General features: G+C 43.6%; 1 protein-coding gene across 1 annotated transcript; it reads right to left on the reverse strand.

Moving 5' to 3' along the window:
- Nucleotides 1-10,978: 10,978 nt before the first annotated feature.
- On the reverse strand, nucleotides 10,979-103,676 carry Ston2 (stonin 2). The gene is made up of 6 exons (XM_051196150.1): nucleotides 103,539-103,676; nucleotides 99,201-99,476; nucleotides 84,031-84,222; nucleotides 18,850-20,691; nucleotides 12,855-13,057; nucleotides 10,979-11,113 (listed from the first exon to the last, which is right to left on the reverse strand). The coding sequence occupies exons 1-6, from the start codon at nucleotides 103,624-103,626 to the stop codon at nucleotides 11,030-11,032; spliced, it is 2,685 nt and encodes an 894-aa protein (XP_051052107.1). The 5' UTR covers nucleotides 103,627-103,676; the 3' UTR covers nucleotides 10,979-11,029.
- Between the last annotated feature and the right edge of the window lie 40,503 nt (nucleotides 103,677-144,179).

Consider the following 144,179-nt stretch of genomic DNA (forward strand, 5'->3'; position numbering starts at 1 on the left):
ATGAGTGTCTGTGTGTATGTATGATTATGTGTGAATGTGTGTATGTTTGTGTGTGTATGTGTGTATGTTTGTGTGTGTGAGTGTAAATGTGTGTCTCTGTGTGTGCACCACTGATTTTGATTTCATGGGTGTATGTGAGGTTATTTACTGGAACATGGACAACTAAATCAGTGACCACACTACTTGAAGAAGATGACTTTGCCTCCTTTAGGTAGTCATTAATTACTAATGGGTTTTCTTGGAGCCTTCAAGACCCTCCCACATTATACATTCTTTAATGATTCACTGGGTTATCAAAAGACTGTAGAGATTAAATGCTAAGTGAAGTTGATAAAGGTTTGTTGTAGGAAGCATGCACTTTGTATTTTGTGTTTAGTAGAAGCAAGGAGGAAGAAAGGTTTAAAAATTACTTTAATGATAATAACGGTGCTTGCTACTGTTGCCAGGGCCAACTTACAGAACTATTATCTGCACATCTCTCAGGGTTCATGAAAAATACTAATACTCAGAAAGAAGTACCTGAAAATTTTGTAACCAAAATCTGGGATTGTTTATGCTATCCTTAATTCTCTTTTCTTTGAGGACTTTAGGGTATACTGTGTTAGGAAACTAAACTAGCTATGGAATAATTGGAGCACCAAATTAAAAAAAATATTGCTCTCTCTCTCTCTCTTGTGTGTGTGTGTGTGTGTGTGTGTGTGTGTGTGTGTGTGTGTGTGAGAGAGAGAGAGAGAGAGAGAGAGAGAGACAGCACAGTGCGTCAGTCAGAGGATAACTTGTGGGAGCCAGGTCTATGTGGGGACCATGTGGGCCCTGAGATTGAACTAAGAATTCTCCTTTCCTTCCACAGAAAATAAAAAGATATGGATTCCTTCCAGACTAATGTGGTTTGATCACGCCAGACCACCTGAAACAGAGTATAAGGTGATCCTACATTCAAAACAGCTGGACAAAGCAGCCCTATAGACTACAGCCAGGATTTCTGAATCTTCTTCGAATCCCCCATGACAGCGCCCCTTACCAGCAGGAAGTAGTTTGGAAAGAATGACGCCCAAATTCCCAAATATTGTGTATAAATGTTTGTTTTCATTTAATTGGACTTTGTTATATAAAATAAAAAAAAAAAAAAAAAAAAAAGAATTCTCCTTTCCACTGGCTCTGGAGCACCAAGTGGTTTAGAAGGGGAAAGTTCTAGAATCTGGTTAGAGGGGTGAAAGATCATCAAATTTGCTTGCGTTTGAGCTTGCCCTTTTTCACAGAACACTTTTCAGCAACAGCATTATCTACTTGTACATAAGAGTCCCATTACCAGAATTATGAAGAAGGGGTCAAAGACCTTGGGTTGAAACAAGGTCATTTCATTCAATCACAAGTTGTGTGTTCACCATTGTGGGACTTCTGAAGACCCAGTTCTGATTTTTTTCCTTGGTTCAACAGCTTTTCATTATCTTTGTGTTGTTCTTGGCAAATCATACTTTGCTGGCTCACTTCCAAAGACAGTGAACTGATGCTTTGGATACAATTAAGCTAATAATTTCAAAATCTCCGGATTGTATGCGGCATTTTGGCAGCAAAAGAAATGATAGCTTATTTTTGATCAATCATTGGGTTTCTGTTGAACTACTTATAAGGTAAACATAGCCAGGTTCTGTCATTTTTTAACAACTTAGTATTTTTTGACAATTTAAGATTGACTCCTTTTTTTTTTTTTTTTTTTTTTTTTTTGAAAGATCCTTCCCCAGGTACAGGGCAAGATGAAACAAAGTGAAACCAAACCCGCTTTGTATCATAGAGTAAAGCAGAAAGCGAAGTTATTTTTACTTGCATCCAGGTTGTTTGGTCAGCTGTCCTGTTTGCTGGTGTGCTTGTGGGGCAGACAAAAGAGTCTGTCAAATCTGGAACAGTCCATTCATGTCAGCAGATTTCAGGGAATAAGTGTGTGACTCATTTTAATGACTTCCTCCCACTGTTCATGATCTTGGTTAGTGATGAGCATTTGTATACACAAGGGAAAAATTAAAAAGTGAGGGCCATAGAGCAACTGTTATTAAAAACTGTCCCTCATCTGCTCTTTGGCCTTCTCTGTGAGCATTTATAGGAGAGTTGACAGTATTCACTTAAGAATACAATCTCTCGGGTTGGAGAGAGAACACGGACTGCTCTTCCAGAGGTCCTGAGTTCCATTCCAAGCAACCACATGATAACTCACACCATCTGTAATGAGATATAGTGCCCTCTTCTTGTCTGCAGGCATACATGTATACATGTATATTATGTATACATAATAAACAAACCTTAAAGAAAAAAAAAACAAACAAACAAAAAACAAAGAATACAAGCCTTTAATCCCAGCCCTTGGGAGGCAGAGGTAGGTGGACCTCTGTGAGTTCTAGACCAGCCTGGTCTACAAAGAAACCTTGTCTCGAAGAAGGAAGAAAATAATGCTCACTGTGATGGGATAGGATGTTAAGATTTTAGTCTTCACTGGCAGAGAATGGCTTGGGGATTGAGGAACTTAGGTCGGGGCTTAAGGAGAAAGTGTTTCATAGGGAATTCCCTCAGTAGGGTATGGAGCCACTCCTTTAGGAGCAGGAGTGGCTGCTTTTGTGCTACAACTCTTATCCGTTTTAGTTCCTTTTCTAGTGCTGTGAAGAGACACCATGACCAAGGCATGACCAACTTACAAATGGAAGCATTTAACTGAGGGCTTGCATAAAGCTGTAAGACCCTAATTTCAGGGTCCTGATGGGAGAGCCCCGTGACACAAACACCAAAACCAGGAGATGCAACAAGCAAGAGGTGTTTATTGAACGAGTCCACTCGAGTGTCAGCAAATCTCAGGGAAAGCTGCACACCCCTCAAAGGGTTCAGATTCTTTTTATAGAGAAAGACCGCAATCAGCATACATGCATGGGGCACAAGGTGATTGATTACAAAGTATGATCTCATGTTTGAGAGATCATCCAGGTGTGACCTGTTCTTCTTTAAAGGAAAAACCATAGAATGACTTGGAAGGACCCCAGACTGTCCATTGGCCAGGTGTGACCCAGACAGGGCTGGTCATCTGGAATCATTTGTTTCAGGGTTGGGGCCTATTTCCTTGTTGTGGGTCAAGACCTGGACCAAGAGTCTTTCATACTCTGGCTTTCTCTTGGCTGTCCATTTAGAGCCTTCAGTTATTCCACAAAGGTTTGATGATTCGGTAACTAGCCCTATTTACCAAGATCAGCCTAGCATATAACCACTAGCCCCATCCCCACAGTAACCTTTCTTGCTTTCATAATTTCTGATCTTTCCACCCATGTCCATTCTTTGTGATTTTCTATATTCTGCTTGCAAGAACTATTCTCCTACCCCTTTCCCACATCCTTGCTCTGCAAACTAAAATCTTTCCCAGCTTCTGAGGGCGAGAATGTGACGGTCACAACGGGAATCATGGCAGCAGGAAGGCGTGGCTCTGGAGCAATAGCTGGGAGCACCTATGTAGAGACAACAACTACAAGACAGAGATAGAGTGAGCTAACTGGGAATGGAGAGGGCTTTTTAAACCTCAAAGGCAACTTCCAGGGACACACCTCCACCACCAAGGCCACACCCCTTAGTCCTCCCTGAACAGTTCCATCAACCGCAGAGACAAGCCAACATGAGCCTGTGGGGTCACTCTCAGTCAAACCACCATCCCAGTTCCTAACTTTTGGTAAAGTTTGTTACATCCACCAACCTGGAAGTGAGAAAACACACAGCAAATCTTTGTACTGGTGGTCACATCAGAGTATAGTCACTACATAGTTGTGTGTAAATATTATGGGTATTTTTTTTGTTTGTTTGTTTGTTTGGTTTGTTTTGTTTGGAGTCTGAGTCTCACTATGTAGCTCTGGCTGTCCGGGATCTATGTTGATCCAGTTGGCTTTGAACTCACAGAGATCCACCTGCCTCTGCTTCCTAAGTGCCAGAATTATGGGCTAAAAGCATTAATATTATGTTTTTTTAAGGATTAAAAATGTGGTGTGTATGTACATATGTCTTCGTGTGGGTATGTATATATGTGAATGCAGGGACCCACAGAAGCCAGAGTATTAGTTCCCCAGGAGCTGGAGTTAGAGGACATTTTTGATTTGTGTCCTTTGGAAGAGCAGCAAGCACTCTTTAACTGTTAAACCATCTCTCTAGCCCCTAACTCTGTTTGAAGACGAAAGCTACCTCAGCATGGAGGAGTAGAAGATGGCTGGAGGTGACCATGTGGTTGAGAGGAGTCTAGAAGAGATGACAAATGGCATTGAAGACATTTTAACTCTCATCATTCTCTCATCCTCAATTCCCCTATCCAAATCCTGTAAGACAGGGGCTGGCATGTTGGCCTCAGTTACTTTTCTGCTGGGGAGAAGGACCTAGAAGGCTAAATCTGTAACAACGTGGAACCTACAGTTATGTCTCCAATTTTATTAAAGGTATGGGAGAAGAGTGGAAAGGAGATAATTTTCCAGAATCCCCAACTTAAGAAAATGCTGTGCTCTTTCTTAGCTTTTAATCTCTCATGCAGCTTCCCAGCCCCCGTTTTGGGATTCTGTGTTCAGTTCAGGACAGACATCTCTTGACAGCAGGAACCTCTAAACTAGCCTGAGCTGTCCCACACTACATGCTTTTGTTTTGTAATAAAATGTCCTTCCTTGGTCAATGTGAACTAAACAAAACACAATGCTGTTTATTTATTTATGCTTTGTTTACTTCAAAACACACCACCAACCAAACCATGACATCTTCTTTGCATTTAATCTTTCCCATAGTCTAAAACACTCAATGCATTTTTGACATATGAGTCTTTTTACAAGCAGCAGGCCTCTCCCAAAGCTTTCTGTGGAATCTTCTTAAATATTCTAGTCCACACTGATTTTTTTCTAACTGGGTTTATGCTGACATCAGTAATTAGTATGCTCCATTTATTTTCTCATAGCATTCACCCCAAAATGGAATGTGATTAATGTATTTAGAACCAACATTATATTGTATAAACAATAAATTAATCTAGAATAATTTAAGCAAATTGCTTGTAGCCTTTGATGAAAAACCTTATCTGCTGGATAATGGACCTCATTAAGCATGTACTCTTGCTTTTTTTTATTAAAGACACGTGCCATCTTATCTGGTGCCTGTATTCATTAAACAATGCAGTGACACTTTTCTTACATTTTTTATTAATACTTCCTTTTCATAGCTCAAAGAAGATATTACAGATTATTCAGCAAAACATCAAAAACAAAACATCGCTTCTACAGAAATAGCCAGTGTGTAGACTTTATTACATAGGCACATTGTTTTTAAAGTTAACCAGTTTTATGTAGAATTAGCCACAATAGTGCAAGAAGTTACACTGAGTGAGGATAGATGACAAATGGAGGAAAACACAAGCCTTGGACCGGTCAAGTCATTCACTGGGCCTTGGGGTCAAGCGGCTGACACACTGAAATTCATATGGACATCACGAGAACGGGGTGAGGAGGGATGCTCCTCTCTTTTCTTTTCTCAAACCTCGATCCTGATTAGCCTTCTGAATATAGCAAAAGGCTCTCCAGTTTCTGTTGGCAAGTAAGCATAAAAGATAAACAAATGCTGGCTGAAGCAACTCACGCCATTCTTCTCACATACCATTCTTGAAAACCCTCAGATCCAACAGGGAGGGAGCTAAGTGTTCATCCGACCCACGGAACTGTTGCTGTAGAGTCTCACTGGGATGGCCCGTCCCATAGCACGTGCAGGTGAGCAATGATGGCACTTAGACTCCAGTCCCAGTGTGGCCAGTGTCCACAGTGAGAGCTGGGCTTTCATCTGAGGCAGAACATGGGAGTGAAGAAGGAGGGGATGCTGGGATGCTGACTATTATGTCTGACTAAGTACAACCAGAGGAGAAACTAAGTCATACTCAAACACACCTCACAGAGAAGCTATTTTATAATGATCCACATTCTTATAGTATAGGACTGGATGCTCATTAGCATACTGTCTAAGGCACACTAGAAGAAGATCTAAAACTTCCGTGTTCTTGCTTAAGTGGCCACAGGATCATTACTAATACATGCATTTGTTCCTACACTTGAGATTGCCTTCTATATCTCCTGCATTTACATTTCCTTTAATACAATTATGAATGATAATATCCAAAGTCAATCTCATTTACAGAGAACATAATTAAATGTGGAGATGTGTATGGAATTGGTAAATTGACATTGGTGTTGTTTAGAAACATCCATTAGAACCAAAGTGAGAATATACTGACTAATTTTATATAAAATGCTGTCATAGTTTGGTAGTAAAGTGTTAATGCAAGATTCATTTACTAGATGGTATATTTTTATTTAATTTGTTGTTAGCTCTGTTTGAATTCTCTACCAAATTCTATTCTAATCACAGTTTCAACTTCAGACATGCTAGGATTAATTTAAACCAACCATTTAGAAGAGTTAAATTTGGGATAGTAGCAGAGGCAGGTAGATTCCTGGCCTATGGAGTTCCAGGATAGCCAGAGGTACCCAGAGTAACCCTGCCTTGAAATATGAGGGGGAAAAAAGTTAAATTTATCACTTTTTACCAGGAGAATTTATAAAAGTAGGGTGGTTGGTGGCACTTTCTGCTCGTAACAATTAATTCCTAAAGTTAAGGAAAAATAGGAAATGATAAAATGGAAATCAGCTTTGAGATCATGACTTCACTCGGCAAGCCTCAGCCTTCCCATCTCAGCACCCCATCTCACGTGGGAACGTGACGAGCACAGTAGCACTGGTCAGAGGTTGCAGTTGGGAGGACAAAGATCTGACGCTGCAGGACTGGCCGGCTGCACGCTCCCTCAGCCTCCTGCACCGTGCGCCAGTCACCCTCCGGGGCAAGGCAGAGAGGAGCACAGGCCTGTGTGACTGGCAGCAATCAAACTGGATCCATAGCCTAACTGTGCCCCTCTGCCTCCGAGGATAGAAACAGTTCTCAGTAAGAATAAGGGACATCGTGGTTCATGTTCAGCCATGCATTAGGTGCTTCTGTCCTGACACTTGGTTGACACAGGCGGAATAAAAGCAAAGCAAAATTATTTAAGTCCTCTGGAGCACAAATGCTGCTTGCCGGCTACAATGTGAACACTGGATGCTAAGCAGAGGGATAAGTAGCCTCAGAGTCAAAGTGCTGAAAATTTCCATTCGTTTAATGCCTGTACTTAGCAGTAAGGAATTAAGGTGGCCGGGCCCTATTGTAGCTCACATGGTGTGACAGGCATTTGAACCACAATGATAGGTTCTTCGTCTTCATGTGTCACATTTCTCAGGACATACATTCCTGATCCCAACCATGCTTCTAAAGAGAAACTAGTCTTATTTCAAATAAGAACTCTTTTAAACGAAATAATACGCTTGAGGGTAAGTCCGCACAGTAAATGTAGGAAGGTAGTGAGTAGATGGGGACAAATAGAAAACAAACAAACAAACAAACAAAAAGAACAAACAAACAAAAACAAAGCAACAACGACAACAACAAAAACAGTCTGGAAAAATCTACTAAGAACAAAGGGCTAACTTTTGATGAGGAATAACTAACTAGCACTCTGTCTATAAGAGGAGTGCCAGTGATCTGTCCTCAAAATCCCTCCCACTGACTTTTTTGTTGTTGCTTGTGTGGTGCTGGACCTTGTGCAAGCTAGGCAAGCTCTACCACTGAGCCACATTGTCGGACCTCTTGTCTGATAGAGTAGAATGAGTTTTTTTTTTCTAAATCCGTGTCATTGCAAAGTTGAAAAATAAGTCCTGGACTCAAAAGTAAATAGTCTTTGATACCATGTAACACCAAACATGCTCTAACTGTATTGGTAAAATCCATCCCTTTTTATATTTTTACATTATTGATCACATAGACTAGGCCTTTTTTCTTTTTGGTAACCACAGGAAAAATAAAAACTGAGGTACAACATGGCAAGTGCAATTTTGTTCAACTACGGTTTTTATGTAGGTTATTTTTTTTTTTTTAAAAAGATGTATTTATTTATTTTATATATACAGTGTTCTGTCTGCAGGCCAGAAGAGGGCACCAGATCACATTACAGAAGGTTGTGAGCTGCTGGGAATTGAACTCAGGCCCTCTGACAGAGCAGTCAGTGCTCTTAACCTCTGAGCCATCTCTCCAGCCCCTTATGTAGTTATTAGTAAGCCCTAAAATACATGTCATCATACCCCTCAGCTACCTACATGTTATCCATAATGATCCTAAGCAAGGCAGAGGCAAAACAAATCAGATGGAATCAAGGTAATAAGTGATAATTTGCTTGTTAAAAATAAATAGCACAGGAGAGTTTTTTTTCCCCCAAGTTCTGATTAATGGCAACACAACAACAAAAGTCCAAACAGTCCAGGGGAAGTACCAAGGCGAGAAGAATTAGCCAAGGGGGTGGGAGAGAGGACAGTGCAGGTGCTGTGTACACTAAGTTACCAACGAGGCAGGACCCCTGACGGTTCTGAGCTAGGGATGACCTTCATTCATCTTGCCAACTCTCCAAGCCCTTGAACTTCTGGGAACTCTAAAGGCCTTTAGCCCAACAGAGGAAATGACATGGATTTCTTTGACAATGTTCTATGTGAGGATCCCACTGTCCTCCAACAGCACGAAAACACAGAGGAAAGGTTATCTGGAGCTAGACAGCCTCGTTCCTATCAAGTCTATTTGGAAAAGACCTGTCCTGCCACCTTGCCCAAATCCAACACGACAGTCTTTGTTAACCTCTGGGCATCGCTATGGCAGGAAATTTTCAATGACCCCTTTCTTCTTTAGAACACTTCTTACTAGAAGATTCTTATATTAAGCAAACATCTGTCATCCGTAAAGTTCTTTGTTTCTATTTTATTTTTGCCTTTGAAGCTATGCAAAACAAATCTAACCCATCATGTTTATAGCTTAGCAGAAACTTTGTGGCAGCTGTTACATCATTCCCCAGCTTCTTGGAACTCCCTTCCCAGCTATATCCCCCACCAACCCCCGTTCCTAACATAATCATGATTGATCTTCACAACCCTGGTCACCTGCCTGTGGACACAGTCACCATATTCATGTCTCCCTTCAAATATAGTAGCTATGATTGAATGTAAGCCTCCATTCAGGCATGTGCTGGCCCATGCACCATGCAGAGCTGTTTAAATACCTACCACCACAGATGGAATGCATTAGTTTTGTGAATAGCCATGATATATTGCTGCTTCAAAAATGAACTCCCATTTCCTCAAGAAAATGTTTATATAAAACCAACCCCTCTGAATTACACACACACACACACACACACACACACACACACACACACACACACTCTCTCTCTCTCTGTACTGAATGGGTTGCATTTTAAAAAGTCAAAATACAGGTCATCTATGCCTGTACAGCTCCTTTTTGTTTCACTCTAATGCTTAGATGGTTACAAACATTCTTCAAGCTGGGAAGTGGCAGTGCACACACGCCTTTAATTCCCACACTCCGGAGGCAGAGGCAGGCAAATCTCTGAGTTTGAGGCCAGTCTTGTCTACAGAGAGAGAGAGAGTTCCAGGCCAGCCATGGCTACACAGAGAAACCCTGCCTCAAAGAAAAACAAAACAAAGCAAAAAACCCAAAACAAACAAACAAAAAAACATAGCTCAAAAACTGCGATGATTTCTAATGCCTGGTGCCAGAACATAGCTTGATCTCACTAAATACGAGCTGAATATATACATCTTGAATCAGTCAGTCCCAAACTGCAGGCATTTTATATTTTCATATGTTCCCAAGTCTGATAAAATAAGCGTTCTGTCCCCTTGCTTTATTCTTCATGAGAGAAAACACCAAGGTGCAAATACAGGGTGTGGGGAAACAGTGCGGGGGGGGGGGGGGGCTGGGAACACGTGACGGGAAAGGTGGCCTTTCTGATTGTTGGAATCAGGGTTTCATGCTCATGATGCTGTCAGACTGGCTTTTCCCCAGGTCTACCCTGGAGCCCGCTCCCTTTTTGATCTTTCACAACACTGAATTTGGGGCAAAGCTCATTCCATTAAGATTGTACAATGATCTCTTTAACTTCAGTTTCCTCAACATTTTGAGATAAAGGGACATGTAACAGTCATTGCCTATGAGGTATAACAAGAAATGCCAAATATCCCCTCCCCCCATAGCCATGCCAGTATTTCAGGAATTAGAAAAGATCGGTGAGAATCTGGCCACTCATTACGATTGAAGTTGCCTTCTGAACTGAATATAAACTTACACTTAAAGTCCCTTTTCCTTCAAGTGCAGAAAAATAAGTTTGGCTTTTTTTCTTCAACAGATTGTGAATCCAATCCAGTCCATTTGTAGAGTTAAACTCCAGTCCCAGAATTTGGAAAAAAAAAAAAAAAATCCGACTGGCCTCTCCCACTGTGCATCATGACTCGGGATAGCAAATGGAAAAGTAGATGCTGGAAAAGTATTTTGATCTTGAACAATCCAGAACCAGAAGGGAAACAAAACATCTGGAAAAACTCTGTGGAGTAAAACCAGCATTTAAAGAATGGAGACTTCTAGAAAAGGCCTAGTAGACTCAAAGAGGAAATGGTTTTGAAATTCCTCTGATTCTTTTACAGAGGGAAAGATGGATTCTTGATTAACTTTCCAGGCTGCCTTTTCCAGAAACTGACAAGTGACTGATGGATATTGGGAGCAAATTGTGCCAACGCTGATGTTGGCCATTCTTTTTGGGTTTCTAACAGCCACCACAAACCACACACCAATGCCATAATAGAAGCAGAAAGGAGACAAGGAGGCTTGACACACAATAAACTCCAAAAGCCGGGTGCACCAGGTGTTCAGGCATGCTGTGTCAAGGAGTGGATTGAAAGCAGCCCCTCGGGATTTCCTGTCACTCACAGGTAACTAACTGCACATAGGAAACTGTGGTAGACAGCCCCCAACAGGGAGCAGCCACAGCCGGTGTTGACCTAAGCTTGAGTTATTCAGGACACCCGATCCTGACTCAGCATTCCTCAGGTCCTTACACAGGCCACTGTCACTGTACCCCACATTCCTCTGGGTTGTCCAGCTCTTCTCCCTCAAAGTCTGGCTTCAAACTCTTTTTTCGTTCAATTTCCACCTGCAGAAATAAAAGAAGGATAGCATATCTCGGATAAGAGGGAGAGGCAAAGCACAAAAACAGAAGAGCCTCGGTTCCTGGGGCTGCCTGGAATTTTGTGCCACAATGGAACCGCTGAGTCCGGTTTAAACCATGAGCCCCTGGAAGGTGTGAATCCTCTCTTCTTTGTGGTCCTGGCAAACTCTTTATTCTTTTCAGAACTGCTCAGAGATTATCTTTGCTCCTCACTCAGAACGGACACTGGGTTTTCTCTGAATAGTCCTGGTGTCTCTGGCTCCACTATTCCATAATCTCCAACGGACAGGAGCAAGATCCAGTTCAGCAAGTAACTGCCCAGTTTACAGCCTTTTGTAACTGACCACTTAAGGCTCCTCCAGCTACTTCGTTTCTTTTAAATCTCTACGCTAATAAGTATCAGAGCATTTACTGGGCTAGCCCATCTTCTGTAAAATCCTGTCAAGAAGTTGCCCTTTGAAAGTAACAGGCCTTGGGTGAAGAGAGGGCTCCGTGGTTAATACTGGCTGCTCTTCCGGAGGGCCTGGGCTCACTTCCCAGCTCCTACATGGTGGCTCACCCTTGTCTGTGACTCCAGTCCCAGGGCCTCCTCAGGCACTGCAAGCATGTGGTGCTCAGACATGCATGCAGACAAAACACCCCCATGCATCAAATAAATAAATAAATAAATAAATAAATAAATAAACAAATAAATAAATAATCAAATGAATAATCAAATGTTTTTAGAGTAGGGTGTCTTAAATAAAGCCTCTGCTAAGACAGTAAGGGACTGTTTGAATCGAGGAATCCCATCATTCCGTCTGCTCCCCAGCCCTAAATTGAAGATTAGGCTTCTCCATGTGGAGGCAACAAGGGAAGATAAAATTACAGTTCATAGTTGTGGGGGACAGGGGGAGTGCTAGTTTTGTCCTGGCCACAAGATGGGGCATTTGTTCTTTTTGGTAGTTAAAAGTTTTAAGATGACACAACTAAGAAAATATTTAAAGGAATAATAAATTACATAAATCTGCAGAGTACGTAGGAAATTACCAAACAACCTTGCAAAACCTTTAGTGTCTCTTTTTCTTCCCTCTTTGGAAGTCGTTCTTCTACCAAAGTCTACAAGTGTTAAAAGTCCTTGTTTTCACAACGATCTACCTACTATAATCTGAGCGCTCAGAGGCAGAACAGGATTTGAACCGGATTGAGCTACAGAGGGAAACCTTGTCAACCCCTGTCTCTACCTCCCTTTCCCCAAGAAAACCAGCTCTCCAGCATTGAAAGCAGACATCTCAATCCTATTATCACTGTGAAAGGGTTTGGCTTTTAAGCCTTACACTCTTACGGCTCTGTGCCTGCCTATGTTGGTTCTGATACACAATTCCTGTAGATGAAATACTTGATTCAGCTTATCACGTTCACAATACTCCCCTCCATTTCCAAGTTCATTCCAAAACATGAATTATGCCACAGATGAGTAACAATTACTGCTTGGTCCCACTGCTCTTTCTGTTATTATTCATGATGCCAGACACTATATTCTTCTCTGTCATCAGCCCCTTAATTCTTTCTTTCCAAACCTTTCGCTTACCAGGGAGAGATTATTTCATTAAAGCCAGAGCTGATTCGTCCACAGCTATTAATGGAAAGTTCCTTGATATGAGAAGCCTTTGCTAAAGGAAGAAGGGGGAGGGGCGGAACGAACAAAAGGACTTGGAAACATCAGCCCGGAGCCCCCTGAGGCTACCTTGTAGCTGTAGTGTGCAGAGTAATTGACCCACTTCCTGACACCAGGCTTGTCTTCCACAGAGATGGATCTCACAGCTGCTTTGGAGGCAGACGTCGTGGGCATGCTGAACTCGACGTTTACGTAACTGGCAAATCTGGAAGGCACTTCCCGGTCAGAGCCAAGTTCAAGGTGGCAAAAGAAACAGTGTGGGTGCCCAGAAGCTATAACAGAAAGAAAGAGTCCAGAGGTCAAGGTCTTTGAGGATGAAATTAAAAAGAAAAAGAAACCAAAGAGCCACTTTGATAATACTGGCGGTCTGCAGGCTGTGCACCTGGCACTTTTGGAGGGGCCAATGCCAAGCAAGAGGGCTTCCGCAGGCAGACATCAGGCTCTGTGTGTCTCAGACTCTCTTGATTACTGCAGCCTGAAATTCTAGCATAAAAGCCACAGTTGGAAGGGGGCTAGAGAGATGGCTCAGTGGTTAAGAGCAATGGCCGTCCTTCCAAAGGTCCTGGGTTCAATTTTCAGCACCCACACGGCAGCTCACAATTGTCTGTAACTCCAGTTGCAGGGGATGCGGTAGCGTCACACACACATACATGAAGGGAAAATGCCAACACATACAGAATAAACAAACAATCAAATGATTCAACATCATTTATAAACAAAAGCAAACCCCCACAGTCTGAGAAATTGGGGCTTTTCTGCCTGTTTAGGTCAAAGAGCTGTGTAGACACAGAAGGGACCCAAGGCTTAAGAGTGAAGAGATGAGATTAGTTAGCACTTGACACCTAATAAAACCTCAGTGACAGCCACCTGGAGCAAACTGCTTTCCTTTACAAGATGAATCTTCTTAATAGTACATTTTGTATTTTCAGAGATGCCGCAGGCATGTTTCTGTGGGCGGGTGATGTATGAAAGTGACAGACTTAAAGAAGCACGCATGAAATCAGGGAACACAATGCAAAGGGCAGACGATCTGTAGCCGGAATGCCTTAGTCCACTTGTAGTTGTCCTCGAAGTGGAAGGGCCTTTGTTCTCTTCTGCCCTGAATTCCTCATCTGGAAAGTGAAGTGGTTAGGAGGGGTATGAAAAGGCGGGCTGTACAATAAATTTAAACAGAAGTGGGGTGCTATGGAGGTTAACTCCGTTATCTATGGGTCAACTGTTCTTACAGGTAAACTTAGGATCTGCTAAAGGCGAGTTTAGTTCTGTGACTACGACATTCGAGCATCATCGTCCCTCATCAGACACAGAGGGTGATGACTGGGTGCCCTTTACCTGGTATGATACTAGATGCTCCACACAGACTCTTGCTGAATCTCATCACAAACCCTCAAAGCAGCAGTTCTCAACCTGTGGGTCGCAACCCCTTTGGGGGTCACCATCAGATATCCTGCATCTCAGATATTTATGTTATGATTTATAACAGTCCAGTTTTGAGGTAGGAATAAAATAATGTTATGGTTGGGGAGTCGCCACCACATGAGGAACTGTATTAAAGGGTCACAGAATTAGGGAGGTTGAGAACTACTGCCTTAAGATCACTGAGGTTTCTGGAGGCAAAGTAAGCTGCCACGGGTCATGGCTAGAAATTGGCAGAGCTATCTATCTATGACTGTAGGCTGTCGCTCCTTTGTCTGAGTCATAATAAGTTCATGGTTCCCAAACACAGAGGCCAGATTGTGGGACAAGAGTGGGGATGGAGAGCATCAAGCAGCGACAGATGAACAGCGTGACATGGCTGACTGACTGTAGAACTCTTTCCTGCCTCTCCAAGTAAACAACTCCAGTTTTCGTTACTGTTCTGGGCGGGATCTTTCAATCTCAGACAGAAGATACACACCCTCTCTCCAAGGAGAATGCTACGGAGTGAAGTACTTGTTTTTTTCTCTGTTTCAGAAATGTAAAGTACTTTAATGGTTATTTCTACAGAGTTAGGCTAGGAAACCGAACTGAAAAATTTGCACTGGTTTCTAGGGAAGGGAACTGAACTAAGATGCATGTAATAAGAAAAAAGCATGATCTGAAATCGAGGCTGCTCAATCTATCATTCTGCATGGCACAGACTAATTATAAAGCCATCATTTATCAGCACCACTAACACTCTGCTTCACACTTAAAAGCACCGTCCAATCTCATTCTCAATGAGCTGGCTATAAATGATCCTACTTCATAGATGAGAAGAATTAGATTTCTCCGAACAGGTTAAGTCAATTGCCTGAGGTCACACCACCATTAAGCAGTAGAGTTCAGAATGAAGATCAGATCTTGCCAACTCTAAATCAGGTTCTAAATACTTGGTACGCTGCTACAGGATTTGCTCACTGTAATGCACAAGACCTCTCAACTCCAATAGGAACTGGAACAGTTGTTTTGATCTAATTAGCTTTAGTTGACATTGCTGAAATGCTGAGAGATCATTCCTCTTTTTAAAAGGCGACTCCTTCCTCAGATTGTCTCTAAGTGTATTCATTCACAGGAAACCTCTCTCTCTCTCTCTCTCTCTCTCTCTCTCTCTATATATATATATATATATATATATATATATATATACACACACACACATACATACATACATATATATTCATTAACTTGTTTTTCTTGATGAAATTTAGCATTAAAATTCAGATTGACTTTTTTATTTCTTAAAAAAAAGTAAATAAAAAAGATCCATGGCATTTGGTGTGCTTTCTCTTTACCTAGAATAATAAGAACCAGAATCCCAGAAAGAAAAAAAAAGTTACTTATGTTTCAGGGCAAATGTTTCATCTCTTAGTGTGTTCTGTGGGCCATGCATGTCCACGTAGGACCAGGGGACAGTGTTTTCAGAGGGACTAGTCTGTCTGGCCTTCACTGGGATCCATGGCAATGGAGGTAGTGGTTATAAAAAAACTACTGTAAGAAGCAATTTACCAGCTGGGCAATGATGTTGCATATCTTTAATCCTAGCACTTGGGAGGCAGAAACCAGCAGATTTCTGTGAGTTCAAGGCCAGCCTGTCTACAAAATGAGTTCCAGGACAGCCAGGGCTACAAAGAAATCCTGCCTTGAAAAAAAAAAAAAAAAAAAACAAAAACCACCTGGCCCCCCAAAGACCAATTTACCAACTCAGAAAATGGGTTGTAATCAAAGTTCATCACCAGCTCTTTGGCTTTGTGAATAGGAAGGCAGAAGCTGGGCAACAATTGTCAGCTGTACTGGCTAGTTTTATGACAACTTGACTCATCAGAGAGGAAGAAGCCTCAACTGGGAAAATGCCTCTATAAGGTAAGGCAGGAGGCAAGACTATAGGGCATATTCCTCATTCGTGATTGGTGGAAAGGGCTCTGCCCATTGTGGGCGATGCCATTCCTAGGCTTTGTGGTCCTGGGCTCTATGAGAAAGCAGGCTCAGCAACTCATGAGGAGCAAGCCAGTAAGCAGCACTCCTCCGTGGTCTCTTCGGCTTGATTGCTCTGGTCACCTGTCAAGTTGAGCCAAGTGGCCCAAGGACCAAAACTGATGATAAAAACTTGTCTCCATGGCTGTACCGAGGTGACAACTGTTAGTTTCTGTGACTAGTGCTGCTCCGGGAGCTGTTTTCTGATATGTGGTGTTTAACCTTTCCTCAGATCAACGACCTATTCATATGGAAGACCACCCCCACCCCCCATTCCATTTATGGTCAGCCCTTGTTGCAAATAACTAAATCCTTCACATAGAACTTTTAAGTATTTCAAGTTGCTTTGAGATTATTTGTATGCCTCCAGAAACTACAAATCTTTGTTCCCACGGTGGAGATTATTTGTGACATGCATCTACTTGTCTCCATCTATGAAGGGGATCTGGGGTACTGAGAAGAGATCCCTGATTGTGTTTTTTGTGACTTCAGGTGAGTAACATCATCTCTAAGATATTGCTTTTTCATCTAAGGTCCCAGCTTGAAAGCCTGTTCCTTTCACAGCTCTCTCAGAATACCCCAGGGCATCTGTGCCAAAAGAGAGAGAATTCAGTGCTTCTCATTTCTGTTGTCGGGTGAGGTGGGCCTGATGGCCGGCTAGGCAGCCAGCACAGGAGCACCAGGAGAACACAATGCTGAGCAATGAGTAAGCAAATGCAGCAAGGAAGACTGTTTTAAAAATCCTGTCAGTGTGGAAGCAGAGGGTGGCCGCCCGCCCCGGCCTCCAACACAGAGGTCTGATTGTCTCTTCCGGCTGACACTGCTACACCCAGTGTCAGACACAGAATGCCCTGCCGTTTGCCTACTCCTCGGGCAGTCTCAGGAGTTGATTAGACTGCATGGTCTCTTGCTATCTTATCAAATTCTATTTAAGATAGGATAATGCAGCCATTCCACACTTGTAGCCAAACACACTGCAATATTCAACAGTGGTAATACAAGAAAGTATGGGCACGGTGTTTCAACCAGGATTTCAAGCCAGTATTTTTTTTTTTTTTTCCTTTTCTTCTTCTTCGTTTTTTTTTTGCCTGACTAGATAATCCACTTTTCCTTAACTGATGGGCCCAGCTTATCACAGACAAGGGAAGTGGTTTAAAGCTTGTGAGATCACAGGTTCTTCGAAGGCGTCTGAGGTCACTTACACATAAACTCTTTACGGCTGGTTATTGCTGCCTTGTTTTGTCACTCCTAACGTCTTGCTGGTACCTGCCTTCCATACTCCCTCAGACACAGCAGCACGGGCCCTAGCAGCAGCGGGCAGGGCAGCTCGGTTGGGAAGTTTGTTTGTTTAAGTCAAACACTTTCTCTATTTTCTGTCTGGTGGAACTCTGGTCCCTTGGACCTTGATGTCCTGGATATTTAGTCTCTTTTCCACCAAGAGTCCCAATGCCAAACCCCGGCTCTGGAGATATTATGACTGACAGTAGCTAATTGCAGAAGTTCACTTCCCCCATATACCCTGTATGTGATTGGATAGGAACGGGCTCTTTCACCCTCATTAAGGAGATGAAGTTTTCTCTTCAGAATCCGCATTCATTCATCTGGGAATGAACTGCTTCTTGTACCACTGCTAACACTTAATGAGTTCCAGAAGAACAAAGCTTGAAAGTGCCGGAGAGATGGCTCACTAAGTAAAGTGCTAATATAAGGTCCTGCATTTGATCCTAGGAACTAAAGTTAAAGAGCCAGGTGTGGTGGCACTGGCACAGAATCCCAAAGTGGGGCATAGGCCTGAGGGATGGCTCAGAGGTTAAAAGCACTGGTTGTTCTAGAAGGTTCTATTTCCACCACCCCCATGGTGAGTCACAATCCACTGGCACTCCAGTTCCACGGGATCTGAAAGCCTCTTCTGACCTCTGCAGGCAACGTGTACACATGGTGCACAGATGTGTGTGCAGCCTAACACCCACACACAAAACAGTAAAACAATTAAAACAACAACAAACCACAACTGGGGAAACAGAGAAAGGTGCATCACTTGGGTTCACTGGCCAGACAATTAAATTCCAGGCCAGTGAGAGACCCTTTCTCACAAACAGGTGGCTAGTGCCCTAGCAATGACATCTGATGACGTTCTTTGGCCTCTACACATATGTGTATACACATGCATTTGCACACTCACTCAATTCAGAATACACATGCATTTGCACACACACTCATGCATACATACACAATTCAGAATACACATGCATTTGCACACACACTCAATTCAGAATACACATGCATTTGCACACACTCATGCATACATACACAATTCAGAATACAGATGCATTTGCACACACATGCATACACACACAATTCAGAAGCTGCTCTGGAAAGCTGTTCAGCTGTTCAGTTGAGAAGTATAACAATTATGGGAGATGAAGAATGGTAAGGTGGGGAACAGACGGCATATACTAGGTCATCACCGTTGTTACTACATGCAGATTTTCTAGTCTCCTGTTGTCCCTTCCCTGTTACCACCATTCCCACCACACAACCTAATGAAATGCTGCACAGGCTAGAGAGAAGGTTGACCCCAGCTCTTAAGCAGCCTCAGGAGTTAGTTGTCTTCCAGAGAATCCCTACCTACCTGAGTTCTTGTCTGGCAGCCGGTTTATCCTCCACACAATGGCGTTGAAGGCATGCTCATACTTGGCAGTTCCCAGAGTTACTCTCATGACAGGCTCAGAGCCAGAGGCACCAGCCGAGCCAAAACTTGCCCCCCGGTTCACTTTGGCTTTCAAAGACTTCTCCCCTAGAACACTTTCCCTGCGGAAGTTTTTCACCCACTCACTGGGCACTGGGTAGCGGACCATCACATTCTCACAGGGAACCTGAGTGAGAGGGTCCCGGTTAGAAGAGAAGCCAGGAGACATCCTCAGCCAGCTCTGCATCTCCACCTCTGCCCCATTAATGCTCGCCGCCGTCCTGAGTGTGAAGGGCAAGGTCTTCTCAGCAAACACTGTCCTAAACCTCATTAGCTCAAACCGGCACGCGTCCAAAGGGTTGAACAGAATAACCCGGGAACTGTTAAAAACGTCCTCATCCACACACCCATGGAAGCGACACTCGTGGAGTTTCACCCACTTGGTGGTGGTGGTGGGCATGATGTCCTGACGAGAAACGATTTCGTTGCCTTTGATAAGGATGTCATTGAGGCCCAGGCGGCACTCGGCGAGCCCAGAGAGGAAACTCAGGATGTGGATTCGCGTCAAGACGCGGTGCTGGAGGATCTGGTTGTCTCCTTTGCTTACTGTGCCAGAGAATTCGTCTCTCACATCCACTGTGATCTCCTCTTCGAGGTAGTTTAAGCCAACCGTGCTCAAGTCCATGGACAGCACGGGTAAATCCATGAGACAGTCCTGAACCGCGTGGATGAAGCTCAGGAAGTCATCGTAGCTGGTGGTGCCCAGTTTAATCACCTGCTCCCTCTCTGCTGTGTGGGCCACAGCCGGTTTGGGCTGGTATTTCTTCTTCTCCTTGTAAGTGACGCGGTCTATCCTCAAGCTGTGGATCCTCCCGTTCTCGTCGTAGTTTTGGAGCCGGGGTTCTGAAACCTCGTGGCAGATCTCCAGCTTGAATTCACGGAATGGTTTTTCTAGCCCTTGCTCGTAGTACAGCTGCAGGCAACCGCCGTCTGTCAGTTTGATGTAGATTGGCCCCCAGTGCCTAGAGGACATGATGTTTTTCTTCTCGGGGATTCTCAGCATCATTGGCCATCCATCCCTGGGCTGAGAGAGAGCTGAGGCAGGAGAGTGAGCATCTAGTTCAACCCACGCTATGGGGTCATCATCAGGCAGGGTGGTACTGCCAACCTGATCAGGATCGTCAATTTGGAGTTGTTTGAGCTTCTCAATAGCATCAGGGTGGGGCTGGCTTTTGCCTGAGTCATCAAAACTGATGGCGTCCTGGTAGATGACGATGAGAGAATCTCTTTGGCTTTTGCCTGTGGTGCTGGAAACTGAACTGTTTTGGGAGTGCCGTTCCTGCTCCTCAAAGAAAGCACTGAACGGGTTGATAGGGGAGGGTTGTACATCCTGGAGGGTCTCATTCAGGAAGGGATTGGTGGCCCTCCAGGGCGGTGCCTCGATTACAGAAGGTGGACGGTTTAAGGGGGAGATGTCCAGCTTCTGAACTTTGGAGAAGTTCATCAGTGTGCTCTTGGGACGGTCCCTCTTAAATGACCCAGTCGAGTTGTAGGGTACATCTGGGACCGCAGTTGGAACAGATGGCATATTGGGCTTTATGGGAGAGGTGACTGGTGGTGGCAGAGGGCAGCTGACTTCATTGTCATCAAAAGTGACCCAGCTGGGGAAACGAGCAGTGGTCACTGGTGGAACAGTGGGGTGTCCATTCATGGCTGGACTGCCAGCCCGCCAACTGATAGCCTCCATCTCTACGTCTTCATCTTCCTGGAGGGAAGAGGAATTGTCTGAAAGGAAAAAGAAAAGACTCAAATGAGGAGTTTTCATGAAGGACCTTAAAAGAAACTGAAGCTAGGGAGGCAAAGATTATTAGAATGTTCTCTAGAACCCAAAAAAATCCCCAAGCAGCCTCGAGTGGATAAAGTGAACACTCCGAGCAAGCGAGTGGAAGTCTCATGATCTTGCAGTGGCATGCAGTCACCACATTAAATGCAGTTTTTCAAAACAGGTGCACTACTGTGTGAGACAGGTGCTTTGTGCACTTAGCTCTGAGTGTTTTCCTAATTTTACAAACATCAAAATGGCTTTCCTATGCTGACTTTTTAAAAATAAACTATATTTTGTCAGTCATTATGATAGTACATAGCCTCAAAATAATTATGGATCAAATGACAAAATGTGAGCACCCTCCATATGGGTGTAATAAATTCACACATGTGAACAATTTGGTCACTGGTCAGAATACGGTCAAAAAAAAAAAAAAAAAAAAAAAAAAAAGAAAAAGAAAATGGACTTCCGTGAGGGGGATTCTTAGTGCTTGTGAGAAAACTTCAAGAACATAAGACGAGAATCTTGTGACCTCATTGTCTCCAAAAAAGATGGGATTGTTCTTCGACTCCATTTTCATGTTCCTTCCAGGTGGAGCGGATAGAGAGCGAGTTTATTTCAGTCGCTGTTAATTCTTATTGCCTCTATGGGGGGGGGGGGATGTTTTCTCTATGTGTGGCTTGTTGTCCTTGCGATTGCATACAGCTTGACCTCATGAGAACTTTACTCATGTGACCATGCTCAACCCTCAGAGTACAATTGTCTGATGCTCTGAATAAAGTTGGCTATTGCATGAGACTTTAGTCCACTTTCATTTTCAGGCTCCATCCTTCCAGGTTGCACTGCCTTTAGAACGGTAACCAGGCGACTGTTAAGAAATCAAAGCACTCAGTGGATACTACCTAACTATGACAATGTTTACAAGTTAGCAGTAATTCGAGGAAATGATCATAGTATGGTCTCTCTCTCTTTTTTTTTCTCTAAAATTTCCATCTCTGGGTTTATATATTTTATAATTTAAAAGGTTATTGCAGGTAACATTCTGTCCTAACGGGGCCTTCAAGGAAGGAAATAACAGATTTAGGTCTTAATTAAAGAATGGTTCGAACTTATTGTGTAGTGTAAGTCCCTAAGTGTATGAGGGAACTATGGGGAAGGGACCACATGCTTTTAGCAAGGAGGGATGGATTTAGATAACGATACAAACAGATTAAAAACTGTCAAACACCCAGACAGAGGTTTACTGCCTGCATGAGGAAGTTGTTTTGGTGTGGTGTAGATCAATGCTCGCCTATGTGTGTGTGATGCCACCCACTATTTATTTCTCTTGCCAGTTGTTCTGAGTCAACTGGAAAGACATTGGAGTATGATGAGTGTCTCACTAATCCTTCATGCGTTTCACATAAAACTATACCGAACCAGCAATGCTATACACAATTGCACACATAATTACACATGGAAGGGATGGCTGACTTGTTATCCATTCTTCCGAGAAATTCATTAAAACAGACAGCAATTTCCTTAATTAAAAGGATCACTGACAGCAGGCATGGTGACATACACCTGGAATTGCAGTACTCGGGAGACTGAGGCAGGAGGAGTGACATAAATTTGAGGTTTGCCTGGACTATACAGAATCAGATCAGTCAGGACTATACAGCAAAGTTTTGTCTCAAAGGGGGAAATAAAAAAGGATGTTTTGAGGACAAAGAAGATCTCAGTAACATGTTTGCTTTGTAAGCTCAAGGATCTGACTTCAAATCCTAGGACTTATGTAAGGAGTACAGTTTTTCCTCCCGCCGCCGTGCCAGCCCCAAATAATGCACAGAGACTCTGTATTAGATACAATTCTGTTGGCCAGTTACTTGTTTCTTATTGGCTAACTCTGTCTTAATTATTAACCCATGTCTACTGATCTATGTATTTTCACGTGGTCTTACCAGCAAGAGGCGGCTGGCAGTTCTATTTTCTCTAGACTCTCCATCTTCTCTCCTCCTTACTACTGCCTCTTTCCTCCTTGTCTCCTAGTCCCTCCTATCTTCCTTTCCTATTGGCCAACAGTGCTTTATTCATTAACCAGTATGAGAAATATATACAGAATGACATCTCCCATCACCGACTTACACAAAAACTATAGGGAGATTCTTGATAGACAACAGCATTACAACTCTAACACACACACACACACACACACACACACACACACACACACACACACTCCCATTTTGCAAAGGCAAGATAAATGGTATGAATATGTACCTATCAAGGGCCACCCCAGAATACAATGATCAAAAAGAGCTCTCTGTATGTGTAGCCCTGCAGAGATGGGTCTTAAGATGTGCTTTTGTAGACGTACAATTTATTTATATACTTATTTCTGGAGGAAAAGGGAGAGAGGGAAGGAAACAACCTAAGCATATACTATTTACACCTTATACATTTGTTAAATCATTATTGTGTTTACAACGAAAGCTAAGGGGAACATTGCGGGTCCATGTAAAATACAGTAAGCAGTCATACAGTTCACAGAACCTCAGTGTAATGGCTCCCAGGAAGACAGTGACTCCACCCATACTGTCCCTTGCTGGCCATCACTGTTCCTAGGGACATTCCTTTTGCCTTGTTAAGACAAGCTGAGCCCTGTCCCTTTGGAGGGTGGCTTTCTGCCAAAGCTGTTTATACTCTTGCCAAGGGATTCCCTTCTGATGGAAACCTTGTCCACAAAATAGACCCCTTCATTCTCTCCTGAGACAAAAATTAAAAAAAAAAAAAAAATACATTTTTAAAAAAGGAAGAAAGGGCTTGTGTCTCTAGTAAAGATAATTTTCTTATAATAAATTCCTTTCAAAACCAAGTTATTTAAAGGTCTAGATATTAGGGACTGAAGCATTAGACTCAATGTTAAGTTCATGAATTTCAGTGTTGAGAAATGAACTCAGGTTGTCACTTATGCTAGACATTACCACTGGGTTATATCCACAGCCATCAAAACACACACACCAGTACAGCCTCCAAAGCTACAGAGAAACCCTGTCTCAAACAAAACAAAACAAAACAACAAAAACAAAACTCATTTTCTCTCTCTCCCTCTCCCTCTCTCTCTCTCAAGTCACTCAAGAATTCTTCAAGTTTGTCACAGTGTACAGGGGGGGTGTTTATCATAGCTATCATAGCAATGTTTAGATCACTGAAAAGCTCAGTGGCCAGCAGTCTAGTCAAGCCAGTGAGCTCCAGGGTCAGCGTGTGACCTTGTCTCAAAACAACAAGGTAGATGATGGCTCAATGAGGACCCAGGGTAAGTTCCCAGCATCCATATGCCTGTAACACTAGTTTGTGGGGAAGGAATGAGGAGGGGAGAGTAGAGGAAAAGGGAGAGGGAGGAGCAAGCACCTGGCCCATAGTTATTGTAATAGGAAATGTATATGATTACTTCAGAAATGTTAAAGGGAAGAAGGAAAGAAAGTATGTTTTAAATCACATTATTATTAATCTAATAGAAACAAAGCAAGAAGAATGTAAGGAAGGGAAAGAGATAGAAAATTCCACAAGCATAAATCTTTCTGTAATTATTAAAGATAAACCCTAAAAAATAATGAGCATTATGAAGTACACAAGTGTCTGTATTTGATATACGCCGACAACAACATCCACAAAACCACTGTTAACAAAGAATGACAAGAATTTATGGCATTATGAAACTGTTAAATCACAAACACACTTTGGACAAGACAAAGGCCCTAGTTTTCCATTATCCCTGAGGTACTAGGAGGCTGCAAAGGTATACGATATGTGGTCCAGATGAGAAGTCCCCAAACTAGCTGAAGGATACTACTGCATACTGTGGTATGGAAGATTTTTAAAACTTTCATTTTGTTCACTTTCCTTTAAATATCTTTCTTTCTTTCTTTTTTTAATGTTATAAGAGATTAACTAAAACATCTAAGTTTGGCACTTATAGACAAAATGCAGTCTTATTTGTCAATAATTATTAGAAGCACATAATTAAGCTTTTGAAGAAACATGATCAAACACTTGGAGAAAGCTAACTTGGAGCACTAGGCATTTGTGGTTCACATACTTGGCATAGGTTCACACAGACACACACAGATAACACCTCCTCCCATCTTTTTGTAAGAAATGACCATTATAGTCAGAAAAATGGTCTTTGCTGTCAGTCCAAAAGGAAAAGTATTCATCGCAAATAAGATCCATTATTCCCTTAAATGCCTCTACTTATTTGGGCAATAATTCAGTCAAACGCCTTCATTGCCTGGTGACAATGCTAACACCCTGTTAGAGCTTTCTTTGATGCCTGGAATCTAACAAAGCTGGCTCCACCATCTCCTTCTTGTTTCCTATAAAGTCTGGAAGCCAGCCTCTAGTTCTGTGGAAACTATGAAAGTGACCCAAATAAATAATTGCTATAGTTGCAGCCAGGGTGGTGGGTTTCGTAACTTCACAGAACAGTTTTTTTTGTTTGTTTGTTTTCTTGGCTAGTTACCTGGTGCCTAATGAACATACAGCCATGACAAGAAGGGGAAGTTTATGAGATTATGGCCCATGCCGGAACATTACTAGCTTTAGCTTTATAGCAAGTGCTTTGAGTTAAATGTTTAAATCTGATGTTTCAACAAACAAGCTTTTACTGTTCCTTTCAGTAAAGTCCTACTGTTGCTGAAAGATCCAGAGAAAGACCACATTAGCAAAATGAGCAATGTGTGTCGGGGCATTGCTTTGCATGGTCTGCACCCCCCTCCTATTCCTTTGGATTACAGCTTCATAACTGCTCATTAGGGAACTATCCTCTTCCAGATAGCTTTTATAGATTGCAGAACAAGGGCCTCCATCCACAACATATATGACTTCAACAAAGATTCCATCTGGAAATCTTGAATGGCTTTACTCAAAGACACACAAAGGCTAGGGTCTAAGTTAGTCAGATAGAGGATCCCTAAAAAGCCGGCAGCACTTGAGGTAAGACTGCCTTGAGAAGGAGTGTGGTGGAACACACTTGTAATGCTGGCTCTTGGAATATACGAAGGGTTCAACTGAGGTAAACTGAGAACCCATCTCATAAATCCAAGGGTGGGGGATGGAGTTCAGTGGTAGAGTGCTTGCTAACCTGCTTGCACAGGCACCTGGTTTTAATGCCCAGCACCACAAAAAAATAATAAAAAAAGACAAAACTGACAAGATTCTCGACCACAGCTGGAGGACACCAAAAAGGCCAGGGAGTCTTCCCATCTGTATCCATGCTCTGGGTCCATCCTGTCCCCCACTGACTGTGAGTATGGTCCTGTGTATGCTATCATTAAGAATCAAATTATGGCTGCACAGTGGTGGTGCACCCCTTTAATCCCAGCACTTGGGAAGCAGAGACAGGCCTCTGTGAGTTTGAGGCCAGCCTGGTCCTCAGAACTAGTTGCAGGACAGCTAGGGCTGTTACACAGAGAAACCCTACTTCGAAAAACCAAAAAGAATGAAATTATGTACTACAAGTAGAAATTTAAGAATGCTTGCACATTTGGGTTTTACTTTTTTCCCAGCATTCGAGACCCTGAGACCATCGTGCGAGCGCTCTTTCAGGGGATGGGTAACCATATGGAAGAAAACCGATACTGTGCTTAACAAATCAGCTGACTAGAGACTCCAATGACCAAGTAAGTCCCCAAGGAGACCAGCTAAGCCTCGCACAGACTGGGATGTTCAATCCCGTCTCGATTGATGGTCCTGAGCCACCAAATTTAGAGATGTTTTGTGACAAAGCATAAGTTGACAGGACATTTTCCTAAAGCCCAGGTGTCCATCTTTTCTGTTTATTCTACACACCACTATGTCCTTAGAACAAATTATTTTTGCTTAGTTGAGTTGGCTTCTGTTACTTGCTATGCACGTTCCTTAGCATCCAAGTAACACAGACAGATGAAAAAGATCCTTGTGAGGTCTACAGGTAGATAGGCAGTCTTAGCTAGGACTCTTCAGACTTCTCCGGCTACTGGGCAAAGATATTTTGGCTTCGTTACTCTTCTCTACTGTTGCTTACACTTTCCACAAGGTGATAAAACAGTTAGATCTATTTTATTGTTTGAGCAATACAAAAGGCACACCTGAAAGTGAAAACTTGAAAGTAATGAGTTTTGTTATTTGTACCAGAAATTTGTTCTGGGGGTGGGGGGAAGGAGAGGAATCCACCCCTCTGGCCTAGGTGAACCTGCGACCCTAACCTGATGATGTGTGTCAAGTGGTTGAGAAGATGCACTCGGAGCTCATTCACCTCCTGGCTCCTTTCTTAAACACAGAAGACCTTAACTCCCTCAAATCCAGAATGGAGACTCTCTTGATATAAGGATGGAGTGGTGTAAAAATCATTGGTAGTATTGTGATTTTTTTTTTTTTTTTTTTTTTTTTTTGAGTCTGTGAACTCTCGGGGAAGATCTTGGAGATATTTGCATTGTGGAGACTTTGATTAAGCCATGGAACAGAAGGCTTTGTGTCTAGTCTCAACTCTACTGAAAGCTGTTGTGTCAGTTTGCTCTCTATAACATGAAACAGTTATAATCTCTGGTCTAGTCCATGGGGTTATTTGGAAGTAAACATGAAATAGGACACATGAACTTGTACAGGAGCTGCCTGGCTATGATCCAGATTACTATTTGGATACCAAGGCAGTTTCAGGTTACTAATGCGTTTCCCTCTTTATCTCATTTGAGTGGGTCAGTCCCAGGTGGCCAGGAACAGAAAACCAGAAAATTTAGAAAGTATACCTGTTCAAAAAACATAATAGTTTGAAAGCATTCTTGAGATAATATAAACTTGTCTACATATGGATCTGTGATAATAAGCTGTGTTATATAACAAATCAAAGGCACTGGGCTTTTCAAGACTCTTAGAGATCATGAATATTTCTGGGGAAGGAAGTGAGGTCAGGTAGCTAGAGAATAGAGGAGAGCAGGAAATGGAAGAGCACGTCCATGTATCTTAGATGTCCCAAACCAACAGGTGCAATTATTTACCTGTTGCCCGTCTTTAATGGTTTGGAGTATGTGCTTCACTAATATGTAATGTTGTAACCTAAGATCCAGTATGATAGTATGATGAGGTAGGTGGGTCTTTAGAAAGTGATTAAGTCTCATGGGTTTGGCCCTTGTGACAACACAGGGCTCTTACGCTGAACCTGCTGGCACCTTCATTCGGGACTTCTTGGCCTCCAGAACTGTGAGAAATGAATTTTGACCCTTAATGTTAAAATACCAGTTTAACATACTCTGGACTAAAGCTAATGCAACATCTGTCCCTAGGGCCACAGGGTGAGTGTACTTTTGCCTCCACTGAGAGTGGTTCAGGATTCCAGGGTATTGAATCTAGCGTAACTTCATATTTGAAATCAGTTCAAAGATTGGTTGTATACATGTTCCAAGTCCCCATGTTCTAAATCAATAATAATTTTGTTCCTGTAAATATATAAAAAAATATAACATTCCTTGGTTTTTAAGGAACAAATTTATGTCTTAGTTGGGGCTTCTATTACTATAATGAAACACCATGACCAAAAAGCAAGTTGGGTAGGAAAGGGTTTATTTGGCTTACACTTTCATATCGACGTTCATCATGGAAGGAAGTCAAGGCAGGAACATAAACAGGGTCGGGACCTGGAGGCAGGAGTTGACATATACTGTCTTGCTCCCATACTTGCTCAGTACCTCCCTCTCTCTCTCCTTCCCTCCCTCCCTCCTTTCTTCGATTTCTTTTTGGTTTTTCAAGACAGGACTTCCCTGTGTAGTGCTGTCCTGGAACTCACTCTGTAGACCAAGCTGGCCTCAAATTCAGAGATGAGCCTGCCTCTTGCCTCCTTAGTGCTTGGATTAAAGGTGTGCGCTACCACTGCCTAGCCAGGCTGCTTTCTTATAGAACCCAGGACCACCAGCCCAGGAATGGAACCACTCACAATTGGCTGGGACCTCTCCCATCCATAACTAATTAAGAAAATGTCTTATGGCTGGATCTGGAGGCATTTTTCTCAATTAAGTGCCCCTCTTTCAGATAACTCTAGTTTGTGCGTCAAGTTGACATAATACCAGCCAGCACACTACAAAATATTTGGGAGCTACAGCATTACAGATAATGATGAACACCCAAATCTTGCTGCTGTTTGTGATGACCAACAACACCATCGCGGTATGCTATATTCAAGCTGTAGTTCTCACACACAAACACTCATAAGCACACGGGTGGGCATTATTCTACAAATGCAGTTTTAGAGCCTGCTTGCCAGGCATGGTGACAACATGCCTGTTATCCCACCATGTAGGAAACAAGAGGCAGCAATTTAAGGTCAGCTTTAGCTACAGGTCCAGGGCCAGCCTGGGCTACATGAGAGCCTATCTCAAAAATCAAATTGAAATAAACATTGGATGAGAATGTTCATGCAACAACATTCAAAACCAAGCAATGAAAAGACAGGAAAGAAAAGAGGAGCTGTAGGCTGTGCCTGATCAGGCTACTAACAGACACGTCAGGTACACTGAGCGAGGACAGACCATTAAAACATCAATTCCAGTATGTATACGCAGTATTTGGCCACCTTGGTGGGATCATACAGGGTATATAGAAAGTAATAAAGCATGATATTGGAGGAAGGGTGAGTGCTATTGCTGGGCTTGTTTAATAAAGTAAATTTGATCCCAGTTGACATTTAGAGACAGGGGCTTGAGTAGACCAAGAGGAGGTAATGTGATCAGGCTGCTATTTTCAACTCTAAAGCTCCTTGCCCAGCTGCGACACACTGTGACATGTTGACAAACAGACTACTGCCGTCTAGTCTTTGAAACAGTAGCCTTGTGCCCTATACTTAGGGCATTTCCTAGGGATCGGCTAGGATCTCTTTTGCAGCTAAACACATAGCAGAGCAATATGTAGGTTCCTGTCAACTCATCTTTGCACAGATGGCAAGGAGAAATCAAGTTAATCCTCACTAAATATGAGCTGTTGCATGCCAGGTAGTCCGTCCCATGAGGAACCCAAATGATTTTGTTTAACCATGAGAAACAACTACCTTCTCGGGGAAGGCCCTACTGTACCCACATTTTAAGGACAGGTGACAGTAAAGCATAGTTTTAGTGATCAGCAAAAGTCACACAAGTCAAGAAGCTGAGATCTGAGTCACAGAAGTGAATTTACAGTCTCTGGTCAGAGTATCCTCCTAGCCACAGCACTGAGGTTACAGCTTAGTGTCACCAGGACTAGCCAAATTCGAGCAACTTCCTTGTCTTCTTTTGGGGGGGGGAGGGGTAAAGGGGGATGAGACAGGCCCTCACATAGCCCAGGGTAGCCTTGAACTCCCTGGGTAGCCGAGGCTGTGAACTCCTGATTCTCCTGTCTGTACATGCTCAGAGGTGGGATTACAGATGTGCACTGCCACATCTGGCATCTTCCTTGATTTCTGAGTCTCAGTCTCTTCCTTTTAAAGATAATAATAACTTATACACTGAAAAATGGATGTGAGGCCCAAGTAGGGCACAGGGATACATTTGAATGCCATTTTTAAAATTTCATGCTATGTAACTTAGGATTTTTTGTTGTTAAAGACTTATTTACGTGCATTGGTGTTTTGCCGGTGTGTATGTCTGTGTGATGGTGTTGGATCCTCTGGAACTACAGTTACAAACATCTGTGAGCTGCCATGTGGTGCTGGAAATTGAACCCAGGGCTTCTGGAAGAACAGCCATTGCATCTCTCCAGCCCCAAGTGGATTTATTTTATGTGTAGTAGTTGCATGTGTGTATATGGATGCTGCATACATACCCTGTGCCCACAGAGGTCAGATCCCCTGGAACTAGAGTTATGGGCAATTGTAAGCAGCAGCCAGTGCTCTTAACCACTGAGCCATCTCTCCAGTGTCCCCTGGCCCCTTGAGGCAAGAGTCTACTGCCTTAGTCCTCCAAGTGCTGGGAGAACAGGTGCACATCGCGACAGGAAGCTGGATGGCCTTTCTGTTTAAGAGTATATTTCTAAGCAGGGTGGTGGTGGCACACACTTTTAATCTCAGCACTCAGGAGGCAGAGGCAGGCAGATCTCTGTGAGTTCAAGGCCAGCCTGGTCTATAGAGCAAGTTCCAAAACAGCCAGGGCTACACAGAGAAACCCTGTCCTGAACCCCCACCGTCCCCACACAAAGTTTCTAACCTCAGTAATCAATATAAGGTGATAGAAAGCGTTATGTTCATTGCCATGTATATTAAATATTGAAACCATTCCAGGATATGCAGAAAATGATCCATATATCCAGGAACCTGTCATTAGAAAGTAAAAAAGCAATAATGTTTATTTGGACAAGACAGTGACTAACCCTAACCCCACGGTGGGGACGCTAGATCCATGGACAAAACCCACTGGAACGTCCAGCAAGCAAGAGACACTTCACTTTGTGAAAGAGGAAATGAACAATAAAGGATTTGTGGCTCTGCAGAGAATGACTTCCTAGTCTATAAAAACAAAGCACACAGCTGGAAATAAGAGCGCAACTCCTGTCTCCTTTTCTCATGCCAGTGTCAGAGAGGTGTCGTCTCTAGATGACAAGTTTCAACTGCGTCGGATGGCTTAAACTGCTGGAATCTGAAAGGCAGCCTTAGAAAATTACCACTGGGAAAGTCACTGTGAACTCCATAGCCTGCTTGTTAGAGGCCATTAACCCTGCAAGCAGAATTAAGTCCTGACCTATGTGCCTTGGTCACACTCCACACGGCATGCTCTGCGACGCTCTATATTTCCCACCCTGGCTAGTGAGTTGCCAGGGAGAAGTTAAGAGAAAAGCCTGGTTGTACTTCACTGTTATGGGAGTATCATCCAGGAAAGCAACAGTGACTTGTTAACTTCGAGCCTCCTCTGCTCACTTGAACACAGCTTGAGCCCTAACAAGGCACGGCCTTGTGCACCCAGCAGAAGCTGCCTCAACCTGAGAGGTTTATGAGAAAGTTAGACAGCAGAATAGAGCACGAGAGAGAGAGCAGCAGATGCCTCCGGAAGTATCCATTAAGAGCATTTACCTATGAGCTGCTGGGCTTTGTGCCCAGCTCACAGCAATACCCATCTAAAGCAGCATGGGATGCCCGCCTGCAAGCGTCGAGAACAGAAGCTATCGATAGGTATTGTGTCATTCATTCAGACAGAGCCAGCCTAGTGAGGTAGGCCCAACCAAAATAGCACAGCTCCCTCTATACGGGAGGGCTCTTCCTGCAGAGACTAGAAGGCTCAGGTGCACCTAGGATTTTAATATAGATAGCAGCACCGGTGTGGTGCCCCTATGACTGCATAGCAGGCTACCACTGTAACACTAATGTGTTTCTAATATGAGCCTACAATCTGTATGCAAGCCTCACCTGGCTCTAATCTGACTGACTTCCCAGTCAAATTAGAACCAGGAAAGGAAGAACATATCCATAATGCCAAGGACCACGGTGCCAACCTCTGTCAACCATACGGCTTTGCATATGTACAACTGGCAAACCAATGGCAGATGGGTGTTCACATGACTGAATCCGCAGAGCAGACACCTCACACGGCTCTGTGAGGTACACGAGACAACGAAGAGAATGGGGGTACAGGCTGTGGGTGGGGGAAGTTGGTGCCGCTCGCCAAACCCCAGGCACTTACTTATGAAATGATGCTCTGGAGCCGTGTGGTAACAGCTAGCGATAATGTGGACCAGTGCCTTGCAAGTGCCTTGCATAGAACGGACATCTAATAAACAGCTCTTTCTGAAATTATAATGAACAAAATGCGCTGCCAGCAATGGCTATGAGTGGTGGACACAGGTTATGAACGGACGGCTTCTGTCGGAGAGATATGGGGTCAAATGGCTTTTAGCCTGCTTGTGTGAAATGCTATTCTGAGAGTAGATATAAACGCGGCGAGAATGTGAAATGATATGTACTGAGTGGGGGATGGGTAGAGGGAAAGGAGAAAAGGAAAGCTGCAGCTTCCAGAAGAAACGCAATATACTTCATTATCAGACCACAAACAATCTGAAGGTAAAGGCTCCAGCATTTCATTCTCTCTTTTGTGTCATTTTTATTCATTATTGAATGCTCTATTAGAACCTAAGATATTGCTTGGCACCCAGCAAATTATATACTGGATCAGGCTCTGGACTCATTTGCAGGTGTGTCTGTGAGTAAACACAGGAAAAGGAAGCTAACGGACTGGTGTGGGACAAGTAGCAAGCCACGGTACTGATAAGCAGAAGTGCCCTTTGACCCAGTGGTTGAGTCATTGCCAAACTAACACACTGTGACAGGTCCTTTCACAATGACACGAGGTCATTCCACGAACAAAGCAAAGCCCCAGGAGAGGCTTCAAATCTCAACACGGGAAGAATCTGTCCCAATTTGTCATTGTCCACAGTGTGCTGAGGAGGCAACATGAAACACTATAGTGCTCTGACTTAACTCATCCTCAAGACAAGAAGAGAGGCTTCGTGGTCTATAGGTGAAGAATAAAGTTGCTTAGGCAACTCGCCTTTGAGCAGAAGTTTCCAGGCAGTTTCAAAATCCTCTTCATCAAGCTGAAGTAGAAGGCAGAAAGATGCATATAGATATTCACAGCTGTATGCATTCACGTTCCTATAATCCCTGTGAGAAACAAGAGCCCTTGTATGTCCTTTCAGTAGGTTCCTTGAAGGTTGAACATTAGCCTCCTTCCGTAATCGCTCCATGAATTTTATTCAGGGCAGCTTAACCTGTAGTGATCACTCCTTGTGTTGAATTTGTATTTTGCTTCTTTTAGAGTCAGCTAACAATATATCATCCATGTAATGATAGATTATGGATTGTGGAAACTGTTTACGAATTATTTTTAACGGTTTTTGTACAAAATATTGGCACAGGGTGGGGCTATTTAGCATTCCCTCTGGCAAAACCTTCCATTGATATCTCTTTACCGGTTGAGAATTATTGTAATTAGGTACCGTGAAGGCAAATTTCTCTTTATCTTGTTCTTGTAAAGGTATAGTGAAGAGAAGCAATCCTTTAAATCAATAACTATAATGGACCATTCTTTGGGTATCAAAGAAGGCAAGGGCATTCCAGGTTGTAGAAAGCCCATTGGCTGGATAACTTTATTGATGGCTCTCAGGTCTGTAAGCATTCTCCATTTACCAGATTTCTTTTTGATCACAAATACAGGAGAATTCCAAGGTTCAGGTGGCTTGCTGTTTCTGTCCTTGCTGCATCTTTTGGAAGTTGTCCATCCGCATGTATCTCATGTATTTTATACACTGTATCTCATGTATTTTATACACTGTATCTCATGTATTTTATACACTGTATCTCATGTATTTTATACACTGTATCTCATGTATTTTATACACTGTATCTCATGTATTTTATACACTGTATCTTATGTATTTTATACACTGTATCTTATGTATTTTATACACTGTATCTCATGCAATTTTATACATCTGTATCTCATGTATTTTATACACTGTATCTTATGTATTTTATACACTGTATCTCATGTATTTTATACACTGTATCTCATGCAATTTTATACACTGTATCTCATGCAATTTTATACACTGTATCTCATGTATTTTATACACTGTATCTCATGTATTTTATACACTGTATCTCATGTATTTTATACACTGTATCTCATGTATTTTATACACTGTATCTCATGTATTTTATACACTGTATCTCATGTATTTTATACACTGTATCTCATGCAATTTTATACATCTGTATCTCATGTATTTTATACACTGTATCTCATGCAATTTTATACACTTTTGTTTGTTTGGTTTTTCCAGACAGGGTTTCTCTGTATTGTTTTGGAGCCTGTCCTGGAACTCTTTCTGTAGACCATGCTGGCCTCAAACTCACAGAGATCCACCTGCCTCTGCCTCGCAAGTGCTGGGATTAAAGGCATGTGCCACCATCGCCCAGCTATAATTTTATACATTTTAAAATAACATGGACAGATGTCAGGCATGTAATTGTCTACTTCTAGTGTGATGTCTCTTTGTAAAAGCTTTGGATTCCAGACTTTTGGAATATTCTAAATAGGAATGCCTGGTCCTTAGTTCCTTAGCCCACCAGCACATCTCACAGGGCAAGTCAGTCACTACATGATTACATATTGTATTCAATTCAGTTTTTAGTACGCTATTTCAAGTACCGTGTGTGGACTGGGTTGCTGAATCCATCTAATAACCCTCTTACCACCACACCCTTTAACAACCCACAGTTAGAGCCAGGGTTCAAACCCAGACATTGTCATTTTGGCCTTTCTCATCATGCCCCTGCCTCCCCTCCTCCCCCTTTAAATTTTGTTGATTTTTTTTTTTTTTTTTTTTTTTAAGATGAGACCACATAGTCTCAAATTAACAGAGTCCCTCCTGCTTTTACCTCACAAGCGCTGTTGCTGTTGATTATGGACCTGTAGCACCACGTCCAGTTTTTCCTTTCGCTTTTGCAAACAGTTTATTAAAACATCAAACACAGAGAAAAGAACATAAATTCTATCTGTGCTCAAAGCTTAATGCGTCTTGTGAAGACATTAATGGACACAAAGCCAGAACACAGGCATCACTCATGGAGACTTCACTTTGTCTCTCCCCTCCCATCAACTGTTCCCTTCTCATCATCGCGGCTGTATTACCATACAGTGGCTTGCATGCTTTTGAACTTTACATAAGCAAAGCCAAACTGTCTTTATTTTCATGAAATTCGTTCACACTGTTGCATGTGATAGATGAACATTTCTGTATTGTAGTCAAATGCACGAATATGACAATTTATGCTTTGGCGTGTTTATAGATAAATGGATAGCTTCCATACTTGCGTGGTTATAGCTGGTGCCCCAATGCATGTTCTTGCACATACTTTGGTACACAAGGATGTATTATTTGTGTATGCTAAACAGGATTGGTCTGTCATCCAGCACACAATGTCACTGTATCAAATTATAGCTCCATCCATAGTGACTAAGTGCTCTGCTGGTCTGTTTCTTTGCTAACATTTGATATTGCAGCCATTTGCACTTTTGCTATGATGATGATGCCTATGCAGAATATTAGATAGTGGATGTATTTGTCTTCACTGATAACTAACAAAGGTTACATAGCACCCTGTTGCATGTTCTATTCTCTTTTATGAAGTGCTTCTTTTTTTTTTTAACTTTAGATTAAAACAATCTTATTTTACATACCAATCTCAGTTCCCTCTCCCTCCTGTCCTCCCATGCCCCCCACCAACCCCTATCCCATCCTCCATCCACTCCCCAGTGAGAGTGAAGCCTCCCATGGGGATCATCAAAGTCTTTCACATCATTTGGGGCAGGGCCTAGGCCCTCCCCCATGTATCTAGGCTGAGAGAGCATCCCTCCACAGGGAATGGGCTCCCAAAGTCTGTGCACTAGGGTCCCTATTGACACTCACATTAAAGGAGCCTGGTTCGGTCCTATGCTGCTTCCCCAGCTGTTAGACTGGGGTCCGTGCTCTCCCACTTGCTCAGGTCAGCCATTTCTGTTGAAGCATCTCTTTAAGATAATATTTATTATTATTATGAGAGTATATGATTGTGGCACAGGCATGCCACAGCATGTATGTGGAGGTCAAGGGACGATTCTAAGGCATTGGTTCTCTCTTCCCACCTTTAGGTGGGATCTGGGAATTGAACTCAGGTCATCAGGCTTATATGACAAGCCCCTGTTCTCTCTAAGTCATCTTGCTGGCCCATGACATTATCTTTACAAGGCTTTTGCTTGTTTGCTATGTTCCTGCTGGTTCACAGTTTATTTATGTTCTGCACCTGAGTTTCTTGTTGGATATACCTATTGGAAACATTTCTTCCTACATAGTGGTTTGCTTTACATTCTTAATAGGATGGCTTTTACCTAACAGACACTTTTAATTCAAACGCGATCTAATTTATTGATTATTTTCTTTTATGGTTAGTGCTTTCTCTGCCTTATTTAAGATTCATTTGGGAAAGACTCCTTAGAAGGACTGACTTGTGGCCATTGTCTACCCTCGGTCCCTGCTCTTTTCCTGGGAATTGGCTCTCCATGAAAACACAAAAACATGCGGTTCATTCTCCAGGATGGTGGTGCTTAGAAAAAACCGTCTGCAAGCTCTAACCAGGGCTGTTCGGGTTCTTGTCCCCTTCTGAGACTGGCTGCCTGACTTCATCCTTCAACTTGCCCTTCAGTCCCTTGAGTATCAGCCACCAGACCTCCCCTTTCAAACCTCTCATTGGTCAATATCTAATTTTGTTGCTTGTCACCAAAGTGGCTCTTATTTTCTTTGCTTGATGGTCTCCAAGTTTTCCCTCCACTGTCCTGGCCACTTTTCTAACTGCAGGGATCTGACAAACAGCAATGTAAGGGGAAAAGGGTTTATTTTGGCTTGCAGTTTAGGGAGGGTTATAGTTATAGACCATCGTGGCAGGAAAGGTATCATGGCCGAGAGTGAGGCCACATTGCTGTGGGAGTCAAGAAGCAGAAAGCTGACAGGAAGCAGGATAGAGCTATAAAACCTCAGTGACCCATCTCCTCCAGCATGGCTCCCCACCACTTAATGGTTCCCCAACCTTCTCAAACAGGTGATGAAGGGCTCCAATACATGAACCTATAGGGGGCGTTTTACACTCTAACCACAATGATACCAAGCATGGCCTGAACAACCACAATATATGAATCAAAGTTCACCTTCAAGTAACACAGTCAGTCCTGGTCCGTCTATGATTACAGCAGGATGACTTTATTGGGTATGCCCAGGGGGAAAACCCATTAACACTGGGCATCAGCACAGAACAACAGAACACTTTCCCTCCAATAAGTAGCAGGAAAATCAGCCCTGTAGCTGTGCCCAAGTATTGTTGCTGTTATTATCTTTTCAGCTGGTGGTTATCATAACAAACACTGGTTTATTGGAAGGAAGGGCAAACAGTAATTAGGTAGTCTAAGGGAGCCTTGCTAAGTGTCAGCTGGCAGGCACGAGGAAGCACACACCTAAGACTAGAAAGGTGTTTGGGGACTCACCACAGTGAGCACTCGCTGCAAATCCTCTGGGGCCAACACTGACACTGACGGACAGCTGGGATGTGAGGCTCGCCTTGACTGCATCTCTCTGGAAGTGGGTTCAGAACACCGATGTTGTCTTCAGCCTGCCCAAGTGGTGGCAAAGCTTCGTTTCTTAGCATTGACTGAGTGTAGTAAAAACAGCCAGAACTAAAGCTAATGAGTAAACTTCTGTTTTTAAAGGGGCACCAGAGTGCGCTATAGAAATCTGGATCTGACTGGCTTTTGGCTGGTGTCTGACGATGAAGCCCGACTTCAATTTCCTAATGCATCACAGAGGATTAATACTGTATGGCAAGGGTGGGGATAAATCAGATAACACATCTGGACCTATTACATCTTTTATTTTATTATTGCAAGGAAGAAGAATGGCTTTGTCTGTTGAATATAAATTGGTTCGGAAAAGATTACCCTAACAGAATTTTATGAGTTTTAACCATTATTATGGCCATTAGTCACCGTCAAGACTTACATTTTTCTCTGGGTTTGTGAAATCTAGCTCAGACCCAGGCCTATTTGCAGTGCTCTGAGCCGACAAAGCATAACCCCAGGAACTATGTGCTAACCTAACAGTAGGACACTCAGTCACACGGATTCTTCTTGGTGTCTAACTGCTTCCCAGCCTGTATCTCTCGACCGTAGAGGGAAGCAGAAAGAAGGGCAGACCAGGAAAAATAAAAAGACGGATGGGGAAAACACTCTCAAGGAATAGACATGCCCAGAAGATATGGCTCTCTGTAGAGATGTAGGGAGAGTAGGGACGGGTACCTTTCTTAACCTACTAAGCTTTAGTGGGCCGTGTCTTCAAAACTCCAGCCAGCTGGCTGCTGCACAGTAGAACCTGCTGACCTAATAGGAGAACCAGTTGTACCTCTCCCTGCCATTCCTGCCAAATAGACTGCCAAATGCCCCCCCCCCCGTCAAGTAACTTTGATTCCGAGTCTCAGTATCTTTATCAATAAAATGAGAGAAATCATATTTACTTCACAGTACTATGAAAATTAAATGAACTCTCAGGAGAAAATATCTGCCTGGCACATATTGCTGCTTCACTGAGATGTTGCTGCAGTGATTATTATTGGTTTTAAACAAAGAAGGAAATACCAAATATTGGGTCTAAATTACAGATTGGGAAACGTTTAATCTAGTGTGGAACATTCCAGAATTTGCTGAATCTTGATGGTGTTTCCTCAAATGCTTTGTTATGCTTTCTTATTTGTTTTTAAATTTTTATGTGTATGGGTATTTGTCCTACATGTATGTCTGTGTACCATGTGCATATTGGTGCTCATGAAGGCCAGGGTGTGTTGGATCCCCTGGAACTATCTGCAGTTACAGTCACTTGTGATCTACCATGTGGGTGCTGGGACTTGAACCCAGGTCCTCTAGAAGAGCAACCATACTCTTAATCGCTGAGCCATCTCTCTAGCGCTTAACTTTCTCTTTAAAAATCCACACAAAATTTGGAGCTTGATTTTGTTAAGAGACTCTTTTGAATTTGCTTAGTAGATTGCCCAGGTTTTGTGCTCTCTCTCTCAGAGCTAACCCTTCCTTGGAGTTGGTGATGTAAAGGAGGAAGATCTTCTGTAGCAGTGTTACAAGGTTAATCTCTGGACCACAAAGGAGATCAAGAATCACACTACTGTAGTCATGGCTACACATGTGCTCCAAGCAGGAGAACACAGGCTGTGGGAATCCCTCAGTGGGAAAAAAACAGGAACTATTAATTTTCTCATTACTGACTCTTTTGAAAACAGACAGAGGCAAGTGCCAAAGACAGGAAGAGACTCAGCCAGAGGTGGTATTATCTGAGAATCTTCCACACAGGTCATTTCCTTACATTTCAAAACAATAACTCTATAATTGTTTTATGCCCTGGTAATGATGGGGAAGTAACAGACTAAGAGACTGTGTCTACAGGTCCCAAAAGTCCCGCCCTTTAGCTATAGAATTCATTGAAATACCGCAAAACCTCAACTCTACTTTTTAAAGTAAGGGAGATGGTGTAAATGATCTTGTATTAATGGCAGGATGGATTCATGTCCATATTTCCAAGACCCATATTCACTTTCCCTTTTATTATGAAATACAACCTTGTGAGCCATCTGACATTCATCAGAAAGCATTTTTAAAAATTCACACCACACCTTTGATGAGGCACCATTGATGAACAAACAATAATTAAAATACAAGGTCATGTTAGCATGTATATATGGTGCTATCCTGCAGTCACTTCAAAGACAGTGGCCTACTCATCACACCAGCCTGCTTGCCACGTTTCATCTCTTTTACCATCTGCGGCAATGACAGACACAAACCCATGGACCCTCACGATGGGTAATTTAGCTCTAACCTATGGATAGCTAAGACTCTGTGGAGCTGCATGCAGATAGATGAGCCAGCATGAACAGCTTCTACCAACCCCTTGTCACGAGAGGTGACAGCATCAGCAACAGCAGGGAAGTTTGAGTTACACAGAGCTAATTAGTGTCATTGGCCTTCAGGAGGTATGCATAAGTTATTCATGGCTAACATCTATCATGGACTTATTATATGACAGGTCCTTAGGTCCTGTGCTTTACATACAGTCCTGTGCTCCTGTTTTGTGGGATAGGAAACTAGTGATGAACGGAGAAGGTTCCTGACCACCAGCAATGTGCTGTCAGCTCTTTCACAGCAGAGACAACAGGAAAGCTCTGGTTTCCTCTCCCCTGTGTCCTCTTTCCAGGTCCTGTGGTTCACATCCCTTTCTCAAAAGGCCAGAAGTCCTTCGAGGTCAGATGCCTGTGACTGTTCGATCCCGGGTCTGCCGTTTGCCTCTTTCCAAAAGCATTTCCTCTAAGTGTCAAGTTGTTGTATGACTGCCTGACTGCTGTTAGCATGAAGTCCTCTGGCAACAGTGATCCGTCTGCCTTCTGGATCTGTGCTAGGCATGTGCTCAAGGTGGCAGGTCTGGACTAGGATCTGAGCTAAAAAAAGCCAGCAGACGAGGACTTGGAGAAGGGAGGTTAGATTAAGAACCTACTGTCACTTCCTGGAAGAGAGAGTAGACATCAGATTCCGTTTTGCACCTTGTATTATAAACGGCCATCATGGACACTCAAGCTGTACAGCATATTGCAACAGCAGCAACACAGGAGGGAGGGTGTGGGTTTCCAACACCTGCTTTCCCGCCTGACCACCTCTGCTCTACTTAGCTATCGTCTTCCTTTTGCCATGTTCCAGTACAACCTGAACACTAAGAAATGTCAAATATGAAGAGATGGTTCCAATTGGAAATGGCCAAAAGAGAAAAAAGGCTCTCTCAGAAATATCTGCTAAAAAATTAACAGCTGCCTAGGTCAATCCCATGGAGGCTCCCTAACTGTTGGTCCAGAGTTCATGAGCTCCCATGAGCTCAGGTCAGCTGTGGGTTCCCCCATCATGCATCCCTGGCTCAGACAGTCCCCTCACCCTTTCTTCAGTTAAGACTCCCATGAGGAGCTCAGCCCAGCGCTTGGCTGTGGATCTCTGCATCTGTTTCCACGAGGTACTGGACAGAGTATCTCTGATGACAATTAGGGTAGTCACCAGTCTGATTACTCTGCATGTGTGACAGTTGGGTAGCTTGGTCTCTTTGTAAGGCTCCTAGCAGTCAGATCAGGGCCTGTTCCTGGCATTTAGCAGGCTTTTGGGAACCTGTTCCCCATGCTGGATTACCTTGCCCACTCTGGACACAAGGGGAGGAGCTTGGTCCTGCCTCAACTTGATATGCCATGCTTTGTTCAGGCCCACAGGAGGAGGCCTGCCTCTTTCTGAATGGAGAAGTAGGAAGAGTGGAAGGGGGCGGGGTAGATGGGAAGGAAGCAGGACAGTGTGTATGGGGGGACGGGGACAGAGGATGGACGGACAGACATATCATATCCGGGAGCAGGAGGGGAGGAGGGAGGGAAGCTGCAGTCGGTGTGTAAATGAAAAAAAATGTTATTTAGATAAAATTTACAAAAGTTAAGAGTCGGGTGTGGAGGTGCACACCTTTAATCCCAGCGCCCCAGAGGCAGAGGCAGGTGGATCCCTGAGTTTGAGGCCAGCCTGGTCTATTTCCAGGAAAGCCAGGTCCACACAGCGAGACCCTGTCTTGAAAAACCAAAAACCAAACAAAGAAAGAAAAAAGTTAACACAATGGGCAGTTATCGTGTGTGTGTGTGTGTGTGTGTGTGTGTGTGTGTGTGTGTGTGTGTGTGTGGGTGGGGGAGTTGTTAGGTATTTGTTTCTCTTAACGATTCTATGAGAGATCCTGCGAATGAGATAAATATGATAATAAGTATGATGAGGTGCAGAGAAGCTAAACGGCACAGCTGCTAGGTGTGCGGTTAGGAAGTGAGGCAGCTGAGCTGTAAACGGGTTTTCCATCGAAAGAACTGGATTTGCTTTATCACACATTTCCCCGAGAAAGTCTACCAACAGGCGGATAGATCGCTAGGAAAGCCAGTGTGTTTCTAGCAGACCTTCTCTGGAACTAGCCAAGAGGCATCAGGTAGGAAGGCACCCTGACCTCCCGTATTACTTGGTGTGCTTTTGTAAAGGAGCAGCCAGCCAGCCATACCGCTTGGGGAGACATATGTGCCTTATGACCTGGCTGCTTGTCAACTCAATCATTTCCTGGTCTCTGGCCAACGTGCCACACCATACTGCCTCTACCCAAGGAGATAAGCCATGTGCATGTCTGGAGCATCTGTGCAGCTGGGTATAAAGGCCACCAGGCACACCTTGCATTCTTGGCTAAAACCCCTTCCTGTCTATGAGGAAGAGAGATTGTGTTTCTTCTAGTCATTCTTTCCTTCCTGATGTGGCTCAGGGAAGAAGACCAGAACCTGGCTAGGATTTATCTTTTTAGAGTGGGCGGGGCCAAGCCGAAAGGTAGGCAGGCTGTGGACATTTCTGTGCCAGGAGGTGCTGGTGAAAAGGGTACCAGCAACACCCATCCAGACTAACTAACCTTACACCTCTTTAGGGAGAGGGCCACGGAGAAACGCCCGTCTTACCTGCCCTAACTCTTATCGTGGCTTGTTCTTAAGATACATGGAGGATGCCTGGGTTTTATGAGCCTAGGTAGTTCAGCCTTTTGACTGAAACCTTATTTGCTTAGGCAGCGCCCACCCCCACCCCCCACCCCTGCCCCCTCAGGCTACTTCCTCTGAAATGCAGACTTACTGAGTTGCATCCTCTAAAGTGGCTTCCTCTTCCCAGGGGATAACAGGCCATCACACCTCAAACCTGAGGAATTCTCACCCTTCTCTTCAGGCAGCTAAAGAAACTCTAGGGTTTAGACAAATCAGTCCCTTGGTTTCTTTGTATCTTTTTGGGATAGGATTAGCTATGATTTTGTGAATCATTGGTCTGTATTTACCATAACTGCACTAAGTTACAGAAACCTGCCAATTCTTTTGAAAACAGAAATGCCTTTCTGGTTCTTTCTACCTTTTTTGTGTTCCCTTGGTTTGTTTTAAATGTAATCCTCCTTAGGTAGTAAACTCAGCACTTCCCTTAAGAACCCTGGTTCATTAAAAAGAAGGACCCTAGTGGCACATAATTACTGAGGTTCAGCCCCATGTCCACCTCTTTCTCTCTTTCTCTCTCTCTCTCTCTCTCTCTCTCTCTCTCTCTCTCTCTCTCTCTCTCTCTCTCTCTCTCTCTCTCTCTCTCTCACACACACACAGTTTTTCCATTCTGATACTCCTGTGTGATCTTCCAAGGCCTCAACCTCTCACTTCATAGATTGTGGCCCCCAACTGCTTTTCAGAACAGTCAAGGGAAATGAAAACTTGCCTAACAAGCAGATCAGTGATGAGAACCCAGAGGCTGTGGGGTCCTGAGGCGGGAAAGGGGGGGGGAGACAAGGAAAGCAGAGAAAGTGAATCATGAGACCCTTGAGGGCTGTGGCTGATAGACTCATATTGGGCTTGGTGCGCAGGGCAATCAATCCATCTCACTTCCACAGAGTGGCTCTATGAGGGTATTCAACAGCGAGCAAGTCACATGGGTGCACTCTCTGAGTCCCCAGTCACATGGAATTTAAAAAAAAAACAAACAAAAAGCACTGCAAACTGCTGTCCTGGAACTCACTCTGTAGCTGGTCTCGAACTCAGAGAGCCACTTGCCTCTGCCTTCCAAGTGCTGAGATTAAAGGCGAACACCACCACTGCCCAGACTAGAAATCACTTTCAAGTCACTACTGATTAGGATAAGCATGCTTTTCTGCCCTGGGGCACAGTGCCTTCATACACATAAGGCCCCTTGATAGCAATTTAAGGGATACCAGGGAATCCAAGGCTGCAATGTTGAGACCTGGAAACTCACAAAAGGTGAAGATTTTGGAGTACGCTAAAAGGTATATTGTGAAGTATAAGAAAACAACTCAACTGAAATTTTTGGTGGTGAGGGGTTCTGGGAATTAAACCCAGGGCCTTGTTCATGCTATAGAAGTGATCTATCAGTATGGTAGGGTATCTTCCCCTAAAAGTGCATCTTTAATGATAAAGCTGAAGAAAGGCTGAACATGCTGTTTTGTTTTTTAAATCAGCATGCATTTGTAAACCATTTGAACCAGGCAGATTTTTCTGAGTGCATATCTGCCATTGAAATGACAACTGGGTTGTGTAAGTTATAATAGTGCTGTGTTATAAGATCAATTAATCCAAAATGATTGTCAAAGTCCATACTTTGCTGCTCTTCCAGAAGACCCCAGCTCAAAACTATCTGTAACTCCAGTCCAAGGGAATCCGATGCCCACTTCTGGCTTCCACGGGCCTCAGGCACACAGGTGGTACCCAGAGATACATAAAGGCAAATCACAAATACACATAACAATTTTTTTAGGTTAAGGCTTACTAATTGTATTCATTATCCCAGAAGGAACTACAATTAGCTCCATACTCTGATTATTACTGCATTTAAGAATGTTTTGCCCCAACAGAAACCCTAAACTGCAGTCCTGAGTAACACATTGGGTACTTTTGTTTGTGAAACTTCCCCTGAAGTCAACACCGCTCCTTGACTTTCCTCCCCAATGTTCCCATCACAGCACTCCCATCCAGGCAAAAAGAACTCCTTCCTGTTTAGCTCTCCTCAGTAAACAACACAGGCAGCACATTCCTCAGAAGATCTGATGACTGCAGAGGGACAACCTATACCCTGGCCCACTCTGGCATCTACAAACTCAACAGTAATTCAGGAGCATCTTTGGTCCCAGCACTTGGGAGGCAGAGGCAGATGGATCTCTCTGGTTTCGAAGCCAGCCTGGTTTAGAGTTCCAGGATAGCCAGTGCTACACAGAGAAACCCTGTCCCCAAAAAAACCCAATAAATAAATACATAATAAATAAGGTGCCCCAAATGTCACCATGAGATGTCTTTCAAAAGGAATGCCTCATTAAAAATGGAAGAAAAGAGTCTACTGACTACATATTAAACTTTCACTCCTTCCCTACCTCACACCTGTCCAAGGGACAAAAGATTGGAACTGTCCCGCCGATCAAAATAAGATTTCTCTCGGCCTGCCCATGAGTCTCAGCTCTAGATTTGCATTAAATTTTGCTTCTTCCATCCCAGAAGGCAGCTGTCCCCCAGACAATGAAGCTGCCCACCGCTCAGGCATTTCCAGTAGGCAGGCAGGCAGGCAGGCAAGCTACAATGCTGGCAGAATTTCTCAACCTGTTGCTATAGTAGCAGGAAGAATGCCATTCAGGCAGCTCTGCTGAGATCAAAATCCAAATCCCTCCAGCTCTGGGAGAGAACATTAACCCTTTCCTGCCCCTTCCCAGGGGCAGAAATACTGGGAAAGAACCCTGTCTTCCTTAGTGCTGGATGCAATCCTCTTGGCATCTAATTATTCTACCATCCATCGAATGCCCATGGATTTACACAACGTGTGGGTTTCATGGAAAACAAGCCAGGCGTGAATGGCCCTTGGTGTTAAGCACGAAGGAGGAGGTGGATATTAAATTATTCCTAAAACCATGGCACACTATGCAGTATCAGCATATTTGAGAGATGTGAAGTTTCAGCAAAGACACCAGCAGAAAACAATCTCTCCAAGACAATTAGAGTACACTATACTCACAGTAGAGTCTGTATGTTCTGGGCCAGGGCAATGATTCGACAAGTTGTGGGTGCTAACAAACAACATCACTAGAAATGCCTGCACCAATGCTCTCATGTCTTCCACAGATTGTTTTAAATAAGTTGTTCAAGTGAATCAAGATTTTTCGCCCCCTCTGCATAAAATAGAAATAGCCTAATCTGTGAGGGAATCATGGCACACGACTGCTGACCACGAGGTCATGGCCCCCAATTCACAGTGACCTGGCAACAGAAAGGCCAGGTACTACCTAGAAAATACACAAAGAAGCAGTGTCCAGGCCATCTAAAATAGTTCCCATCTCTATTCATTTCTGCGGTCAAGATGCCAAGGAAAAAGCTTTGGGAAATACACTGAGAAATGACCTATGTCTAATCCAGACTTATGTCTAATCCAGACTTCTTTTCTTACACTGTGAAGTGGAAATCTCATGGTGTCAAACACACCTCCTTGGTGAACTTCCTTATTTCCCACGGAGCACAGGCTGAAGGAAAGTGGAGCTTCTCAGGAGGCTAACAGTGGGAAGTAGGTAATATTATCCTGTAAGCTTTTGGTGAAACAAGGCAGCAGCATTTAGATTGAGTTTGGGGAGGAGTTTGGGGAGAGTGTTCTGTGGGTAAGACTGCTTGTTACACAGGCAAAGGGACCTGAGTTTGAATCTCCAGCAAACACACACACACACGCGCGCGCGCACACACCAGGTACCATCATATCCACATGGGGGGGGTGAGGTAGGGAACATAACATTCTAATTTCTGGAGCCCCCTGGCCAGTCAGCCTAGCCAAAATAGGAGAGCTTTAGTATCAGTGAGAGATCTTGTCTCAATAGAAGCTGGGTCGATTGGTGCAAGTCAGCACTTGGACAGCAGAGGCAGGCAAATCTTGGTTCCTTCAAGATCAGCTTACATACTGAGACCCAAAACAAAACAAAAGAAAAGCTCCTCCAGCTGGCCACTAGATGTGATGATCCCTTGCAGCTCAGTTGTGCTGAGCTATGAGGTCAATCTGATGCAACACATACAGGAAATTTTAAATAAATAAATAGAAGAAAGAAAACACAGACTGATCAACAGCAAAGCCTATCAACTAGTGGCCTCAAATAAAATGGCCCATTAGTGTTCTTAGTAACTCTATGCAATGTGGTTTCCACCCTGGAGAATATCTGAGAACCGCAATCCTATATTAAAACACTGATGGCCTATCTCAACAGGAGGCTCAGGCTACAGTTAAAGAAGGGAAGATGAGCTCTCAGAAATGGACATTCACCGAAACATCTTAACCACAGCAACACTAAGTTAGAAGATGGGATAAGACTCCAATAACAGGACTAGATAGAACTAGTTACCCCCCCTGCTCCCTATATATTCTTCTCTCATACAATACATCCTGACCTGTGTCCCTCCCTCTACTCCTCCTAGTCCTGCCCTAACTACTCCTCTCCTCTAGATCTACTTCTGCTGCTTCCCTTCAGAAAAGAGCAGGTCTCCCAAGGATATATCACCTGAACACTGTGTAACAAGTTACAGTAAGACTAGGCACAAACTGTCATACCAGTGCCTACTGGGTGAGGCAACCCAGTAGGAGGAAAAGGTCTAAGGGTGGGTGAAAGAGACAGGGACACCCCTACTCCTACTGTTAGGAATCCCACAAAAATACCAAGTTAACAACCATAATATATCTGCAGAGGACCCAGCGCAGACCCATGCAGTCTCTGTGAGCCCCTTTTTAGTTGATTCTGTGGGTCATGTTCTCCTTAAACCAGGTGGTAGTGGCACATACATTTAATCCCACCACTTGGGAGGCAGAGGCAGGGGGATCTCTGAGTTTGAAGCCAGCCTGGTCTATAGAAAGACCTGGTTATCTTTCCCTAGAGAAAATAAAGGGTAATTAAAGGATGTCATAGGACCTGGAGTAATGATGTCACTCTGTGCTATTCTTTGGAAGCTGGAGAAGAGACAGCCCGTTGAGTGACTTGCATGCTTATGATTTACAGGACAAGGTGGGTGGAAATGGAGACATTCCATTGAGATCTCAGCCAATTCTCTGCAGTACTCCTTTCTTTTGAAATCTCGTCCAATAGACCACACCAGAGTCTGGTGTTACTTCACATTAGTAGGAGCAAACAGACTGGCTCCAGAGGTGGAGACGTCCCTGCCTCTTGGCTGCTCAGAGATCCTTTCCAAAGGAGGAAATGATATGACTCCTTTTCTCCACAGGAGAGATTTAATAATCCTACTGCCATTTCCCACGCTAAGAAAGTAGATCTATTTCCCTGACCTTTGACTCCAGACTTGGTCATGTGACATGCTTTGAGTAATAGGATGGTATGAGATTGAGGACACAATTAGAAACTGGAAATAGGACACCATGGATGGCTTATGGGCTTGTCCTTGTCATCACCAGGAGAATATATACTCTCACTAGCAGTTTGTACCAAGAATAGAATGAGGGGCATGCGCAGTAAAGCTACTCCTATTTGAGCTCAGCCTAGAATTAGCTGGTTCCCCTGTTCACCCCACAGAGGGGGTGAAGAGATGGGCATTATTAGGGATCCTGTAGTTGTATTGATTTTTTTTTTTTTTTTTTTTTTTTTTTGAGGTAGGGACCTTCTATGTAGCCATGGCTGACCTATAACCAGACTGGTCCCAGACTCAGAGGTCTCTGCCTGCCTCTGCTTCTGCCTGCCCCAGTACTGGGACTAAAGGTATGCCCAGCCTGTAGTTGTTTGTGGCCACAACCGACACACCCAACACAATACTAATTTACCTAGAGTCTAAGAATTAAAATAGTGTTTGTTTTTCCTTAACATGTAATACAAATAAGAGGTCTTTGATAGTTTTCATTTCCCCATAAATTTGGAGTTCTATTACCTTCCTAATGCCAAAGACTCATGAGTTCATGCCATGTTCTAAACCCTAGAGAATACAAGGGTAAAGATTACATAAGTCTAGTTACCAATCTGCACCTGTGATTTTTTTCTTTTCCCATCTAGTATCAGGTCCAATGTGCTTTCCCTGAAGGTAATAATGAAGTATATATCTGCAGGTAAAAGTAGAGTTAGTAGCAAATTCTGAAGCACTGAGTGTTAGTTGTTTAAGTACTGTACAAACTGGAATCATCACATTTGCATTAATGACAATCCAATGGATTGGCAAAAACAATCAGTTACTAGCTTTTAATCCTGGCCAAATTTACCAGAGCTTTGCAAACTACAGATTCTAAATCTCCATCAGTAGATATTTGATGACTATTGGCACAAGATACAAACCTGTGCTGTACCACCATCATGGCAGTGGTAACAACCATAAGAATTGAGGACCTCTCACCCAACATGAATTTAACAAAACTCTATGTGTTGACAAAAATCAATTCTGTGGTGATATTAGTTGACACAAAACTGTGCTCAGGAACCAAGTCCAGGTAGACCAGATGTACCAGCTAGTTGTGGGTTGTATAATAAACCAATCTAAATTCTAGCTTAAAACAATAAGAATTTATTACTGGTCATCAGTCTGTGGGTTGTCTGATCTCAGCTGGGCCATTCAAGTGTCTGAACAGCTGGCTGGTACAATCACTATCATGGAAGTGGGTATCAGAGCCACTATAAGCCACCCAAAGAGCATCTATTTCAAGAGGACAAGCACAAGTATATAAGGTCTCCCAAGATTTGGATTAGGGAACATATACCTTTACTTCTGCATGTCTACTGGCCAAAGCAAGCAATGAAGCCAAGCCCAGATTGGAAGTCTTGGGAAAAGCAAACAGCACCAATGGAATTATATTGCAATGGAATAGATTCAAAGACAGGATCCATATATATATATATATATATATATATATAAATTTATTACACAGAATGGGAGGAAAAAAATGTCACCTCCAGCCATGTGTGATCCCTAAGCAAGGGCCATTATTTTGCCTTTCATCTAGAAAAGCTACAAGGTTCTCACATTTATCCCTAGTTCTACTTCTGTTCATGCTTACATATGCATGAACACCTCTTGAAATCCTCAGGACCTCAGCCTTGCACCAGAGTGGAAGCAATCTGTATTTTTCCAGCCCTATGTATATCATTGTTTGGAGAAGTAGATGACATGAGTATCTATCTGGTCATGGCAAACCTGTCTCTCTGAAATGTCTCTTCTAGGCTTGGGGTGTGACTAGACATGAAATGTCACATTGCTGATAAGACCTATGTCCTTAGAGAACCTGCACAGCCTTAACACGAGGAGCACCTGGGCATGAGAAGAAATGTTACATGACAAAGATAACCCGTAAGAACTGCAAACACCCTGGAGAAGGAGGATCCTGGAGCTTGGTGGCGACTACAGGCTGACGGCTATTATACTATATACTATACTATATACTATAGCCAAGGACTGCTGACTCAGCTAGCTAGTTCCGTCCTCTGTCTCCCTACTTCATTTGCTCTTGCCTCATTATCATCACTTAGGAAACGTGCAAAAACTACCTTGACTACATCTACAACTAATTTTCCCCACCTAGGTTCCAACATGTATGAAGCCTGGCTGACACCTAGAACACTTAGAAGCAGTTATTATACTATACGGTAAAGGATTTCTTCTGTTCTGTGTTTTTTTTTTTTTTTTTAGGAAAATCACCATGACCTTTTGGAGAATGCCGTTTGCCACCAGCACTCCAATGCCTTAAATGCCTACTTGTGAGGTCTGGCCAGCATGGGCTGGAAGAACAAAGAATTCCAGCAAGCAGAACATAGCTCAACAGAGGAATAGGCTCAACTAGGAAGGAGGGGAACTCTTCAAGTGGAAAGGAGAAAGTATACCTTCCTCAAAAACAAAGCCATCTGGAGTACATAGCCTAAATCTGACTTGTTAATGTTGAATTAAAAAGAAATAAAAGTTAAGGACATAACTTCTCCTAGGTTATGGTGGAGGAGAAGGCTTCTTGTAGACACAAAGAACAGCATGGCCAGAGGCAGGGGCAGTTGGGAGAGATCAGAGTGGACATGACCCTGACCATGTAGGGAGAGGGGGAGGGGAAGAGAGGAGGACAGGACATAGCAGCCAAGAGGGCAAAGATACAGAAAGGGTTGGTAACCAAAATGGCTGGATTAGGTAGGGAAGGGGAGGGGAGTTGTGCAGCTCAACCCCTAGGCTGGAGAGTTGGGGTGGGGGACAGACAGCTGGGAATGCCAGCCATACCCTGTGACAGGTAGGGACTGGGGTGCTGGGAGAACTTGGTGGCCAGGTTGGGTTCGATATGTTAATTAGGCACTTTAACCGTTTGTCCCAGGGTTCAAGACTTAACAATTGTATGTCTAATTTTCAAACTACTGGGTAGGATTGCTGTTTTCAATACCAAGCACCAAGAGTACAAAACCCAATAAAGTAATAAGAGATGCTAAATTTGCCAAAGATGCCCCAGAAAAGCCCTATTAAGCAAGCACCACATCCCATTTGTTTCAAGACAAAAGCCAAGGATGTTAGGACATCCATAGGAGGAATCAACTACTCTCTTCCAAAATGTGTTCGGAACTCCCTGTTCCAGATCTGGGAGTGAGTGAGCCTGGTTTGGTAGGGAAAGTAATACAATTTTCCCACAACCTGAAGTACTCAGTGTGCAAATGCCTGCAGAGCCAGAACGGAACAGCTCTCGGTGCTGTGCATGGCCCGGGATGGCTCAGTACATGTCCATCTGCTCTCTGTCACAACTGGACAGTCACAGATTTAAACTACCAGTTTCCAGGTAAAGCCACCCATGCACAATGTTTCTTCCTGCCACTTCTCAATGAGTTGGCTTTGAAACAAGCGCCATACTTGGATCAGAAGATGACGAGCTGGCTGATTGGGAGGCAGTTAGTCTCAGCTTTTAATCAGCCGCGGGGTGGGGGGGGGAAGCCACTTGGATGAGGAAGCAAGCATCTGGCATTATCACACCAGGAACACCGATACTGACAAAGAGACAAGCTATGACTCTCTCCAGCAGGAGGCCCACGGGGCTTCCTATCACTGGAGGAGCATGAACTCTTTCATCTAGTGCCCCTCCCCCTCCACTCTCACAGACCAACTTTATGCTCAAGTGCTCTCTTGGCTTCATTTTTTTTTTTTTTTTAAAGCTATCCATTGCTGTTTGAAAATTCAGGTTTGCTCGGTATAGGCAGCTGTTTCTACAAAATCCTGGTTCTGCCTGCACCAAGTTGTCAAAGAATGATGCATTCGAGAGGTACCTGGGCACAGGCCAGATATCCACATGTATCATTCAGGATGTCTCTGTTTAGGGCAATTTCTATCGTAGTTTCTATTTTGCTTGCCTCTTAGCCCAGCGTTTTCCCACTGTAATGTAATCATGAGATAATTCCTCAGGGCTGTTAAAAGAAACGCATGTCTCAAATAGACAATTCTAGTGCAAACAACTTAACTTTACCCTGCCTTTCATACATTGTTTTGTTCTTTCCTCTCCCAGGTATTAAGGTTTAGGTTGGGCTGGGAAACAGAGACAGTGATTTTATCCCTTCACAGGCCAGTGCATCGTGGTGGCTTGTTTTAGAAGCTCTGAAGCACAGGAGATTGTTAACAACGCAGAACTTGATTGCTGTGAACAACTCTCACCCACAACACTGAGAAGTTCTTAGCCAGAAATCCACACAAGAAACCTGGCTCCCAGCTTCCTCCATTCCCCTGGCGACCTTCCTCTCAGAGCCCTCAGCATACCGTACAGAGATCTGTTTTCTCCCTTAAATATCACACGAGGCCCACATCAAACACCAGACCTTTCTCTTCCTGGAGTGTTGCCACTTTAATTTAATACTTCCATGCTCACACAAATTTAATTAAACTCACTTATCTCTTAGACCTTTTCCCCTCAAACACCACCTCTTGTCACCTCTCCACAGTAAGACCTTTTAAAATAGGAATTTTCTCTTTGCTTTTCAGACAAAATGTCATGCTGGCTTACTTTAAAGCTATAGTAATAATCAGGTGTACACTTCAATTAGTCAGAATGGCCCATGTATTAAAAATGACCACAAGCCCTTAGCCCTGTTTTTTTTTTTTTTTTTTTTTTTTTTTTTCCTCAAAACCATGTGGTTATTTGGTGAGCAATTTGAAAGCAGGGTTGGGGGTGGGAGAGGGTAAAGTCCAGAGGAGTGGGGAGGAGGGGGGTGAGGTTTGGCATGGATAGTCTCTACAAGGCCAAAAGGGCAAGTTATACCAATCAGAAGACATGAGTATGTTACATTTTGTTTTAAAGCCAGGCTATGGGGTTACAAGTTCTAATAAACAGTGCAGAAAGACATTTCTTTGTCTCAGGACCACTGAAAAGTAACCAAACAGAAGGCCTCTCAGAAACTCTGCCACATCACAATCGAACAGGAAAGCCAGTACTATGGAAAACGAGGTCCATGGAGAGATCAAATTGCAGGTGGCCCTTACCACTGTGAGCAGAGTCCCCCTGGGAACCCTGGCCCCGGCTCTGGGTCCTCCCGGTTCAAGGAGGTGGTGATGACGAGGGGTCCTGGTAGTGGGTTCGGGTAGAGGTGTGCTCCGTGCATGCTGCAACAGGACTCCGGTTGTCTGCCTGCCTTGTCTGCCTGTCTGCCACTCAGTCCTCTTGTCTGGGTGGGAAGGGCCAAGATGAGGGGGGGGGAAATAAAGTGCAGGTTACTCACTGGCCTTCCCAGGCAGACACACCCAGGGGGAGGGAGAGGCAAAGCCGACTGGAGATTCCTCTGAGGCACTGCCTGAGAACTCATTCTGATTCCTTTTGTTATTACTTCCTGAACTCTGAGCTAAGTCAGCGTGAGCCTGGGTGCTGAAGAAAGGTAAATAACACTTGGTGATTAGATTGCAAGAATGTAATGCAAAGGTTGCTTCAGAAGGAAGATACACCTTCAGACTGAAACCCCCCCCACACACACACATACACGCACATTTGATTCTGCTGTGTTTAGGTAAGCTATTGACATTGTATCAACAGGAAAGTGAATGATTACCCTGGGGCAGAAGCTGGAAGAGCCCCGAGCAAGAGATCTAGAAGGTACTTCTAAAACAACCTGAAGGCTCAATTCTGGAGAAATGGGATGCTCGGCTGTATCCCACAGTCTATGGACCGCATTTGTCTGAGATGCTCATTATTGAGACAGAAATCTGAAAACAGGGACGACATAAATGGAGCCACATAGTAAATGCAAGAATTGTCACCTGACAGCCTGGTGATGGGTAGATCTTGAAAGGAAGCCTTTATCAGATAAGGGACCATATTGGGACTTGTCTGTCAGGGTACTTGTGGATGTGCCTAAACAAAACCAGCCCTGGTAACTGAAAGAAGATAAATGGTGGGAATAGGGGAACAGGTCTTGGTACTTTCAACATGCCAGATGCTTATCTCATTTAACCCTAAAACATGCTTTGGAAGGAGGTGCACTTCTTCCTTCATATATGAGCAAACCAGATGGCTGTGGTGACACAAGCTTTTAACCTCACACGGAGGCAGGAGAAGCTCAAGGCCAGCCTGGTCTACAAAATGAGTTCCTAATAAGCCAGGGATACAGAGTGAGACCCTGTCTCAAAAAGGAAGAAAAAAAAAAAAAAATTAGAGACAGTGGTGGCAAGAGAGGCCTGGAAAGATACCTCAGCTGTTAGTGTTGCTCTCACCGGGGAGTTTAGTTCCCAGCTCCTCGGGACAATGTAAATGAAGCTCAAGGGAACAGTAATCTCTTAAGCCATTCAAGGACACTAAAAATAAACCTTGAAAATTTATTTTAAAAAGCAGCTCACTGGGCAGTGGTGGTGCATGCCTTTAATTGCAGCACTTGGAACACAGAGGCAGGGGGATCTTTGTGAGTTTGAGGCCAGCCTGGTCTATACACAGTGAATTCCGGGACAGCCAGGACTACACAGAGAAACCTGTTTTGAAACACTTGCCCCTCCCCCCCAAATTAAAAAGTTAAGACATATTGTGAATCTGCAAACCTGGGGATCTGTGCTTACTGTCCTCAAAAGGGTTTGCTTTTGTTTTTCTTGGTGAGAGGGGATGGTTTGGATTCAATAAACACTAATATGAACACAAGTCTTTGTATCTTCCTCTTCTCAAAAATTATTTTTAGACTTTAAAAAAAATCCAGTATGAAAACTTAAGCGATGTATAAGAGTATAAATAAAAAGTAAGCTCTCCATTATTCCCCCAAACCAGTCCCATTCCTTCAAAAAATTATTTTTACATTTTAAAAAAGAATCCATTATGAAAACTTTCAAGTAGTGTATAAGAATATGAAATAAAAGCCACTCCCCTCCCTTTATCCCCCAAACCAGTCCCATTCCTCAGATGAAAGAAAATACCACTAACATTCCTTACGTTTCTGGCCACAATGAATACACTTCTCAAAATAACATACTCAGGCTAAAGTATACCCCTTGGTGTGCTATTCAGCATATTTGTTTTTTTTTTTTAACTTAATGATAGAGAATATTTTCCATATCAGCATATTGTGCTGCTATTAGCACATCAGAGTCAAGAAAAATAAAGGTAGGTCAGGTTTGGGAGGATGTTGGACGGAAGAGCTCTTGCCGGGCATACCCATAAGCCCAGGGTTTGATCCCTGGCACTGGGAGGAGGGCAGTAAAGGTACAAGGGGAACTCTAAAATATGGCCTTTAATATGCCTTTAATCCCAGCACTTGGGAAACAGAAACAGGCAGATCTCAAGCTCGAGCTCGAGGCCAGCCTGGTCTACAGAGCAAGTCCCAGGACATCCAGGGCTACACACAGAGAGAAACCCTGTCTTGGAGAAAGAAATAATGAAACAAACAAACAACAACAACAAAAAGAAACAAAAACTGTCCTCTAGGGGCTGGAGAGATGGCTAGAGGGATGCTGGTGAACAGTTCCCAGCATCCACCTGTGGGCTCACAACTGGCTGTAACTAGGGCTCAGGGAGATCAGACACATTCTTCTGGCTTCTCAGGGCCCCAAGCATGCAAGTGCTGCACAGACACACATGCAGGCCAAACAGCCATATACACAATATTCTTCACGTAGGATTATGATGCTTTTGCCTGGAGGAGCACTGTTATAAAGGTTCTGTTTAAGGATCTCAGCTTGGCTCCCTGTAAATTCCAGACACGATCAATAAACTCTGTTTTGGCCTTATCATTATTATTATTAAGAGTGATTCCTGTTCTTACAAAGAACCCTAGTTCAGTTCCCAGCATCCATATCAGGCTGCTCACAACTGAGGACAGCCCATAACTGTCTCCAGGACAACCTGACACCTCTTTAGTAGGCACCTGTTATCATGTGTACACACTCTGTACCCACCCACAGACACATAATTTAAATTAAAATAAATATTTTAAAATTATATTTTAGTGTGTGTGTGTGTGTGTGTGCGCGCGCGCGTGCGCGCGCGTGCACGCTTGCTGGGGGTGTGCACATGCCCCCTTCCATCAACCATGTTGTTGGGCCCAGCTTGTGAGGGTAACTGCTGCTGCTGAGTGCGTGGGTGCAACAGCCATGTCATGCCAAGAAAAGAGCACTTGACAGCATTCCTTTCCATTCTCTGGCCTTCCCATTCTCTCTACCCTCTCTTCTGGGATTTTCCAGAGCCACTCTTCTATTACCCAGAGAAATAATGTTTAATAGGTTGCATGAGTCTTCTCTTGGCATACATACTTTCTTACACTGAACAATTCTAAATGGAGTATGCATCCTATCCCTTTATTACACAAGAGACTAACACATAGTATGCATAGAAACATAATTTATCATAACTATGATGCTAATATACCAGTTAGAGCAAGAAATAATGCACTTCCATTATTAATACTCCTTCCTGCCTGCCACTTAAATACAGCCCCCCCCTATACACACACCCTAGACAAGGTTTATCTGTATAACAGCTCTGGCTATACTGGAACTCCCCTTGTAGACTGACTAGGCTGGCCTCAAATGCTGCCTGCCTCTGCCTCCTGAGTGCTGGGATTAAAGGTGTGAGCCACCACTGCCTGGTTTAGCTATTACAATTTTAAAATCATTTAAGGAATGATTTTATTGACTCATTCTTAGGAAAAAACAAAACAAAAAAACCTGTCCAGGAATAATATGAACTAACAGCTTATTTCTTCATCAGATATTTCTGTTCAAAACAAAACAGAGCAGAGCAGAGCCCTTCAAAACAGCTCACTGGATTGTAGCCTCCCAGCACAACTTTGGAAGCATCTCCGTGGCTTAGTTATTAAGCTCTTGCCTTACTCCATTTCTCTACACATCTTCCCTAGCAAGGGAAGCCCTGTAGATGAAGTGACAGATGTCAGACTGACAGAAGGGACAGCAGTGACTCACATTCCTGTAAAGTGGTTACCGGTGAGTGAATACTATACATTTCACTCTAAGATTGAAAAAAAAAAAGACAGAGAAATTAACCCCTTTCCACCCTCCCTTTGGCTCCCACTATGGTGGTAGACTGAATTTCAGCAGGGTTACAACACACAGGAGCTTAGCAGCTGAGGAGTTTTTGTTCCCTCCTCCCCCACTCTCTCCTCTATTTTAGAGGACCCCTCATGTCCAATGGGATCACTGCTAACAAACGTATTTGTTCTCATTCTCAATTATACTGAACAGTCACTGAACATCTGGAAAGACAGCAACATCAGGAGTAAGTGATACAGCTGTTCCCTGACAGGGCAGCATTAAAAAGAGAGAAACACTTGCTTTACTCTTCAGCTGCTTTAGACTCCATGGGAAGGAAGAAACAGCAAGTGTACATTGGTGCTGAAGAAAACATATGGACCCTGCTACCCATGCTCTGATGAGTCATCATTGTGAGTTCCAGATTCCTGGTCTCTCAAGAGAGGACTGGCTGTGATGGAAGAAGCCAGGCTGAGAGACATTTGTACCCTGCAGAGCACTTCCCAAGAGCACAGCACTGACCATCACTGCTGCCCGGGCTCTGCAGAGTGCCGGTGAAGTATTGGCATTGCTGTCAGAGAGGAACTAAGTGACTGCTGGGGTTCTCCACCCTTCTCCTAACACAGTCTGCTTGGCTGATGTTCGGAATAGAGGGCTCCATCAAACCACTAGCAGTTGAGGAGAATTCAAGTGAAAAGTGGGATCAGATTATTTCCGTGAGGACACAGGCCTTTTCCTCCATTCCTCTTCCGTTATCAGACCTGTGCATCACTTCTTCAAAGATTATTTGCCAAATGGCTTTCCTTATTTAGATTATGGAAAATTTCAAGTGTACCTACAAGTGGAGAGAAAGGTGTAACAAACTTTCACAGTCATCAGCTTAATGATTCAAAAGTCAAGGTGTACTAGGGTTCACCTAGTTCTATGGTTTGGTAAAGTGTCCCCTATGTTCATGTATTGAAAGCTCAGTCCTAGGGATGTAGTAGAGTCTTTAGTGGGTGGGACCTAGTACAAGGTCATAAGAGGACTGTGGGACCCTTTCCCCCTTTCTCTTTCTTTTGTACTTCATAGCCATGAGGGTATGTAATTTTACTCTGCCATGACCTCCTACTAGGATGTACAGAGACAACTAACTGATCACGGAGAGGAGTTGGTTTGAGAAAAGCCCCTTTAGGCTCATGTGCTTAAATACTTGGTCCCTGTAACCAATACAAACAAGGACTTTTAAAACTGAGTCAAGGTAAATATTTTCTCTTTGTAGCTGATTATCTCACACCTTCTACAGTAGGTTGGTTGACCTGTGTCCCTTAAACCAGAGGCTGCCGTCTTAGCTCTCCAGAACCTGTGAATGTAACCTTAATTGGAAATGGGGACTTTCCAGAGGTGACTAAAGATGAGTCATGATGGATTATGTATGGAGGGCCCCCTAAGTTTAAAATGCAACACTCTACGAACTAGAAGGGTGAATAAAATGGAGGAAGAGATTGGAGTTATGTTGCTACAAGCCAAGGAGTGCCAGGGATTGCCAAAAGTCACCTGCTACACTAAAAACACACGGAGTTTGGATTTCTTGTCTCTAGAGCTGCACACGTATACATTTCTCCTGCATTAAGATTTCTAGTTTGTAGGCCAGGTATTGGTGGCACATGCCTTTAATCCCCGCACTCGGGAGGTGGAGGCAGGTGGATCTCTATGAGTTCGAGGCCAGCCTGATCTACGGAGCTGGTTGCAGGACAGGCTCCAAAACAATACAGAGCAACCGTGTCTTGAAAAACCATTAAAAAAAAAAAAATTCCTAGTTTGTGTTAACTTGCTGCAGCATCAACAAACCACCCAGAGAACTCAGATCCAAAGTGTAGATCAGTCAGTCTACTGTGGTTTAAGCTGCTTGTTGAGAATAGTCTAGAAAGAACTGATGTGGGCAGAGATCCCAGATGGGACAACACGAATCAGCCGGAACTGGCCTAACATCAGCCTGTACAGCCATCTCCTCAAAGCTGTACAAGTACCAACAGGTTAGGCCGCCTTGCCTAAAAGGCAGGTGGGCAGAAGCTGCACAACCTGCTGGTATAGACATGCCCTGATGAGAATGCTCTCTGTGCTGTTAGGCAGCTTTTATCTTCTCGGGTGGGGAAGGGGAAATACGAACCAGACTTAGGTGTGGTGGGAGGGCTGTCCTCTCCCAAGCATCTTCACTCTGTCCTTACTGCATCTCTGGGAGGGTCTGTGGCCTAATGGGAACATATGTGCGCTGAAGAAAGATACTAAGTTAGACTTAACTGTGTGAAAGGTCAGCAAGCCACGGCCACCCCTGGCACTGAGAATTCATCAGAGTACTGAAGAGGAGAACATGGAAAGCAAGCGTGCAGCTAAGATACCTGATACAAAGGGTGTCCGCGCTTCCTGAACACTGCGCATGGGTGTGATGTCAGCGTCCAGGTGAATCTTGGCTCTGGTAAGTGAAGCGTGTCAGGGGTTGCAAGATCACAAACTTTCTCTCTTGCTGAGTGTGTGTGTGTAGCTTCTTTAATGTTACCACAAAGTTTAATAATAAAATGTCGTAAAAATGAAACTGCTCTAATTTTCTTTTCCAAGTCAGGGTTGCAGGACAGCTTTGAAGCCTGTCTTGGGACTCACTCTGTAGACCAGACTGGCCTCGAACTCAGAGTTACAAGTGCAGGGATTAAAGGTGTGCACCACATATCTGCCCGCCCCCCCCCCCCCCAAGCAGCCTTTCTATTTTGTTCTTTTTTTTCCAGTTATTTTATCAATGGAACAAGAACTTCATGCCGGTTTTACTTTTCCTGTTCTAATTTTTTTTGGGTGAAAGAAGCCCTAAAGCTCAGAGATGTGTGTTTCACGAGGTCAAACAACTTCAGAGAAGCAAAAAAAGTATTCCTAAGAGGTAGTTGATGGCCATATGACACATGGCTCACCACAATGCTGTATGAACTTGGAATGGGGTGCTCTGTGGAGAGTAAGTCTTTCAGGCATAGACCACTGAAGTGAGAACTCAGGGTACACTTGTAACATTGACCAGTTACCCCTTCACGCCCCTGGTGATGGCTTCGTATTTTATACACGGAGCTACTTGGCATCAACATGGTTGTCTAACTTTTAACAGGTTCTGTAGTTATATTTTCATCTTTGTCACGAAGTTCTATGTCATTCAGGAGTCTGGAGGAGAAATCACTGTCATTATAGGTGACATTCAGATTTCTGTCTGAAGACAAAGCTTGGTTCTGAATATCTATTCTGAAACTACTTCCTGTCTTCTTGGAGGTGGGAGGTTAGAGGCGTCTTCCCCCATGTCTCTGCTCCAAAGCTAAGAAGTTCATCAGTCAGGCTGATGCTACATGGTATTTGCACCATCTCATTCGCGTCTTAGAGTGTGAGTCAAGGCTCCAATGTGTCAGTGGGACCAGAAGGGACCATTGATATAGAATGAATGCTTTGTATTGGTATGGATTTTGTTTTGTTGATACAAATTTAGGGTCAATTTTGTTATATGTATATTTCTACTCTTGTTCGGATATTGTATTTATATAGCTCTTTTGAAACATGTAATGTATAATTAAATGCAGATTATAGATAGTCACCTATAGTGGTCAAAACTTACAGTTATGTTGGTTGGGTTTTCTAGATATACAGAAATATGTTTCAAATGGATAGGTAGTCTTTGGAACCTTTCAAAGACCATTTAGAATGGTTTACTGGGGTTTTTGATGACAACAAGACATAACTACTCCTGGCAACACTGATTGCATTAGAGAGGAAGATGGACATTGAAGAAACTCGTTATGAAGCTTGCCTTCAACATGACAGGAAGAGCCATTTGGATAAGAAACTACTCTCGCTTGGACTGCTTGAAAGCATACAAGCTGTCCAAACTGGACAAGCAGGTTATAAAGAAAAGTGGCTGCTGAACTTGCCAAGGGTCAAGATGGTCCTTCAAAAAGTCCATCAAACATTCTGGGCCTATAGGCTGAAGAGGGATGCCCCAACATTATAGAATAACTTTGGGTGACTATCCAGACAGCAAGATGTCGCTGTCAATTCTAGAGTTTGTATATTATCCTTCTGGGGTCTTTAATGGGGTTGAAGACAGATAGTTATGTTTATAGTTTGCCTTAGTTATGATAAAAGATAAGTTACATATAAAACTTGGGACTCACAAAGATAGGATAGATGATAGAATATTTTCTTTAAAATTTGCCAAATATTAATGAACTAAATATTAAGTATATTTCTTGCTTAATAACTGTTTTGTTATATTTAATTTTACTATGTTAAAGTTAAAACCTTCCTTTTTACTTAGATACAAAAGAGGAGCTGATGGGGGGGGTGTCCTTCTGAATGCTGTGAATATGTTCTTTTACTGATTGGTGAATAAATGCTGATTGGCCATTAGTCAGACAGGAAGTCTAGGCAGGGCCACCAGACTAGGAGAAGGCTGGGAAGAAAAACTCAGTGAGTCATCAGAGCGATACCCTGTAGCTGAAGGAGTAACACCCCAGAGCATTACGGGTAAGCCACAGCCTTGCGACAATGCATAGTTTAATGGAAATGGGTTCGTGACTGAGAGACAGCTAGCCAGTGGGAGGGAGGCTTGAGCCATCGGCCAAACAGTTTATGATTGGTAGATGCTGTGGGAGTAGGCAGGACAGAAACTTGTCAATAGACCATGACCCTGAAAATCCAGGTGAGGTTCCATAGGTCCCTGAGCCTCCTCAGGGGCCTCAGCAATGTGCCTCATCCAGTACCTGGTGAAAAGTTTTTGCACCCTGATAAGCCTCAATAATATCAGGATGCTAGGCCTCTGAGAAGCCTTTTGTTATCTCTCTCTACTTTCGTATCTTAGTCCTCAGACAAGCATTCATCGTGACTCTGTCACACCGTCCAGGTCTCACACATCACAGTCTGCACTTAATGAGATGTGTAGGGCGAGCTGGATCTGGAGGGATGCACATAACAGAAGAACAGTTTCTTTTTCTTCCTCTCCCAAGAAGACAGAGGTTCTAGGGGTACAACTGATTTCTCAGTTAACATAGCCATGTAGGAGATGTGTACCGATCTACAAAGACGACAGAAAAGGGGCCTAAAGAAAGAAAGTACCAGATTATGACTATAGATCTCAAAAAATTCATAATATTTTAAACGATCCATTTTTAATTGTATCTACCTGTGTTTTTCCGTGTGTAGGTATGTGCAAGGGAATGCTGACATACCAAGAGTGATTGCAAGGACAGGTAAGTGCAATGGAGAAAAAGGAGGGCAAAAAGGTCAGGAATAAGTATGGCAAGGAGACCCGGCCAAAATAGAGTAGTCTGGGAAAGATTTCTTCAGGAACAAAGGCACTGGGTAAGTAGTGGTTCCGTGGAGGTCACCAGGAACAGGCTTCTAGACAAAGAAACAGCAAGCAAAAGCGCCCTAACCAGCAAGGATGGCAGGCATCAACACAAGAACGCAGAGTATTCTTGGCAACACAGTGGGGATGCTGTGATTGGCTGTGACAGGACAGGGTCCTACCTCGGGGTCCTAGCATGTATGTGAAAAGATGCTATTATGGTATACATTTATGCATAGTCTTTGCCCTGTTTTCCCAGGGAGAACTCCTGGAACCCTTGTAGAGAAGGGTGCAGGGGAAAACCTTTTGTTCTAATGATTGGTCCTTGAACCCACTTCCTGACACTGAGCTTGTAAATTCCTTGGATTCCACTGAGTGACTGAATATTCTTCTTAGTGCATTGGTGTTTTGCCATGGAAATGGAGTTACAGATAGTTGTGAGCTGCCATGTGGGTGCTGGGAATCAAACCCGGATCCTCTGGAAGAGCTCTTAACTGAGCCATCTCTCCAGCCCACAAATCTTTTGTTTTCATGAGGTAACTCTTGGTAGACTCCTGGAGAGCCTTGTGATAGGTGGGGGCTGGTTGTCAGGAGAACTAAGTACATGTGTCCAGAGTTGAACTTCTATAGCTCTATCTCCCAGAACTCTGGTTAGGTAAGGACTGAAGCCTGGGCTGACCACCAATAGCCACTGATGTCAACATGTCCACTAAGTGAAGCCTCCACAAATCTCCCAAAGGTAATTGCACATGAAGAGATTTCTGGGAGGCAGCATGCCCAGAGAGGGCACAAGAGATCTGTGTCGATTCCCATGAACGTCGCCCAGAAAACCGTGGAAGGTTTATGAGTTCAGGTGGCACATAGCCAGAGTGGTGTTCTCTGGGTTAGTCAGGTATATAGCATGTATCAGCAAATGATGGTGAAGACCTCTGGAATCTCCTGGGAAGATCCTGGGATGAGCTGTTTTATTTCTTTGCATTCAGAAGGCCCTGGGTTATGATGCCAGTCTAAAATCAGGTAGAATGCGCTTGACTAGTAGTCTGTGTAGTTTGAAGTTCAGAGCCAAAGAAAGTGCAGCACTTGTCCAGTCTAGTTACTTTCCTGTTTGTGTGTTGGGTTTTGGGCTTTTTCTGTTTTGTTTTGTTTTTTGAGACAAGGTCTCACTATAGCCTTGGCTAGCCTGGAACTTAATATGTAGCCTAGGCTGGATTTGAACTTACAAAGATCTGTCTGCCTCTGCCTCCCAAGTGCTGGGACTAAAGGTGTGCATGTCCATACCTGGCTTAGTCATTTGTTGTTGTTGTTGTTGTTGCTTTTGTAACTATGGTTAAATAACTAGATGTTTGGGACTGCTCACTTTAGCCTGTCCACTGGTGAGGATTTTATTCTTAGCCTTTGTAGACAAAGAAGCAAAATATTAAAAAAGCAATGACTTGGGTTCTCCAGCATCACAAACATACCTTATGTACAAGGAAGACACCAATTAGACACACTAACATGGAAAGGGGAATGCTCACCAAGCCTCAACGATAAGACAGAGAAATACAGGCAACTAAGGAATGCTGAGACCAGAGAGAAATTGTCCTCTCTGTGGAAGAACACAGCCATCAGTTATTCCATACTGAATGCTCAGCATTCAAAACATATAAAAGTAAGAACATTGTATGGACTGAGCAGGTTGTATTTATGTATTCAGGAGTATGTATGTATGTATGCATCAACAAAGAAAAAGAGGCCATGAATTTGAAAGAGAGTGTGGGGTGAGGGGGTAGTTGGTAGGTTTTTGAGAGAGAAAAGGAAGGGAGAAATTAAATAACTGTATTAAAATCTCAAAAATTATTAATCTTAGCTTTGTCTTGTCTTTCAAAAAAAAAAAAAAATGAAACACTAAAGCCATACAGTAAAATACTACTTACTAGCAGGGCAGTGGTGGTGCACGCCTTTCATCCCAGCACTCAGGAGGCAGAGGTAGGCGGATCCCCGAATTTGAGACCAGTCTGGTCTACAAAGCGAGTTCCAGGACAGCCAGGACTACACAGAGAAACCCTGTCTTGAAAGGCAAACAACAACAAAAAGAATGCTTACTAATAGAAAGGATTAGAGCAACGCTGATGTACTCAAAATCATTATGTAGAGAGAAGCAACCAAGCACAGTGGAAAGCCTACTTATGAGTCCATTCATACAAGAGTCAAAAACTGTGAATTCGTAGTGACAGCAAGTAGAGTAGGGGGTGTCTGAGGAAGGGGCTGGGGACGAAGAGAATGGAAAGGGTCACGATGATTATGCTCCCTACTGCGGGGTTCAAAGGGGATGCTCATTATCCTCATTATGAAAATGACATCAACGGTTGCACATGTGTCAAAACATGTCAGACTGCACTTTAGGCCTGGGGAAAGACAATAAATAAAGCCCTTAAAGAAAGTAAGTCCCTTTAATCAGGGAGACATGTAACACAAATTCCAATGATATCTGAGACCCAAGTATCTCATGAATATCTAGGTAAATTTTGAGCACACCATTGCATCTTACCTTTTGGACTTTCCAGTAATAAGGAATGACCCTGCTCAGAGTTCTATCTCCACTTTCCAGCCACCACTGGATGCAGAAACCCTGAAGCTCCCTGCACGCTGGAGCTCAACCCTGCTTCCAACCTGCACTAATGGCATTGTGAAGGCAAGGGTTAGGACTATATTGAATCTTCATGGGGAAGGCCCTATTTGCTGGTATCAGAGCCCCATCCACATGTCCACTGTGACAATCTAGTCGTAGGCCCCAAAGTCTAAAAGGGACACATAGCTATGTGGTTTATATTTGGGTAAACAGATCCTTTGGAGAGGCCCTGAGGCTGTCTACATAGATTATTCTGAAGGACCCTAAATATGAGCCAGAAGGCATGGGCACATGTGAAGGCAGGGGACAGAACAGAGCCACAAGCCTTTCTGAAGAAAGGAATTATATACGTTATTTAAATATTATTAGACATAAGCATATAATTCATAGCATATTACAGGTGGATCAATAATGAATGAATGACACATACTGATATATCAATTGATATGATGATATTCTGAATACCAATACTGATTTTGATAGAACAAAGTACAAATCATTAACCCATTCGGCAGGTCACATGGTAAAGCCTGACATCCACAAGGTGAGAGCATTGTCTGATTGTAAGGGCAGTGGGTGGTGGTGGTGACAGGGTTATTATGAATGATTTCACCTGCAATGTAATCTTTCTTAGTCACCAGAACTGAAGGCTTAAGGGAGGAGAACAAAGTCCAAGAGCTGAAGGTAAAGATTAACTACTTGTTTTGGAAAGAGCTGAGAGGTGAAACAGCCTTGTCCACAGTAGATACCCAGTGCAAAGAAGAGTTCAGGACTGCCATGTTCCATAGTGGGAAAGGCTGCTTCTCTCCCAGAAACCTCTGCAGCAAAGGCTAGTATTAGTCTTCAGGGACATACTCGGGTGCACACTAGGGTGGTGCTTGAGTCAACCCATCCTATGGAGGGGACCTGGCTGCTCTCTGAAGGGACTCTGGCTGGCTCGAGCGTGGCAAGTATGGCTTTGGCAGGCCTTGCCCTCCCCGCCCCCTTTCCCTCTGCCTTGATACAAACCATTAGATGACATTCCTAAAGCTGGTCACCAAGGTCTATTCCCTCATTTGGCTCCTTCCTCCTCCTGAAGCTGACTACCAAAGGCCCAGCTAGCTATCAAAGTATTGAAGTCCACCAATCAAAGCCCCCTTTTTGCTCACCTAATTAATATGGCCAATTAAAATGAAAACCTAACACCGGGTTCCCCCTTGTACCTTTATAAACTGATATTTGCCTATGGGCCACATCTCTCTCCTCTCTATCCAGAGGCAGTCCTTTGTCCCCAAGGACAAATATTCTTGCCCCTTTGTTCCCTTCCCCAATCTCCTGTCTTTGTCTCTTCTTCCCTGCCCTCTGTCCCTTGGGGACAACCACATCTCCTTTGTGCTGAGAACTTGGTCATGGGGTGGGGGTGGGCGGTGTCCTGAGCAGATATGGACCTTTTCCCTTTCACTCTCCCTCTCGGCTCCCTGGGGAGAGCTTCTGACCCCAGTTCTATAGTGCAATGCCAGTCACCAGCTGGGTCACAGAGCATACTGGGTCATAGTCACATGTGGCCTGAAAGAACAACTGAATCCACCAGTACGTGGGAGGTGGGGAGCACAGTAAAGAGAACTAGCAAGAGGGGACACAGGGGGATGAGACTGAGATGAAGCACAATGCCACAGGTGGGTGAAAACACCATAACGTAACTAATTACTTGGCATAGTAACTTAAAACTTAAGTAAAGATAAAGACCAACAAATAAGAGACAGAAATCATCCTTTAAAGAAAAATAAGGGCAGTTTATAAAAACTGGCTAAGGATGCTTGAACTCTCTGTATAAGAGGCAGGAGACTAGGTCCTTCAGCATCCCCTCCTGGGGCAGGGAGGGGCTCAGGGCTCTCCCTGAGGCTGTATGGGTTGCTGGGGAGACATTTTCTTCAGTGGTGTAGTCCCTGGTAAGCTGTCCATGTTCCTCTAAGTAGCCCTTTACTCTGCTCCTGTAAGAAACTCTGATAAAACTCATTGGTCACCAAGAGCCAAACCCAAACAAAAATGACCTGAGAGTAGAAAGTGGGACAAGGAAGGGAGTGGACAGGAGTGGGAGGGGAATGAGAATGGGGAGTGAACACCCTCAAAGTACACACATGAATGAAAATGTCACAATGAAATTAGTGTACTATACCAATGTTAATAAACTTGTAAGACATGAGCAGGCAAGATAGCTTAGTGGGTAAAGGAGCCTGCTGCCAAGTCTGTTGACCTGAGTTTCATCTCCATAACCTAAATGATGGTTGGTTCCCTGACTTCCACATGTGTACAATAACATACAAAAATAAGTAAAAATGTAATAAAAGGTGATTTAAAAATATTTCAAAAAACCTAGCAAAGGGCATAAAAAGAGGGATTTCCCCCCCCCCCAGGTAAATATAGCTTTTTTTCTACAATGTTAATTTTCTTTCTTTCTCCTCGCAAAGCCTTGGCTTTAGAATATAAAGAATTCTTCCGTGTATATATGTGGGGTGGAACCATGGTTCAGTGGTTTGGGGCACAGGCTGCTCTTGCAGAAGACCCAGGTTCAATTCCCAGTACTCATATGATGTTTAACAACCATCTGTAACTCCAGTTTCAGGGGATCTGACATTCTCTCTGGCCTCCAAAGTCACTGGGCACACACGTAGTGCACATAAATACATGCAGGCAGAACACTCGTACACATAAAAAAAAAATTAACATGTGTAATGTTGGTGTCACCAAAGAAGCTAATCCTTGTGTTCTGGGAATTTTATGTGCTTGGTCTCAACGCCCAAACAAATCTGATTGCTCAACCTTATGCTATTATGACTTCCATTCTATAGATGAGGCAGCTAAAGGTCAACGAGGTTAAACAATATGCAGGGAATGACAGAGCTAGTGTAGAGCCCTGGATTGTCCAGGCGATGGCACGATGCACGCTTCCTGCTACGAATAAGTAACTTATGTCAGAGAAAAGTTAAGAGTGATCACATGGCTCTTACACAGAAAAGACAGGTATGCAGAACGGGCTTTCCCAAAGCAAAGGGGCCAACCCCAAGCAACTACAGCAACCCATCTCTCCAACAGAAACAAGTGCACTAAGTCATAAGAGCCCTACAGTACACCTCGGTCATGGTGAACTGTATCCTATCAGACTTTTTCTACATGTATGTAGTGGCCAACTCAGCAAATATGGTGACACACTATATTTGGAACCTGCTATTTTTGTTTGTTTGCTTGCTTCTTTGTTTGAGACAGGGGCTTATTGTTTATCTTGCCATAGCCTGCCTGAACCTGCTATATAGTCCAGGCTGTCTTCAAACTCATAACCTCCTGGAAGCCTCAAAGATCCCACTGCTAAGAATTACAAGAGTGCTCAACAATAATGGACTATAGCCTTTTGTTTCCCTGAACAATGTTATTGGGATACTTGTCACACTACATTGCATTTCATTTGATACTTGGTCACACTTCATTTGATACTTGGTATCTGGGCTGTGACTATTTGCTTTTGTTAGTATACACAGTGCTGCCTGTCAGGCATAGTGGTGCATGCCCTTAATCACAGTACTTGGGAAGCAGAGACAGGTGGATCTTTCTGAGATCACCACCAGCCTGATCTACATAGTGAGTTCCAGGAAAGCTGGAGCTACATAGTGAAACTAAGTAAGTAAGTAAGTAAATAAATAAATAAAATAAGCAGTGTTATACTATACACATAGGCAGATGAATAATTATTTCTTTGGGATAAATTTTGGAATAAAAAGCATAACATTTAACTTGGCATGGATTGTTAGAACACTCCAAAAAGACTCCCCACAGCCCTTGTGAACAAATCCTCACCTCTCCTCTCCCAACAATTCGATTTTTTCAGTCAGTTGTGCTTTTCCAGGACAATAAGCATTCTTATTTAACCTGTTCACTTGATGAGGAGGAATCATTTCTTCCTGTCACTTTGCATTCTCTCCTGTGAAACTTAGTTTCAAATTGGCCAGTGACTCTAACAGAATAAACCAGTCTCCCTTCTAGAAAACCACCAAGTCATCCTATAGGTAAGCAGGTGGGAATGTTGGTGGAGAGACTTATTAGGCCTAGACACCTCCTTCTCCTTACTGTGACTATGAGAAATAGACAATGCACAGTGTCAGATCCAAGAACCAATTTCCATATTAAGTGACATTGTTTATGATGGCTGTAGAAATACTATATGGGATGGATTTACATTTTCAACTTGTTCTTCAACAGGAATGGAAGGGGACTTCTAAGTTTATTTACACAGTGCTATGAACTGAACTATATCCCTATGGATTTACATGTGGAAGGTACCTCAAAATGAGACTGTAAAGAAAAGTTCTTTAAAGGGGTAGTTAAGTTAAAATAAAGTTATTTTGTGACCCCTAACTCGATATTTGGAAGTGAAGGATGTTAGGCCATTGCATTAGATACTTTTCCATTACCGTGATAAAATACAGTGACCAAGGAATCTTACAGAAGGCAGAGTTTATTGTGGCTGATGGGTGCAGAGGGATAAGTATAGCATGGTAGGACAGAGGCGTGGTGGCAGGAGCAGGAAGTGGACAGCTCATGTCCATTACAGCAGGCCCTAGGCAGACAGAGTGAATTGAATGTGCGGCAAGGCTGTATTTAAACTTTCAAAGCTGCCTCCAGTAGCATACTTCCTCCAGCAAGCCTGCACCTCCTAAACCTTCCCAAACAGTATCACAAATTGGGGACTGTTAGGGTTTCTATTGCTGTGAAGAGATGCCATGACCTCTTATAAAAGAAAATATTTAACTGGGGCTGGCTTACAGGTTCAGGAAGTTTAGTCCATGACTGTCATAATGGGAAAGATGTTAATAGGCAGGCAGACATGGTGCTGGATAGGTAGCTGAGAGTTCTCCATCCAGATTGGCAAGAAGCAGGAAGAGAGAGAGAGTCTCTGGGCCTGGCTTGGTCTTCTGAAACCCTAAAGCCCACCCCCACTGACACACTTCCCCCAACAAAGCCACACCTACAAGGCTACACCTACTCCAACAAGACCATACCTCCTAATGCCACTCCTTAAGCATTAAAATACATAAGCCCTATTGAATATGGTGCTGATTCTGTTAAAATCATCACAGGGACCAAGTCTTCAAACATTCAAACCTACAGGGAACATTTGTCATCCAAGCCATCGCAGTCAGGGACACACACAGGGAGAACCATATGAACACCCACAAAGAAGGATGGCCACCTGCAAGCCAAGGAGTCAGGCCTTAGGAGAAAAGAAAACAAAGTCAACTTTACCGACACCTTGATTTTAGAGGACTGTGAGAAAATGACTTAATGTTGCTTAAGCCACCCAGCTTGTTACAGCAGCCCTGGCCAACAAACACACACCGTACTCCGCAAATGACTAAGGCAAAGTCAACTATCTCAAGTTCACAGAAAAGACGAGAAGCAATGATCATTTTAGGTGCTGCCACCAGACAGGGACAATGTGTTAATTTCACTATTCTGTCTGTGATGGTTATCTGTGTTTCCAGATGTGCCACAAGGTGACAGCATCAATTTGCTTGTTAATCTCATGACAGCTAAACTCAAGAACAATGAATTCTGACTCTCTTCTGGAAGCTTTGCCTCCTGGGCTGTTTGGTGTGTTTACCACTTGACCAACGTTAAGTTATGAACTCATGCTTTCCTTCTCTTGAAGGAAAATGAAAACCAACTGTCATTTTATTGGTGTGTGTGTGTGTGTGTGTGTGTGTGTGTGTGTGTTGGAGGGGTGGTTAGGGGTCAGGGGATCACAAGGAACTTTTTGGAAACCTGAGTCATCTGAGAATTGGAGGGAGGGCTGAAAGTTGAAGCCAGGAGGCTGAGAAAAGTTCTCCAGTATAGTTTCAACTAGTCTCCAATGGGGAAGATGGATTCCAGGTCTCTCTGCACAGGAGACCCCTTAGAGCATCAGAATCAGAAGTGGTGCAGAATCCAACATAGATTAACTTGGAAGTCAAGGGACATTCTATGGCCAAATATTCACGATGTCAAATTTGCTACTAAGGGCAAAATAATGTATTCTGAGAAGATTTTCACAGTCATTGGTTCACTGTTTTTAACTTTTTGTATGAATGACCTAAAACCTTAAGAAAGGTAGCTGAGCAGTTGTGCTGCTTGCCTTTAGTCCCACCAGTTGGGAGGCAGAGACAGGTGAATCTCTGTGAGTTCAAGGCCAGCCTGATCTACAAAGTGAGTTCCCGGACAGCCAGGGCTATTACATAAATAAAGAAACCTGTCTCAAAAAAAAAAAAAAAAAAAAAAAAAAAAAAAAGAAAAGAAAAGAAAACAAACAAACAAAAGGTAGTCTATTTTTTGAGGGGGGCTTAGGGGTCAACTTTAAGAGTGTAATGAAATGAAAGGCAGCTGTAATGGCTTGAAAGAAAATGGCCCCCAAAGGGAGTAGCACTATGAGGAGGTGTGGCCTTGTTGGAGGAAGTGTGTCACTGTGGGGGCAGGCGGGCTTTGAGGTCTCTTTTGCTAAAGCTTCCCTCAATGTGACTGTCAGTCAACTTCCTGTTGCCTCTGAGTCAAGATGTAGGACTATCCGCCCCAGCACCGTATCTGCCTGCATGCTTCGATGCTCCCTCCCTGTCATGATAATAATGGACTGAACCTCTGAAATTGTAAGTGAGCCCCTCAATTAAATGCTTTCATTTATAAGAGTTGTCATGATCATGGTGTCTTTTCACAGCAATAGAAACCCTAATTAAGACAGCAGCCTACCAGTCTCTCAGAGTGTAACACAATTCACCAAATGGCTGAGGTCTAAAACTCAGATATATCCTAGGCATTGGTGTTTTTGTTTGTGAAATGCAGAAATTCTACTAGATAATCACTTTTAAGTTCTTGGCTACCCTGGATCTTACTATGTAGACCAGGCTGGCTTTTAACTCTTGGTGGTCCTCCTGCCTCTGCCTCTGCCTCTGGAATGCTGGGAGCCAAGGTATGACCATTGTACCTGGCTGAACTTTTTAAGTCTGGTTTTACTTTAAAGGTCTATGATACTCAAAGAAGACAAATGGGAGCCAGGAGTGATAGCATACATCTATAATCCCAGCCTCTGGGAGATCTGTGTTGAGGCTGAAGTCAGCCTGGGCTATACAGAAAGACCCTGTTTCAAATGACTTTTTTTTTTTTAAAGGAACTAAATGGCCTGGGAGTGTAATACAACATGTGTTTAGCATATGTGAACTCCTGGATTCAATTCTAGCACCAAACCAAATAAAACATTACCAATCACTATGATCCCATGTCCAAATATAAAGACATTTATTTAGAAAGGCTTTGGTGCTGATTAAATAAAATAATAATAATAAATGTGAGAAAGGATTATGTACCAGCTAGTATGGCTTGGGAACTTTATGTCTATGGATATTTTATGAAACTTCACATTTTATTATTTAAAAATAGCACAGCGTACAATTCTTTCTGATGCCTGTATTTTCTGGATGTTGAATGGTTTGTACAAGAACTTCAGTGAGCAAACTGTAATTTCATTTCAACTAATTTTGTTATGTTGTTTATCTGGAAAACTACTTAACATGCCAGATACTATCCTTCTCAGGTATATACGCTCACTTATTCGAAAAGTATCTACATTTAAAACTCTCAGTAAAATAATTCAGATTCACTGGGCGGTGGTGGCCCATGCCTTTAATCCCAGCACTCTGGAGACAGAGGCAGGCAGATCTCTGTGAGTTCTGGGTTATCCTGGTCTACAGAGTGAGGGCTACACAGACACTGACTTGAAAATTTAAAAACAAAACAAATTTTTTTTGAGGTTAGCGTTCCTTTAGTTTCTCAGGCTGGAGACTGGAGTATAATGCTGGCAGACCAGAAAGGAGGCATCTCTGTGAAAACATCTGTGGGATAGCTTCTTAGATCTGGAAACATAATAGGAAGATGATGTCCAAGTAAAGAGCCCTCTTTGGCCCAAGGCAGGAACACGTGCAGCGCTCTTCACATGGAACAAAACACACGGAACTTGATTGGGGCAGTTTACTGGAGTCCCATTCCGGGGCCAGTTAGAAGACTGTCTCTAACCTCTGACACATGTGCTGTAGCACGCATGCCCTTTTTGCATCACACACATGAAAATAAAATGGAGAATAAAAGGAACTCCAGTCTGTAGGACCACACTTCTCACAGAGAAAGAACTTGGTGGGAGGAAACATCTCTTGAATTTCACCTTGGTCAGCAGGACTCGGTCACGTGTGTATTGGGAGGGAAGGTCATTCAGGATTAAGCACAAGAACGAATACATAGAAATGGGCATTTCTGAAACACAATGGGGAACCTCTTTGAACTCCTGTCCCTCTGAAGTACTTTGGACTCTAGCTTTCTCTAATCCCATCCAGGCCGTGGTCCAGGCCGCCATTTATCTTGTCTGGATTCTATCCTAGTGGCTAGTGCAATTCTAACTCAGCCACAGCATTTTGCGAACCTACTCACATCATTCACAGTTTCTAACCTTTAATGGATGCTGTTCTTAGACATAATTTCAAGCTTTCCACCCCCCCACCCCGCGTCAGGTTTCTTTGCATAGCCCTGACTGTCCTAGAATTCTCTCTGTAGACCAGGCTGGTGTCAAACTCACAGATCTGTCGCCTCTCTGCCTCCTGAGTACTGGGATGAAAGGCCTGTGCCACCACTATTTCCTGGCTATTTTAAACCCCTTAAATGGATTTGTCTCCAAAGTCCTACATTGTCTGTCTCTGCCTTGAGTTTAGAATCCATCCTGTCACGTAGCCACCACTTACATGTAGCTCCTTAAATTGAAATTAATTAAAATGAAAGATCAAATTATTTCCCCTAGCCACAGCTTAAGTACTCATTAGCAACATGTGGCCAAAGGCTACTACTGACTGTACAGGACATTGTGGCCCACAGAAGCATTGGCTAGGTGAATCTCTCACTGCTCGGGACGAATAAACAGTATTGATTAACCAGAGGAACTGAGTTTTCTGAACTCACTCACTTGCTCTGACTTTAAGGCCTTCCTTCAAGCTCAGTGAACTGCCCTGCCTTGAAATGGTTCTCTGGACAACCCTCCCATGCCACAGTATTTCCTTGTAATTTTCCTAACCTTTCCTATCAAATAAGTTCTCTCATTATAGTAATCTGGACTTGCTTTCAGATATGCCCCAGGAGACTGCAAGCTGTTTGGAGGTCAAAGCCATTTGTCAGTGGCGTTCCTCCTTATAGAGTCATGTCCTGGCTCAGTAGCTAACACACATATAGCCCGGTTTGTGGGGTGATTGGATCATTTACTGTAAAATCACACCTATGCTTTGCTGTGGCAGCACTAGGGTGTCAACAAAGCAGGGTTCATAATTACTTTTTGTTTCATAGATCCTTTGTCAGTCTAGTAAAAGCCTCTGAGAGCCAGGTGTAGTGGAACGTGCCATTAATCCCAGTGTTCCAAAGGGAGAGGGAAACAGATTTCAGTGAGTTCCAGGCCAGCCAGGGCTACACCGTTAGACCCTATCTAAAAATAAATAAACAAATAATAAATAAGACCTATTGACTCCTTTTCAGGGCCATGCGCTGACTTTAAGAATAAGACTATAGAACTTAAAAACATTAAAACATTAAAATAAACATTAACAGATTCCAAAACTTTCTTATGTTGTATCATGAATATAACAGTAATAATCTGCTAATACTACCATCGGTACAACCCTTAATATGGTCCATAACCATCCTCATTTCCAGGTATCAATGACACATGATATTTTGAGGCCCACCACTACTAAGAAGCGCTATGGAACCAAACATCTTGTTCTGTTGGTGTGAGGTTTAATACTGTCAACTTGACAGGATCTATAGTCACCTTGGACACAAACCTCTAGGCATGTTTATAAGGGAGTTAATAGATTAGGTCCTGAGTGTGGACAACATCAATCCATGGTTGGGGTTGTTTGAATGCAATGGGTCCCCATAATCTCATAGGGAGTGGCACTACTAGGAGGTGTGGCTTCCTTGGAGTGGGTATGGCCTTGTTAGAGGGAGTGTGCCACTGACAGGGCGGGCTTTGAGGTTTCTTATGCTCAGGATACCACCCTGTGTCTTAGTTAACTTTCTATTGCATGCAAGATGTAGGGCTCTCAGCTAGTCCTCCAGCACCATGTCTGCCTGCATGTCACCATGCTCCCTTGTCATGATGATAATGGACTGAAACTATAAGCTGCCACCTCAATTAAATGTTTACTTTTATAAGAGTTGCCGTGGCCATGATGTCTCTTCACAGCAAGAGAGAGAGATCCTAACCAAGACAGGGTTTCAGAGTGAGTACAAAGGGCAAGGCAAGCTGAACAGTGGCAGTCACTTCTCTCTGTGCCCTGATTGCACATGCCTCGTGACCAAAGTCCTCCCCTCCTGCTCCCAGGACTACCTCATCATGATGGACTGTGAGCTCCAACTGTGAGCCAAAAGAAACCCTTCCTTCCCTAAGCTGCCTTTGTCGCGGATTTTGTCACAGCACTGAGAAAAGGCCAATATAGGTGATGACTAAGCAGCATGAGCTGTTAATAATTGGTTTGTTGGAGCTGGGCGTTGTTGCCGCACACCTTTAATTCCAGCACTCAGGAGGCAGGGCCAGGTGGATCTGAGTTCAAGGACAGCCTGGTCTACAGAGCTAGTTCCAGGACAGGCTCCAAAGCAATGCAGAGACACCCTGTCTCCAAAAACCAAAAAGGAAAAAAAAAAAAAAAAAAGAAAGAAAGAAAAAGAAAAAGAAAAAAATTGGTTTGTGATCACATCCATTACCGGGGAAAAATGCTCCTTTCACAACCTCCCTAGAGATGAGGGGCAATGCAGATTACAGTTACCTGTGTTCATGAACTGACTGGATGCTAAGGGATTCCAAGTATCTACTTCTGAGGACCTCCTTAGGACGGAGGAAACAGCATTTTCAAGTGGTGCCTTGTAGGGCAGGTGCAGAGGTGATCTTCTTCCAGAAGACCAGTCTTAGGATAGGCAGAGCCACATGGCACTGACAAGCCTAGTTAGCAATCTTAATTTTGTTTCTTAATTAATAGATGTTTGTGAACACCAGTGTCTTCATTTAAACTAAGAGCAAGTACCATGGATAGTAATCACTGTAAAGTACTGCAGGTATCACACACACACACACACACACACACACTACACACTACACACACTATACACACACATACTACACACACACTGCACACACACACACCACATGCAACATATACCCCATACATAAACACACACACAGATACCACACACACACATACCACATGCACAACACACACCACACACTACACTACACACATACATACAGATACACACATACACATACACACACCACATGCACCACACACATATACACGCCACACACACATACTATAAACACTCAAACATACCACACACATATACCGCATACACTAGACCACAAACATATACATACCACACACACACCACACACACACACACACACACACACACGTATCAGGATTAGCGCCTAAGCTATTTTAGAAGGGAATTGTTAAAAAAAAAAAAAATAACAAAAACAAAACCCTCTATTGGGAAACAACAGGTACTTGATTCAGATGTTCCCGATACCATTTTGATAATATTTGAAATTCCACATCTTAGCTTTGCTCTTCTTAGATTTTTGCCCCAGACAGATGGCCTAAATCCTGAGAACCACATGTAATATCATGGCAGTAAGCTTTTTCCCACTCAGCTTCTTCACATTCTGAGATGGATAAATGGGGGGCAGGGTGAAATGTGGCTGCTTTGGTCAAAGACTGTATAGGACAGTCAGATTCGGAGACATCCAAACTCAGAGCACACCATCCTCACACCCACACACCTTCTAATCTTTCTTTTTAATTATAAGAGTATGGTAAAATTAAATGAATAGTAAAAATATGCTAGGTAATGTCAGGTTCAAAGGAGATTCCAATACCCCGAACTCCAAAAGACAGCCCAGATATCCAGGAATGAGCTCAACCTGGACTCTAGGAGGATTTCTAGTGGTTTAAAAAAAAAAAACAGCATTTATCAGGAATGTGTGAAGATTATCCCCAAAAGGTGTTTTCCCCTTATGTCTGGCAGAAGGGCCTTATGGGTCTCCAATTAACACATACCTGTGGCACATATCAGCATTATTAAGGTCCATGCTAGTCTCCAGGCTGCTTTAGTCCCAGTCACAATACTAAGCAGTCATGAACCCCACCACCACACACAGATAACAGCTCAATGTTTGAAAACACGGAAAGAGACCCTTCTTACCACACTAGTCCTAACTATGCATCCTTTTAATTATCCCTAGTCCTGGAATTCTGTTTCAATGAACAAAGACTCTTCACTGGAAAATAAGCTTGCAAATGAGGGCCTTTCAGCCCTTTTTAAAATAATTACTTTATTCCACAAAACTCCACTGTGGAATGTCAACATGCCAGACATAGTGCTGGAGAAGTAGACAAAGCTCTTTCTTCCAAGACGGACTCATTCTGGTGGTGAACTCCTAACTCTCTCTTCTCCACTGGTTTAACTGCATAAGAGAGGGATGCATGGGGCTCCTGGGAGATGCAGACAAAGCAGTGCCAACCCCGTGGAAGGCTCTAATTGCTCCTTCCCACAGTTCACTGTATCCCTTCCACTGCCCTTTCACAGCATGCCAGGCACAGGGCTGGAGCAGCAGAGAGAGACGGGTTTAATCAAAGCGCTTTCCTCTGTAGTTGTGGGACTATGACCAAACTTCTTTAAGTATATTTCTGCATTTGTAACATGACATAGTAACATAGGTTTTTAAGACTGTGGAGGCTGGTTATGTGTATATAAAGTGTGCAGCACATTGCTGCCTGGAACATAACAGATGTTGTATAAAGAGAAATATTCTTAAATTATATGTAAGACCCTCTTTAATGACAAGAAAGAAAATCTATTCTCAGACCATCAATTCTTTGAGGGAAAATAACATCTTCTTTGTTCTCCATGACTGGTAAATGTAAGGACCCTGTTAATATCTGTGCTGTGAGAAACTCTTGAGCTTCCCTGGAGAGAGTTTCAGACAAAGCAGCCATGCTGAATGTTTATTAAGAGGAGGGGTATTTTCTTAACACCCATGAAAAATTAAAATAAAAAATGGGCAGGGTGGTGGGGGTGCACACTTTTAATCCCATCACCCACGAGGCAAAGGCAAGTAGATCTCTGATGGGAGATGTCATTCTGTAAATATGTTTCTCATACTGGTTAATGAATAAAGCACTGTTAGCCAATAGGAAAGCAAGATAGGCGGGACTAGGAGACAAGGGGGAAAGAGGAAGTAGTAAGGAGGAGTCAGGATGTAGAGACCGAAGAGAACAGAGGTCTTGGCCCCACTCTCTAGTAAGATGAGACCACATGGAAATACTTAGATTAATAGGAATGGGTGAATACTTAAGACAGAGCTAGCCGATAAGAAACTGGCCAACAGCATTTATATCTAATACAGAGTCTCTGTGTGTTATTTGGGGCTGACGCAGTGGTGGGTCCAGACTGGCGGAAAAACCTTACTCCTTACAGACTCAAAGTCAGTCTGGTCTACCGAGTGAGTTCCAGGATGGTCAGTGCTACACAAATAAACCCTGTCTCAGAAAACTACTAAAACCCCAAAACAAAACAAAACCAAACAACCAAACAAACAAAAAACCCCACCAAAATCAAACTAAACAAACAAAAACCTCACACAAAATACCCAACTAATGAACACACAGACACGACAGAAACAAATGTCAGGTTAAATTTGTGTTTTTTCATGAATGAGAAAACATGTGTAATTTGTTTTTTAAAAAACTATGCTGCTACTCCTGAATTTGGAAAAAGGAAACTATCATTCACAAGATTGTAATCATCAGTAGGAGGACTGGCTCAGCTGGTAAAAGTACTGGCTGCCAAAGCCAACAGCCTGAGTTAGCCTGAGTTCAACCTCTACTGTGCGTGCACACCAACATCCACATATACACACACTAAATAAATAAATAAACGTCATTAAAATATTTTAACAATTGTAATTGTCTCTGAAATATATATAGAGAGAAATTTTTTTTAAAAAATAGTGATTTCATTTTTCACACAAATATATACTGTTATGTGTATTAAACAAAAGAATTTAGAAGATGTATACATGTACCTCTGGAATAACTAAAATTGCTACAGGCCAGTCATGCCCATGGCAATCACTGTTTACTTGCGATTCTGGTCCTGTTTTTGTGCTTCTGGCTGCAGTAGTTTTAGGACAAGATGGAGAAGCAAGTTCAACCTTGTAAAGGGAGTGTGGGGAAGACTCTCACACTCACCTCAGCAAATGTCACAAAGCATGGGGCCTCCCTGGGCTGGGAGAATGGTACAGTGGGAAAAAAGCACCTGCTAGGCAAGCATGAGGAGCAGTTTGGGTGTCCAGAGAGAGCAATTTAAGTATCAGGCAAGTGTGGCGGCTGTCTGTAATGCCAGCCGAAGCAGAGGATCCCCTGGGCACACTGCTTAGCTAGACCAGCTGGAATTAGAAAGCTCCATATCCATTGAGACACCGTGCCTCGATAAATAAAGTAGACAGCAACTGAGGAAAATACCTATATCAACTTTCTCAGCCCTTCATGCACGAGCATGCTCGCACACACATACACCTGCATACACAACACACAAACACACACCAAGAATTGCAAGAGGAGGAAGGGGGGAGGAGAGAAAGATGTAGCAAATAAACAAAAGACCTTAAAAGATAAAGAGTTATCTTTACCTAACAAACATTTTTATCTAAGAAAGGAAAGGAAAACAAGAGTCTGCCTTTGGGGCCAGTCTCTGGTGGAATTCCACTTCAGTCAGTTAAATGCAAATGAACCATGATCAGCTGGTCTACATTTGTTTTAAAGTCCATGGCTTTACATGCAAAGGTGTGTATAATTAGCATACAAAGGAAGCATAGCAAAGTGCACTTTCACATCTGCTGGGTCTAGAACTTAAATCAACAACAGCCCCTCTTAAAAAAGGCCAAACATATGGGACAAAGTAGGGTTAACTCATCTGGGGAGTTCATCAGCAATCTGTTTCCGAGTTCTGTTCTTTTCTAACACGCTAGTGAAGACATGTAGTTCCAAGTAAAACTTGCTGGCTGATGTGTTTTGTGTTTCCATACATTGACATCCGACCAAACAGGCAGGATAACTCAATGGAAAACTGAATATGTGTGTGTGTATAAATACACGTATGCTCAAATATGTATATATACACATTACATACATTTCAGAACTGTGTACATCATGGATCTGTAGTGGAGATACCACAGCGTGACCTAACCCAAGGGCTCCCAGCATCCTGCTCTATGTTACTGTTGCTACATGGAACACGGGTGGGAAATGTTGGACTCTTAAATATGAAGGACATAGAGGCATCTAGGATGGTGATAACTCTTGTCTCTGTTTAACCAACATTCTGTTCCGACACTACTTAGTTTGTCGGAGCTGCACATTCTAATCTCACACTAAAATCTACACTCTTCCTGTGCATAAGCAAACTAGACCCTAAGCCTACAACTTAACGTAGCTTAAAACTACTACAAACATAATAGTGTGTTTCTCCTTCCCTGCCCAGGATAGAGTTCAAAGGGGCTCACTTCCATTCCCTTGATCTCCTGGCTGTTTACAGACATGGTGGCATTCTCTGCCTGGCGAAGGTGACAGGAATGCTTTTCTTGTGTAGGCAAAGGAGATCTTGGAGAGCCAGGGATGACAGAGAAGGGGGTGCTTTGGAGGCTGTGCTTATATTCCTAATTTTCCTGTCATTTGCCCTGGAACGGGGATCTCTAGAGAGATTCCCTCTACTCTGCATCACCCCATCCCTGTAATCTACCAACTCCAGGGGATTTGTCTGTTTTTCCTCCTCTAATTATCCCCTTTGGTGAGAAACTGGGAAGGATCACAGAATCCTTCCCTCCACAATTACACTGTAAATCACGCTGTCCTGTGAGGCTGCCAAATCCCTATAGAACGCCTTGCAGATGACAGGGAGGAGGCTGTGACTCTGCACCCTGCAGTCTACTATCCTGCAGGCTGTGCCTGAGTGCCACAATCCATCTTTATCCAAAGGTGACAACACACAGAGTGTCCATGCCCATTCTGTCTGCTGTCATCACACTTGCTCAGCCGGGGAGAACCCGAGTGAGCATGACTCCAGCTGTTGCCTCCTCAGTGAATTCTCTCCAAATAAGCCTTTCCTCCCGTACCATCTGCTCTCTTCCAGGACCCCGATAAACTGGGAGGGAGTTTTGTTTTGTGATTTTTCCTTTTTTTTTTTTTTTTTAAACAGGGTTTCTCGTGTAACAGTCCTGGCTGTGCTGGTATCTGCTTTACAGACCAGGCTGACCTCAAACGCACAGAAATCCACCTACCTCTGCCTCTCATGTGCTGGGAGAAAGAGATCTTCTTGATGATGAACTGTAAAATTATTGCTGAGAAAAAGAAGATGTTAAAATTATAATTGCTGGGCATGGAGGGCACATGCCTTTAATCCCAGCACTTGGGAGGCAGAAGCAGACAGATCTCTGGTCTACAGAGTGTGTTCCAGGGTATCCAGGCCTACACAGAGAAACCCTTCCTTAAAAAAAATGGGGAAAATATAAATATAAATACACATACATATATGCATATATATCTGTGTGTACACACACACATATATATATGTATATATATGTATATACATATATATATATATATTTGTAAACTTTGGAATCAGATGTGGCTCAGTGGCAGAGCATTTGCCCTGGGTTTGACCTTCACATTTTCTTCAGTAAAAAGTCCAATTTGTACCTCTCCAGAGCCATGAAACTATTTGGCAAGGAAAGTTTATCCCTGGTATCAGGTTCTTCCAAGTCAGGCATCATGTAAGTTGTTCTATATAAATTTTCTCACTTGGTAAGGTACACACTGCTATTGTTTCTACTTGTCAGATGATGAAATTGAGCCATAAAGACAGCAAGAGTCATAAGCTGGGGAGTTGCCTGGTGTAGCTCAGGGGCAGAGCACTTGCCTACTATGCATGTGGCCCTTTATCTGATCCCTAGTGTCACAGGAACTCACTCCCCCTCCCCCCATTTAGCACTGTAGTTGAATAAATGTTCCCCATAGTCCCCTTGTTTGTGGAGGTTGTAGATGGTTGATGGAGGAATTAGGTCACTAGGGGCAGGTCTTGAAATGTACCAGGCCCTGCTTCCTGTCTGTCTGCTTCATGTTCCACCAAGACATGTTCAGGTGAGGAGTCCCCTCAGCATGCTCTGGATACCATGAAGCCACCTGCTATTTTGCCTGGACTAGTAGGATGGACTGTGTCCTCTCAAACCACAAGCCCCAAAAACTTGTTTCTTGTCAGGCAGGTATCTGGTGAAAATGATGTGAAAAATACAAACATGCCCATATACACATGTCTATGTACATATATGCATGTATATAGTAAGGATTGCTGAAGGGCGTGTGGCTGGTATATGACAGAACCAGGATCTGACTGTGGCATCTGAGCATCCATAAACGGTACAAAGGGTGTGTACCTCCTCCATGTGAATGCTAGGGGAGGAAGTGGATGGCAATGAAAAGCGAAGGGGACACTCAGCCTCTTTCCCTAACAGCCCCAGCTGCTGCAGGTGCCTCCTACCCACAAGACTGTCCCAGGATGGAAATGGAGTTGTTGGGCATTTACAGCCTCATAAGCCACAGAGACAAATGCAAACTGAATGCCATAAAGAACAATGGTTGGTGAAGATAGAGTCTTCGGTAACCTATGCTAGCAGACAATTTTATCAAATTTCAAAGCAAATCCTGCCTGAACCTTTGACTTTCCACACAGGACCACTCGTAATGCTTGTAGACTCTATTAGCATACTGCATGAGAGAAAATGTTATCCAAATCTTAAAAAGGACCTAGAGACAAACTTCACGATGTTTTTGAGAAGGAAAACAAAAGACTATTGACACCACGGGGTATCTACGAGAATGGTTTCACCCACAGAGCAACTAGCAGTAATTCTTGTCACTTTCAGAGGAAAACAATCCTTTGTCCAAACAGCACAGATGCCAAGAACATACATCTTTCCAGTATCATACCAAAGAGTCCATGATGGATGCTTGTTGGCGGACCCACCTTCCACCTGCAATGAAAGCCGGACTTCCATCCCGTGTGTACTGCAAAGTTTGACAAATGAGACCATGGGGCATCATTTCAGACCCTCACACAGCTCAGTGAAGGCACAATGCTATAGGCATTTGGCTGCAAAATCATTAGCAGTCTGGACACTGTGGCTGAACCCAGATTCTTATTCTCTTTCACATAACAAGTAAATTCTCCCTGTTGAAATTTACCTTCTTGCTGAGGAGGAAAGATGTGTGGGTGGTGAGATAAAAGACTCAACCTGTGAACATAACACAGCTCAGCATCAATTAGAAGAGAGAGTACATTGACAGGGAAATGGTACTTGTACTACCCGTCCAAGAGCAACACTTGCGATACACCATCAAATGGTTTCCCAATGGGAATCATCAGCCAAGCAACCGGCCAGTCTGTTGATACATGTTTCCCAATTTTGCAATTGCAAACCACTGAGGCTGCTAGCTTCTGAACTGGACAACCACATACATATTTATTGTGCAAACAGACCTGGCTGTGGGGAAGACAGGAGCTTAAGGAGGATCTGAGTACGCCAAAAAGTGATCTGCAGAGAGCTCTAACATGGAGCTTACCAGTGGAGTCAGCCCTGGAAACTCTGCCGCTTGCCTGCCCCTCAGCATTGATAAGGTCCGTGTATGAAGGAGCAACGCTGGGACTGCTGGTGTCCTCAGAGTGGGTGGTCCAACTGCTCTCAGAGGTCAACGGGCATCTTCTCAGAGCATCGAAGGAAGGGCATGTCCAGCAAGGCATGGTCAATGTGAGGGCTGAGAACAGACGAAAATCCAAGAGGGTACAATGTAAATAGTTGTCTTTCGCTTATGTCTATCACGCTTGTCTTACTTTGATGTCGCTCAGACCCTGTGCAGTGGCAGCTGTCATCGAAGGAAAGGAAATACTTGGGATGAGGAGAGAGGAAATGGATTGACCGAGGTCTCCAAGGGCTGGAGAGATGGATTCGTTGGTATGGTGGTTTGACTGAGAGTGGCCCGCTATAGGTTCATATGTTTCCATGCTTGCTTGGACCTGAGTTAGTGGAAAGAACTACTTGGGAAGGATTGGGAGGCATGGCCCTGTTGGAGTGGCCTTGTTGAAAGATGTGTATCACTGGGGGTGGGTTTTGAGGTTTAAAAAGAGTAGGCCAGGCCCAGAACTCTCTCTCTCTCTCTCTCTCTCTCTCTCTCTCTCTCTCTCTCTCTCTCTCTCAGTCTTCTCCTCTCCTGCAACCTGCAGATGAGTTGTGATGTCTCATCTACTACTTCCTGCTATGATGATGATAGACAAACTTCCTGAATCTGTAAGCAAGCACCCTTTCTTTTATAAGAGTTCCCTTTATCTTGGTGTCTCTTTACAGCAATAGAACAGTAACTATGACAGTAAAGTGCTTGCTGTTTAAGCACAAGAACCCGAGTTTGACCCTAAGCACCCACATAAGCAAACAGGTGGGGTGGCAGGTGCTTGTAATCCAAGCATATGGAGGCAGAGACGGAATCTCAGGGGTTTGCCAGCCAGACAGCCAGACAGCCTACTCTGATTAGAATGGTGGGCCCCAGAGGGAGATCCTGTAGTTTCACAAAAACAAGAGGTGGCTCTGTTAACCCTTGGCTTCTTCACATAGAGACAGACACATGTATATACACTGCACACATACACATGCACTACATACATATGCACATGAACATACACAAAAACAGATTGAAACTTGGGCCTCAGGAACTTCAAATTAAATCTAATTAAGGGAGTACAAATAACTTCAGGGTGCAATATAATTTCTATATTAGATTTTATTTTCATTCAGGCCCAAACTACAGAATTCTTGCAGTTTCACTCTGATCCAGGCCTTCCCTCTATTTTCAGTAGCATATCAGTAAACTTGAGAAAATGTACCAATTTTCATTATACAACAAGAAGCAGAACAAGTTTGGTGTTAGCACCAATACACCACACACACACACACACACACACACACAAGATAACTCTGCTTGGCTCAAATCTGACAATAACTGGAAGTTCTGCACACCATTGCATGCGCAATGCAGTCTGACTGGGGCTGCTGGCTTGCAGAGAACACAAAAAAAATATCTCCTAAAGGGAAATGCATAGGACTTGGCTTTATCTCTTTGACTCAGAGCACCCATCAGCTATTCCAAACGCTGTATGTGTTTGTGTGTTTGTGTGTGTGTGTGTGTGTGTGTGTGTGGTGTATTGGGGCAGGGTTTCCTTTTTCTTTTTAACTAAAACTTCTTAGTTAACTGCCCACCACACATTGCTGCGTAACGATTGTACCATTGCAATTTTACCAGCAAGATACTAGAGAGAGTGGACCGAGAATGGGGAACAAATGCAAATACCACTTACTGAGGTAGGCACCTTTACAAATGGTTTTCCATTGAGATTAGGAAGTCCCTTACACAGGGGCAAACCAGCCCAGAGATTAAGAAACCGGCAAGATGATGCAGTCAGTTATCCCGGCTGAAGCACTAAGCTATAGCTGGGGTGAAAGACAGAAAGGGAAAGTTGAGCTTTCAGAAGGAATAGAAAGCAGTACTTGTGGAAACAAAAGAGACTCTATTCTTTCTTTGTTTGGGCATGAGTGAAACACCTGGATCTTTGCACTGAGGGCTCATAGCTCCTTTTTTTTTTTTTTTCAAACTCAGGATTCTTGGAAGAAGAAGGGGTAGAAAGATTATAAGAGCCAGAGGGGTGAATAACTTCAAGGAAAATGTATTCTGGGCACAACAAGACAGATACACATATCTCACAGAGATTGAGACTGTGAGTACAACTCAAGCCAGACAAAAGCCTGGCATGAAGGGGAAGAGGTGGGCAGGAAATCCCGCCACCAGCAGCAGAGCTATTGTCATTTGATGGCTGCTTGGAGAAGGAGAGTCATTTTTTTTTTTTTTAGTGGTGTGACCCCGGTGGGTTGACCATATTCCCAATAATGTACCCAACTGGTTTTGGTTTTTTTGAGAGAAAGGAAAAGAAAATGCAGAATTGGGCGGGCAGGGCGGTAAGGGCGGGCAGGGCGGGTCTGGGAAGGGGTGGAAGGAAGGTGAGAATTCAATTCATGAAACTCTCAAAGAATTCATAAAAATACTATTTTTTTTTTTTAAGTTCAGTGACATCCTTAGTCACATAAGGAATTTGAGACCCACATATACGAGGCCATGTCTCAATGCAAATATTAAAACCAGAGGGGAAAAAAAAAAGAGTTAAGAATGCCCACAGAAGCACTTCGTTAGCTGCCAAAGGGGAGAGGACCCAAATGTCCATCAGTAGCCTGATAGATGACCTCTTGTATAATACTGTAATCATGACGGAACGCATAGCGTAGAAACAAAAGTGACTGCAGCTACAGGGAAAAACATATCCTACATTAAAGTCACCAGATACTAACTAGAACATTGTTCCATTTTTGCAAAGTTCAGAGCCATACTAAATTAAATCACATCCTCCTGACAAATGTGTAGGTTGTAAAGCTGTCAAAAACAAAACAAAACAAAAACAAAACAAAAGGTACAAAGGCAAATAATCGCAAGGGGGAGGGGAGGAGGGGAAAGCAGCTGAGGGAGGGGCTGTGATGGAGGAGGTTGTAATTAATAGGGAATCACAGGCCTTCTGGATGATGGCAACATTCCCATTTATTAACAGGGCGAGGGTTTGTATTGCTGTTTTCCATACTGTAATTCATTAAAAAAAAATCCACTTGTGTTTACTCAATTGTAAATAAAACTTATTAAACACACATATCAGAAATTCTGACTTCAATACTGATCTTTACCTTTATGAGTGAAAACACCCACATTTCCTTTGAAAGATAAATTAAGGCTAGCCCAGCAAGGGCTGGGGGTTAAGTTAGCCCTTGGAGCTCACACACTGTTCTCATTTGGCCCCATACCCTCTGCTTATTTACCAGCTTCAGAATCTGGGATGATCTGTTTCACACAGGCTTGGCTGGCTGTCCTTAGGCCACAGGCTTCACTGAAATGAGAGAAGGTCTCGTGCTGGGCTAGATGGCTCTTCTCCCAGGGCCAGACCTTTGATGCCTGAGCCAGCCAGAAGTGGGCTGCCATGATGATGCTTCTCAGACACATCCATCCGGCGAAGAGTAATGTAAGAAAAGGACCAAACACTGCCCCTGCTCCACCCCAAGTTCGAGAACAAGGGCTCCGAACCCAGATGTCTCATCCCCAGGCTGGCCCAGCCTTGCAGCCTGGGGGAAATGGGTTAACCCATCTGTTACTCCACATTCTCACCCGTACAATGGAGCCAAAGAGAGTACAACCCTCACTAGGGTATCAGGTCAATGGCAAACCACTGTGCGCAAGGGACGTACTTGAAACAGATTAAATAGTGGTAGCTGTCACATTCTTATGTGACACTGTCCTTATGCTCCGGTCGGCTTGGTATCTCCATCAGCTCTCTAACTTTATGTTTCCTAAACTAAGTTACTACTATCCTTTTCAAACAGCTTCTTCATCCTTTCAGCTACTCGGGATAAGGCTTGTGTCATCCTCAATTCTCCTATTTGGTCCATCAGGAGCGTGGTACCTGGTTAGTATAGATTAATTACACATTATACTGGGCTTCATTATGACATTTCAAACATATACATAATGTATTTAGATCACATTCACCCTCCCTCCTCAATCTCTTGCTTCCCTCCCACACAGCTAATTCCCTTCTTCTTTCAACTAGTGCCCCATCTAGTGACCCTCTCCGCCCCATGTATATGTGTGTGTGGGAATCAATGTGTTTCATCAGCTAGTTACAGGAGCATGGGTGAGGGCTTGCTTACCTTACTAATGGCTACAGCACTGGGGGGGAAAATGCTTTCCCCTTCTCCATCTACAGTTAACTGTGTATAGCTCCGGGAGGAATGGGGCCTCCCCCTTCTACCATGACAGGGTGTTGAGGAACCCAAGGTTATTCATCTCTTATACCAGTAATCATAGCTACTGAAGCCTCAGTATTTTAATGGCTACTTTTTAAATCCTGCCTCTTTGGGTAGCTTTTATCGTACCCATAATAAAAGTCAAATCCTCGCCACCCTGTCCACGGACCTACACACCAGAAGCTCTGTGACTCCTCTGCCTCACAGCTTTCTCTTCTCTCAGCCATTCTGCTCCTATCAGAGCTCAGCTACCCTTCCAGGCTGTTGCTCCTGCTAGGTCAGTCTTCCCATGTTTTAGCACGCTCAGTCCCTCACTTCCCTCAGATCTTCACTCAAAAAGTAACTCTCTGGCCTCATAAAAACTGCACAGCCTCTCTAGCACATGCTCTTCCTCTGCCTCACGTCCCCTCCTCTCAACTCACAACATTATTTAACACACTTTCTGTCTACTCCTCTGTCCTGGTTTTGGTGTGGCTCCTTAGCCACCGGCTGTACATTGAATAATGACTTACAGAGGAAGCTGAAAGCAACACTGGTTAAATATTAATACATTTATAAGTTGTCAGCTAATACACTTGATATGATATTTGCCTTTTTCTCCTTTGGGGTGGCTTAAAAGGTTAAATAGTTGCATGTTTTGATATCATGTCCTTTATTTATCCCTTATACCTAATCACAAGGGCCACATGCAATTTTTTTCAATGCTGAGAATTCAGCCATGGATACAAAATAGATAGGAATGCATTCTTCATTTGTGACTTTCTTGTTACTTCAGAGTGACAAAATGAAGCGTCTGTCCCCAACACTAGTTCAGGAGGGCTCTTGTTTATTCCTAGAAGGCCCCCATTAGTAACAGATTACCCAACTGTTAGGTGACTACAACTGAGGGGGAGCAGGGGCTACTGTGTCCCTCATGACAGTATTCCCAACAACTAAATATTTTTTGCATGAATGCACCAGTTAATTGATGCATGTTCGGGTAGTTTATTATGTTTTGCATTCCACAGATGGTAAGAGAGGCCACAAATTCTGCTGTAAGAGCTAGCATGTTCTCTGGAAGAGAACATTGGAATTTTAATGTTTAAAGATATCAGAAAATTCATCTTTAAAATCCTTTCCCTTTTCACATGGCATGACAGTACCTTTCAGTACAATAAATAAAAATATCAGAGGATAATTTTAAGTATACTTCCTTCTAAAGGCAGCCCTCAGGGAAGTATATGTTCATGTATATCTGCGTGTGTATATATATATATATATATATATATATATATATATATATATGTACATACATGTAAGTGTGTTATGTTATGTGCATATATTAAGTATATGTGTACATGTGTTACTATATATGTATACAGACACATACCTATATTATTATATTGTATGGTAGTGTGTGTGTATGCATGTATGTATGGATACACATGTATACATATATATTGAGTATACAGTGATGGAAAATTATGGGCCAATGATAATAGTTAATCAGGGCGCGATGACAATAGGTTGTCATACTTTCCTTGCCTGTTTTGTTGAAGAAGCAAAAAGAGGAGAAGGAAGAAGAATGGGAGGTGGGGAGGAAGGGTGGAGAAAGATATCAAATGACAACTATGATGATGATGGTGATGACGATGGCGGTAACAATGACAACAATGATGACTGACTTTACCAAGGAAGCCATCTCTTTGGTCTACCTAAGGGTAGACCCATCGGCTCTATCACTGGAGTCATTCAGGTCGTCCATGGTAGGTTTCATACACACCTCTTCTGTCTTCATTTCCTACTCAAATAGATACTAAGTAAGCACCTAGTTCACATACCACATTCTAGTATAAAGGATGAACTAGAGAGATTAAGTTCTTTTTCTATTGGGTAGAGAGGTAATAACCAAGCCAACTAATCAGTCTTTTCTGGAGAAGCCTGCTTCCCAGGTCTTGCGGTGTATACTGTCCCTTTCCAAAGCACTGCTCTGCTACCAACACAGGGTTTCTTTATATAGCCTTGACTGATCTGAAGGTAGCTCTATAGACAAGTCTGGCCTGAAACTCAGAAATCCAATTGCCTCTGCCTCTTGACAGCTGGGATTAAAGGCATGCACTATCATCACCCAAGCTCAGCACCGCTCTCTTAGTATCTTTGCTTAAAGCTATATCAAAGCTATTTATTAGGCTGGGGAGTGTATCTCTATTGGTAGGGTACTTGCCTAACATGTATAAAGCTGCGGGTTCAATCCCCAATGCCACATAAATCAAGTACACACCTGTACTTCTAGCACTGGGGAAGTAGAGGCAGGGCTACACGTGACCCGTCACAAAAACAAAAGCAAAGCAAAAACCCTGTTTCTTAATAACTTTACCTTTACTTCAACAAGAAACTATCGAAATAAAAAGAAAGTAAAGGACTAAATATATGACCACATTCATCTGGTAAATGTCCAGGGAAAAGCTGGCTTGAGGGTGGGGTGTGGGATGCTCTCAGCCTCCTTAAGGAGGTCACACATACGCAGATTTTTGAGTGAAAAACTAGGGGAAGAGCCTCTGTGACTGCAATAGCAAGGGTGGCTGAGTGGTAAGAGGGGGGCCAAACCCACTCTGTTGAAATTTATTCCTGGGTATGTCCTCTGGAAAGGTCATCAGTTACATCTAGAAGCAAAGAATAATTCAAGGTACTAAGAAAATAAGACTGCCTCTATTGAGCAGGGAAATACATATGCATATCTACATATTCACCCCTGCCCACCACCCACCCCCGGTAGCCAGAACAAGCCATTGGGCTAGTCTTCAAGATGAAATCTATCTTGCCTCTTTCTTACATGGCTGACATCATTTCTGGTCCTCCCCCCCCCCCCAAACAAATGGCTCTTTCTCTGGTCCCAAATAATTAGCTTCCCCAGACACAATGAGAAGGCCTCAGCCCAAGCTTCTAGGGAGGATGAATGAAGGATAAGGGAATATTAGTGTTCTGACTGAGCTGTGGGACAAATGTTCCGGAAATGAAAGGGTTTTGAGAAATATTTTTAATTATGCACATCCTGCAGTATCTGCATAATGGGTTCAATTCAGCCCCGGTTCCAGCAAAAGAATTGTCATGGCCGTGGAGGAAGGTCAGCACACAGGATGATGAGGGAACAGGAAATCTCTGCTGATAACAGTGCCTTCATGTCCTTTTTCTAAAATGTTGAGGGTGAACTTTGTTCTTTTAGTCAATCTGGCAGCATTTTAAAACAGTCAGCATGTGTGCATGCCCTTTGCACATGGGTGAAACTGATGTTGGTTTGGAAAGAATCTTTATGAAGATTGTAGGGCATGGGTTAAGTTGACTGCTATACTCTTCCCGTGGAAATTTGAAGGCAAACAAAGCCTATGTAAGTCAGTCAGACTTGCAGCTACAAAAAAGTTGGGAACACTAGAGCTAATGGGCTCCACATGAACAAAACAACAGCTGGGTTTTGCTTTATTCTCTTTAATGAAACAATGGGAAGACTCAGTTTTAGTTTGAAAGGATTTTTTTTAAAGGTGTCTTTGTTTATTTGTTATATTCCTTGGTTCTACTCATAACCTAGCAGAGTGTCTGAGCAGCAAGCTTAGGGCTCAGCAAACAAGTTCCCAGTTAAACTCTTAAAATTTTACTTTGTGTGTATATGCCTGTATGTATTTATGTACTCCACCAGTATGACTGGTGCCCGTGTCAGAAGAAGGTGTTAGACATCCTGGAACTGGAGTTATAGATGGTTGTAAGCTGCCATGTGGTTGCTGGGAATTGAACCTGGGTCCTCTGGAAGAAAAGTCAGTGCTCTTAACTGCTGAGCCATCTTTCCAGCTTCATATAAAGCTGTAGCATAGCACCTACACAAACTGATATGTGAATAGTGTTCTGTGATTATCTAAACATCAGACACAAAACTTTGGCCCAACTCAAAACAGTCTCATTAAATCATAGATGTATCCTATATCTGGATTCCATCACATTTAGGGGTTTTCATAGGGCAAAGTCAAGGGGAATCGTCACTTTGGTTCCTCTCTCCCCCTTCTAGTGTCCTCAGATCTCACATCCAAAGAGTTGAATGCCAGCTCACTTTCTTTCTTCTATGCACGGTAATAAAAGGGCTGTTTTCATTTGTATTTGTTTATTGGGTTGTGGGGATAGAGCCTAGGGCCATACTCATGCTAGGCAAACTCCATCATGCTTTTCTAGAGGGAATAATTTGTTTTTTTTTCTTAGGTCAGCCACAATGGAATTTTATTCACTTCAATTCCTGCCCTAGTTAAAACTCCAAGAGAAGGTCGTGCCATTGATGGATTTAAGCATTTCTGGAACTGTTTCCATATCAGGTGCTGCTCCTAGCTCTCCAGTCATCCATGGGAGGCTTCAAAGTACAATAAAATAAGTGACCAGGTCATCGAGGTGAGCTAACAATTCCCTGACTTCTCTAAACTCCTCAGGGCAAGGCTCAGCTGTTTCAATGTCATAAAAAATAAAAGGTCCACCATTAAGGGCAGTCTCTTTGTCCCTAACTCCACTGTGCCTACAGCCTCCTTGCATTTTAATTAGTGCAATCAGTACATCCCCTTTCCAGGCTGGAGTCCAATGCCTCTTGGCTTCACTCTTAAGTGGAGATCTTTTGTTTTTGCCTCTCCTCTGCCAGAAAGACTTCAAAGAATGGAGGAAAGGAGTCTCCCAGATAGCATTTCTCCATGGTGTGTCTGCTCCCCCTTGCTTTCCCAGCTCCTCTTGGCAAGCCAGAATCTAGATACTGCACAGCTGGCTCGAACAGGCTTCCCTTGTCTTGTAGAAATGACTGCTAGGAGTGACTATCAGGGGGACTTCTTTTCCTCGTCCTCCCTACGCTCTCTTAGGCCAAGACCACATTATTCAGTGACCACAGGGAAGTGATGTGGCACAAGTACTAATATAAGCATTTTTCTCTCAGCTCAAAGGCATCTTACTCTACAGTGTTAAGGATTTAATACCGTCAAATAAGACATGATGAATAAATTAACCACACATTCCTGATCTGACTAGAAAGAAGGTTAAAACAAAACAATCAAACTTACTTTCCCAGGTCCTTCTCTATGGCTGAACTCCATCACCTGTATAATGAGACATGTTACCAGAAACCCCAATTTATTTCCATGTTAAATATTCACATCAAGCATTGTCCTTGCCCAGTTCCCGTATGTGTTTTGCCTGCATGTGCATCTGTACATCACTTGCATGCAGTGTCCATGAAGACCAGAATAGGGTATTGGATTCCCTTGGACCTGGATTTACAAACAGTTGTGAGCAATCCTGTGGGTACTGAGAATTGAACCTGGGCCCTCTGGAAGAGTAGACAGTGCTTTTGATCACTGAGCCATCTCTTTAGCTCTTCCATTTCATTTATATAGTCTGCAAAATGTTTGTTTGGGGGACAGTGAGATGGCTCAATAGGTAAAAGCAGTTGCCATGCAAGCCTCATTACCAGAGTTCAATACCCATAGTCCACAGTAGAAGAGCAGAATAAACTCTACTCCTGAAAGATGTTCCTTAACCTCTACATGTGGGCTGTGGTACTTGCATGCTCACAACTCTCTGTCTGTCTGTCTGTCTGTCTGTCTGTCTGTCTGTCTCTCTCTCTCTCTCTCTCTCTCTCACACACACACACACACACTACTGCTACTACTACCACTAATCATGATGATGAATAAAATTTGTAAAAGGTTTTCTTGGAATCTACAATTGAATTAAGACATTCAGAATCTGAATAATAAGACTTAATAAAAATCTTTTAAGTAGATAGGTGAGAAATAGAAGAAAACATTTTCATGTTGTCAGATGTCCCTGAGATTCGTAAGATAGCCACTGATCTTCAGATAGCCACCAATTTTCTGTAAGCTGACAATCTACCTGTGAAATCCAAGTAATCACTACTGGTGTGGGGCAAACTGAGTAAGAACTTTGAAGAAGCTCCAGAAGTAACTGATAACTGGCAAAGGAGACCACTTTGAATTCTAGACTAATCCTTTGCAAGAGCTAATAGCAGGGCCTGACTGCAAAATGAAGCTCTTGAACACAACAACAAAAACCAAAAAACCACAAACTTCTCCCCACATCCACTTATTCCTTTACTTCCTCAGAGACAAGTCCAAGTTCTCAGCTATCACGAAATGTGAAACATTAACAATGATGACAACGAAAAGACATGAAGTAGTTGGAAGACATGCATGGAAACACACGTGGTTGCTTATCAACAGGAAACGGACAGGAGAACTCACAGGGCACAAGCTGGTTCTGGGGTCCTACTAGAAGACTCAGGAAACAGGTGAAATGGGTTTCTGTTAAATTCTGAGCATTACACTCTGTATGTGGATGCCCACATTTTGTAGAGCTGCAGAGGGAAGCGCTTAAGTGGATAAGTGATGGAGGATTGTGAAAGCACACAACCCTTAACAAATACCTTGTGCTATTACTGATCTTCCTGGCCCATTCTGTTTCATCCTCAGCTGTATGCAAATGCTTGTACTTTAGGAATGTGAAGCTTAGTGGATCAGGTTCCTGTGGTTGCTCTAACTGAGTACCACAGAATTGGTAGCTCAAATAATGGTAGCTTATTTTCACATGGTTATAGAGGCCAGAGGTCATAAATCACAAACCCTGGGTTTCTGCCGGGCGGTGGTGGTGCACACCTTTAGTCCCAGCACTCGGGAGGCAGAGGCAGGTGAATCTTTGTGAGTTCAAGGCCAGCCTGGTCTACAAGAGCTAGTTCCAGGACAGCCTCCAAAGCAATACAGAAAAACCCTGTCTCGAAAAGCAAACAAAACAAAACAAAACAAAACAAAAAAAGAAAAAAGAAAGAAAGAAAGAAAGAAAAGAAACCCTGTGTTTCAGTGACCATGTCAGCAGAGCCATTCACTATCCTTCCAAAGGCTTGACTGTCTTCCTTGCCCCGTCTGGTGGATAATATCTTTAAGACCAATATCTTCACGTCCCCTGCTCCGACTTAGTCGACTTTCTCAGTGTAGGCAAAGTCTTCCTCTCATATGGATGCATGGGAATGTATGTAGGGGCCTTGTTCTCCCCCTCTTGAAATCTTTAAGTGAGTTGCACTGCAAGGGTCTCTTTTCCAAATAAGATAGCATTTTCAGGTTCACGGTAGTAGAGCCTGCTGCCCTAGGGTGCCATTATTCAGCCTACTAGATCATAAAATTCAGTATTTGCAAAAGAATAGAGCAGGCTGCAGTGAGTACAAGCAGTATCATGTGCCTCCAGCATGATGAAGGAATTTGCTGGACAAGTATGGGCTGTTTCTGTGCCATGCCTACAGATACATGCTTGGTCTTGTTAACATGACACATGAACCACGCACTTTCCACTTACGTTAAAATCTGAGCTCTCCGCCAACGTCCAAAGTGAACAACTGTCTAACCTATGGAATGTCTTGTGTTGGCCACACTGAGTGGACTGACAGCCAATTTCTCTTACTTTTCATTTGTTATGAACTCTTCCAGCCACCCTTCTTGTTAAATATAATCCAAGGGAGGAAGCCCAGGGGGAGCAGGCCCATGAGGAAGAGGATGCTTTAGAACATAAGAATGTATCCTGTAGCCTTTTATTTATGGTGTTCTCTCAAGGGTCAAGTGGCACACTGGCAGGTTTAGAATCTGCCTCTTGGATTTCTTAACCGTCTCCCCTTAAACCAGCCTCATGCTCTGTATAGAGCCTCAGGGGACTAAATTCCCCTATGCTTAGTTCAGTCTAGTTCTTTCTAGGCTCCTCTCGAGGCATAGTTCCATCTCCATAGGGCTAGTGAATTTTTCAGGCATGGAAATGGATGGGATTATTGCTTATATGAGCAATTTTCAAGACAAAATTAGACTTCCATAGTTGTCACCTTTTGTAATGCATTTAGTGTCTTCTAGTAACAAGAACACATCTTCAGTTCAGTGAAAGGCTGGGGTTAGGGTAAAGCCGGTGATATAACTGTCCTGGGTGCACAATTTAAGATGGATCAAAAAAAAAAAAAAAAAAAATCTCAGTGACAAAATAATACTTTGTAATATGTTATAAATGTGATAGCTTAAAAATACCAAACCAAAACAGTAAACCAGGGCCCAGAGATTAGCCTTCTGGGGCTATCAATAAAGTTTTATTGCCAGGACTGAGGTGAGCTGCAGTCTTACATGTAATGGCTGGCTTTTGTCTTTAAAGTGTGATATTTTTGCATTATTAATCTTTTAGGGATGGTGTCTCAAATAGTCCAGCATGACCTTGAGCTCACTACAAAGCTGACGCTGACTGTGAGCTGCTGAGATTAGAAGTATGAATTAGCACACCACCTTTTACACAGTGCTGGTGAGCAAACCCAGGGTATTGAGCATGCTAGACACTCATTCTACCAACTGCTTCAGGTAACAAAGTCTTAACACTATATCAAAATCACCGTCAATAACAACACAGGATCCTTAGTTGGATGGAAGCAACATGAGTATGACAACTCCAAAATCACTGTAAAAGTAAGAAGTGGAGAGTTGAGGTAAGTTGCCACATCTGTCACGCAAATCGTTGGGAGGAAGGAGATGCTAAAGGCAAGGTCTGAGCAAGATGTCAAAGAAACTGGATACTTTGAATATTATCAGTGACCTGAAGGCATGGGCACTCAGGAGAGAGTTCTTTCTACCAGCCCCGGCCTCCCACCACTTACTTCCCTTGACTCTGGTGTACTATAGGAGAAGGGAGCCCTAGAGCAGTCACAGTAGGAGGAAGAGTGGGGCAAATATGACAGCACGACGCTGGCTGTTCCAAGGCCTTGAGGCCAGCATGCCAGGTGTTAAAGCCCACCACCTTGAGGAAATTCTGAAACCGCTACCTGCCTCAGGGTCCTCACTGAAAAGTGGACTAAATACCTTATCTGACTGACATACAGAATACATGACACAGTGAAATGGCTGAGAGTCAGCATTCAACAAACGTGACTCGCTGAAAATAAAGAGCCAGGCTTGCGATGTATGTCTGTAATCTCACTGTTATGGAGGTGGAGGCTGGGGGATCAGAAGTTCAAGACCAGCCAGCCTGTGGCCTGTGCTACATAGAGCATCAAAGGTTAGCCTGGGCTATATGAAACCCTTTCTACAAAAATAAAGAGTAATAACAATAACCACACTATTTGTACTGATTCATGTGATCCAGTTTTCTGTTCTTGTTGCCATAATGTGGCATTATGTGGCATAATGTGGGTAATTTATAAACAATATAAAGTCAATCAGCCTGGGTCAGGAGGCTTGGAAGGCCAGGTTGAAGACACGAGATTAGGACTTGGTGAGGGTCGGTTCTTTACAGACAGCAGCTGGCGTTCTCACATGGCAGAAGGACAAACATTGTCACGGGGGAGGGACATGCTCCCTCAAGTCTCTTATAATGGCACCTATCCTCTACACAAAGGTTCTGCCTTCAAGATGACCTAGTCACCTCCCAAAGACCCCATAATACCAACACATCGGTGATTAGATTTCAACATGAATCCTGGACAGACAAAACATTCAAACCACAGCATCTGTGTTCCATAATTTTCCCATTTGTGAAGTTGAAGAGCCCAGTGTCAGATGTTCAGTAAGAGCCATCCCTAGCCAGACTGAACTAGTCTGGATCTGTCACATCACTCACCAATAAATCACCGAAAACCTGATGATTAAAAGTGAAAAATTACACCCAAATATTTGAGGTATTCTGCCAAAATGAAAACACCTGCTACATGACAGAATCATATTTTATACTTTCTTCTAAAAATTCAATTTAATTTCATTTTACATGTATAGGTGTTCTGCTTTCATTTATGTCTGTTTACCACATGCATGCCATGCCCAAGGAAGCCAGAAAAGACATTAGATCCTTTGGAACTGAAGTTACAGGTATGAGCAGCCAATATAGGTGCTGGGATTTGAATCCAGGTCCTCTGGGAAAGCAGCAAGAGCTCTTAACCCCTGAGCCATCTCTCCAGATCCTGTTATATTTTCTGGAAATTATTTTTAATGATGTGAAGCATGTTAGAGAAAAAGGAATCTCTTTTTAAAGATGAGCCTTCACTAGTTAGTTTTCTGTTGGTATAACAAAACAAAACAAACAAACAAACACTATGATCGAGGACAACTCAGGGAAGAAAGCTCATTTTAGCTTCCAGTTTCATGGGGTTAGGATCCATAATGGTGGTGATGGCGTGCTAGCAGAGGCGGAGCCTGAGTAAATGTAATTCCAATTCTCGATAGACTAAAAAAATTAGGTATTTGTGTAGACAAATCAGTAATCAGAGATGGGAGTTAAGAAGGTTAAAATGGCTAGGCAGTGGTGGTGCACATCTTTAATCCCAGCACTCTGGAGCAGAGGCAGCTGGATCTTGGCCAGCCTGGTCCACAGAGTGAGGTCCAGGACAGGCAGAGTTATACAGAGAAACCCTGTCTTGAAAACAAAATAAAACAAAAAAAGAAAGAAAATGGTCAGGCAGTGGTTGTGCACACCTTTAATCCCAGCACTCTGGAGGCAGAGGCAGTCGGATCTCTGGGAGTCTGAGGCCGGCCAGGTCTACAGGGCAAGTTCCAGAACAGCCAGGGCTACACAGAGAAACCTTGTCTTGAAAAACCAAAAACAGAAAAAAAAAAAAAAAAAGGATCCAGAACACATATATCCCTTGTGCGCATATTTCAACCAAAACCTTGCCAAAAACTAAAAAAGAGATGGGATCTCTGCTCTCTCCTGTATGTTTCCAGGATCTGGAGCTCAAACATCTGGAACCCTAGACACCTTACAGACCCCTCATGGGAAAGTCCTTCAAGAGCCTGTACCAAACCAGAACTCTGCTTAACTTCCTACCCAGCTCACCTGTTTCCTTATGAGGTGGTGACGAGTTGCCCCAGGATGTGTCATCTTCAAACTGGACCCAGTTGCTGATGGCTGAGGCCAAGTCAGGTGTGGGTTGCACTGGGCTCCCGGGAGGGGTGGTCGATTCGGAGATGAGGCCCATCTTTTCAGAGGAGTCATCCTGCTCGGAGTGGGAAAGGTCCTGGCAGCCTCCATCCACAGCAGGATTCTCCCCAGAGGAGCTCTCAGATGGGTCTGAGGAAGATGACGATCCTGGGAAGTGTTCTTCAGTGACCCCTACGGAAGGTACCAAACACTACCATCAGGCAAGGAAGGATGCGCATCACAGGTGTCTCACCAAGCGCAAGGGATGATGCAACACTCAATGGAAGATGAAATGGCCGTGCCAATCCATCTCCATGTTAAAGCACCGTATCCTGAATAACTTTTAAAGCCTGTAATCTCATTTGTTCCCAGTCACTATCCCACGATCCCAGACAGCTGAGAAAAAACACTTTTCCATTATTGTATTTGTTACGTGTGTATGAAGGTATATAGTGTGTGCCTATGCAGGTGTAGGTCAGAGGCTGATGTTGGGCATCCTCCTTGATTGTTCTCTACTTTTGGGGGTGATGTATGCATGTGAGGGCGTAACCGCTCAGTGCATAGTGTGTGTACCTGTGGAGGCTGGAGGTCAACACCAGGATGTTTTTCTCAATTGCTCTCCACCTTACTTTCTGAGCTAGGGTCTTTCCCTGAACCTGGAGGGCATCTATTTGGCTAGACTGGTTCATGAGCCCAGACCTGTCTCCACCTCCCCACTCTCAACCCTGGGGCTGCACTCAAGCACAGCTGGCTAGTTTACATGGGTGTTTAGGGTGAATTCAGGTCCTACTGCTTGCACAGCTGGACCTTTATCTGCTAAGCCATCTCTCTGGTCCTTGTTCATTATTTTTAAGCCTAGCTTGAAAGCCATAAATTCAAATGGCAATAGGGGTCAAGCAAGAAATACTCCTGAGTTGATTGGGGACAAATGAGAAGCAGTAGGGGATGGTGGGTGGGTGGGGGGCTCTACGGATGGACAAATAGCAGCACTTCCTCCTATACTAAAGAAATTCAAATGCAAATTTCAAACTCCATTCTGGACAAACTACTCTGCAGGCAACATGTACAAACCCCACGTGAATCACCAGCAATTGTGACACTGGGGCTCCTTTTCTTTAGGTTGTCCTTGAAACATTTTAAAATTTTTTTATTTATTTTTACTTTATGTGCTTTGGTGTTTTGCCTGCATAATCTCTTCATGAGGGTGTCAGATCTTGGAGTTACAGAAGTTGTGAGCTGCCATGTAGGTACTGGGAATTGAGCCCAGGTCCTCTGGAAAAGCAGTCAGTGCTCTTAACCGCTGAGCTATCTCTTCAGACCATCCTGGAAACATTTGATGCCTTTCAAAACTCCGTTTCTTAAAAATCTTTATTAATTTTTTTCCCATAGAATATATTTTGAAGATATTTGTTCTTCTTCCTAAACTCCAGATCTTCCCAAGGTCACTACCCACCCAATTTCATGTTCTTCCTCTTTTTCTCTCAAAACAAAACAAAAAATAAGAAAACATAAAAACAAAAGATGAAAATCAAAACAGGCAAACTAAACAAAAAACAAAAAGAAACCATCAAGAAAAAAAAAAGCAAAAAAACACTCAAGCAAGCCACACACGCAAGTACATGCAGTCTGTTTAATATTGGCCAACTACATCTGGGCATGGAGTGATTGATATGCCTAGTGACACTCCATTGGGAAAACTGCTTTCCCCTTTCCCAGCAGGTAGCAGTTGGCTGAGGGTGGGACTTTGTGTCCAGGAAGATGGAGAAATAAAACTTTTTTTTTTTTTAAACAATAAAGCATATACACTGATTATGGTGGTTGAATACACAAATCTATACATAGGCTAAAATCCATCAACTACATAGCAAACAATGTCCATTTTACTCTTTGGACAGCTTATGAAGCTTGGAAACTTGAGCGTTTACCTACTGTTCTATCTCACTGACCCATTTAGGAAACATTCTAAAACTCAAAGAAATAATAAGAAAATCCTTTCTCCTATCATAAGATAATCATAGTGATTTGTACACAATCAAAGCCTTCAGCACTATCTAAAAATAAAAGGTAAGACACATGCGTAAACTTAAGTATTCTAGTTTCCACATTTAGAAGGTAAAAAGAGTCGGGTGGTATTAGAGCATGCCTTTAATCTTAGCACTCAGGAGGCAGAGGCAGGCAGATCTACATGAATTGAGGCAGCCTGGTCTAACAGAGTGGATTCTGGGACAGCCAGGGCTGATACACAGAGACACTCTGTCTTGATAAGCCAAAAAGACCAAAGCAAACAAACAAAACCTGTTAATGAGACACAACTGTGCGTTTGTGTGTCAGTATCTGAATTGTGTGTTTGTGATGAATGCACATGTGTGGCAGCAGGTTCACACATGTGCCTATGTATGTGTGGAGGCCAGGAGAGATCACTCAGTGTCTTTTTCTATCACACTTTGCCTTATTCCCTTGAGACAGGTCTGCCACTGAATCTGGAATTAGACTGGTGGCCATCCAGTCCCAGCAGTCCTAGTCAATGCCCTCCACAGGCCTGGGGTTAGAGGTGTGTGCAGCTATGCCAGTGTCACATGGTTCCTGGCCATTTGAAATTAGGTCCCCATGCTTGCACAGCAAGTGCTTTTACTGAGTAAGTCATCTTCCTGGCCCCCAAGATATGCGATTTTGAGTAGGTCTTTGCAGTTCAGAGAATACACATCTCTGGACATGACACTTTCAGCACGTTTCAATTCAGACTTGCCGCATTGTAAGGCGTCACTATCCACACGGATACCACACTAGATTGTATGCCTGTTGACTGCCACCTTCCACCTGTGCTGGTGAGGGGGGGATGAAGTCAGAAGCAACTGACCTGGTGATCCAGATGTCCCTGGGTCTATCTTGACCTTCATCCCTGAACACTAACCTCCTAAAGGACAGTGTGGGAACTTCTACTGTGATCCTGGATGACAATGCTGAGCTCGTCTTGTGGACCAGGCACTCCCGGAGGCATTTGACATCTGCTGACTAAATGCCCACAAAACCTCCTGAGGAGGAGCCCTGTGATCATTCCTCTTATGTAGACAATGCAGCGACGCAGGGAGTGGCTCACAAATCATTCTGGAGGCTAGGCATGGTGTACTTGACTGTAATTGCAGTACTCAAGAGAGAGAGGTAGGAGGATTGCTGTGGATTCATGGCTGGCCTAGTCTACATAGTGAGTTCCGGGACAGCCAAGATTATAGTGTGAAAACCTATCTTAAAAATAAAACACAGAACCAGCCTTGTGTGGTGACACATGCTGTTAGTCCCAGCACTTAGAGGGAGGGGCAGAGGCAGGTGAATCTCTGAGTTGGAGGCCAGCCTCAGTTCTAGGACAGTCAGGGCTATACAGAGAAATACTGTCTCAAAAAAAAAAAAAAAAAAAAAAAAAAAAAAAAAAAACAAGAAATAAAACAACAAAAAACAAATCACAAAACCAAAAAAAAAAAAAAGTTTCATAAAGATATGGGTAAGGGTGCTTGCTCTGCAATCATGAGGACCTGAGCTCAAGTCTTCAGTACCCACATATAAGCCAGGCTTGGCAGCATTAGGTAGAGACAAGCAGATCCTGGTCACCCAGCCTAGCTAAAACACAGGCTTCTGTTTCATTGGTAGATCCTGTCTCAAGACAGTGAGGCAGAGCATGATGACACCTCACGTCCTGCTCTAGCCTCCACATAGATGGGCATGGCATGTGCATGATGACAAGGTTAGAGTTTTGTTTTCTTGCTATGTCTGTCACTTTGAGCAATTACACTTTAAAAATTGAGAAAATCTGGGCTCAGTGCTCAGTACTGGCTGCTCTTCCAGTAGGACCTGGGTTCAATTCCCAGCACACACATGGCAGCTCACAACTGTCTGTAACTCCAATTCCAGGGTGTCTGACACCCTTACACAAACACACATCAGACAAGTTATTTATTTATTTTTTTTGAATTGAGAATATCCAAAGAGCTGGTGAGAGTCACCACCAAAATGGCCAACAGTAAAGTAATATGCAATTAGTTTGGTCTCTTGGAAGGAACGAGCCTACACCTTTGGTGCTCCCAGGTTTTTGGTGCCACCTCATGTTAAGAGGACACAGCTTCTGGCTACTGAATGAAAAGACCCATGCAAGTCTCTGGTAAGGACCCAATGGCTTTTTCTTTCTTCCTTTATTAGAATCCCACCTGTGAATGAGCAGAAACCAGACACAAATCTTGTCACTTTAAGACATCTTGTCCTTACCTTCTGAAGGGGCGGGGAACAGCGGCTCCTCACTGAAGGAGACCCACTCTGACTGGTGGGTAGCGATGACATGGTCCAAGGTCGTCATGCTAAGAGGATGCTGCTCATCTTCACACTGCTGACCTCAAGGAGACCCCCCCCCCCAGAAAGACGTCTGGGGCAAGCAGGGCAGCACTCGAGAGTGTGAGCCTACAGTCTGTCACTGAGGTCTGTGAATGGTGGCACTGAGGACAGGCAGAGTTTGGTCCTCCTTGCCTTTGGTTATCTGCCAGGTAGAGATCTGTTTAAATAAGAAAGGAAACTGAAGTTGGTAAACATTGCATCACACGGAATTCACAAAAGTCTAGGGCTCTGAGCACCACAATGAGGTTTCAGGCGGTTTCCATCATGCCATGCTCCTCCTGCCTCGTTGATGTTAGGGGCCTCGAGAAGTCCCATGAAAGACCACCAGTCACGTACGCAATAAGCAGGAGCAGATCATTAATAGTCCATCCCTGGCCTTCACATTTTATTTTTTTCTACTAAACTCTCTATTAACACCAAGATCCCTGGATAAGGATTTAGATCAGACCACTAACTGACCACTCAAATTTTAGCGTTTTTAGATGAGATCCCCAATCATTCTATTTCAGAAACACTTGTTACGTGTAATGGAAGGCTCTTGGTTCTTGTGAAGCATTAGAACTTGCTCAGAGTGCTTTCACGGTTTCCACCCAGATGGTGACATAAGAGTATGCTCCATCCCATGAAACCAAAGCACTTGCTTGCCTCAGGCAGGTAACTTTCTTCGAGTCTGATCTGAATCTCTGACAGATACCCAGCTATATCTAGATGGCATCTCCAAGTATGATTAGCCAATCAGGAAAAAGACAAAACAAAACAATAACAGAGTCATCTCTTGTTCATCTGAGGTAAGAGGTTAGGAATATTTGCTTTACTGATTAAAAAAAAAAAAAAAAGAAAAGAAAAAAAGTTGAATTAAATACATCTCCAATCTTGGTCAATTTGAATTAGGGTATAAATGTCAAATCTTTACTTGTACAGCAATTATGCTCTGTGGATGTTAAAGATTATTTAATTGAATTACAGTTTTTGTATTATTAATGTCTTTTTACAGCTTGAACCTAGCTCTTGATCTTATGATGAATGAATAAAATGAGAACTAGTGGAAAATTAATGTGCTTTCACAAATGAGCTACTATCTGTCTTGAGCACCATTGTTCCTGCTAAGCACATACACTATTCCAGTAGTTTCTAGAGTGATGTAACCAAGCCTCTACACAAACAACAGAAGTTAAACTTCCCTCTAAGTTTTTATCTACAGTGAACAATTTATACTGAGAGAAAAATCAGAATGGGAAACATCTGACAGTTTTGCCTTGTTTGGTGACAAAAATGTTTTATAGTTCTTAAAGCCACTGCTTCTATAAAATTTATAATTCTCAGAAACCCATTTCTACATCACCCTTCACTTAAGTTGCAGTGCACTGATCTGTTGTTGTTTGTTTGTTTTGGGTCAGTCTCATATATCCGAGGCCATCCTCCTGCCTCCACCTCCTGAATGCTGAGACTGCATGTGTACAGCAGCACACATGGTTTAAGTGCTACTTGGGGGTGGGTCAAACTCAGGATCTCCACATGGTGGCCAAGCACTCCACCAACAGAGTTGCTTTTACACCCCTCACCATCCATTTTAGATGACTAGGGCAGGTGGTAATATAGTTCTTTTATAGATTTTTTTTTAAATCCGTGTAGAGAGAAATTAGGTGACTTATTCAACACTAAAACAGGCCCTAACATTCCTAAACTGCTTCTTCTAGGTTTTTTAAGTGGGAAAAAAAATCCATGGTTTCAGGGCAAGCCGACTCTTGTTTTCCATGGTTAGCATCCTATATAAAGGGAGATAAAATAGAAGCCACACTGGAAGAAGCAAGCTGCTAGGTGACAGATCCAATCCCTGAGCCCAGGTCTTCTAAATGCCAAAATACTGTAACCTTTGAGTCACAGCCAAAAAAAAAAAAAAAAAAAAAAAAAAAAAAAAAAGCACCACAGAGTATATATAGACTATCATGCTGTTTATAAACAGCAACTACAATGGAACTGTATTGACACTTCCTGACAAACTCCCCATATGGAGATCTGCCAGGACACCCACAGCGCACAGAGGATGGAATGTCCAGAAGTCTCAATCCCAAGGCCCTCCCCTAACCAGCTACAGGACTGGACATGTGCAAGCAGCCGGGAGAGTGCTACCATCCTAAACCAGATCTCACCTCAAGGGACACAGCCACAAACTCAAAGGACTGGGTCCCACGAGTGGCTGCCTGTGAGCTTTCCTCTAGCCCCGTCAATGTCAAAGCCAGTGTAACTCAGTGTGGTCATGGCTGTGAGCCAAGATAAGACAGCAAAACTGGAGAGTCAGACTGTCTTCTCAGAAACAGTAGCTGGGTGTAAAGCCGCACCCCCACGGTGCCTCTCAGAAAGAAAGCCACAATGTCAGGCATGTGCTGACACATGCTGCGTCATAGCTCAATGGGGGAAAACATCCTGCTTATCCCACAGTGGTGAGCCCAGCAAAATCCATGGGTAAGTGGGGATGGAGGGATGGACGGGGTGAAGGAAGGGAAAGGTGAAGTAAGCAGAAAACCCTAACAACCTGTAGGCTCTTCGGATTAATAGGATAGTTTCTCTCTCTCTCTCTCTCTCTCTCTCTCTCTCTCTCTCTCTCTCTCTCTGTCTCTCTCTTTCTGTGTGTGTGTGTGTGTGTGTGTGTGTGTGTGTGTGTGTGTGTGTGTGTGTAGCTCAGAGGATACGTTGCAGGAATCGGTCCTCTCCTTTCACTGTGTAAGATCTAGGTATGGAACATGGGTCATCAGACTGGTGGCAAGTGCTTTCACCTGCTGACCCATCGCATGGCCCAGTGCAGATTCGAGTGCCGTCCTAGATAGAGTTACTATTGCTGTGATGAAACACCATGACCAAAGTAATTTGGGAGGAAAGGGTTTATTTCAGCTTACTCTTTCAGGTAAAAGCCCATCACTGACAGAAGCCAGGACAGGATCTCAAACAGGGCAAGAGCCTGGAGGCAGGAACTGATGCAGAGACCATGGAGGATGCTGCTTCCTGGCATGTTCTCTATGGCTTGCTTAGCCTGTTTTTTATAGAACCCAGGATGACCTGTCCACCCACAATAGGCTGGGCCCTCCCCACCAATCTCAAATTTAAAAAGTGCTCTTCAGGCTTGCCTACAGGCCAATTTTATGGGACATTTTCTCAACTGGGGCCCCTGTCTCTCAGACGACTCTAGCCTATGCCAAGCTGAGATAAAATTTGGCCGCACAAGTGCTTGAACTCATAATTCAATCTCTTTATGTCTCTGTTTACCTCTGTATACCAAAAACTAACCAAACTCACTTCATCATTCATAGTGCTCGGTGGAATCAGGACTTCCACTGTTTAGTAGCAGGCATAATAAGCCCTCTGTAACAATGACAAGGGTTGAGCATCTGTTGGACTGCTGGCTTAGCACACTGACACCCTGAACTCAATCCCACCACTGCATAAATGGAGCATGGTGGCACACACCTGCAATGCCAGCATTCAGGAGGTGGTGGTAGGAGGATTAGGAGTTCGAGGCTATCCTCAGCTACATACAGTTTGAGACTAGCCTGGGCATATATGAGACTCTGTCTCAGAAAGAAACAAAACAGAAACATGACAATGATAATAGTCACTGTCATCACCAGTGCTGTTCAGTGTCTCGTCTGAGGTGGTGCAGCTTCTTCCAAAGAAGTGTTTGGAGTGGAGTACAGATTTATAGAGCTGTTACATTTCTATTTATGCATCCTCTCTCCGGTGATGTTCCCTTTCACTCATTATAAGGACCGGTCTCTCTGATGCTAAGTAGAGCTAAGTGCTTGGTTCAAGGGCCCAGCAGGCCAGTTCTGAAGCTTCCTCTTTTCAGACAGAAGCACAACGTGCGTGAGAAACCAAAACCATCACTCAGCAAGAATAAACGCAAGAAGAGCTCTGCCTTAGCTTATTCCTCCCAGGTCAGGCGTGAGCCTGCTGTAAATGCTGGACAGTCCAAAGAAAGGCTGATAGGACACTTATTACAGGGAACCTCCAGGCGGGCGTACCCTGTGAAATGCCTTCGAGGTACTTGTCGTGAGAAGCGCTACGCCAGTTGCTCAAAAGCCACAGAGGAACCCAGTAATTTCGAGGCTACGTTCAGACTGGAGTTAGTTCCTCAGTGAAAAAGCCCTCACCCTGCTTTTAGAACGTGAGTCATAAAGTGAAGCCTTGGAGTCACCACAGATGAGTGGTGACTCACAATCAGCAGCAAGAACGCCTGCCTTGAGAGACCAGAAATTCCACCGAAGCCTTTGGGTTGCTACTGTACAAGACACCGCTCTGCTGGCATCATTTGCACCTTAAAATGTGGAGATGGAGAGTGCACTTGGGGGACAGGACAGGAGTCACAGGTAGATTGGGTAGGTCGGTTCTCCTGGAGATGTGCTAAGTGTCCTTTGAGAGTGCAACCCGCAGGCAGCCATAACTTAGCTGGGGGAGACAAGACAGAACAGCAAAGACAAGACTAGTAATAACTGCCAGCTGAAGGTCAGTCATGGAGGGATCTCAGAGATGGAAATCCAAGGGCCTGACGCAGGTGGCATGGGTATGAAGATGCCCTGGGCTGTGGAACACTAAAAGCTGAGCGTGGGGCTTCTGTGGGTCAGAGGGAGCAGTGTGAGTGAAGACTAATAGTAAATGCTTGGTAAGTGCTATCTCTGGGCAGTCAATGAGAATGGAGTACGTACTGGGAAAATGTGGAAGAGAAGGACCGAGGGACCTTAGAAGCTAAAGGGAAGATTCCAAGGGAAATGAAACCCTGCTGCCAATGGCTTAGGAGTGGACAGTGACTCAAGAGCATGCGTAGGGGAGATTAACATTGCTCATTGTGTTCAGCAGCAGCTTGAAGATGAGGGTTATCAGTCACAACATTTCTGGTGTGCTCTACAGTCAAGCAGCTGACCCCGTCAGCAACTGGCACCAGGCTTATTGTGCTGGACGCAGAGTTCTGAACTTTTATGAGTGCATGGACACACAAGAGACCAACACTGTCTTCACACAGCTTGCAGTCAACTTCAGAGATCTGGACAGTCACCTGTGTTCCCTAAACGGATCAGATGAGCTATCCTGCAGAACTGACGAGTAGAGGAATGGTCCAGAGACTACCAAGGGCTCACCTGTACCTTCATCTGGAAGGGGTACTCTGAGCATAAGGGAAAGACAAAGTCATTTAGGAATGGAACACAGCAAAGGCACAGCTGGCCTACAGTGACTTACACTCTGCTTATCTGAAAGGGGCAGGAATGGCGTCAGGTGCAGTGAATGGGTACCGCCGAACCCCAGTTCAGCCTCCACCATCACTCATCTACAATCTCTTACTGTCTCCCTGCTTTCAGCCTCATTCTGTGGCTTATTATACAACCTATTATGCTAGACTCCAAAACCCTGCTAATTGCTATGCTATGGTTCTCCTTAAAAACTCCTCAACTGCTACTCACAAAATAACGTGAGAATGAGAAATGCACGAAGGCTCCCCGAGAGCAGGAGCTGCACAGCCTGCCTGCTGCAAGCTCTTAGCATTGAGTACAGAATTTTGTACCTGCCAGGAGCTCGATAAACAACACTGAAGCTTTGGAACAGGAGTGCCATGAGCCTATCCATCCTCACCTCCTTTGCCACTGTCTCCCTATATGAATCCCTTCTTCCAGACAAACTGAGTTGTTTTCTACGAAGGGCTGTTTCTGTGCATACTTGGTTCTGTTTGGTCATTTGTTCATATATTTATCTATTTAATAAACCCCAGATCTTCTCCCTTGGGTTATATTTCCCCTACATTTTTATTTAATGGGCTGCTTATCTTAAAGACTTAGCTCATTCTTTTTTCAGGTTTAATTCAACCAGTATCTACTCTAAGTGGTAACCACTTGACCCAAAGGAACAGAAGATAGACTCTTTTGCTATGAATGAAGTCTTTATAATGGGCATGTTTGTTGTTTATTTTGGCTTTCCCACCAAATATCCAAAATCTCCTTCATCATCTTGTTAAGTGATCCAGGGATGGACAGAAGATGTTGGGATCTTGAGAGAGTCCTAAATGGTACACAGAGTCTGAATGATGCACAAGCAGCATTGTAAGCAATGGAAATTTGGTACAAGCCCAGTGATGGTAGCATCCAAATTCAGTAGTGACAATACCAAATATGGCATCCTAATCAGAACTACATTGGCATGGTTTTTTGGTCTCTACTGCCTAGGTCTTGTGATTCTTAACCAAGAATTCCAAGCCAAGTTTGGCAGCTATCTGGCAATCAATCCAATAACTTCTCCAATACCTCCCATAGACTCATTTTGTTATGGAATATTATTTTAATGACTCAAAGTTATGTTACATTTGTTCATGCTGCAGAATATTACTTTAACTGTAATGTTAAACGTGTGTTACTCTTGTTTAACTATGTAAAGATGTGTTGCATTTGTTTCACCTTGCCTGCCTAAGGCACCTGATTGGTCTAATAAAGAGCCGAACAGCCAATAGCTGGGCAAAGAAAGGATAGATAGGGCTGGCAGACAGAGAGAATAAATAGGAGAAGGGATCTAGGCTTGAGAGATGAAAAGGAGAAAGAAGAAGATATCAGGGGCCAGCCACCCAGCCAGCCACAGAGTAAACAGGAAAGAAAGGCATATAGAATAAAGAAAGAGAAAATGCCCAGAGAGAAAATGTAGATGAGAAACAGGATAATTTAAGTTTAAAAAGCTGGCTAGAACTAAGCTAAAGTAAGGCCGAACATTCAGAAATATAATAAATCTCTGTCGTGATTTGGGAGCTGGTTGGTGGCCTCAAAGAAAAAGCCTGGTACATCATTTCCTTTTTACATTAGCCAAACTTAGTTTTAGAACTCAAGAACTCAGTGTACCCATGCCCAATTCCCACTAATTTCATGTCCCATTCCTGTTGTTCTGTGAATGATTGTAACCATTGTAACCTATATTCATATATCCGGTGATAATGAAAGTGTCTGCTACTGCGATTAGCTGCCAACTAGCTTAAGAGTTTCCAAAGGAAAGGGAATACATCGTTCATGTTGTCTCCAACTCTTTTTTTTTTTAATAGTTATTTTTTCCCTTCATTGAAAATAGTTTTTCCCCCCATCACATAATATATCCTGATTACAGTTTCCCCTCCCATCTACCCTTCTGAGTTCCTCCCCAACTCCCCTCCCATCCAGATCCACTCCCTTTCTGTCTCTCATTAGAAAACAAGCATGCTTTTATGGGATAATAATAAAATATAATATAATAAGATAAAACAAAAACTAATACATCAGAATATGACGACAAAAGGAAAGCGCCCCAAGAAATGGCAGAAGAAACAGAGATCTACTTATCTGTATATTCCAGAATTCCATGACAGCACTACACTGACAGTTATAATACATACTCAAAGGACCTATAGTGTTGGGGGGGGGATGATATATATTAAAAAAAATCAAAATTATAAAAAAAAAAGGAAGCCTCAATATGACATTGAGACAAGGAACCTCCAAAGATGCCACTGAGTTTATTTTCTGTTGGCCATCTACTGCAGGGCATTCAGTTTATACTTAAGAGTGGTTTGTTCAGTAGGGTGGTGGTGGCGCACTCCTTTAATCCCAGCCCACAGGAGGCGGAGGCGGAGGCGGAGGCGGAGGCGGAGGCGGAGGCGGAGGCGGAGGCGGAGGCGGAGGCGGAGGCGGAGGCGGAGGCGGAGGCGGAGGCGGAGGCGGAGGCGGAGGCGGAGGCGGAGGCGGAGGCGGAGGCAGGATGATCTGTGGGAGTTCAAGGCCAGCCTGATGTAAAGAGCTAGTTCCAGATCAGGCTCCAAAGCTACACAGAGAAAACCTTTCTTGCAAAAACAAAACAAAACAAACAAACAAACAAAAAACTTTTTTGAGATAGCAAATATTTTGGGAAAGCACATTTAAACACAAGTGTATGTTAGTTTGGGAGAGGCTCTAGACATGGGGCACTATATTTAGTCGTCTTTCTCATTTATCTGCAATTGTTCAATTGTAAGGTAACAGCCACTAAATGCTGGTACTATGGAAATGTACCTGGTACAAACTGAGTTACTCTTCAAGTACAAAATGCACACCAGGCTTCAAAAATGATTTTTTAAAGGTGCAAAATGTCTAATTATCAACTTTGCATTGTTAATTATTATAGAAATGAGATCCTGGATCAAGTTAAAATGTTGTTAAAATGAACTTCTGATTCAGAGATAATTTTAATTACCTGTGCGTGAATGTGCTTTTAAAAATACATTTCAAGATTTTCTTTTTCATCCTCAGTCAGAACAACTGACTCTTGAGTTTTCTTAGAACTCATGTGATGTTTGTAGAGTATTTTAGGATTTGTATGTCAGTTTGTTGAGTAATACAGAATAACTAAATCACAAGATCTTCAAATATGAAGAATCACCCTTTCCTGCTCTTTTATTGGTCTATCCTCAAGTTTGTTAACTGTCTTCTCTATTGTCATCTAGGTGCATCCTGGGAGGTTTTCATCTCACTCAACTTTTCTGTTTTAGAATTTTCATTTCTTCTATGTCTCTGTTGAGACGCGAGACGCCTTATATAGTCACTCATTATGGAAATATTTCCCGTGGATCCTTAGAACATATTTAAAATAGGTGCCTGAAGACTGTAAATCTGATCGTCTGAATGGTTCAGGACTATTTCTTTTGGCCATGTTTTTCCTTGACCATAGACAGTAGTTTTCCATTTCTTTGTGTATCTCATAAGTGATGATATACTGGAGGCATTCTGGATTTGAGTTTCCTCCAGAGAGTGTGCACTTTTGTTCTGACTTCTATTCTGATTGCTGGCTTCCCTGTCCCTGCTTAGAGCTTGTGCAGGCTTGGCCTGTCACTTTGTTGGGTGCATCTGTTTCTTAAGTTCCTCTCGTTGCCACAGGACTTGACTTCCAAGCTCTGTCTCCAACGGAGCCCTTACAAGATTCAGCTCTAGTCTCTGTTGCATGAGTATGAGCTTCAAGTGTGATCGGAACTCTCAGTCGTTGACAACTCTAGCCACGGACTCTTTTCTGTTTTTTTGCAAATATGGTTACACTGGCAACCACTCTATTTGCTCTGCAGAGCTGAGTAATTGACACAGATACTGTTTAGCCCACAGATGTAAAATAACTGCCAGTTAATAATAATAATTAGATAAATAAATAATTACTAGGAGCTCTTTATAGAAAAACATTTACAAGCTTTGCTTGAGAGCATGGTCTCTCCCCCAGGGCTTCCTGCATCTTAGCTGGAAGCTTGGAATAGTAACAATGCTTTAGCAAGGTTCTATTACTGAGACTGAGAGATGGACCACCAAGGCCTCTTGGGGTTGACCGACTGTGGTCTTTGTGACCTTCTTGGTTCTGGAACAGCATCTTCAGGAAGTTATATCTGGTTTCAGTCAGTGCATATACACTCCAGTCCTACCAAAGATTCTCTGATTTCCTTCTGACAGGCTTCTGCTCCCCATAGCCTTTCCCCGTACAACTTTTTGTCTCCACCTGACTTTGTTACTTCCAAAGGTTTGGGTGCTGGGATCATGACGTCCTTAGTGCTGCGGAGGTGGACCCTTTAAAATGGGGAGCCTCGTAGTAGATAAATAAGGTCATAGAGGCTCTACCCTCATGCACAGATCAATGCCATTTCATAAGGGCAGATTTTTATAAACTGCAGCTGCCCCACGCCTTGATTCCCCTATATGTATGGCTGCTTCCCATTCAGTCCTTCTCCAAGCTGTGGCACAGCCATAGTCCTTACCAGGATGTTGATGCCATACTGTTTGAACCTTCCAACCAGTAGAACCGCAAGTCAAATAAACATCTTCTTTATATATTACCTTGCATTGGATATTCTGCTCTAACAGCAGCAAATGTGAGAAGACCTGCTCCACCCGGGGAGTCCAGGTGCTGAAACTGCTCCCAATCCTGACCTCTGTTTCCTTAGCTCACAGTGCTGCGATCAGCTCACACCCCTGGCAGTCAGGAAACTCGTGCCTGGAAGAGAGCCGAGGCCATCGCTGGTGGAATTCTCCTCCTCAGTTTTCCTGACCCAGAAGGTAAATCTTGTGCTCCATCTTAAGCAACGCCTGAAAATGGTTGTCACTTTGTGACTAAGTACTGCTGACGGCCCAGTTTGCTGCCAGCTACATCCAGAATTGGAAGTCCTCCCCTACATTCTTTCCTGATTTGTATTCACATACTTTTTTTTTTTTTTTTTTCCCTAAATCGGAGTCTGGCTCTGATTATCTAAAGGTAATTTGACAATACCTCAGATCTGGAAAAATACACCTTATACCCAGAAATTAATTCAAAGTTTTCCTGAACTTTTATAAAAGTCATGACAAGTAAATAAAGGGTCTCAGGCAGCAATATGGTCATCCCCTCCAGAGATGGGGCAACGTTTTCTCCTCGAGTCATAATTTCAAATTACCTGACTATATGATTTTTTTTTCTCCGATACATTCTTTGTGGTTGTGCTACCCGACGATACCATGGTCCCACATCCACAGTCAAAGATCAAAGTGCACTTGGCTTGAAAAACAGGCTAGGCGTTGCCTCTGGTCTCCAGTTCATTCCTGAGTCAGTGACTTGGAGTGATAGGCACCCCAGGCACCGAGCAGTGTGTCACTGAACTATATGGCCTAATAAAGTTTGTAGAGCCCTTTTTAGCCTCAGGTAATAGCTTACTCCACTTTGGCAGGTTCGCCTTAGTTTAACCGATTTCCTATTTTTAGAACAAAGATACTAATATTTTGCTGTGCTATGTTTTAGTGCCTTGACCATCACTATGGCCATATTTCCTCTGTATAACTAAGTCTTTCCAAGAAGCCTAAATTTCAGTGAAGCGAAGATACCACAGATTGTGAAATGTAACTAATTTGAGAAATGAAGATATTTTAAATACATACACACACACACACACACACACACACTTCTGATTTCAGACTTACCCTTTAATACAGTTAATATAAACATAATGTAACAGCTTCATGGTTTCCTTTATCAATGGGCCTATACTTTAGACCTCAATTTATTTGGACAGTAACCCTGAGATAACTAAAACAGGTATTTCTTTCAGTTGATATGTTGATATACAAGGGAGCTAGCTTGGTGAGGTTACAGATAAGATCAAAGTCACAGTGGAATTAGAACAGGACACTCTCTAAGCTCTGCACTCTGTGCTATACCTCATTTAGCCTTCGGGAAAACAGGTACAACATGATGAGCTGTGTTCCAACACCCGATTCTTCTCACAGCCCAGCACTGAGGATGGTTTTATTATCAGTTTAAGCCAGGCATAACTCCTATTCCTGTGGGTGCAGCCTCCTTGGACCCTGGGGTAGCCATCTCACTAAGTTCTGACCAATCGGACATAAATGGAGATATGGTAAGTTGCATAATTCTGGGAAGTATCTTTTTGTCTTTGTTTTGCTCCCCCGGGGAAGAAAATAATGTAGTTCAGGCAACTATAAACTTTCTCATTTGACTATTCATTTTGGGAATATGGCGATGATTACTGGAGGCAGGGTTATCATATGAAGGAGAGGCTAAGAGGGTTAGAATCACTGGCTCTAATGTCACCTGGCCACTGTACCAGTATCCATAATCACCTACTTACCGCTACGTGAGAAATATTTTGTTTATGTTATTATAACTAGATTTTCTGATATATACAGATAGATGAATGTGATGCTAACTGATTTTTAAAAGGTGGGGAAATAAATGGTGGAGAGCAGAGTGTTGAGATGACAGATGATCCCAGGATCCCATGGTTCTGTTTCTCCTGTGGTCACTACCTGGCAAAATGGATTTTATGGATACAATTATGTTTACTATTCAGTAGACCTTAAGAAGTAGAGATTATGCAAGTGAGCCCATCCTAACTAATGAGCTTTTACACGGGACTACAACCACACAACTACAAGAACTGAATTCTGTCACAAGCCCCTGAGCTGCAGTAAGCGCACTACCGGTCGCCTCTGATTTACACATTTTGAGTTCAGCTGAGCAGAGAACCCATGGAGCCTCAAGAACTGTGGAATAGGCTGGGCGGTAGTGTCTCACACCTTTAATCCCAACACTGGGGAGGCAGAGGCAGGCAGATCTCTGAGTTCGAAGCCAGCCTGGTTTACAGAGTGAGTTCCAGGACAGCCAAGGCTACACTGAGAAACCTTGTCTTGAAAAACAAAACAAAAAAGAACTGTGGAATAGTAATCAGAGGTTCTTTACATCTCTGATGCATGATTTGTGTGTCCTCAGAAGAAGATCGTGTAAATTGGCAAAAATATCTAGTTTTCAAATGGCAAAAGAAAAAAAAAATCACAAAGTTTTTAAAAGAAATAGGAAATGGAGTCAGTTGAGTTCAAATACTTGAAAGTATAACCTTTCTTTAGTAATACCCCAGTATGGATAAGGTACAGAACCACAACTGAAACCAACCATTACTGAAGTCACAGGGTGTAGAAAATCAAAGACAATTCTGCATGCAGCATTTGGAACACAGCACAGGGATAGTCTCTGTACGGGACGTTAATTTCTTCTTTTTTTTCCTGCCTTGCGTTTTGAGCCCACAGGAACATTAGCTTGCCTTGGAGACAAGGTGCCAGTGAACAACGGTCCATGGTTTCCTGGAGCTGAAATTATCAGCTCCTGCCAAGGGTTCTTCGTGCCAATGAGGGATGCTACATCGCCTTTTGGCACAGGTTGAGTGGGACGAAGGGAGAATGAACAGATAGGAGATGTGGAATCACGGGTGCTACCATGTCAAACACCCATGGGATTCTGCTGGAGGACTGTGTGTGTGAGAGAGTCACTGACTGGAGCTGGGAGAAAAGTCAAGATTTGTTATAGTGAAATGAGCTTGTCTCCTTCTCTATACCTTCCCTTCCTTTGCCTTCCTCTCTCTTTTTTCTTTCTCTTCTTTTTGTTTTCGGTCTGAGCCATCTCTCCAGCCTTTTTTTTTTTTTTTTTAAATGAAGAAAATATCTCCTAGAATTACCCTATCTTCCTCAGCCTCCCAAGTACTAAGAGTTTTGGTGTGTAACACCATACCCAGATAAGCATTTCTTCTAAAATACAACACACTTACATATGTTACAAGTGTTTATTAAATATTCACGAGAGATGTCTATGAGGTACTTAGAGCTCAGAGTTGAAGAACCAAATCCAGAAGTCACCATTACACACAAAAGAGAGGCTGTAGCAAAAGAAAAGAAATGGCCCATGCTTTTACATGCCCAGTGCAGTCGGGATGCTGCACAATGGGCTGCATCCAAGTCACAGGAGGCAGATTCCAAACGACCTGAAACACTGAGGATGCCTTGGTTGCGGGTTGCTGTGGTGTTCTGCCCTTCAACAAAAGGATGTTCAGGAGCCAAAGGGCCTCAAGCACTCTTAATCTGGTGAATGAGTTTAAAACAGAGCTTTTCTCCAAGAAATTCCTTGACTAAAGCACATGAACGTGCTGCCAAAGAATTCAGTGAACACAAGAGGAAACAGCCTCAGTGGTGACTGCCACTGAGAGATGGGCAGATGCCAGGAAAGTCATAACAAGAGCATGGAAGTCTTGAAAACGGGTCATTTCAAAATTTGGAGTAGTTATTAAATCAGTTGGCCTGGGAGGATGCTGGTGGATGCTTTCCATAAAAGGCAAAGTCTATACCTTGTGTTTCTTGAGGGGCTTTGTCTCTGGCAATAACTTAGGTGCTGTTGAGTCTTCTTGGGGCCATGAATTCTTCTCTATGGCGGTCACAGGCAGAGGTCAAGGGAAGGGAAGCATTGCTGGCATTTATGCTAACGTCTGTCTCCCATTACCCAACCCTGACCTGAGCATTAGTCATAGTCAGCCTCACTTTTGCCATCCCACAGATAAAGTACATTATTAACCTATGTTCTTCTCATCAACCTTGAAGGAAGACAACTGTTATTAATGTCAGCATTTGAGAGATGGCAAGGTTGAAAGCAGAGAGGTCAGATGACTTATTCAAGTTCAGGTAGTGCAGGAATTCTGCCCCCCAAAGCCTTCTGACTTCAGAGGCAATTCACAGATTTAACCATCATGGATAATGAGCCTTGGTAAACTCTGAGACTATGGAAGATGCTGGAGACTAAAGGAATAAATAATGCAGACTCTAGACTAGAAATGCCAACTATCCAATGGCCTCATTCCTTGAAGGATGTCTAATATCACAGTGAAAGGACAGCCATCACACACACTCTCTACAACCTTAAATGTGTGTCCCCAATACCAGACTATGCTGCAGGGGGAGTTAAATAAGTAGCCTTTGAAACTCCCATAGTTACTGCATGCCTAACAAAATTACGAAACATTATAGGTTCTAGGTACATGCATAAATAGTCAAGGTTAATTTGGAGAAATGAAATGGTACAGAAGAGAAGTTTCTAATCCTGTCTTAGAATTTGAGTTTTAATACACTGGGAAGTCTTGGAAAAGCAAAGCACACGGCTCTCTTTACCATCTTTGAGAATGGTGGAGCCTGATGGTGCGATGGAGGATGGAGGATGACCACAGGTCTCTGGAACTGGGAATACAGGAAGGATCTTGGAGGACTCTATCTGACCTATGTCTCAGGAGAAGATTCACAATGAATGGTAATTCAGAGTACTGGCCCTTTAGGCTAGCTAGTCAAGTTCCTCATTGTTAGCTGCATCAGGGAATGTCTCCTAGACCTCTAAGCCTGTTTCCTCTGACGGGTGAACAGCACTCTCTTCTCAGAGATAGATTCCTGTGAGATGAAAATAGATGCTGCACCTAAGACCTTTATCAAAGTAAAGAACGGATGCTCAACTGACGGCATCCATCGTCATTGATGTTTCCATTAACCAAGGGTGAGTGGGAGAGAGTGCAAGCCCTGACTCTTGTGGCAATGGCATTTCAGGAAGTGAAAATGGAAGAAGAGGGGAGTCCTTAGAAATTTGAGGGGAAAGGAAGTCATGGTTAAAGTTCCAGCCTTATGCAGGGGACAGCGGGCCAGCATGATCCGAGGCCCTGGAAATGAGTGTTGGGTAACAAGCAGGGCTGCCAGCAGCCACATAGGGAGACACGATGCTACATAGCCACCAGCAGCCCTCGGAATTCCCTTTTCCCTGAGGGACCTCCACTAAGGTAAACCAGATCCCTGACTATAGAGAGAAAAAAAAAAAAAAAAATCCAGGTCAAAGAGAAACAAATAGGAGAGGAATACGCCATCCCAAGACCCAAGACTTGTGAGATGGCTTAAAGTGGTCAGTCCTCTCTCTCTCTCTCTCTCTCTCTCTCTCTCTCTCTCTCTCTCTCTCTCTCTCTCTCCCCTCTCCCCACCCCCCGCCTTTCTCTCCCAGACAGGATCTCACTATGTAGTCCTGGAACTCACTATGTAGACTAGGCTGTCCTTTAACTCACATAGATCACTGGCCCTCTCTGCCTCCCGAATGCTGGCATAGAAGGAGTGAGCCACCACACCCAGAAAGAGAGTCCATCTTAAATGTCTTCACAACAGCTAATGTATGTATGCTCTTGTGGATTTCTAAGTTACAGGTCTCAAAGGATATTATTTGTAAAAGGTTTAATGATAAAGCAAAATTTAAAATGGATAACTTTATTTTTCTTGATGGATATCTTTTGCAGACAGAATTGTAAGGTGTTTCTTGAGTCTGTTTACATTTATGGATGTGAGGTACTGATATTACAAACATTCTGGATTTAGTAATCATAGCTGCTGTTTGAGAGGACTTTGGAAAAAGCACACTGTCTTTGTAGGCAATTTTGGTTGCATAGGTTGTGTTGGAGTTTTTGGCCGCATGCATCTGTCAGCATGAAAGATGAACTAGATCTCAGGCTTGGGAGCCTCTTTCCCTTCTCAAGTCCCTTAATATGCCTTATCTTTCTATCCTGCCTCAGGTCACCACACTGAGCAACCCTGAAGCCCCATCCACTGCCGCCTATGTGTGTAGTGGCCACACGGTGTTAACTACACAGCCTGTGCAGCTGAGGGAACAGTCCACCATAGGATCAGTCCAGGTGTGCCACAGCTGCCGAGTTCAACTGGCACACTCCTGTCAACAGGGAGCATCAATGTGACCACAGGTCTCTGGAACCTCTATTCAGCATGCTAATCATATCCCAAGACATGTGGTTGTGACGTGAGAGTGCGCCATTAGTCTAATTGAACTGCACTTGTGCAAAAACATGGTTTTGTGTTTGTTTCTCTCAATTCAGAAGCTTCCTCCCATATTCTCTATATCAAAAGAGACAAAGGCTAGAAGAAAACAGTTCCAGGCAACACATCTCAAACTTGTCAGGCTCTACAGAGAAGTTAGCCAATACAGCCTTGTCTAGAAAAACACAATTTCTCTCCCCTGGGTACAGAGGGGATTGAAAAGCTATCTCCCATCCTTCCCCTTCTTTGTAGAAACAGAACTTCTGCCTGGGTTGGTGTGGCCCCCGCCCCCCACATCTGCCTTCAGCACCACAGAAGGCATCACCAACACTTCGCCCCTTGTTGCACAACTATGGGCAGTGGCATCCATATCACAACAGAAAAATGTGTCTCTCTCTCTCTCTCTTTTTTAATATGAATGCTACCCTGGAGATTGGTGGCCAAGATGCCCTTCATAGCACACATTGCTTCCCACACAAACATCCACAGGTTAGAAAAAGCAGGGGCATGCTGACTGTTAGGAGAAAACCCTGACCTATCAGGAAGATAAAAGCAGAGAAAATGCCTAGAGCCAGAAGAATCCCTGGGTCATCCTTCATTCAACAGAATTATAGGAACAGTGATAAGGAGGTGCAATTAAGCTTGGTGATTAGGGAACTACCATTAGTAACTGAATAGAAGAGAGAGAAAGCACCAGGACATATCCTAAGGAAGCCAGGGGTGGTTCGGTTCTGAGAGCGGTTAATTAGAGGTGGAGGTGGGAAATGAGTTTTATCTGGCATATGCTGAGATTCGAGGGTTTAAAAGAAAAGGGTGGTTACAGAAAATGGGGGTAAAAGATGTACAGCCAGCCTTGGTGGCAAATATCTTTATCCACTGAGCCATCTTGCCAAGCCCTCAAGTTTACTGCCTCTCAAAATAGTCCTGTAAAAGAGATGGCATCAGCAGGATAGATGGTTGATCTTGATTACACACTCCCTGAGATGAAGCACAGCTCCATCTACCTGGCAGGAACAAACTGGAACCACCTGAGGACTAAGAGGCTACTTCCTGGGATCTTCTCGGCCACAGTAAAAATCAAAAACCCTTTTTGTCCCATCCCTCAAAGTGCATTAATTTAAAGTTGATTTTACCCTTTCTACAAAGACTAAGAAAGTACCCTAAAAAGGGGAAATAGGATTTGAAAACCTAGTAGGTCAGCACTGCTTGCACATAACTCCCGCTCCCCTTTAAAAAAAATCCACTCCTTTAGCAAGATTAAAACCAGGCCTGTGACTTTCTTTCTCTAGGAAAAAAATTCCAGACCAGGAGTATTCCTGTTGAAATACCAATAAAGTTTTGAAGGACTCCAAAATCTCACTTTAAAGCTGTATTCAACAGGCACAGAGTTAATATTATTATTCACAAATTATACTTTTTAAAAAAGAAGCTGATACCTAAAACTACAAATTTTAAATATTGATGTCTCCACATATATTATATTATAATGCAATCTTCACATGAATTCTGAGAGGTAAAGGGCAATTACTAACTTTTCTTCTTCTTTTCCTTTACTTCCTTCCTTCCTTTCTTTTTCTTCCTTCCCTTCCTTCCTTCCTTCCTTCCTTCCTTTCTTCCCTTTTCTTCTTCCTTCTCCCTCCCTCCCCCCATTTCTTACTTTAGTTTTTTAAGACAGGGTTTCTTTACAGCTTTGGATCCTGTCCTGGAACTAGCTCTGTAGACCAGTGATGGGAGATATCATTCTGTAAATATGTTTCTCTTATTGGTTAATGAATAAAGCATTGTTGACCTATAAGAAAGCAAGATAGGTGGAACTAGGAGACAAGAAGGATTCTGGAAGATGTAGTAGAGAGGAGTCGAAAATGTAGGACACTAGCGGAGTAAGAGGTCTGGACTCTCTCTCCGGTAAGATAAGACCATGTAGAAACACTTAGCTCGATAGAAATGGATTAATATTTAAGACAGCTAGCCAATAAGAAGCTCTACCCATTGGCCAACAGCTTTATAACTAATAGAGTCTCTGTGTGTTATTTTGGGACTGACGTGACTCTGGGACCAGGCTGGCTGGAAACTGCTAGTAACAGACAAGGCTGACATCAAACTCACAGAGATCCGCCTGTCTCTGCCTCTAGAGTGCTGGGATTAAAGGAGTGTGTCACTAACGCCCGGCTTTATAGCTAATTTTTTTTTAATAGGACGGTTTTGTTTGTTTGTTTTTTGTTTTTGTTTTGTTTTTAAGTAGCAATTCCCAGGACAGATATTAATCTGAAGAACAACCAGTTCACAGGCTCCAAATTTGATCTATCTTTTTCTACTAGTAAGCTTGTCTGCCAACTCCCCTAAATGACAGCGATCAGTGAGTGCCCCTCAGGGTTGCACGGCCCAGGTGAACAGGGAACTCATGGCTGAAGCCTAAGATCTGTAGGACCTTTGATGTAGAGGCCTGGATTACCAGCCTGTCATCTCCTCTTCTCCCTTCCCCAGCCTGGGGTTCTCCAGGAAGAATGACATGTTTGAATGTGTGCTAGGCTAGAGCTCACCGTCAAGCTTCTATAGGAGGGCTTTATGGCAACCCAGAGAAGTCCATGCACAGGGTCAAGAGCCAAGAGGCAAGGAATTACCAGAAGTGGTGGGACTGAACTGGTCCTGGCTTCAAAGGAATCATAGCTTACTGCCTGGTGGTCTCAGAGGATATTAGGGACTTTGGTTTCTAAACTTTCCACTGGACAGGGCGGTGCTTGGAGGCAGGGTGCATCTGACAGCTGCTGCCTGTTTTTGTTCCCTTTGGGTCAGGGTTCACTGCATGGTGGCTCAACTTCCCCACGCACTGGGCACATCTTTTGGCTCCTGAAGCAGCATGGGGAACATAAGATTCCATGCCTCTGGTGTGGTACTTCATCTGAACCCAGAAGTAGTTGGACAGGAGAATGGCTCACACCAGTAGGTCACCATAGCAGCCTGGAGAAAGGTGAGGCTGAAGGCTTATAAGGTGCCTAAGAGGTAGCCAATATAGGAAACTTAAATGTAGGTAAGAGCCCATGTTAGTATACAATCTCACATACACAGAAGGCTGGGGGATGTCCCAGCAGGTGCCTTAGAGCCTTTGGTTATCTGTGCTGGCGGAGCTTCTGCAGGGTATTAGACTTGTGTCACAGAACACCATTCATTTGTTTCTTCCAATCATTTAATCCAATCATTTAATAAGCATTCATGTAACATTCCCTGTTGCTTGATGAATCTAGTGAAATTCTATGGCTGGAGATGACTAAAATCTAACCTTTTCAAAGAGACAGGCAGATGGACAAACGATACAATAGAGTAGGGCTATACTAGGTAAATCCAACTGTGCCATGAGCATGCAGAGGGATGACACACAGTTCCATCTGGGGCCAGCAAGAACAAGTGAGGAGAAATGATACTTCGCTACAGGTTTGAAACACAAATGGAAATTTGCTAGGACCAGGAGACACAGGTAAGAGAAACGGACATTCTCAGGTGGCAGCATGGTCTCTATAAGAACAAACCATGAGAATACAATGCACCATTTTGCTCATCATACATGTCATGATAACATGTAAAACTACTGTTTACTACCCACAAAGTATATGCAACGGGAATCCCTAATCCTTATGTCCATTCACGGACCTCACCTTGTCTAACTCCATACTTGGATGTGCTGACCGTAAAAGCTGGAGTGTGTGTGCATGAGAGATAAAGCAGGATGTGGAGATACAAGCAAGACATGAGATGAGGGAAGACTGTGCTTCAAAGGTAAGGTTAGAGTTCACAAAGGTTAGAGAGTTCACAAAGGTTTGGACTCAGAGCTAATAATATAAGGGGTTCAGTAAAAGGCATGGGTGGTGGACACACAGATGGCTTGAGGATGTTTGTTTTGTACATGGCTTAGAAATTTAAATTCTAATAATTTTTGGTAAGGTCCCCCTCAAAACAGTAGCATTAAAATGCCAAGTGCTCATAAAAAGCCTAATGAATGAAAGCATGCTGTCTTCTGACCTATAGATAATTCAGTTTGGAAAAGCAAGGAGCCAGGGGGAATTTGGAATGATGAGAGGTTGGAAAGACCAAGAATATGGTCTGATAGGGTGTTGGCAGGTGAGGCCCAGAGGCCGGGGCCTGAAATAAAAGCAACAGACACCAATTAAATAAGTGAGATTAAATAACACAGCTTAATTTGTGTTTTGGAAAGATCATTCTGGAAGCAATGAGGAAGGAAGGCAGGAAGGGCAAAGATAAGCAAGAATTATGGTGATCAGACTAGCAATTGGAGGGGGAAAATGTTTTTATAGGGTGTAACATCAAGGCACAGGGATGAAGTCCCTTTGGGATCGTTTAGAACAAAGAAATCATTACATGGTAGATAGATGAAAAAGACCCTCGGAAGGGACCAAGTTGTACTTTAGGAGGAAAAATGGTTGAGGGGAGGAGAGGAATATGACAAGTTCAGTATTGGATGAATGAATTTTATGGGCCTGTGTGACGACCACTTAGCTGTCCCCTGGCTCTGCTGAGCCAGTCAGTCTAGAGCCAGAAAAATACTGATGAGTGTTGCTAAACCATATTGAAGGGCCACGAGAAGCAGGAGCTTTGGACTGGGAGACACAGAGTGAATAATATTAGGAGAAATAAGAATTAAGTTTGGGATGTGGGGAAGGGTTAATAATTATGGTTGGACATGATAAGCAGCCAGTTGGGAGTTTGCTTTGTTACCATCCTGAAGAAATGGAAAAACAAGAACCCAGAGGAAACCCAGGAAAAAGATAAGCATGTTTACTGCCAATCTTTAGATAACACAGAGGCAAGGAAGGTCCACCAGGCTGGAGCATGAGAGGCGAGAGAGCCAGAAGGAGGCTGAGGGTAGCACTGTGGAGGTGTCAGTTTGGGATGTTCATCTTACTAGTCCTCAAGCAACCAATCCCTTTTCACCTGTCCATAGCATGGTCTTCTGTTGGCCCATCCAAGGGTTTCACACAGCTACCTATTTTTTTTTTTTCCAGGACATAGTTTCTCTGTGCAACAGCCCCCCTAGCTGTCCTGGAATTCGATTTGTAGATCAGGCTGGTCTTGAACTCACAGAGATCCACCTGCCTCTGCCTCCCAAGTGCTGGGATTAAAGTGCGCACCAACACTGCGCATACAGCACAGCTACACTCTTAGGTGCTGCATCAGGGAGACTTCTGCAGGGTGGGCCACAGACAAGATGCATGACTTGAAGCAGTTCTTGCTGAGAGGGTGCATGTTAGGAAAAAGCACACATCCGTGCCATATCATTTACGGTTTAAGGTGCTTTACAGACAGTCTGTCCAAACTGCAACCGAGAATCCCCTTGGGACCTCTGATTCCCTGTTAAAGACTCAGCCCCAGAACAATTTGTCCAGCTCAAGTCATCTTCAGGCCTTTCAAAACCAGGTGAAATCATTCCAAAGTGGCAGAGGGAAGCCAGACACAGTGACTTCCACACTGACTCTGAGCTGACAATTCCTTATTTCCATTTTTGGCACCATAGAGGGAATCTGCTTCCCTTTTCTGAGAATCATGACACAGGCAGACAACCAAAACACCAAAACAAGGTAGCCACACATTAAAAAAAAAAAAAAAAAAAAAATCAGACCACCGCAGGGGGCCTCAAAGTTGCAGCTGCAGATGGGTCCCAGCCCATTTGTGACCTTATCATTCTACACCAAGCTGTGCACTCATCCACTCACACAAGACATATCCCAAGTCCTCATGCTGACTGGAGGCAGGGGTGTGTGGGTGTTGACAACTGCCAAGACAGATGAGCCCAGACACCCTGGTGGGCTTGGCACGGCTGACAGGTCAAAAAGGGCTGGCCAGGCTTCGGGAAAACAGGCTCTGGGGTTTCCATATGTGAAATGACCAACATATCTCCCTTCTAGAAGCGGTTATGTACAGGAAATGTATGTTACAAGTGTCCCGACTATGGGGTCAGAGAATTCTCAGGTCATAAAATGTGAGCAACTGCCTACTTTCAAATGGTCACAGCTCACCTACTCCTACATTCCTAGCTCATTTCCTGTTTCATATTAATTGTTGACATTTCTGTCTATTTTTATTATAGAAAGAAATATTCCTGCTAATGAGAATCTGGGAAATGTCTGCAAGCACACCCATGGTATAATTTCAAAGCAGCGGTTCTCAACCTGTGGGCCATGACCCCTCTGGAGGTTGAATGACCCTTTCACAGGGGTTACCTAAGACCACTAGAAAACACAGCTATCTGCATTATGATCTATAACTAGCAAAATTACAGTTACAAAGTAGCCACAAAAATAATTTTGTGGTCACCATGCCATAAGGAACTGTATTAAAGGGTCCCAACGTTAGAAGGTTGAGAACTGCGGTTCTAAAGTGATGTGATTTATATTTATATAACTGTTTGCATGCATTTCAACTTCCTGGGGACATGGCTATTGTTCAACAGGAGGCGTTCCCTGTGGGGGCAGGACAGCCTGTCACCACAGACAAATGAGACAGGATCCTCTGACCTTGTGACTCCCTGTGCCAGCACCTTAGTGGCTAAGGATTATTTAGTCTATTGTCCCCTCCCCCAAGTTGGCAGAAATTTCCCACCATTCAATCAAACTGGAAGATCACGAAGAAAAAAAAAATCATCTCTGGAAGGGCTTTCCTATTAATTTTCCTACTTTGATGTTTCTAATGTTTTATTTTTTCAGTCCTCACATCACCCACATCCATCTGGAAACTGTTTCTCAAAACACTCGGTATCGATTTAAAAAGAAACCACGCCGTGCCGTGTACTTGGTCCCGCCACCGCTAATAGTAGTATTTCTTTGGGCAGACAACTCACTGACAGTAACTCTTGCAAAACAGAAAAACCACAAAGTCAAAGCACATAAACCATAAGTGCAAAAACAGCAGACATACTACTTAGAGAACGAGAGGCAGACTAGAGAGCTGGCATGCATCTCTAGCGTCTTCAGAGAGTGAAAATCTCAGGGGCTGGGAGGGGGCTCAGCAGGCCATGAGCTTGCTGTGCAAGACTGAGGACCAGAGTTCAGATCCCCAGCACCTGCGTGAATGCCAGATAGACACAGTAGCACACCTACAATCCCAACAGAGGAGGCAGAGTTAGTGGACTTGGGGATGGGCAGGGCCAGTGAGGAACAAGCCAGCTAGCCTAGCCAAATCAGTAAGCTCTGGGCTCAAGTAAGAGACTATAAGGTAAGGAAGGGGTGATGGAGGGAGACTCCCAAGGTCTTCATATGCACGAGTCTATGTACACCCACACATACACCTGCTCTCACACATGTGAGCATGTATGCACACCACACACACACACACACACACACACACAGTAGTTTAAAAAAACAGACTAAGATGTAAATAGATTCAGAATATTATGTACAGATCAAAACAAAGTGGTTTCAACCAGCATCTGAATTTACAAGAGAAGAGAAAAGAGCTTGTGTGGGAGAAGGCAGTGAGGCTGCTCCTTCTTGGCTCAGAGAAGCAAAGAGAGCGAGCACGAGGTTAGCGTCACACCCCCCCCCACACACACACCTTTATTCCTGAATTTTCTCTGAATGTCTCTGCCTCTGTGTTTCACGCAGCAATTGCCCCAACACAGGCCACAGACTTGATCTCTAGATCTCTAGAGTTTCAGCTACGGAGAAACCTAAGCAACTGGCAAGGGTGTGGAATATATTGCACTATCTCCTTGCCTCTATCTCTTATTTTAATTGAAAGGGGGGCGGGCAGGAAAATAGCGGCGGTGAGTGGTGAGTAAAACGGTGATTCTCAGTCCAGGGAGAATTGGAAGGGCTTGAAGGACATGTGAACTGCCACTCTTCCTTCCTCTAATGTGATGAGGGCACGACAGGAGTGCTCACAGTGACAGCTGGAGGAACCACTTCACAGAGCCCTCCCCGAGATAGGCTGTTACCCCCAGTTACCAGCTGACAGGGATGGAAACTCTCACTCAGTCTCAGAGACTGAGTGAGTTCCCCGAGGACACACGGCTGCTCGGAGATCAGATCGTAGCTGATGCTAGTTTATTGGGTTTTAGGTCAATGGATGAACCTCCTCACCAGACACCTCAAAAGACCCAAACAACCCAATATAATGCCGGACCCCCCCCCCAAGAAGTCCATTTCGTACACTGGAAAGGGGAAGGAAAGCCACACTGACCTTTCGAGAAGCCAGAACTCAAATGACCCTGATCACACCCAGAAGTCCCTCCATGACTTCTTTCACTGTTTCCCAACATCAGGTCCTGTCCTAGTTACTGCTGGAATGCTCTGACACCATGGCCACGGCGGCCCCCAGGAACGTTGCCATCCAGGACAGGGGCCTGAAGAAATGGCTTTGTGGCTAAAGTATCTGATGAACAAGCATACAGATGGGAATCTATATCCCCCTCAAAAAAAAAAAAAAAAAAAAAAAAAAAAAGGCATAGTAGCACACACTTGTAACCCAGTGCTGAGGGGCAGAGACAGGGGGACCCTCGAGGCTCACTGGCTAGCTACGGTACCTAACATAGCAAGCTCCACATACAAAGAGAGATCCCACCTCACAAAATGAAGTGAATAAGTTAGACAGAATGTTCCAGGCTTGATGGGGCTGAGGAGGAGGAGTCCTCATAGTTGGGTGGAAAGGGATGGGAGGGTGGAGAGCAGAGAGGGAGAGGATATGTCCAAAATAAATTGTATGAAACTCTCGAAGATTTAATAAAAGTAGTTTAATGAAGTAAAGTAATTCCAGTGTTCACTTCTGGTCTCTAGACATGTCTACATGAGTGAGCAAACATGAGCACATCCAAGTCAGCACGCAAAGGCATGTACACACACTCACGCGCATGCACGCACGCACGCACGCATGCAGGCAGTAGGAGAAAATGACACTCTTCCCAGTGGCTCAAGCCAAGTCACTCATCCTTGCCTTCTCTTTTCCTCTCACGCTGTTTCTCTCATGTTCCTTTCGTAAAAGGGCAGTTTATGAGGGTGCATGCCTCCTGGGAGTCTCTGCTGTAGCTAGCACCTCAGTGCACTTGGTAAGACAGCATGTGCCTGCGACTCACCAGGAAAGCTTTATAGGTGCAGCCGTGTGAGCCACACCTATCATGGTATTGTCCAGCCCAGGCCCAGAAGCAGTCACCTTTCCACTCCATTTTCTGTGCTATTTGATAAGTCCTTCTTAGCTCCCTAACATCAGTCTCAAAGTGCTTTGTAACTCTAAATTAAATAACTCACGTAGTCCTCATAACTCTAGGAAGTTCTATTATTATCCCTTTACAAAGATAAGGGAAACGAGGCACACAGAAGTTAAATAATGTATTAGAAAATTCAAACTTGAACAGTCCAGCTAGAAGCTTTTAACCATCTCTCATGCAACCACGCAACATACCCTCCAGCCCCCACTGTAAAAACATATGCAATAAGTTAACCAACATTCTTACCTGGCATGCTTACAGCCAGGACCCACCTCTGCAAAGGACCTAGCCTGATGGGTGCACACGCCGTATCTTGTTCATAGGAAGATGTCAGAGGATCAAAGCCTCTGGTCCTGTGGCCACTGCTGAGGCCACCCAAGCTACCCAAATTAGAGGCTAATATGTGACATTAAATGACTGTATCTCAAGGCCTGCTCAGGCACGGGGACCATAAAACACACTAACAGCAGAGCATGCAAACACCAGGGCCCTGTGTGTGATGGGTGGCAAAGACAGGGGTGTCCCTAAACACAACACCCGGGACTGGCAAGCTGCTCCAGCCAGCACTGCCCACTTGTGCCAAAAAGACTGATGAGTGAGTGGCTGTCAGATGTGCTGTATTTACTCAAATAGATGGCCCCTTCTCAGATGGCTCCCTTTATAAAGGTTAGTTTGTAACAAAAACTGACAGTGAGAAAATAAGGGGTCTTTCTCCCACAGGGCTCCCCACGGGAGTGCAAGAAGCAGATGCGCAGTCCACAGATGCTTTGGTGTGCTTCCCCTTTTGTTCCCAGACACCATAGTGGTGACTAAGTGCACAGCTTCCAAACCTAAGGAATTAAAGAAGGTGGAGTCAATGCCCAGCTCTGCTCCAGCCTGACGAATGTTAACCCCAGACTCTGTCTCAGCTGCAAATGAGACAGCCTCTGCCTCAAGGGGCAGAGAAGATAAGACACTGCAGTGCTGAGCACCCGGCACCCAGAAGAGTCAGGGTTATTGGCAGGGACTTTGATCATTTCAGTAACAATCTAAGCTGTTCACACAGTTCAGCTGTTCATCGTGTGAACAGGGAAATGCAGACAGAAGGGGGAAAGATGAATATTTTATGTTCGGCAAGAGTGGAGAGACAAGAAAATGAGCAGTTCTGACAACTCTGGGTTCATAAAAACAGTTAATATGTAAACCGTGTACCACCTAATCCACTGTCTGGCTAGCCTCAGCCCTCCCACTTAATCAAGGCAATATTAGATCTCCTCTTTCAAAGTGTCAGTCAAGAAAGACAGACTCAGTTCTCAAGCAAACAGTGAAATCAAATCTGTTTTTAATCAAAGTGTGTCACTTTAAAAAAGAAACAAAACAATTAAGGGCCTGGGGAAATGACTCAGTGGATAACAGTAGTTGCCATGCAAGCATGAAGACCAGAGTTCAAATCTCCAGAACCCCTGTAAAGGCCTGATGCAAAGCACAAGTGTCTGTTATAAATCTCAGCATGGGGAGATGGGTGGTAGGGACAGGTGGCAAATCCTTGGAAGCTTGAAGGTCATCTAGTCTGGTATATGCAGGAAAAAAAAAAAAAAAAAAACAACCAAGAGACCCTGCCTCCAAAAAAAAAAAAAAAAAAAATGGAAGGTGAGGGCACCCGAGGTTGACCTCTGACCCTCACACTCACTCAGTGGCACAAATACACCCACATCTCCACACATAGACACACCTAGAAGAAAAGGGGGAGAGGAAGAAGAAAGGGAGGAGGGAGAGGGAGGAGGGAGAGGGAGGAGGGAGGAGGGAGAGTGAGGAGGGAGAGGGAGGAGGGAGAGTGAGGAGGGAGAGTGAGGAGGGAGAGGGAGGAGGAACAAAAGAAGAAAAAGAAGGTCTGAGGAGATGGTTCAGTGGTTAAGAGCACTGGCTGTTCTTCCAGAGGACCAGGGTTCAATTCCCAGCACCCATTGGCAGCTCACAACTGTCTGTCTAACTCCAGTTCCAGGGGATCGAACACCCTCACACAAATGAGCATGAAATAAAATTTGAAAAAGAACAAGAAAAAGTAGAGAAGGAGGAGGGAGCAGCAGCAAGAGCAATCCGATACCTCCAAAAGGCACGCAACAGAGGACTGTATCAAGTTGGCAATGGTTTGGTATCTCGCTCCCAAGTTCAAGCAGACTGAAAGCGACTGATAGACCCACTATCCTCGTTGACATTTGGTTGAAAGACCTCAATGCCATTTTATTCAGACAGTATATTTGCACAGACCCAAAGCACAAAAACGGCATTTTCTTTCAATAAAAGCCACTGTTAAGCCTGAAAGAAGAGGGTGTAATTATCTAAATTTAAAACTAACGAGAAGCTTTAGGCATTGACACTTGAAGACCTCTGTGGTGTATAATGCTAGCTGGAGAAATCCTCACTAGATGGCCAGGCCCTAAGTCCTTAGTGTCACAATCCCTGTGATGATCTGGGAAGCAACTTAAGCCAGACAGCAGCTAATGTCAGGAGAGGTGGGTCAGTGAACATGGATGTGCCAAGGGATTCCGGAATGACTTTGAACCTCCCGTTTGACCTTTAAGTCATTTTAGAAGTAGAGAGAGACTGATTGCCTGTGCCAGATGACAGCGTTTATGGTGGGGTTAGGCTTTATTTATAAAGAGGTCTGACAGTCTTAGCTCTCAGTGCTTTCCTATTAATAAATCGAGCATGCTAAGAAGGTCACATCAGAGTCCCATGCTATTCATCTACTAATGAACGATATTCATTGGTGAAGAGGTTATGCAAATTTTTATGTGCGTGGGCATTCATAGTAAATGGGCAGAGGATAACTAAGCAAGGAAGAGAAGCCATGGGCTCCAATTTCCCTGCTTTCTGTCTACACTCTCATCCCAGATGAAGCGTCTTGTCAGGAGCCTGAGGTGAGTCACCGACGCTGAACCACAGATCACAATAGTTCGTTCTCTATAAAACCAGTGCTTTTGTCTCATGAAATCCTACTTGTGTGTCCCTCCTGGAGCACCTGCTCCTTCACAGACCCACACAGCCAGGGCTCTGAATTCCCAGCACTCAGCACCCTCTTAGTTATCTGTCCACTTACTGTTGGTGGTCTCACCCATTAACTGATATTAATTTATGCAAATAATATGCCCTAATCTCCCAAAACAGAGGCTGTATCACACAACACGGATTCCCTTTCTCTAGAGTTATGTACCCACAAGGACAGTCAGTGTCATCATGTGAGCAACCTTCCAAAGACTATAAAGCGCACCATCACAAACATCAGAATCAGTGACCATCATCTTCTGACCAGTGAAGCCACTCACTGGAGGTGACAAGGCCAGGTTAGTATGGGGCCAGCTGGGGCACACGATGAACAAAACATCAAGGGCCTTGAATTTTCAATTCTGTCCTCTTATTATCTGTTCTTTATCACTTTATCTATAAAATTTAGATATTAATAATATATAATTAATCATTACAATTACTAATACTGATAATAGTATTTCATGTTAGTTATGACATATCAGAAAGACAACAATAATACTATAAATCTACTTCCTATAACTGTTCAATATATACATATAAGGATGGGGTATTAGATATCCAAAGATTTGACATATTTCTTGAGAATCAAGTTGCCGGATAATGTCATCCAATGGGAGAGTAGCACTTTCTCAGTCTGCTCAGCATTTTACTCTTTGTGGGTCTCACTTTCAAGGCCAATGTTTGGTTTATGGCAGGCGTCTTTTGAAACTTTGACAGTTTCCTGGAAACCTAAGATGTAGGGAAATGCTCTAATGCCTCCTAAAGTTGGAATGGGGCTTTGTGGCCCAGTATGCAGGAGGAGAGGAAACTGCTTGCTTTTCGGAATTAGCTGCAGATGGAACAGGCCTCCTGAACAAGAACTACAATTCTGAGGGCTGGAGAGATGACTCAGTGGTTAAGAGCACTGGCTGCTCTTCCAGAGGACCAGGGTTCAACTTCCAGCACCCACACGGCAGCTCACCCCTGTCTGTAACTCCTATTCCTAGGGTTTCTGACATCCTCACACAGATACACATGCAGGTAAGACACCAATGAACATAAAATAAAAACTATAAATTTGGAAGGTAGAGGCAGGTGTATCTCTGAGCTCAAGGCCACCATGGTCTACAGAGTGAGTTCTAGGGCAGTCAGGGCTATGAAGAGAAACCCTGTCCCCCCCCCCCAAAAAAAAAACCAAATATAATAATGATGATGATGACAGTTCTCATCTCAGAGGAACCCAGAATCCTAGGAGATTCACGTGTTTCAAATACATACCTGCTAGTATGATTATCTATCAAATATAAGGCCTTTTCAAATGTCACTCTATAGTTTAGCTTTGGTTCACTATATTCCTTATTTTATATAAACAATTTACACTGTTTCTAGAATTTTCTATGTATATCCCATTGAGCCATTTTATGCTCCTCACCTTGAAATACATCTCCTAGGCTGCTAGGCAGTACTCAAAACTTTTTGAGACTAAAAATATTTCATATGTTTACATGCTGCATACTCGGGTGTTGGGGAATATTAGCTGAAGACGTGTTACTTTTGTTTACGCTGTGGAACATTTGTTTAACGAAGCAAAGATGTGCTGCATTCTTTCGTGTTGCATTTGTTTAACTCTGTGAAGCTGTGTCACTTTGCCTGTCTAAAACCTGATTGTTCTAATAAAGAGCTGAATGGCCAATAGCTAGGCAGGAGAGGGACAGGCAGGGCTGGCGGGCAGAGATATTAGATAGCAGAATGTGGGAGGGGAAGTCAGAAAAAAAGGAGAGGAGGGCTCCAGGGGCCAGCCACCTACACAGCAAGTCCTGGAGTAAGAGGTAAAGAAAGTTATATAGAAAGGCAAAATCCCAGAGGCAAAAGGTAGGCAGGATAATTTAAGAAAAGCTGGCTAGAAATAAGCCAAGTAAAGGCTGAGCATTCATAAGAAAGAATAATTCCCCATGTGTTTCATTGGGAGCTGTGTGTTGGACCCCCAAAGAATAAAGAATTAGAAGGAAAAAAAACAAAAAACAAAAACAAAAGCAAAAAAACCCCAACCTAAGGGTGTGGCCACATAATAGCTATCTGGCTCTTAGACAGAGGTCACACTTTTGTTATGTCTGAAATTGAGAAAAAGAAAGAAAAGAAACTCTTGTTTCATTTCCTGTACAAACCAACATGTTTTCCCTTTAACAATCATTTTTCAAACACTCTGTCATTGCAAGAGTGATGAGTCAGCGTTGAGGGAATTGTTGGGACTTGTTCCTCCTAGTACAACAAGCCAAATAGTTTTGCGTTGGTTGTTCTTGGATTCTCAGAGGACTATTTATCTTGGGGGAAAGATGGGCTGCAATTTGCAATGACCACACCGTACAGATGTTTAGTCATGAAGGTGACCTCAAATGAGACAAGCAATTTCTTGGTTTGACTATATAAAAATTCAGCCAAAAGTCCACCCAGTGAGCAAGCTCCAGAAGAAGTTAGACTGGAAAGACAAAAGCATGTGAGGGACTAAGATTGGAATATGTGGACAGGCCAGGAAGAGAGGGCTGGAGCCTGATGAAAGGGTGTGTACTCAATGACAGGATGGAGAGGCTGGGCAGAATTGCAAAGGGGTGGGACAAAGCAACCCTTGTGTACATCTAGAGTCTCCAACTCTGAGCTGCTTTGCATTTTCTCATTAGGAGAAACTGCATGTGACATTTAATATAAACCTGGCTGGGCAGGGTAGTACAAACCTATAACCTCGTACTTAGGAGGCTGAGGCAGGAGGACTTCTGAAAGTTCAGGGCTAGTCAGGGCTACACACCCTGATGCTCATGGCCTGGGGCAACATCAGAACTATTGGCTCAAGAATGCTAGAACTTTTCATAGGCCCTCCCTTTCAGGTCTTGCCCTCAACCACATCGTAATTTCTGCCTTTTGCAGTTTTCAATGTGAGGCATCTGGGCCATTGCCATCAGCATCTTCAGGACACTAGGCAGAAAAGCTTACTCTCAAGGCCTGACCCTGGACAATCTGACTCAGAAACTCTGGAGTGGGGGCTGGGGGAGGGGGCAGAGCCAGCAGTCTGTTGACTGGAGCCTTCCAAGCGATGTTGATGCTGTTAAAGTTTGAGAACCATGTTTTTAGATGATATTGCAAGATAATGCCAAGATGGGAGAGCATGTGCATTGTAGGAAGATTCGTGAAAAAGGCAAGTCCTTCAAGTATGAAGAGTTCTCTAGTCCTGGTATTTCGAGACACATGAAAGGGACTTGAGGCTGTTGGGTGGGCTCAGAACCTCACGGATTTCAAACTTCTCCACACAGTGCTACTGGAGATTTCTGTTTGTCCTGAAAATATGACCTTGTTAAACCCCAACTTAAAGCCCTCCATGAGAAGCCAGGGAGATGGTCCAGGAGGTAATAGTGCTTGCTTCACAGGCACGAGGGCCTGATTTCAAGTGCCCAGCACCTATGTAAAAAAAACCTTATAAACCTGTAATCCTCAGTGGCATGCAGGGTAGAGACAGGAGAATTGTAGGGACCTGCTGCCCACCAGCCTAGCTCCATATGCAATGAGAAAGAAACCCAGTCTCAAGAGAATGGGGAGAAGAAGGTTTAATAGGGTACCCTAAATTCTCTTTTGGCATCTATGTGCACAAGTGTGTGTGTGTGTGTGTGTGTGTGTGTGTGTGTGTGTGCCTTCAGTGGCTGCATCCTGCCTATAAGATAAAGTCCCAAGTGCCTGGTCCACAACCCAAAATCCTTCATTGCTTACCTCTGGTTACTTCTCCACAGCTTCCAATCTCTACAGCCATATTTGCCTGTTTGCAGGAAGCTTATACTGTCTCTGACATCACGCTCGACCATGTCACTGCCCTTGGTCGACAGCATGGAGCTGTATGGACAGCCACTGATCATTTCCCAGCAAACTTTAAGTGTGACAGTGTTGTGCCGTCTTATGTCTTTCCCTTTGCCATAAATGAAGTCCATTTTGTCCTTGGGCAAGGTTAGTTTGTTTTTTCAAGTTATATGGGACTCCAAATGAAGACACTCGAGGACCCACCTGGATATGCAGCATCAATGAGCAAGAAGTTTGAGTGTAGAGCAATGGAGTTTGGGGTTACTTATCATTTAGCCCAAGCTGACTAGAGTGACACTTGTCATCTTCCTGCCCTGCTCGCAGTGACTTCTCCCCTCTCTTCTACCTTGTTTCCAATGACCTCACTTCAGCTCCTCATTCCATCCTCAGCTCAAACAATGAACTCTCAACCTGGCCTTTTTCTCTAAATGGTCGCCCACACTTTGAGAGCCTCCTATAGCTGCCACAGATCTGTAACTGTCCTGGGAGCTGTGCTATGGGCTTCCCATCCAATAGCATTATTTATTTTTATCACACCATCTCTTGGCTATTTAACAAAATCATTATCACTCATGAGGAGACTGGCTCAGAGAATCAAAGCAGGGTGCCCAAGTTTCCCAGCCACAGTTAGAGAGCCAGGGCTCTCACCTGGCTTTGAATTCAGCAATCTGTCCTGTGCCACATACCTGTCCCTCCCCAGTTGCAAGCGTTCAGATCCTCCCACTCTACTGGAAAGAAAAAGTCTACAGCAACAGCTGAAAGACACACTAATCTCACACTTGCACTATTGGCAGCTAGAAATGTACTATGGGCACCGAGACGAGAATCGCTTTTTCCGTATAGTATATGTAGCCTAAGGTAGACAAGGTACTGGGAACCCCAGAAAAACAGGGCTAGTTTGTCTGACCTTCCCCCCCCCCAGGTCCAGGCTGCAAGGGTGGGTGGTATGACAAGATAGGAAATGGCCGCTGAAAACAGAGAAGTCTTTAGGGTTTGTTTCAGAGGAGGAGGCAGGAGAAGGCTCACAACTCAACAAGAGATACATGTGATAGCTTAGGCTTAGAAACACAAATAAGCATGCAGTCAGATGTCTACTTGGTCCTCAGATTAAGCAGCAAATGGGTGGGGAGGGTACAATGGCAAAGGACGGAACTAGATCACCAGGGCCAGACATTCCACCAGTTGCACAAAGTTAGAAACACACATTTCAGTTTTCTGTCTGCTGCTGGCATTTTGGTGTAAGGTTGAGAATTTTCTTTGTGTTTCTGCTTCTATCTCTCACCTTTAAAACTATAAATCATAAAACACTAAAAGTAATTCCTTCATCACCCCAATCATCTATATAAAGGAGAGAGAAACAGAGAGAAATCAACATGATATTCTTTTCCCAAAAAAATCCACAGGGTTACAAAGCCTTGGTTACGAATTCAAATTAATTTACCTCTCCCATCCTTTCCCCGTAGGATATATTTATTACCTTTAAACGATACCATCGGTAACATTAACATTTTTTTCCTTGGAGAGTACAAAGCTGCTAAATGCTCCAAATGACTGTTGGGCCAGTTTGGACAGGTCTGATTTACTCTTAAAACAATCATCCGCTTCACAATAAACAGTAAGAGCCGGCGTTTATTGAACGCTTGGTGCTATGCTTGACATTTTTTCAGACGCTGGCTCATGTAATCTTCCAAACAGAGAATGCAATCAGCATGTCACTTTATAGATAAGGAGAGCAAAGTAGGTGCATAAAGCCTGAAGGAGACAGGGAGTGAGAGGAAGGCAAGCAGGGGCAGTAGCTGCACAAAACCAGAGTTAATGATTCACTTACAGCCCTCAGGCAGCTCCTTTCAACAGTCTGTATGGGGGCGCGCGCGCGCGCACACACACACACACACACACACACTTCAACTCTTCATCCCAGAGAGAGGCCAGTGTCCAGCAAATCTCCCCTCTTTCCTATGTCGCCCCCCCCACTTCAATTCTCCATCCCAAGGAGAGGCGGTGTCCAGCAAATTGCTTGGCAACTCACGCAGGAAACTCCATCCAAAGCTCGGGGTCCAGGCGGCCCCTGGGCGCTGTCCAGCGGGCAGAACGCCTGAGAGGCCAGGCTGGGGTCCTGCCTCAGAACACCCCGAAGCGGGGGCTCAACGCCAAGGCCGGGATTTCGAGCGGGGGATGGGGCGAGGCACGGTCTCCAAGGACACCTGTTGTCGCCTCCCCACTCAGGACAACGAAGCCGCTCTGGCCGACTTGGATCTCGGGGGAAGGCATTGGCTTGCAAGAAGTGCTGTGATGAGTGTGGGGGTCACGGCAGTCTCCCCACAAACACTCCGCGGAGGCCGCCTCGCCTCCTGCCTCCTAATCGGGCCCCCTGTGGCTGGTGGTTCCGTGGCGCTCGGCGTTGGCTCGGTGCGCGGTGCTCGGGGATGCGCGGCGCTAGGACCTCGCGGCCGGCGACACCCCCGACACACACCCGGCGTCCACCTGCGGCGCCTAGGTCGCTCCCCGCTGCGGGTTTTACTCACCAGCGTCGGGGTGAGCAGAGTCCCGGCGTCGGCGGAGAGGTCCGCGCCACCACCAGCTCCCCAGCCGAGCCTCCGTCCCGCCGCCGCTCTAGCAGAGCTCCCTGCGGGCCGCCTCGCCTCACCACCACTGCCCGCTCGCGACTCTGGGCTCGCTGGGCGCCCGCCGGCTCTGGGCGCAGCTCCCGCCGCTCCTGATTGGTCGCAGCTTGTGCGAGAGTCGCTCTCTGATTGGACAGGATGAGTGAGATGGGCGGGGGTCACTCCAGGAGCCTAGCTGCCCTGGCCTTGGTCCCCACCTCACCTGGGGCTAGCAGGACTCTGAAACCAGCTCCAGTCCCCTCTGTACCCAGTGGGGTTGGCCGGCCGAGCAAGCATCTGGGGAAAGGAACAGTAGCATGGGTGGCGGGAACTAGGGATCATTATGGAGTCCAGCTACTCCTCTCTGCGTGCTGGTGGTTGTGAACCTCCACCACGCTGGGAAAGGTGTTCCTTTGGTCTCTCTCATGCAAGCCACTTTGCCGTTAATTTTATTTTTCCCATACTTTTTTTTACTGTAGGGTCTACACCTTAGGACGGATGCCTGTGAAGTAAGTGCCAAATGGCGTTTGTGAACTCAAATTGAACTCCACATACAGTCTGTGTATGGTCCCTACCTACCAGAGCTCACAAAGGGGAAGCAATTTGTCAGAGCCAATACAGTCAATATATTAAGAACGTTGTGCTAGGTACTGTCCAGGAAAAGAGCGAGATGGACTGATATCACCCACAAAGAACTTAAAGCCTAGCTGAAGAGATGATGCTGATTCGTAATGTATAATTACCCTAATATTAACATGGTGTATATTATTTGGCAGGCATTATTCCGAGAATTTTATACACACGTTTATAATCCAGAAATTCAGGAAGAGTCTGCCATAAAGATATCAAGATATCTATATATGCTTGAGCCTTAGGGATAGAACACAGGCATTCTGAAGATGCCAGAATTTCAACTGAAAGGGAGCAGCAGGGCCCTAACTCCTGTGGGGAAACGAGGGGACCATAACTGTTCCCATTATGCATCTCTTTCCTTGCAGTTCTTTAACCCTCTCCACATTCCCTCCTACCTGTTCCGGATCTTTCTAAAAACTATAAACAGGCGATGTGAATCCGCATGCCACTCTGCTCTGCCACCCAGAGAGGCAATGGATAAAATAAGCTCCATTTTCTGTCGCTTATACCAATGAATGAGTAAACAACACACCATATGTGACCAGCTTTCTCCAAGCATTTCTCTCCTTCTGTGTTTTTTAGGCTCACAGAACCCTTAAGAAGTGTGGCTGGTAGAAAAGTGGTTAAAAGGTACCAGTTTAGATCCAGCTGGACCTATGCTAAATGGTGACCACGTCTATCCCAGGTCAAGCTTAAGAATCACACTTCACAGGAAAGAATTACCTCCATGTTCTGTCGCTTATATTAATGAACAAACCGTGGATCCCTTTATACTGGAAATGCAGAATGGACATGGGTTGGACCTCACTTATTTGGAAAATGAAGCAAAAGAGCACAGAGGCTAAGTGAAGAGAGTCCATTCAGGTGTGTCCCTCTTCAAACCTCAGAAACACAAGCACACAACAACTTATGACTCCTGGCTGATCACTTTTCCTGGCTGTGGCTTTTGCCAAAGCAGAAGTTCCATTTGAATTGCTCCTATGCTCACTTCAAAGGAGAAGCACTTGTTTTTTGCCAGAGTTGGAGGCTGACCCAAGATGATGTGTCAAACTGCTCACTTCTGGCTGCTGTGAGCTAACCTCAGCCCACAAATGAGAAGGGAAAGAATGAAGACCATGGAGTCTAGTTGTCTTGTGGGCGAGGCCACTTATACATAGTTCTATACCCTGCCTCATCAAGAAAAAATGCTTTACTTAGCTCTGGCATTTCTTCTCCCCTGGCTGTCACTTAGCACTCAAGGCTGAACTAAAATGTCCCTTCCAGTATGAGGCCTTCACCAAGTCTCTCGTGCACACATTAACAGTGCTCTATCCATCCTTTACAATCTTCTTCGACTAGATTGCACTGCTCACCAAATAGTCCCACTGCCTGGCTTACTTTCAAAATACAGTAGGCACTCTGTAAACATGAGTGAGACTAAAATTCCCAACAGATTAATGAAGTGCTAAATTTCAACAGGGTACCCTCTAGTTCCTGAGTGAATGGATGTTGACTTAAAGTCAGCAGCCATTCAGTCCAACTGGAGATGAGTAATTCCTGGATGTTGGATGCTGTTTAAGTAAAGGGGAAAATGAGAGCCTTATTTTATGTACACAAGGTGAAGTGAGATTAAACATCTGATTTACAAAACAATATGGCGGTTTCTCAAGAACTTAAACTCAAAGTTGTGACACAACCCAGTAATTGCACTTATATAAGCACTTATATAAGTCTGGCTGGGCATGGGGGGTGCACACTTTGAAATCCAGCACTTTGGAGACAGAGGTAGCTGGACCTCTGAATTTGAGGCCAGCCTTCATAGAAAGTTCCAGGCCAGCCAGAGCTACATTTGGAAAAGTGAAATTTTAAAGGTGTGGTGGTGGCACAAGCCTTTAATCCTAACACACTGGGAGACAGAGACAAGCAAATCTCTGTGAGTTTGAGGCCAGTCTGGTCTACAAATCGAGTTCCAGGACAGATAGGGTGGTTACACAGAGAAACCCTGTCTTGAAAAATAAACAAACAAACAAACAAATAAATAAATTCGTTCAAGAAGCCGGGTAGTGGGGGCACACGCCTTTAATCCCAGCACGTAGGAGACAGAGGCAGGCAGATTTCTGTGAGTTCTAGGCCAGCCTGGTCTACAGGGTAAGTTCCAGCACAGGCTCCAAAGCTACACAGAGAAACTCTTGTCTCAAAAAACAAAATTGTTCAAGAATATTCATAGTATTATTATCCATCATAGCTGAAAAGTCCAAAGCCAGGATGCTCACTAATTGTTCATAAAGAACATAGCAAACATCCAGTGTTGTAATGGAGTATTATTCAGCTGCAAATGTTATGCTAGAAGTCAGAAGCCAAAGGCCACATAATGTATAATTCCATTTCTATATAATATCTACAGTAGGCAAATCTGTAGAGATATTACAGACAGCTGACCAGTGGGGAATTGAGGAGTAATTGCTTATTGGTGGCCAGATCTCCTTTGGGAAAAAAAAACAAAAAACCCTGTAAGTGGAAAAATCAATGTCTGCTGATTTGTGAGAACAATCTGCTATTAAACAGCATACCTTTTGAGAGTGCTGTGAGGAAATTCATTAAATCCTAAAATGAAGGGCCTAAAGGTATATTTCTCTAAGTGGAGGGACTTTGATAGGCCTATGAAAGGAAGATAAATATAACTCATTTAAACCTCACGTTCCCACCTCGTCAGCCCAGAGAGATAATTTACTTCTTAGATCTGTGTTGTCTAATAGGATGGTCTATGAAAATGCAAATATTATCTTTTTATCCTTTTCTTTGTGTGTATGTTATTTTGGGATAGACTATCACATAGCGTGGGCTGACCTTGAACTCACTGTGTGACAAGGATGGTCTTGAAGTCCTCATTTTTCTGTTTTCACCTTCCAAGTGTTTAGATTGTACACACTCATACCACCACAGCCAGAAAAGTTGTTTTTTCTTAGTTGAGATATCCATTAAAGTAATGATTAAATGTGTGCTATCAGACTTGAAGTGTGGTTAATTGTGATTTGAAACTCTGAATTTTAAGTTGTACTGAAATGGGAATACCTACATGTAGCTAAGGACTATCAAGGTAGGAGTGTAACCTGAGCTATTTTAATGAATTAGAACCTATGCAGGGTGATGTATGACTTTAATCCAAGCTCTAGGGAAGCAGAGGCAGGCAGATCTTTGTGAGTTTGAGTCCAGCTTGGTATACATAGTGAACTCCAGGACAGCCAGAGCAACATAGTGAGACTGTAACAAACAAGGAAAAACAAACAAACAAAAAACATTAGAACATCTTAACTCTTAAGGTAGTGGGAGTCTGTCTATGCCCAGAGCCTAGCTCAAGCCTATACCTACTAGAAACCCTTCAATAGTATTTCACTGTTCCTATCTCCCTTTACAGTGTCTTCACGAACATCTGTCCAACAGGGGTTAGCTGTGTCTTTATGCAAAGTGCTTCCATTCACAAGTATTTATGGATTCGTCAATTTATGGAACATACTAATATAGGAGAGATTAATGACTCCAGGCAACTTTAAGGTGCTGGCTTAGGCTGGAGAGGTGGCTTGGTAGTTAAGAGAGGTTACTGTTCTAAGGGGACTTGTGTTTCATGCCCAGTATCCATAAGCAGGCTGCTTACAACTACCTGCAACCTGAGTTCTAGGGGATCTGACATCTGATACCCCCCTGATCTCCTTGGGTACATACACACAACTAAGTAATAAAAACTCCTTCAAAGGGCTGGTCTTGAAAGTTAAGAGGAAGGGAAGATTAAAGAAATCCCTTTAAAGGGCATGGCCCTTCCCTCCTGTGCCTCCAGCCACTGCTTTTCCAAGTAGAGAATTTTGCTACCAAGATGCTTATGTTAGAGAATGTTACAATTTGTAAAATTACACTTATTGTATGTGTGTGTGGGGGGGACTGCTATAGAATGTAGTTGTGGTGGTCAGAGGGGACTTCCCCTTCCAACACTTGGTTTCTGGAGATAGGACTCAAGTTGTCAGGTTTCAGATCAAGTGTCTTTACACACTGAGATGCTCTTTGCCCTGAAGAATCTTTTAGATCACTTTTCCCCCTACCTTGCAACATTCTGAACTCCCTCAAAACATCTCTAATCATACTTTGATTGAATTTGAAATCAATAGAATAACATGAAATTATTTTCTAGGTTTTATTCTATAGCATAGTATCATCCAAGGCAAGATTGATTTGTTGCAAACATATTTACGAAAAGTTCTTGTGTATTTTGTACATGAACATTTCTAGGTGCTATTGTCACTTAGATCCAGGCAAGGAGGTGTACAAATAGCATCAAGTTGACAAACATCAAGTGTTTAGGATGGTGCCTGGTGTGTAGTGGTAGGAGGTACTAGATATCATGAATATTGTTATTTTAGATTATTTAAGCTCACAACCAAGTTTGAGAGATACAGGAATACAGGTCAGCAGTAGAATGCTTGCACAAGTGTATGTGAAACCCTGAGTTCCAGCCCATGTGGTGAAAAGAAATTAAAAAAAAAATTGATTAATGGGAAAAATCAAATTTGTTTTTTAAGATCTCATATGGCTTTTCTTTTAAGAAAGCTGCAGTGTGATCATAAACAACAACAACAACAGAACAGAGAAGACTTGGGGGTGTGGCTTGGTGGCTGAGCATTCGCTTAGGCTCTGGGTTTCATCTCCAGCACTGCAAAAGAAAATAATAAATCAATATCTCTTAAGAAGAGCCTCACGTGTACCGTTGCCATGGGCCGAAGTTCCTCCTTTTTTGATCCATAAAAACACAAAGTATTTTTCTTTTCCCTTAGCACCCGGGATTCATTTCCTCATAATCCCATCCCTCAAAACAACATCTCTCCCTCTTGTTCTCCTGAGAATTTCCTGACATCTTCCATAAATGCCTCCTTGAGTAAAAGAGTCAGGGAGATGATTTTTTTAAAAAACCCCGTGGTTTACAAATATAAAACTGGAGTCCTTACTGGTCTCATGATCTCCATCTTAGAAGAAAAGATTGACAGACTAAATTGGAGAGATGGTATCTCCTTCATCACCAGCAGGAAAAGAACAAAGGAAGAACAAATAA

This window comes from Phodopus roborovskii, unplaced genomic scaffold (assembly GCF_943737965.1).
Source record: "Phodopus roborovskii unplaced genomic scaffold, PHOROB, whole genome shotgun sequence".
Lineage (NCBI taxonomy): Eukaryota > Metazoa > Chordata > Mammalia > Rodentia > Cricetidae > Phodopus > Phodopus roborovskii.

Excerpts from the sequence above, each read along its gene's own strand:
- Ston2 (XM_051196150.1), bottom strand. The coding sequence starts at position 103,626 with ATGACGACCTTGGACCATGTCATCGCTACCCACCAGTCAGAGTGGGTC. Across the intron at positions 84,223-99,200 it reads ACCACCTCATAAGGAAACAG|CCCTCACATTGACCATGCCT; the intron begins GTGAGCTGGGTA and ends GTCTGTTCTCAG. Across the intron at positions 11,114-12,854 it reads CTGCACACTACAGCTACAAG|GTGGAAATTGAACGAAAAAA; the intron begins GTAGCCTCAGGG and ends TTATTTCTGCAG.